The 144,179-nt window shown below is 43.5% G+C and overlaps 3 protein-coding genes across 16 annotated transcripts; 1 reads left to right on the top strand and 2 right to left on the bottom strand.

Annotated features, from left to right (window-relative positions):
• Nucleotides 1-26,702: 26,702 nt before the first annotated feature.
• TAL1 (TAL bHLH transcription factor 1, erythroid differentiation factor) lies at nt 26,703-53,227 on the bottom strand. Of its 7 annotated transcripts, none has more exons than XM_024104942.3 (4): nt 53,079-53,227; nt 47,511-47,930; nt 46,188-46,279; nt 26,703-39,154 (listed from the first exon to the last, which is right to left on the bottom strand). In XM_024104942.3, exons 1-4 carry the CDS (start codon nt 53,090-53,092, stop codon nt 38,736-38,738), a joined length of 945 nt encoding a protein of 314 aa, XP_023960710.1. In that variant the 5' UTR covers nt 53,093-53,227; the 3' UTR covers nt 26,703-38,735. The 7 variants fall into 7 exon arrangements, with proteins under 7 accessions (XP_023960710.1, XP_042700954.1, XP_042700953.1 ...); XM_042845020.2 differs by having other exon boundaries at nt 53,168-53,188; XM_042845019.2 differs by having other exon boundaries at nt 53,065-53,088.
• Nucleotides 53,228-60,110: 6,883 nt separating this feature from the next.
• STIL (STIL centriolar assembly protein) lies at nt 60,111-92,727 on the bottom strand. Of its 8 annotated transcripts, none has more exons than XM_065553783.1 (18): nt 90,879-90,935; nt 90,188-90,250; nt 89,318-89,395; nt 85,705-85,812; nt 83,693-83,808; nt 83,304-83,491; nt 80,627-80,874; nt 79,591-79,689; nt 79,373-79,459; nt 77,375-77,522; nt 75,958-76,067; nt 74,925-75,039; nt 71,838-72,917; nt 69,923-70,088; nt 68,730-68,955; nt 65,337-65,529; nt 64,579-64,835; nt 60,111-62,019 (listed from the first exon to the last, which is right to left on the bottom strand). In XM_065553783.1, exons 3-18 carry the CDS (start codon nt 89,377-89,379, stop codon nt 61,188-61,190), a joined length of 4,035 nt encoding a protein of 1,344 aa, XP_065409855.1. In that variant the 5' UTR covers nt 89,380-89,395; nt 90,188-90,250; nt 90,879-90,935; the 3' UTR covers nt 60,111-61,187. The 8 variants fall into 8 exon arrangements, with proteins under 8 accessions (XP_065409855.1, XP_065409857.1, XP_005284947.3 ...); XM_065553785.1 differs by having other exon boundaries at nt 79,591-79,674; nt 90,879-90,934; XM_005284890.5 differs by lacking the exon at nt 89,318-89,395 and having other exon boundaries at nt 79,591-79,674; nt 90,879-92,727.
• Nucleotides 92,728-98,034: 5,307 nt separating this feature from the next.
• Nucleotides 98,035-117,409, top strand: CMPK1 (cytidine/uridine monophosphate kinase 1). Its single transcript, XM_005284891.5, has 6 exons — nt 98,035-98,339; nt 108,076-108,222; nt 110,627-110,779; nt 112,982-113,058; nt 113,137-113,233; nt 115,080-117,409. The coding sequence occupies exons 1-6, from the start codon at nt 98,169-98,171 to the stop codon at nt 115,119-115,121; spliced, it is 687 nt and encodes a 228-aa protein (XP_005284948.1). The 5' UTR covers nt 98,035-98,168; the 3' UTR covers nt 115,122-117,409.
• Nucleotides 117,410-144,179: the final 26,770 nt, after the last annotated feature.

Consider the following 144,179-nt stretch of genomic DNA (forward strand, 5'->3'; position numbering starts at 1 on the left):
AGCATAAGCTTTTGTGGATAAGAACCTCACTTCTTCAGATGCAAGTCTTGGAATTACTTGGTTATCCAGGTCCTGTAGATCCTCCCCTTAGGCTGGGGGGAGGTCCTTTGGCACTGGGTGGGCTCCGCCGCCCACTTCCTGGCTACCAATAAGACAATATGCCACAAAATTGGTGAGGCAAGTAACAGAAACAAAGGAAGTGTTAAAAGAATGAGAAGACACTACAAAGCCCTGGCCTGCTCTCACTCTCCTTGCGGGGCAGCAAGCAGCCCACAGCCAGCCAGCACAGGAACAGAATAAAACATTGACCACAGCTGTAAGAAACCTCCAAAAAAGAGATGTGCCGTGCCCTGTTATAAATATCGGTGGTCAACAGCAGGCTTCAGGTAGCTCCCCTGTGCCTGAAGAATGGGGACAGAAATGGAAAAAGGGGGCCATAGTAAAATGAAAAGATGAAATGGGGTCCACTGCATTGCAACCACCACCTTATAATAAAAAGCCAGGTTCAGGTTAAATTTAAACTGGGACCTAGACTGGTGCCTGTCAGAGCGGGACAAGTAAGTGCACGGAAGGAAAGAGTAGCACACAATACTTTCACTGAATTGGTAAATCAGATGAAGGAAAAAATGGAACAGTTCACAGAGCACATTAGGAGACAGGAGCTGCGACTCGATCGCAGGGGAGTGAATAAAAAAGAATTTCAAAGTAAAAAAATGAAATGAAGTGGGTTAACACCTAGAATTGATGCATTAACCCATGGAGTTGCCCCAAAACAGCTAGCGGCAGCAAAAAAGGGCACTCCTGCCATCCATTTGGCATGCACACAAAAGCAACATACACTGGGGGCAAAAATTCAGGTTTTACAAGCGCACGTAACTACCCCCACTCTCCTCTCAGAGCCAGGATAAAACCCTGGGATGTGGTTCCCAACTGCTTAAACTGACTGATCCACACTCCGCGCTCAGAGCTAAATGTAGAACCTTCTTTCTGAAATATTTTTAATACCAGTTAAGTTTTCCTTCATATCCTTTCTCAGTTTGCTAAACTTGCTGCTGCTGCCTGTACTTTAAAATACCTTCTTGGCTCAGGTCTCCCTACCTTCCTAGGTTGCTCTTCACCCCCCTTCTGCCGCCTCTCCTCACTTCTGCTCTCTCTCTCTCTGTTTTAAACAGTAAAAGTTATAGTTTTTACAGAAACCTCCAAAAGATTAAGCAGAACAGAACAAAACAACAAACAAACAAAGAGAAAATAAGGTAAAAACATTAAGAAAATCCAGTAAATTAATTATTTTAACACTTCAGGAATGCAACAGCTGGAATTACTCCTAACTTTCTTGAAGATATGGTTGCCATGGAATGGAAATGCAAACTCTGCTTCTAATCCTAACCACTCACTAATATTTGAAACATGGGCGATCCTTATTTCCATATAGCAGAGTTTTAAAATAAAATTAATATAAAGTAATAGAAAACACCTTAAGTTACTAAATTAATACAACAAATTTTGAAAATAATATGAATTGTATTCATTTTTATTAAAAGTTTTAAATAACAAGGTAATAACTTGCTTATTTAAATGTTTAACCCTTTTGTTTATTTTGTATTTTTGTTTGCCTTATTTTGTATAGTTATAAATGGAATTCTGACACCATTTGTTTTTAATTTTAAGTTAGTCCTGTATGTCATGTATGTTGTCCTGTGTTGTGTGTGTCACGTGACTACTTTTTATTATTTTTATTTTGTTGCAACAAAAGTCAATTTTATACCCTTTTAAATATATATATTAAATATATATATTTATACCCTTTCAAATGTATGTACATATATTTATAACTGAGATCTTGTTGAACTTTGAAAAAAAATGGTATTAATAATATTATGATGGTTATGTTGGGGTATGACGATCATAATATTATTAATACTATTTTTTTTCAAAGTTCAACAAGGTCTCAGTTATAAATATATTACATATAGTTCTGCCTCAACAAATAATGCAATCGCAAACAAAAAGAATTCTCTTTTATTAATCACAGTTTTGTTTTTTTATTTTTACTCAAAGAAATAAAAAGGTGGGAAAACCTCAACCTTAAGATTAAGGTAATATTAACAAAATGTCAATTTCTTGTTTGGGTGTTTTATAAACTTGTTTGCACTTTTGAATATAGTTATAAGAATGTCATGACAAAAATGTTTTAAAATAACAATTTATGCATAAAGCTAACCAAACAATTTCAACAGGTTTCCACCTTTTCAACGGGTTTCTACCTTTGTCGTCCAAACACAACCAAGCATCATAAAAGTATACTACCCTCAAAGTATTTGCATAGACCTGTATTTAAAATTCATTTTGGTTTAATTTTTATTTTCTTTTATATTATGTTAAAGGGACGTAGTGGTTGTTAAAGTTTGTGCTTCTAAACAGTTAACTAAAGTGGAATTGGTATCACAAGCAAATTAAATCTAAAAGGTTTGGTAAAAATTCTGTTATTAACTCTTTTGCTAAAACAGAGTGCTCAGCAAGGGAAAGTAATACACTTTCTCATAGAAGATTGTGAGTATCTATTTTAGTGGTTAAGCATTTTATTTAGTATAAACTATTAGTAATGCACCTCAAGTGAAAACGCATGTCTATACAACAATTGCAAAAGTATAGCTTGTGTTATAAAAGACTTGGTCCCCATCACATCATGAACAAACTACATTCATCAGTGTATTAAATTTGGATTACTGAAAACAAGAAGAGATGTAAAACAAACAAAAAAATTATTATGTTAACTAACTAGCTGTTTAAGGTTGCATCCCACAGACCAAAGACACCAGAAGCTATCACACCAAAGACACCAGAAGATACCACACCACAAAAACACCAGATGATATCAGTATACAATGAAGAAACCCTCCAAGCATCAAGAAAAGAAAAATGAAGTGCTTTATAAATAAGAGACTGATCAAATACACTTCAATCTACCATATATGAATAATTAAGTTGGAAATCACTATCAGTTAATTTGAATTTGGCTATTGTGTAAAAGCAACTATTATTGCTGTATTACTGTATTATTGTTATAGTGTTGTATTACTGTTGTATTACTGTGTTATTGCTCTATATCATTTACAATGTGCATAACACTGCAAAACTGTTTAACCAACACACAGGTAAAAATCAACAAATGAATGGCAACAAACAACATGAAGGCAAGGAAAAAACAAATTGGTAAAGAAATTAAGTTACACAGTAACTACAAATTGGGTAAACAAATTCCCTGTTAGTACCAGTCATAATTTGTCAGGGCCGGATTAACCTTTTGTGGGCCCGGCGCCAAACATATTTGTGGGCCCCTATGGGGCGATGGAGCATTGTGTGGGGGGGTCGGTCCCCGGAGTGCGGGGCCAGCGAGGGGCAATGGCATGGCAAGGGTGGCCCCACTCCGCCCGGCCCAGTGCGAGGGCACTATTTACAAACCGGCAGACGCACAATGGTCTGCCCGGCCCTGTGCTGCCAGCATGCCCCATGCCGCACCACACACTCCCCCACACCGGAACACCACCTCCCAATTCCCTATGGACAGAGCCCCCCCGGACCCACTGTGCCCAGCGCCCCCCCAGACCCTGCCACAAATGCACAGTGCCCTGCACAACACCACCCCTGCCCAGTGCCCCGCTGCCCACAGCCCCACGACAACTGCCCAGCACTCCACACAGATCCCCCACTCCCTAATGCCCCAACACCCAGAGATCTCCCCCAGCCCCTCACAACCCAGCACCCCTCCCTCCAGGCCCTCCAGAGACCCACTCCCCCATGGCCTGCCTCCCGGTCGCACTCACCGGCCCTGCTGGGAGGCGACTGTGTCTGCCGGGCTGAGCTGGCCGTGCAGCCAGGGCTGATCCCAGGGCAGGGAATCGCTCCAGCCCCTCGGGAGTGGTGCAATCAGCCAGGCCAGCGCCTGCCCCTGCCCCGGCCGGGCTCCCTCAGGACCCACTTGCCTGGAGGAGGCCCAGCCAAGCCCCCCCCCCAATCTGACTGAGCCTGGCCAGGCTTCTGCACCAATCCCAGGTGGCTCAGCTCCATGGAGACAGGTGGGGCCCCACAGGTGGTGGGAAGCAGAGACTGCCCGGAGCCGGAGGTGCACTGGGGTCCAGTCAGGAGGCAGAGAGAAGCCGGAGGGTGAGGCCAGGCGGTGGAGAGGAGCCCTCAGCTGACCGGCGGGCAGGCCGAAAGGAGCAAGTGGTGGGCAGTGGGGGGAACCAGCAGGTTGGCGGGATCTCAGGGCGCAGTGCAAGCAGAGCAGGACCTGGCCTCGTCTGAGCACGGCCACTGGTGCCATTGTAAACCCGGCACTGGGGTTACTGACACTGCATCCTAACTAAGGCACGTGTTATTCAAAACAATTCTTGTTCAGTGTCTCGATACCAATACTACATCCAGACACAGCAATACTTGATAAATTCATAGATTCATAGATTCTAGGACTGGAAGGGACCTCGAGAGGTCATCGAGTCCAGTCCCCTGCCCTCATGGCAGGACCAAATACTGTCTAGACCATCCCTGATAGACATTTATCTAACCTACTCTTAAATATCTCCAGAGATGGAGATTCCACAACTTCCCTAGGCAATTTATTCCAGGGTTTCTGTCCATTCAGTAGGTTATCTGGAAGACAGCATCTATAAGAAACAACCGGATCTATGTCAACTACTGGTGTATCACAGAGCAGTTCAACCAACGGAACACAGAAGCTAGCCACTTCTGTTTCCTGCCCAGTGAAGCTTACCAGAGGGTGACCACCAGCAGTTAGGGTAATCTGTAACATGGATGGGCAATACTGCGTAGTAACTAATTACAATATATTTATATATAAAGGCCTCAGTGGTAGTGTCTCTACTCCAAATTTCTCAGGGCAGGTCTTCACTACAGGGGGGGTCGATTTAAGATACGCAAATTCAGCTACGCGAATAGCGTAGCTGAATTAGACGTATTGGAGCCGACTTACCCCGCTGTGAGGACGGCGGCAAAATGGACCTCCGCGGCTCCCCGTCGACGGCGCTTACTCCCACCTCCGCTGGTGGAGTAAGAGCGTCGATTCGGGGATCAATTGTCGCGTCCTGACGAGACGCGATAATTCGATCCCCGAGAGATCGATTTCTACCCGCCGATTCAGGTGAGTAATGTAGACCTAGCCTCATATACATAGCACTGTGGGACACATTATCACAGTCCCTATCCCAGCATTTCAAAACACTCAGCCTACTAATAATAATGATGCAGATGGTAACTGTAATTGCCCTTATAAAAGTGGGTTGCTATCTGCAGTACTACAAGGGCCAAACTAAACAACACAGGATTGGAAAAGAATTGTTATGCTTGGATATAAAGTGCTGTTCTATGTACACATACATTCTCTACATATATGCCCGTATACACTACAAATATATACACCATATCCATATTACTGATATATACATTAATTATTTGGGAGTGCGTCTAAGACTCAATTATAAAACTACCTTCCTCAGCCAAGGTCCCGGGCCTAACATTCCCAGGTCCACCACAAGGGACTAAAAATAATTGGATAATAAAATCTGTCTATCAGTCGTACAAGGGAATGTGCAGACCAAGGGACAAATGGGGCATGAGTGTACGGATGGTAAAATAAGGTAACCACATAACAGTGGTTAGCCCACTGGGTTATCTTTAGTCCATGCATTATGCTTTTCCGGGATGATGGGTAAACATCCTCCCCATAAAAAGACAAAAAGTGGGGGAATGTGGTAAGACAAGGCTCTGAAACATAAACCCTTGTATTAGAGGCCTGGTCTGAAGCCTAAAGCCTGAACTAAAGTAGTGGTCAAGACTTTGCTAACATAAAGCAAAGTTAAGCTGTGAGGCAGAGGCAGGCCTGCTCACAGGAGCTGGCAAGAAGAAGGCTGATGCTGCAAATATACACATATCTAAAGGGCACTAAGCACTAGTAATATAGACATGTGCCAGGATGGTACCAGAACAGTCCGGTACGAGCACATTCCATATAGATAACAAGGAACAAGCAGACCCATCCTAAAGAGAGGGGCAGGAGGGTAATATGATAGCTAGAGTTGTTTTGTTCGAACCAACATGTACAAGGTGAGAGTTGGCACTCTAACACGCAGAGGGTTGCACCTCTATACGTCGGGAGTGATGTGTAACTTGTTCGTACTTGTGTATAAAAGTGTACCCCTGAGGAGTTGTCTTGGTCTGGCCTAAGGGGCAGTGGAGAATCCCGCCACTGACTGAGCCGGTCCATTGTTAGGGGGCACATATTTGTAGTATGTCCTGTAGAGTCTGCGGGAAACTACTACTGTGCTTCGTTTGACAATAAACCTGGCCAGGTGCCTTCGCACCTTATCAAAGTCTGTGGTCATTGGGGGGTTCTCTCAGGGGTCTGCTGTGTCAGCGATCTGCAGAGCCGGGGCAGCACACCGAGGGAACACACGCACGCAGCCGACTGTTATCAGCATTGGACAGAGCACAGCACCACACCGGTGATGTCTGACGACACCTTCGCTCTCTGGTCTGAGTTGTGCCTTGACTCTGTTAAGTTCTCATGCCTAGAATGCGTGCCTAGAGACTATGTCCCACCGTCTCCTTTCCCAACCCTTTCACACCAGCGTTACTCCATCAACTTCAGCAGCGTCACTCCGGATTCACACCAGTGCGAGCAAGAGGAAAACCAGACCCCTGGTTCAGTACATAATCCAAAGGCACGAGCTGATAAACCAATACAGTGAGCCCCCATCCTGCTTCACAGCTTCCAGTGAGGCGGAGAGCAGTTCCCATTGGGGTGACCAGACAGCAAGTGTGAAAAATTGAAACAGGGGGTGGGGGGTAATAGGAGCCTATATAAGAAAAAGACCCAAAAATCGGGACTGTCCCTATAAAATCGGGACATCTGGTCACTCTAATTCCCATACAAAGTGAAATTCGAACGGCTAGGCTAGATCCCAGGCTGGTGTAAATCCGCATCGCTCCACTGATTGATTTACACCAGCTAAGGATCTGGATTATTAATTACTGTCCCCATTGCCCTAATATTTCATGCATTCTCCTTGGACAAACAGTGCCTCAGGTGTTGGCTAATTTGTAGCTAAAACATTAATGATATTGTTGCAGTACTTTTAATTCCCAGGGAACCCAGAGCACTTGGCAAGGTCAGGACTAAAGCCTGGAGTTCTTATTCAGTTTTCACTCAGTCCTTAGCAGACAAAACTCCCACCCATTTCAATGGGCTGGGCCTGAATGGAAACTGAGGAAAACGACTCAGGATTCAGCACAATAATCATTCTTAGCCACGGACTTATAGACTGATTATACAATCCTGGAGTAGTACTTACAAGAATTCTCCAGTGGGACTACTCCCAAGAGTAATTGCTATACAGACAGAGTGGGTCAGGTAATATCTTTTATTGGACCAACTTGTGTTGATGAGAGAGAGAAACTTTCAAGCTAAGAAGCAAGCTACCAACAGACCAGGACACACCTACTCTGACCCTGCCAGAAAAACAGATGCAAAACCTGCAGAATTCCTCCACTGCTACAATGGTCAACTCCCACCCCAGCACACCTTTCAAGAGCCATGGGTCCTACACATGCCTATCATAACATGTGGTATATCTCATCCAGTGCACTAAATGCCCCGATAACAATACATGGGTGAAACCAGACAATCGCTAGGCTCTCGAATGAACTCACCCTGCAAAATGATAAAAGACAAAAACACCCTGTCCCCTGTGGGTGAGCACTTGTCACAAAGCGATCGCTCTATAGCTGACCTCTCAGTCCTCATCCTCAAAGGAAACCTGCACAAGACTTTCCAAAAACGAGCCTGGGAGCTTAAATTCACAACTGTGTGAGACACTAAAAGCCATGGACTGAACAGAGATACTGGATGTAGGGTTTATTACAACAATCTGTAACTCACTAGCCCCCCTCCCCTTATATGTCCTATGACTGCAGAGGTGTTAACGGGCCTGAATGGTCCCTTAGAATATGTGCGGCTCACTACCTGTGCTAAACAATCGGCTCCACCTTGTATTTAGCTGTGATGCTGGGAGTCCCTTTCCCAGACCCGAAGGAGAGTTCTGTGTAGCTCGAAAGTTTGCCTCTGTCACCAGCAGAAGCTGGTCCAATCCAATAAAAGATATCACCCACTTTGTCTCTCTAATATTCTGGGACCAATACAGCCACAACACTGCAGACAGACGGACAGACAGACTCATCCGTCAGAAATGCACCTAGCTCTTGAACAGAGCTGCCTGAGGGAAACCTGCAACCGCTTCTTGAATAAATCTTAGGAAGTCGCCCCCTGCTGGCTGTTCCTTCCCAAGCCGCAGGAGCGTCCTGCATTCATTGACTGTGTGACTCAAGGCAAATGATTTGTTCGGCTCCACTCTTGAGATGAATGCGGCAGTGACCTGTCAGCACACAGTAACCCTGCACAGCAGATTTGGAGTGGAAGCGAAGAACACCGAGTCCAGTAGAAGCTGCAGAGGGAATTTCAGCCAGGCAAAATGTGACCGGCCAAACGGCAACTCGGCCAGGACAAGGAAGTTAAAACAACTTCTCTCCCAAAAAAGCCAACCTGTCCTGTTCTGCCCCATCCTGGGTGAAATTCTCTGGCCGGTGTTATGGAGACGCTCAGACTACTTTATACCAGTGGTCCCTTCTCGCCTTAATCTATGAAACTCTGAATAATTCCAGGGATTCTAGTCATGTAACTCCAGTCCTGCCTGAGTGCAGTAGTTGACACCTTTCATTCATTATTTTCCTTCTGCTCTCTGTTCAGAGCACAGAAGGATGTTACATGACTAGTAATTCAAGGACAAGTGTTACTGTAATATTGCAGTGGGAGATAGTAAGTATTCCAATATGTGATACTTAAAAAGAGGGGCGAGATTAATTTTATCTAGATATTCCCTATTGCCCACCGGTATCAAATGGAATGCATAATTTACTATCCGATCATCATCTCTAATCTTCACCCCATAAAATCAGCAGCAAACTGGGAGGGTGTTTGAAGCCTCCAGCTGCATTCACTGATAAGCCAGGAAGCTGGAAGGACTGGAAACCCCATAACAACGATAATCTCAGCGGACAGCATAGGTGGCGGAAGAGTTTTCTCCCTTCTTTTCACTAGGCATGACCCTAAATGGATTTCATGATCATCCCAAAATAATAACTGGCCTTTGTCACGGTGACTTTCCAGTCATGAATACTGATTGCACAGTTGCCAAGGAGTAGCTGACCCGACTGAGCGGAGAAAGCAGATGGGCTACAGGTTAGGCCCACGGACTGAGCCCCGTTGGAGCGCCGATAATCTGCTTTGGCCTTCATTGTGTGGTTTGAAATTGGCGGAGTTGAGGCAAGTGCGATCAAATTTGCCTGATGTGAAATTAAGCACTAGTCTTATGTGGGGGCCACTGACCCTCAGCACAAAGCAGGTTTTGTTGTATGTGGCTGACTTAGCCCTGATAGAGAAACTATTCCCAGGCTGAAACGAAATGACACAGACCTACCCCCTCCAAAGCTATGGTGATATTATTATTAATCCCTTTTAATTATTATAATTTTAGTATTACAGTAGCGCCAGAGATCAGGTTCCCATTGTGCTAAGCACTGTATCGCCACATAATCAGATCCAGGCCCAGTCGCAGTGATCTTACCATCTGCAAAGAAGGGAGCATTTTCTTCAGCCTCGTTTTTCGGATGAGGAACGGAGAAATGGAGTGACTTCCACAGGGTCCCCCAGGGAGTCTCTGGAAGACCCAGGAATTGGACCTAGACCAGGGGCGGGCAAACTTTTTGGTCTGTGGGCCGCATCGGGTTTTGTAAATAGTATGGAGGGCCGGTTAGGGGAGGGGGTCGTGGCTCAGCCCCCACCTCCTATCTGTCCCCCCCCCCCGGACTCCTGCCCCATCCAACCCCCCCGTTCCCTGTCCCCTGACTGGCCCCGGATCCCCGCTGCCCCATCCAACCCCTCCTCTCATTCCTGATGGCCCCCCCGGTACCCCTGCCCCATCCAACCACCCCTTCTCCCTGTCCCCTGACTGCTCCCGGAACCCCTGCCCCTGATTGCCCGCTGCTGCCCCATCCAACCCCCCCCTTCCTTCCTGACTGCCCCCCCCCGGGACTCCTGCCCCCATTCAACCCCCTGTTACCACCCCAACCCCTATCCACACCCCTGCTCCCTGACCACCACCCCGAACTCCCCTGCCCTCTAGCCAACCACCCCTGTTCCCTGCCCCCTTACCGCACTGCCTGGAGCACCGGTGGCTGGCAACGCTACAGCCGTGCCACCCGGCTGGAGCCGGGCCACGCCGCCACTGCCACCACGCAGCACAGAGACCGGGTCAGGACGGGCTCTGCAGCTGCGCTGCCCCAGGAGCTCACAGCCCCACTGACCAGAGCATTGCACCAGCCACGAAGTGAGCGAGCTGAGGCTGCGGGGGAGCGGGGACAGCAGGGGAGGGGCCGGGGAGAGCCTCCTGGGCCAGGAGCTCGGGGACGGGGCAGGGTGGTCCCATGGGCCGGATGTGGCCTGTGGGCCATAGTTTGCCCACCTCTGACCTAGACCCATGTCCAGCACCTTAAAACAAGAGCAGCTTCTTGTCTAAATAAATAGGAATAAAGCAAGTAGTTCATAGTTCAGTGCCCCTTTCTGAACAACAGCATCATAGCTAATATCACCCGCACAAACAGCACGTCAGGCCCAGAGAAGATACAGTTGGAAAGGAACCAACTTTCCCCCCTACATTTTGAAGTTACGGCTATCACATGGGAGAAAGGTCGGAAGAATGAAACCACCCCATCTCATCGTGTGTACTTTAACAGAGCTGCGAGGCAGTGGTGGCGGAGAGAAATGTCTTATGAAAATAATTATCCCAGATGCCTGAATAGAAGAAAATTAAAAGCATAAACTATAATCAGATGTTAAGTTGCTTTTCTTCTACTAATTGAAATAATGTTCCTCACCCCCACCCCACCACACACTCTATCCCTTTCAGATGCTAATCCCTATCAAACATGGACTTACAATTACAAATTCATAGACATCTTTCCCAGGAGCAGAAATGATTTTGCCCCGTAACCTCTAAGATGAGGTCTTAATAGAAATTCACTAGCAGTAGCTGGTAAAGCTTCATTAGCCAGAGAGAATAGACAAGGGCAAGCAGCAGTGGTCCCTAACCACTCTAGGGAAAAATTAATTTAAATTACTTTGTAAAGTGACAAGGCCAGATAATGTGTTTCCTTCTTGGATGATTGTTTTCCCACATCCTAATGCGCTTGTAGATTAGGTTGCCTTGCCTGTCTCGGTGGTGGGCCATATTGACATGCCTGTGATTTATTAACAACAGCATCCTCCTGGAAAACTCCGTATCCCGTGAGTTGGGAGGAGGTGAGCTGGTTGTGTTTGTTTGCATATTTATTATTATTGTCAATTTTGGAGCAATAGGCAAGCTGGTGCCCATCTGATGTTATTCAGGGAAGCATTCAGACTGCCACAGGTAGCAAACCTCTTGGGGGAAATTCACCTTCAAAGAACCCAGCAGAAGCAACTTTCTCAGCCAGGGCTCCCAGTCCAGAAGGGCATTTAAGTGTTTTCCTGAACCAGTGTTTATGGACCTGACCCAAAGAAGACTGAAGTCTGAAGTCAGTAGGAAGAGTCCCACTTTGGATCAGGATTTTTGAGGCCAAATCCTGAGCCATCCCAACTCTTGTTGACTTCGCCGAAGTGCCGAGCTTGGCTCTGCTCCTGCTCCCATTCACACCAATGGGAGTTTTGCTGTGGATTTCATTGGGAACCCTTCCATTCCAGCGCATTGTCTGTGTACAAACCACATGTTTTAAAATGGAACACTCAGTGACTAAGAGCTACAAATGAAACCACTGAGGACAATGGCGCAATAGGAGGTTTGGCAAAGGAAAATTGACAGTTGTAATTATTTACAGTGCTTTGCTTTTTCAGGGTTTCGGCTTTTTTGTTTGTTTTCTTAAAGCGCTCGACTGTAGCCAGCATTGCGCATTATTAACCTGAGAACTGTTGTGCAGAACAGGCTGGCTGGTTAAATCATCAACGGCAACGTGCAGATAATTCATTAAAGAGACAAAGGTTTCAAAGGGCCTTTCTGCAACTTGGGAGGGACGAACGGGACTGATCATTTGGGCTGATTAAATAGGGTTGCTACTGACCCTGGAGTCCTAGGAGACCACACTGAAGCCTGGAGGAGTTATAGGAGGAGCTACCTGAATTGGAGAGGGAATATATTTATTTATCTGAATATTTTGCTGGCAGAATTACTTAAACTGCTGGAGTGATTGTTCAACCCTTGGCTTACAGAGAGGATCACAATAGATAGATAGATAGATAGATAGATAGATAGATAGATAGATAGATAGATAGATAGATAGATAGATAGATAGAGGGGGTGTATGGGGATAGATAGATAGATAGATAGATAGATAGATAGATAGATAGATAGATAGAGGGGGTGTATGGGGATAGATAGATAGATAGATAGATAGATAGATAGATAGATAGAGGGGGTGTATGGGGATAGATAGATAGATAGATAGATAGATAGATAGATAGATAGATAGATAGATAGATAGATAGATAGAGGGGGTGTATGGGGATAGATAGATAGATAGATAGATAGATAGATAGATAGATAGATAGATAGATAGAGGGGGTGTATGGGGATAGATAGATAGATAGATAGATAGATAGATAGATAGATAGATAGATAGATAGATAGATAGATAGATAGAGGGGGTGTATGGGGATAGATAGATAGATAGATAGATAGATAGATAGATAGATAGATAGATAGATAGATAGATAGATAGATAGATAGAGGGGGGTGTATGGGGATAGATAGATAGATAGATAGATAGATAGATAGATAGATAGATAGATAGATAGATAGATAGATAGAGGGGGTGTATGGGGATAGATAGATAGATAGATAGATAGATAGATAGATAGAGGGGGGTGTATGGGGATGGATAGATAGATAGATAGATAGATAGATAGATAGATAGATAGATAGATAGATAGATAGATAGATAGATAGATAGATAGATAGATAGATAGAGGGGGTGTATGGGGATAGATAGATAGATACTGTAAGACAGTCACCAGGACTAGATGCTTCAGAGGACGGTCTAAGCACCCCCCAGCAGTCAATGATGTCACACACACATCTGGGGTGACTTAGAACCAGCATGTTCAGGCTCAGATTGGGTTGAGTGCCTTTCGTTGGTCATTAGCACCGCCCTGCGGATGAGTGAAGGAAAAGCCTGGATGAAAATAACACAGCACCAGACATAAGCAAATGCAACTCCACCAAGACTGAGCGATGGATTTTGCCCATGCAGCATTGTTTATCTTCTAAGCATTTTGTAAAACTAATTGGTTAATCCTTCCCACCAGCCCCCGAGACATGGGCAGGCAACTAAGTATTCTTCTCCTCCTTGTACAGCTAGAGGAACGGAGACACACACGGGTTAAGTGACTTGCTGAAGTCTACAGAGGGTGTGGGTGTCAGAGCCAGGATTAGATCTCAGGAGCGCCATGCTCCCACTAGACCAGGTCTTTGTCTCCAGGCTGAGACAGGAGTCCCCCCAGTTTATATCCTTCATTTAGACGGTGACCAAACAAAATGGTTTTCTTGAATCCCCTTGCTCTGATTCTCTGGTGTTCTGTCCCATTTTTACACGCCCCATATTCTGGGGCCAGGCAGGGCCCTGCTTGGCCACTGGCCTCAGTTGGAGCACTCTCTTCTCTTGGTCCTCACCAAGCAGGGCCGGCTCTAGGCATCAGCGCTCCAAGCATGTGCTTGGGGCGGCACTTTCCAAGGGGCGCAAAAAGCCGGGAGCCGGCCCTGAGCGGAGGTGAGCTGCGGCAGTGGGGAGCGCGGGGAGGGCCGCAGGAAGTAACCCGGGGGGGGGGGGGGCAGAGGAACTGCCCCCCACCGTCGCAGCTCACCTCCGCGCCACCTGCTCCCCTGAGCGTGCCGCCGCCACGCCGCTTCTCCCCCCTCCCTCCCAGGCTTACTGCGCGAATCAGCCTTGGGGGGGCAGAGGAACCGCTCCCCCCCCCAGCTCAGCTCCGCCTACTCCCCCGAGCATGCCGCCGCTCCTCCCCCCTCCCTGGGAGGGAGGGATAGGAGGAGAAATGCAGCGCACCCAGGGGAGGAGGCAGGGCTGGGGATTTGGGGAAGGGGTTGGAATGGGGCAGGGAAGGGGCGGGGCAGGGGGGGGGGCGGGAAAATTTTTTTGCTTGGGGTGGCAAAAAACTTGGAGCCAGCCCTGTCACCAAGCCCTAGAATCAGAGAATAGCTGTATGCAATGTGATCTGACCACGCTCCCTCCGCATCCCTGGCCTGCCCTCTGTGTCCCACTCCCTGTAAGTTGGACGCACCCATTCCCTTTGGAGGGGATTTGAAATCCACACCCCAATGTCACCAACACCCTCTCCATTTATTGGACCAAACCCCAGCTCCAAACAGGCCCGGAGCTTCTGAGCTCCGTCAACCCGGATTCAGCTGCAGGAGCCCGACTCCCCGGCGGGGACCCACCCCACTTCTGACCTGCACCCATCAGTAATATTAAAAGACTGCCCTGCTTTTCTCAGCCACCCCAGGCCCTTCCCGAAAGGCAAACACCCCACCGTGGGACGGGAGCGTTATTCCCACCAATCGCTACAGCCAAGGCAATTCCCTAATTCAGCAGCAGGGAAAACAAAACCCACACCCTAGCCCTCCCCCACCCCCAAAAACAGACCCATCAGAAACCAGCGAAACCCATCTGATAACCCGCACTTCTATTCAACAAGCTCCAGTTGTTTCCTTATAAGTGTTCTCCAACTCCGGCAAGTGCCTCACAAAAGAGTCACTCTCCTCCTCTGTGGCTGTTAAACGGTCTTATTATTAACCAGTCTGCATCTGCTTCGTGGAGACTGCAACCGTGCGATTACCATAACAGAGACCCAGGATTTTGGCCTAGCCGCTTGGCTATAGCTTTGCAACAGGCAGGCAGGTTTGCTTGGTTTAAAAAAAAAAAAAAAACTAACAAAACCACAAGCACTTAAGTCACTTTTTTGGCCATAGACCAAGCAAGCAGATGCAGGTACTAAGGGGGGGATGAATCTGCACATACATCTCTGCTTCCCATAATCACTATGGGCCTCCCATTGTAATGAGACAGTGAGGAGGAAGCCAGAAATGCTGAATGGATTTCATATTAACCCAGGGGGACGTGATTTTTAAAGGTATGCGGGTACAGAGGGAACCATTATAAGGAAGCAGCGTCTGCGTGCCTCTGAAATGTCGAAGGTTCTTCCTCGCTGAGTGGGACTGTCACACGTACTGAGCCGTGAGAGTGTTGTAGGGCAGGGGGGCTAACAGCCGGGTGCCCCCAGGGGAGGCAGGAAGAGAAAGAGCTGAATAAAGCAGAGAAATGTCATTGTGTCATATGGTCTCTGGGAACAGCCATGCCCTTTACACTGGCAGTGTGAATAGATTTCAAGGACAGAAGTTTGAGACCCCTGAGAGATGCTTTTGCCTGGGATCGAAGAGAAGAGCAGGTCTCCAGGATGGAGAGATCTGTTAATTAAAAAAAATACAAAACAACAGAACACCACCGCCAAGAACAAGGCACTGCCCCATTCCCATTCTTCCCAATTGGAAAATACCAAGTTCTCATCCTGGGATTCCCAAATGATCCCTCTGACAATTGACAAACAAGTCTCCCAGGCCATGTGAAAGAGTCAACCATTTCAGGGTCTCACGGAGCAATGGTGCGGAATCAAATGGAGTATCAGAGACACAAATGGCTCTACTTCTTAAAGGCACAAAGTCCATCATGAAGGGCACCATTGCTACCGACAGGTCCTAATTGATTTCCCATGATTTCTTTTCCTTGGATTTTTGTGTTGAGATCAACATGTGATCATGAAGGGCTGAAATCCAGATGTTCTAAATGAAGACAGGCATTTCTGGGCAAGTCTGGCACCAGCGTGATTAGAGCTGGTGGAAAAATTATCCTCAAAACATTTTTTCAGTGGAAAAAAATTTTCAACTCCCACAACAATTTTTGTTCATCAACATTTTTTTCAAATGAAGCTAAAACTGAAAAATTGTGATGACCAAAATAAAGGGGGGGAGGGGTGGTGTGTTTTTTGGGGGTTATTTTTCTTCCTTTTTTCTTTATTATTTTTTTCCCCTGGGGGGAAAATGTTAAAAGAGCAGGAGAAAGGGAAAGGGGGGAGGGAAACAAAGAAAAAAATTCATTTCACGTTATTGAAAAACCAAAAAATGCCATGAACAATGTTAAAATAAAATGAAAATGTTTTCTTTCTTTTCGAATTTTTTGCAAAAAACACTTCCTGTTTGTTGACCAACCCTAGCTATGAGGCATGAGAACAAACAGCATATAGCTCTAAATGCAATTATTTCCAGAGGAAAAGTATGGCGTGGAGGCTATATAGCTGCTCCTGCCAGAAATAACGCCCACTAGATCTGTGCACTGGGCTAATTATTGTAAAGCGCTATCTAGCGTTTGCATACCACTGCCCTCTACTGGAAAGACACAGAACTCCATAGATGTTTGTCATAAGCCCTATGACGCTAACAGTAATTCCCTTTTAAGGGGCAGGGCCTGTGCTATCAACACAGAGGTATGAGTTCTATTCCCACTGTTGCCAGGACTTTCAAAACTGCCACATTGTGCAGCACAACAATAACCTTGACGCTCTAGGTGGCCACGGATTTATTACGTTACCATGGAACCACGGATGGAAAAGGCCTCTTAGAGTCACTCTAGCCCATTGCCTACAGTGTATTTGCTAGTCCTGTGTCCAATCTGTTTTGAAAAGTTCCAAGCAACAAGGCCTCCAACATTTCTCCCTGGGAGACTATTCCACAGCCTAATGCATCTCACAGTCAGGATGTTTTTCTTCATCTTTGGCCTACTTACCTTTCCCTTTTTTAATTTCAACCCACTCTTCCTGACTTAGATGGTGCTGACATGGGTGTTACCCAGTCGCCGTCACTTGACCTAGCATTTCCATGGAAAAGACGCCTTCTCTAAAACCTACAGAAATAGGCACGTTTTCAGATTTGTTTAAGTCAGTGTTGAAAAACTGCTGCGCTGTAAAATCAAAAGCTGGAGCACTCCGTGTGCAACGCATCTGAGTCGTCTCATTGTCGAAGGCGAATGGTACACACAACATGAACAAACAAACCGCTAGACTGAAGAGCCCATTATCAAATAATGACTCCCCGTCTAGGTACTTAAAGACGGTAACTTGATTGCAGTCTTGGGGAACAAATATTTAATAACGGGCTCTTCAGTCTAGCAGCGAAAGATATAAATAACAGGATGCAACGGCTGGAAGTTGCGATACTTTCACTCACGTTGACCCGCACCCCATTCCACACTAGCCCTATGGACATCAATGGGATAGTCCAGGTGTAAAATGCAATTCGCAGTCATAGATTCTAAGGCCAGAAGGGACCATTGTGATTCCCTAGTCTGGCCTCCTGTGCAACCCAATCTAACAATGGCATATTACAATATAGCCCATTACAAGTTAGGGTTGCAGAACTCATGGGCAGTGGGCAGACTAGGCCTGGGGAGGCAGCCACCACCGACCTGGCCACCAGACGCCTGGGCTGTGGTGACCCCGCCTCTGCCCCTCCCTGCTGGGAGTGAGCTTCCACCAGAAGCTTTTGCTTATTTATTATGCAGCATGCAGGATCCCGGTGGCTGAGGAGGAGTCCCCAGGGAGATTACTGATGAACCTGGGAAGCTGAATAGCAGATGCCACCTCCTCTGCCGCCCAGGAACCTGCATGGCACATATAAAAGCTCCACGTTCGCCACCCGCCACTGCCTGGCTGTTCCTCTCCAGCAATCCACTCCCCTCTCCAGAGGTCCCTGCTGCCGTTCACTGGTTCATCCTCTCCTCCCCGCTCAGCTGCCCCCCACTGCTCGCCACAGCCCTCCCCTTCTCCCCGCCACCACTCGAGCGGGGAGGAGGGATGCACACGGCAAGCGGCGGGGGGATGAGGGAGGAGAGGGGAGAAGCGGTGGGCCACACGCGGCGAGTGGCGATGGAGGGACCGAGCTGGGAAGAAGGGGGTGGAGGAAAGGAGGACGCACACAGCAAGTGGCGGGCGAGGGGGGCCGAGCGGGGAGCGGGGAGAAGAGGAGGGATGCACTTGGCGAGCTGGTAGGGGGTCAAGCAGGGGAGGGGCCAGGGAATTTAGCTGCCAAACTCTAACAAACCTCGACTGAGCATGTGCAAATTGAGATTTGACCAGAGGCTTATAAATGGGCCACCTGTGGGTTGATTTTCACAGAGATAGCAAAAAGCACATCCTCTCGACCCCTTGTTGTTAAGCGCTGAGGAACGTCATTGCTGCGGCAGCATTGTTACAGTTCTTGGTGCTCCGAGGTCAGCGGCACTAGCCGACGGTGCAAGTGTTTTCATTCACTAGTTAGTCACAGGAAAGGCCACGGGCTCGGTTCAGGGGCAAAGGTGCTTGGCCGGTTAATTGTCGACAAAGCGCTCTATAGGGTCTCAGTCTACGCACCAGGACACTGCCCCCTCGGCTGGGCAAAGCTGCCTCTCCTATGATGTCTCCTTTTATACATTGACACAAACAAGTTCCGTACGACACTCCTGACGTGATTAGTTACCACCCTACACCTTTTACCTGCTAGTTCGAACACAACATCCTCGTCCGTTATCCTGTCACCCCATCCTTATCTTACGAGGGTTCGGCGTGTTCCTCTACCATCTCTTAGGAATGTGTTTATGTAGTTACTTGACAACTCTTGGTGTTCTTGTACCATCCTCTCCAGTCAGGCGTGTGCTTACTTGATTAGCCAATATCTAGTGGGTTGTTATTTTACCGAGGCCAGGCCTACTCTGGTTCACAGCCTTTGGTTCCCACTGTTAGTTATGCCAAGGGCTCCAGCAAGGCCTACACCCCTCTCCTCTCTCAGCCCAAGTTAAGTTCCTGCTCCAAAGAATGAAGGTGCTAGAGTTCCTCAATGAAATGGCTGTAAGAATTTTTTTAACATGGGCAAAACAACTGATATTTTGCCCTAATCTCATTCTCAGAAATGGCAGAGCCAATCTAGCTGAAACTTAAAACATAATTTACAAAGTCAGTCTGCGGCACCAAATTAATTAAATTTAAAAAAAATTAGCAGGTGCTTAACACCCACCGGCAGCCAAGCTCTCCCCTCCCCGCCACCAGTGCCTCCCGCCTGCTGATGGCCCCGCTGCTCAACTCCTTCCCCTCCCGCCCAGCGCCTCCTGCAAACAGCTGTTTCGTGGCGTGCAGGAGGCACTGGGAGGGAGGGAGAGGAGCGGGAACGGGGTGCGCTCAGGGGAGGGGCGGAAAGAGGCGGGGTGGGGTGGAGTGAGGGCAGGGGCTTGGTGAAAGGGGTGGAGTGGTGGTGGGGTGGGAAGAGGCGAGGGGGGGGCAGGGGCTTGGGGGAAGGGGCAGGGCTGTTGAGCACCCCCCACCCCGGCTAGAGTGGAAGTTGGCGCCTATGCTGAGGCAGACACCTTGCATGGGAAAGTTGAGCCCAACAGTTAAAAGTTTGGCAAAGTTCTAAGCTACTGAAAACTGCATCTCATCCTGGGAAGTGTCAGGCAACCTTCACCGAAGGCAGCGCGGCTCTATTCTGGGCACTGCTGTAATATAGTCAGCCACTGAAAACAATAGTAGCTCCCAAGCAAATTGCCACTTCCCATTGCTATTCCTACTGCAGCCGTCAGAATCCAATTAAAACCAGCACCGCACTCCTACCAGGTTCCTATCCCCCATGGTTCGACATCGTCTGACCTATAAAGACAATAACAGCTCAGACGTCTTAGGGCATGAAGATCAAGACCAGAGAAGGAGCGTTTTCCTATATATACCCACACAAAACTAGCCGTGAAACTGCCAGTTGGGAGCATTTATATTGGGTAAAACAATAGACCAGGCTCTGTGCCAGTTTACTAGAGTTGCTATTTTTGTGCATGTTCAATTTGTTTTACTAAAAGCTCAGTAGTGGTTCCAAGTTCTTTTGAATTTCTTTAGTGGGAGAGCCATGATTGGAGGTCCGAGAGCACATAGATAAGAGGCGATAACACATTGGTGGCCATTATACAGTACACTGTGTTGTTAGTTACCATGCATTGGGTTAGTATTTTCTATTATTAGTATTTTCAGTCTTTGGCTCCCTTTCTTATTCATCCGTTGATATGCGTGCAGAATCATAGAATCATAGAATCTCAGGGTTGGAAGGGACCTCAGGAGGTCATCTAGTCCAACCTCCTGCTCAAAGCAAGACCAACCCCAACTAAATCGTCCCTGCCAGGGCTTTGTCAAGCCTGACCTTGCAATAGTACTGGACCATATCACGTCAGTTTATAAGCAGAAGTCCACACTGACCGCCTTGCTTCAAAGTTTCTGCTTAAAACTGAAAACACTAACGGTTGTGTTTACATTTGGAAGGATTGGATTTTTATCAGTAAGCATCGATTTCACCGTGCACCCCAAAAAGCGACCTCCCCCAAAATTATTTCTAGATACCCTGTTTCCCCGAAAATAAGACATCCTCCGAAAATAAGGCCTACTTACAGTTTTGCCTCTCGTTGTAATATAAGGCATCCCCCCGATAATAAGACCTCCCCGATAATAAGGCATCCACCGATAATAAGGCATTTTTCATTTCTGAAAAATAAGACATCCCCTGAAAATAAGACCTAGCGCATCTTTGGGAGCAAAAATTAATATAAGACACTGTCTTATTTTCGGGGAAACAGGGTATAAGAACTGAAATGTACAGAGAGGCCAAGAAAGAAAAATGCTACTTGAGAACTTATTACAGTTTGATTTAAGGATATGTATTGTGTGTATTTTGGCCTGCGATGTTGACAATTTGCGGTGGAACGGCTGAAAAGCTTTAACTCTGTGAATCTCAATACCTACCATCATTAAATACTTATTGGCCGACACCGCCCACCCCAACCCCCCATAATGTCACACAACTGTGAATCAAAATCTAAAAAAAATGCTTAAAAATAAACATCGATGTTATCCACTGAAATTATAAAAAAATAAAAATCTAATTCTGCCAAGCTCGGTCAGGTTGTATTATGCACCTCACATAATATTTGCAGCACAGATCTAGTCAGCCTCCTCTCTTTCTCAGGAAGGCAGCGTTGTCTAGTGGATAGGACAGTGGAGAGCAAGTCAGGAGTCCTGTTTCTACTCCTGGCTGTGGCAATGTGCTGCATTGGGCTAGTCATGCCCTTCCCCCCGCTATGTCCCCTCTCACCCGTTGTGTGACTTTTCTATTATATGCTTTTCAGGGCAGGGGCTGCTTCTTACCATGTGTTTGTACAGCACCTAACACAACAGAGCTTGTTGGAGTCTCTCGGTGCTAGCAAAATAATGTAATTAACAATAGGGACTAACGGGGCTCCCCTCCCTATAGTACCTCCATGGCAGGGATAGCATGATGTCCTGTTGCATAAGAAGTGGGAAGCCGTGTTTCTCTCCACAAGCCTGTGGCTTTGGTTTGGAGGGCAGGTATGAAATCGGAAATGCAGACCGCTGATTTGCAAACCAGATGTTCAGCAAAGGGGAGTCATTTCGAGTCTCCATGTGCGTTTCCTGATCCCAAGCACGGCTCTCCCATCCCTGCCCAGAACATCTGCGATAGGAAGTCGCTAACAAGATACAATGTGGCCCCAGAGGAAACGTCACACAACTTTTCTCCATATTTCCAGATCCCCTTTCCCTCTTCCTTGAGGAGAACGCAGATTTGGCACGCTGAAGAGAATTGACACTACGTTGTGTGCCGGTTGCTATAATATAACCGCTGGTTTGGGGGTGTTAACGTTTTTCATTTCTGCTCCAGTGCATTTGCATGTATTTCTAAAAGCATTAAACACCTATGCTCCAGAATGGTCATACTGGCTCTCAAAGACTCTTACATTCATGTGCACGCCATAGCATCAGATGCTATAAACGACCCGGTATGAGGAGGCAGGACAGCGTGTGAAAAGTGGCTTGCACTGAAGCCCACTGAAGCTAACGGGAATCTTTCCACTGATTTCAATGGGCTTTGGATCAATCCCAAAGGCCACCATGTGTCATAGCAGATAATTGAAGGCTTTGGTTAGATTGTAGGTCATGACTGGGGCTGAAAGGTGCATAAGAGCTGCAGGTCTCAGGCCGGAGTCTGCTGGCATTTGTACCAGTCATTTAGTCCCAATGACTTTAGTGGAGCTGTACCCGATTTATACCTTGGTTGTTTCATAGCGGGTGCACACGCTGTCTGTTTGAAGAGCCAGCTGTTGCTGCTTAAGGGAAGTGAAGGCTGGAAAGTGTGTATCCGATTGACTGGCAAGATCCGAATTCTAACTAACTAGTGGCAGTGGTGGTACTGACATACAGCCTAGGCCCTTTGCATGGGAGGATGCTAGAACGGGTAGGATTTCTAACCAGTCAGTTTGGGCACTGATTTGAAGCAGGAACAACCGGCCCAGGATTAGACTATCAGGATCAAGGTGCATTGGCAGAGCCGAGGTCGGGCAGATTCAGAGCGTCCTGCATCGGCCGAGCTGTAGAAGACATAGCAGGTTTGTAGCGCTGGCGTAGGTCAGGACTGGGATGGATTCGCAGCGCTATAGGGCAGGGAGGGGCTCAGTATGCAGAAAACCTTCTTGCTTCATGCCAGCTTCACCTACGGATTTTAGTGTTTATACTTTCCAGAGCACCAAGGTCAGAAACTAAAAAAGAAATCATGTTAGAGAGGTGAGGGCAGTTGCTGTTTGACGGGGCAAGGCCAGATGGCCATAGGAAAGTAGTGAGAAACAGGTATGTTAGCCCCAGGCAAAACAAATCCCTGTTACCATAGTAACCAAATGGCAGTTGCTCCAGGTTAATCAAGACACCTGGGGCCAATTAAGATCCTTCCAGAAAGCAGTGGAGACAGCTAGGTTGATTGGGACACCTGAAGCCAATCAGGGGCTGGCCGAAACTAGTTAAAAACCTCCCAGTTAGTCAGGTGGGCGCGCATGTCAAGAGCTGTGGGAGGAAGCTGCGCTGTTGGAGAGACTGAGCAGTACACACCATATCAGGCACAAGGAAGGAGGCCCTGAGGTCAGGGTGAAGTGGAGCTTGAAGAAGTGGGGGCTGCTGCGGGGAAGTAGCCCAGGGAATTATATGTGCCCTGTTTCTAAAAGGTCAGCAACCACAGCTGATACTATTAGGGTCCCTGGGCTGGAGCCCAGAGTAGAGGGTGGGCCTGGGCTCCCCTCTGCCTCCTCCCCCGATTAATCACTGATACTGGGAGACAACAGAGACTGTGCGAGGGAGGGTTGCTTCTCCTCAGCTCCCTCGTTGGCTTATGATGAAAATGGCTCTGTAGACTGTGACCCTTGCCTCTAGAGAGAGAAGGGCTCCGTGGAGGGTCACAGTGAGCCTCTGAGGCTAACAAAATCCACTAGGAAACGTGGGACACACGGAAACAAGGACAGAGATTTGTCACACTATACAAAGTAACTTGAATGGGCATATATTGTTCCTTTGTATATTAACGAGGAAGTGCTGTCCAGCAGGAGGCACCCAGGATGCCTGGGTTCTATTTCCCAGTGCTGCCACTGATCTCACTGTGTGGTTTTGGGCACGTATCTTCACTGTGACTCAAGCTAGCCACCTTTAAATCAAGTATGACCAATAACAACACAAAAAGAAGGTTGACGTGTGGCCACGCCGAGATGCATCTTGAGATTTGAGCTCAGAAGCAACTAAACAGAAAAGCTGGTTAGAGGTGATGTTTTAAAGAGAAAAGTTAGCCCTGTGGTTAAAGTACTGGCCTGAAACTAAAGGCATATGGGTCTAATTCCTGGCTCTACCACAAAACGTCTTTTATGACCTTGGGCAAGTCACTTAATCCACCAGTACCTCATTTTCTCCATCTGTAAAATGGGGTTAATAATCCCTGCTTTGTCTTGTCTCTAGATTGTAAGATCTTTAAGGCAGACACTATCTTGTGCTACATGCCTGGCCTCTAGTCACTACTGTAATACAAGTAATAACAAAGCATCTTCAGCAGGTGTGGCCTGGGAAAACTTTAATGACATGAGTAGTGTCATGATTTCAGTGGGACAACCCTTGAGCATGGATCATCCGTGGGCGTGAGGGTCTGCAGGACGTGCCCTTTGTGTGCTGGGAGTGACAATTCCTGGCACAAGGAATCAGCAGACCTCGCTACTGCAAGCCCAGCAGTTTCCCAGCACCCCTATCTAGACAAATCTCCCGCAAACAGATCAGAGTGCCCAGACACTTCTCACAGAGCTGCAGCCACTCCCTGCTCTTAGCTGCTAGGTTCCCAAGGGATTCCCTTTCCCCATATCAGCAAAACAGAGTGTAAAAATAGATGCAAGTCTGCACAACAACAATGGCAAATTGTTCCCCGGAAAGGTCACGGTGGCTTCTTAGAACAACTCTCCATAACTAGGTCTGCAAGAAGCTAAAAAAAACAAACAACAAAAAACCAAGCGACAAACTTGAAAACGACTCTATCAAGGCATCTGTATGTGTATTTCCCGTCCCTAAGTCAAAGGGAGCATTATGAACCTTTGGTTACATTTGATAGTAAGGTTCCGTTTCTAAATGGCTTACAGAGACTTTACAGGCATGGGGTAGCCTGTGTCCGCTACTCTGTGGTTGTACTATGCCTCGCACAATGGGGCCGTGGTCTGGGCTGGTCTCTAGGCACTACCATAATAAACATGATTCATTGTTACAAATGGTTATAAGCATATCAGGGCGAGGTGTTGAGGATCATTATACACGGCGGTCATAAGCAACTGTTGGACTCCATAACTACCTGTAGCAATTGTTGTACCATTTATTATTATATATCAGGGGCGGGGGAATAAAGAAAGGGAGAAAGCAGAAGAGACCCGGTGAAGATCCAGGGAGACGGCCCAATCCTGCATTCCAAGAGCAATTTTGAGGGGTTCGAGGCACGTAGAGCATTGGGACCTGAATCAAGAAAACAGCCCAGTCCTGCATCCCTAATTCATGCAAGGAGGCCCGTTGAGGTCAGGGGGACGCTCATGGGAGCCAGAACAAATGAGGTAAGTAAAAGTTGTAGGATTGGCCCCAGGGTTTTGGCAGCCTCTGTTAGCGTTTTGCAGTAGTGTCTACATTAGATCGGTGGTTCTCAACCAGGGCTCCAGGGCCCCCTAGGGGCCACGAGCAGGTTTCAGGGGGTCCACCAAGCAGGGCCAGCGTTAGACACGCTGGGGCCCAGGGCAGAAAGCTGAGTCCCCCCACCCAGGGCTGAAGCCAAACCCTGAGCAGCTTAGCTTCACAGGGGGGCCCTGTGGCGTGGGGCCCCAGGCAATTGCGCTGTTTGCTACCCCCTAACGCCGGCCCTGGCTTGTATATGCAGCAAAACATTTGTGGCACAGGGGGGCCGTGGAGTTTTTATAGCATGTGGGGGGAGCCTCAGAAAGAGAGGTTGAGAACTCCTGCATTAGATCATGGGCTTGATTCTCAATTAGGGGATGTCTACACAGCAAGGGAAAGGCGCGACTGTAGCACAGATAGGAATGTCCATGCCCGCTTTAATCTAGCTAGCACAGATCACAATAGTCAGGGCCGCCGAGAGCAGGTTTGGGCCCCGGTGAAAAAAAATTTTCGGGCCCCCCAGGAAGGGCGGACCAGCTAAACAGGGCCGAGGGGGGGGGGAAGCCGGGCCTGGAATTTTTTCGGCCCCCCCCCCCAGCAAAGGCAGACTGGCTAAACAGGGCCGACGAAGGGGGGGGAATCCGGGGAAGCTGAGCCCCGAGCCCCCTTCCGGACCGCCGGACCCTGGTAATTTGTACCCGCTTCCCCCACCTCTCATCGGCCCATAGTGGTGACAACATGGCCAGAAGCCCATGCTGCCACATCTTCATGGCTATTGTTACCCGTGGTAGCTAGATTAAAGCTGGCGCATTTCAATCTGCGCCTACGACAATCACACCTTGTGATGGGGTGTACAAACCCCACACTGGGCAACAAGAGGTGAAGGGATTGTTTTGGGCTCAGCCAGTCCCGCATAGCCACACCTGCCGCAAATGCTCCATCTGCCGGAGGAATTAAAAGGCGGGGGATTAGCTCATTGTTGGCAGAGCTGGAGGTGAGCAGACCTGTTGCCCACAGCTCCAGCAGAGCAGAGCAGGACAGAGGGCAGCATAAGACTCTGACACAGCTGCCCAAGGGGGCCCTCCCTGCGGGAATGGAGGACCCACCCTGGAGATAACCAGAGCGGGAAGTATCCTGTGGACTTTTGACATTGATAACCCCCTCTTACTTACTGTGGTTTGGGTTTCCCCACCAGGGAAAGGGAGTGGAAGGGCCCGGGCTCCCCTCCCTACAACCTCCCGGGCAGTGAGGAGTTGCAGCTGTGACCACTAGGCCATGCTCCTCAAGTGAGGACTGTTACACACTTTCACTTGCAGGGCAGACATGCCCTCAGACACTCACTTTAAAGCCCCTTTACACACACAGTTACAACCATTTTAAGGCCTTCGTTTAACTGAGAATCAATGAGAAAAGGCTCAAAACATCTTTTCTTTTTTTTCCCCCACTTGCATTTCCCTCACCAGCTGCCACATGCCACACTGCAGTTCTTGAATGAGAGCTGCTAGGATACTGATCTCTGCTTAAATTAATGGAGATATCCTATCTCCTAGAACTGGAAGGGATCTTGAAAGGTCATTGAGTTGAGTTGAGCTGAGTCCAGCCTGCTGCCTTCACTAGCAGGACCAAGTACTGATTTTGCCCCAGATCCCTAAGTAGCCCCCTTAAGGATTGAACTCACAACCCTGGGTTTAGCAGGCCAATGCTCAAACCACTGAGCTATCCCACCCCTCTCCTGGCTGGGCTCATCTAGTAAATACATCCGATATGGCCACTTTTTCTCCCCTGGGTCCAGTTAGTTTGATGCAGCTTTTGTCCTGCAGCAGGAATATTGAGGCAAGGCAGATAACTAGCTGAGCTCCGTCAAGCACATGGGAAAAGGGACATATTGAGTCGTTTCGGAGAGCAATAAATTACTCGTTCCCATTGCTGGTTCTGTATAATAATGAGGAGGTGAAGCTTTCTCATCACTCTCGAGGCTGGGAATGTTTGGATCCTGTGTTTCTGCATATTTTAATTTATGACTGTGGGAATCCTATTAACAATACAGGTACATGAAAAAAGCACTGAATGGCAGTTTAGACTGTCCTGTAACATGATCATTCCAGAAAGACTGCCTTTTTTTTCTAATTATATGCAGATAATCAAGCTTAAAGATGAAATTTTCAAAAGTCCGGGTGACCTTATTGTGTTTTTGGTTTTCTTTTGTCTGAACTAAGTATATGTACCAGCTTCTCCTTTGTATTTATTTATTTTTTAATCTAACCCCCATCCCAGTTTCTTTGCTGGTTGCAAGCACTAAATAAGAACAGGCACTGGGGATTAAATTGACAAAAACAATGGATCGTGAGGAAGGACTTGAATATTTCTGGTTGGTTACACTGCGTATTCTGGTGCAACGTGAGATCTTTCTGAAAACGCCCAGCTGGAATTCTATCACTGAGCTTTTGGGGCATTACATGGTAGACACTTGAATGAACAAACAAAAACAGAATGCATTTTTCGTGCCTTTGAATTTTTGGGCTTAGAGTTTATGAAACAAGAGGAGAACCACTGTTTGCCAAGACATTTCCCATGGTGAAAGCATGCCAAGATGCTGATCACCTTTGGAAAGGATGCATGTAGCCAATTAATTTGTCCTGACACTGTTATTTGTGAAGGCTCATCTCACAGCTCTTTTCAGGGAGGTCCCTCCCTCCCCATTGGAAACATTTACTCTACCAGTTGAAACTCAATATGTTTCCACGCTGCTGTGTGGTTTATTCCCTTGTAGGAGAAAATGATGCCCTAAGATTCTATCTACAGGTCTCTAATCTGTTTCACGTAAGTAAGCATCAAAAAGAACAGTGATGTATATTGAGCCTGTGAATATATTTCAATTCTCCAAGCCCTGTAGTTCAAAAACCAAACAAATACATCTGGTCAAAAGCTGAATTATTTCCAGTGGGAAATTGTGAAGTATTTGGATGAGGTTTTTTCAGGATTCCCTGTGAAAATGTTTTGCAAAAAAAAACCAAAAACAAACAGGGGGAAAGAAAACACAACACCCTGCACACTTTTTGGTGTTCTAAATACCGTAAAAAAAAATTGGGGATTTTATTTTTCATCAAAATGCAGAAAATGTTGGCCACTATGACCATTTTCCATGAAGGTTTTCATTGAGCTGTTTTGAGTGAAAAATGTCTCCACTCTCCAACACTAGACAAAGGTTTGTCAGTAGCCAATGGCTGGAAGTTGAAGCAAGACAAATTCAAGCTGGAAATAAGGCATACATTTCTAGCAGTGAGGGCAATTAATCATTGAAACAGTTTACCAAGGGTTGTGGTGAATTCGCTATCACTGGCAATTTTTAAATCAAGATTGGATGTTTTTTCTAAAAGATCTGCTGTCGTTCCAACAGGAAATAGGTCAGAGATGTTTTGATAACCTGTGTTATTTGGGAAGTCAGATAATATGGAACTCACGGGCCAGGCTCACATCTTAGGGACCCTGGTGATCAAAATGGATAGTTGACAGCAAGCACCTGTATTAAAGATGTGGACAGCTGCAATCTGTTCTTCTTTGTACAAATAATGGGACTGAGCCTGTGTTCTCTGTGCATCCAAATTTCACATGGATTCCACTGGGAGATTTGGGTGTGTACGGAATGTCAGACTGGAGTCGTTAGAGCATTTGGTAAGCAGCCAACCCAGCCCTCGATAAGGGCCTGACCCTTGATTTCAGTGGGCTTTGGATCAGGACCTACGGAAACATTTGTAGGGCATTCTGTAGGGGCTCACTCATTTTCCACATGGGTTATTTCCAGCAGAGTGGGTTCTTAAGGCATTTGAGAATGTGGCACAATCAGCCAAGGCCCAGTAAAGTACTCCTGCCCCAGGGCAGACCTTGCCCCCCACGCTGACAATACACATTGGTTCTATAAGGCTGAACTCTTCCACTATTGAGTAAACAGCTGCTGGCAGACATTTTGGGCCATCTCTACCTTGCAGGTGATAGGATTAAAGTACCATCTGAACGATTCCCCAGTGTCCTATTTTTAAACATGCCTTCACTCAGCAATGCCACTCTGAACAGCAGCTGGGAAACCATCACAAATAAGAACATATTTGATTCTTTTTATAACACGTTGCTTGTTTACGAGGAAGATGGAGCCAACGTAGCTGGGCCTGGACCAGTACCCAGGATTGAAAACTACCCCCCTGCCTTTGGGAAAATTCAGGTCCAAGCATGGAGCTGAATGGTGCTTCTCTGCCTTTCTCTAGATTTGCGGGAAGGATTTGGACTGGCCCATTATAAACATCCCCCTACTTCTGGATCTGAATTTTGCAGCTAGAGCAGGAGCCAGATCATCCTCTAGCCTGGCTTTGAGCCTGTTATTCTAGATTCATAGATTTTAAGGCCAGAAGGAAGCACTAGGCTCATTTAGTGTCTCATACTAAGCCTCCTGCATAACACGGGCCACGGAATTTCACTCAGTTCTAAAGTGCAGGGAATTATTCTCCCCTAGTATTTCTTCATTTCTATTCACACTCCGGTCATGGGCTATCAGTGGGTCGAATGCGTCTCCTGGATGCACTCAGGATAAGATTCTGCAGAAGGCCAGCACAGGGTCTATGCAGACACTACCTAAGCAGACAGCTCCCATTAAAGTCCATGAGAGCCTCAGATGCAGGATTTCTTCCCATCTATTTATATTTCTTCTTTATACCATCATTTTATGCACATATCCTGGCACTCTCTTATTTTCACATGTTCACCTGAGGAAGATACTCTTTCTCTTTAATGCAGGATTGCATCTGTAGCCTGGATGTATATGAATTAAGATCTACTGCACTGGCATTTGTAGATTTGATCCAATCCTTTTTTAAGGTCCCAATCTTGCAAAGCACTTAGGCACACACTTAGCTTTAAGCATGTGAGTAGCTGCTTTGAAAAATATCGAACTCCTCGCATGCTTAATGTGAAACACGGGGTTAGGGGCTTTTCTGGATTGGGCTCTGTCCTGGTCTGACTATCCCAGAGCACCCTCTCATGGCATGACACAGCATTTCACGTTGCTAATCATACCAGGAGATCAACACGTCTGTGTCCGCTGGCCTCCTGATGACATTCGTTGGGTTAGTCAATAACACGCTACGGGAGCACCATGTGAATGTTGTTGTCTTGTCCCCATGTCTGAAATCTCGCAAGCCTTTTGGGGGTTAGGCCAGCGCTCTGAACGTGTTCTCGTGAAATCCTGACTCATCCTGGAAAGAATTCTGGGAGAAGGAGAACGTCCCAAACATACACCAGATTGCTGACCCCACAAAACAACGTACAGGCTTCACCCTTCCCCGGATATAATGGTACACACTGAGCCATTTTAGAACATTGCAAGGTGGCCACTGTCACCTCCCTTTCACCTTTGGAAGATGAGAGACAACGCACAATGGGACTGTGGCCGCCGGTCGCAAACTATGGAGCACACGGTAAATCAGCGCCCACTTCGATCGCTTGCCAGCGTTCCAGCAAGCCACGCCCAAAGCTCCCCACCAACTCACAAATCTGGACTTCTCTTGCCCTACAACCAAAGGATAGCACTTGGAGCTTCTGCCTCCCTCTCCCCAGGACTTCAGTGGTCTGCAGAGTTGGTGACTCGGCCCTCCAGCCAGGTCACCTTTTAGTTTCATCCCTTCCAGGGTGTCAATGTCCCAAACAAATAATGGCCCACAAAACAATGGCAGACGCCACTTCTTCAGCGCCTCCTTTTCAGCCTCACTCTTCTTCCAGAGCAGCCGCTCCCAGGGCTGCCCCTGGAGTCCCTCAGCAACTCTCAAAAAACAGACACAGATACAAGCTACAGATTTCAGAGTAGCAGCCGTGTTAGTCTGTATCCGCAAAAAGAACAGGAGTACTTGTGGCATCTTAGAGACTAACAAATTTATTAGAGCATAAGCTTTCGTGGACTACAGCCCACCTAGCCTGGGCTTGAGCTTTGAGGCCATCTTAGGTTCTCCCTCCACCCAGGTTCTGTCAAGTCCTTTTCACAGAGCAAGAACTCCAGCGTCCCTCACTCCTGGATCTCTTCCCCCTCACTGCAATGATCTCCTTCATAGAATCATAGAATCATAGAATATCAGGGTTGGAAGGGACCTCAAGAGGTCATCTAGTCCAACCCCCTGCTCAAAGCAGGACCAATTCCCAACTAAATCATCCCAGCCAGGGCTTTGTCAAGCCGGGCCTTAAAAACCTCCAAGGAAGGAGACTCCACCTTTGCACTCCTCCCTAAGCCTGCATTTGTAACAAGGTGAGGCCAATTAGAGCTCTAGAGATCTAGTTAATCCCTTCTTGGTTGGTGTGGGTTTTATACATGCCACCACGGGATGTTAAATTCAGATCCTCAAAGGTGCCTAACTCTCATTGATTTCAATGGGAGTTGGGCACCTAAACAACTCGGAGGATCTGGACCTTAGTCTGTTCATGGACTATTTTGTATGGTTTGAACTTAAACTGCTTTGCGAGGGGTCTGATCTCAATCCCACTGAAATCAGTGGGAGTTTTTCCATTAGCATCAGTGGGTTTGGGGTCAAGCCCTTTGTCCCAGTGTTATGATGGTGTTTTGCTGGTGCTTTTAATTTTAAACCAACAGCCCGTTCTTGAGCCCATGCAGAACAAAATGAGCAAAGGAGAACAGGGTCCTGAAGGCAGTTAAGTTTAAAACAAATACACCGGGGAGGGTGAAGCTTTCCTGGTGAGGAAGAGGGATGGGGTAAGGTGTCAGGGAGAGATAAAATACATGCAAACTATCATCTCTTTTCCCCGGCGGGTGTGGGATGACAGTGTACGAAAGGGCAGGGTGAAAAGCAGCTGTCAGGCAGCGATCAACCATGCTACCGATAAACATGCAATGGGTGTTTGCGCCACGTTGCTCACAGGCCAACGTCTCATCCGCAGGCCAGTGAGCTTTCATAATAATAATTTAAAAAAAAAAAACTCGGACAACTGTTTAAAGTGAAGAGTAGAACATGAACAATGTCTGACCTTGCTCCTCAGGGTGTTGCCAGCCAATCGCAGAAGGGGAAGATCAGCGTATTCCGAGTGCTGTGCTCTGTTTCAGCCCCATCTGTGCCCTATTTTGGAAGCTTAAGGGGTGCATAGACCTCTTGCAGCTAAATGGTGAATTTCACCGAGAGAAACTAAAATCGGGTGTTTTTTTTAATGAGCTTTCTGGAACTCTATACAAATTCAGAGAGGATTCTTAGATAATTTGCTGCAAATGGTTAATAGAAGAATGCTATTTTTATTCAAACAAATTATTATAGGATAATAGAAATTAGAAGTGGAAAAAACATATTGCTAGTCCAGTCCACGTCGCTGCAAGACTGCACCACATAATGCATGTGCTGCTAGCCCTTATAAAATGAGCTGTGCAGTAAATGCAACAAAAATGGTTAGGGGTATGGAGCGGCTTCAATACGAGGAAAGACTGGGACTGTTGAATTTAGGAAAGAGACGCATAAGGGGAATATGAGCGAGGTCTACAAATGTGTGACTGGTGTGGAGAATGTGTATAAGAAAATGTTATTGATCCCTTCATATAACACATGAACTAAGGGTCACCCCATGAAATTAATCAGCAGCAGGTTTAAAACAAACAAAAGGAAGTATTTCTTCACACAACGGACAATCAACCTGTGGAACTCCTCGCCAGGGGATGGTGTGAAGGCCAAAAGAATTAGATAAGTCCATGGAGGATAGGTCCATCAGTGGCTATGATAAGACGGTCAGGGACATAACTCCATGGTTCGGGTGTCCTTAAGTCTCCATCTGCCAGAAGCTGGAACTGGATGACGGGGATGGATCACTCTAAATTGCCCCATTCTGTTCATTCCCTACGAAGCATCTGGCACTGGCCACGCTTAGACAACAGGATACTGGGCTAGATGGATCATTGATCTGAACCAGTATAGCTGTTTTTATACACACACGCGTACACACAGAGTCAATAATTGTATGTAACTTAGTTTGTAAATGCTTTATATCAAGTGCTGTAGGCTCACCCATTTAAAAAGTATTTATTTCTACACATCTCTTGATAATGATCTATTTTAAAAAGCAATTACCCTCCTCATGTGTTAAAGCATTTCATAAATTTGACTTTGTTTAAATGGAAGCTCAGTTCATTATGCAAAGTAATGCACATTGGAAAACAAGATCCCAACTATACATATAGAATGTTGGGGTCTAAATTAGCTGTTACCACTCAAGAAAGATCTTGGAGTCATTGTGGACAGTTCTCTGAAAACGTCCGCTCAATATGCTGTGGCAGTCAAAAAGGTGAACAGAATGTTGGACATCATTAAGAAAGGAATAGATAAGACAGAAAATATCATGTTGCCTCTATATAAATCCATGCAGCCACACCTTGAATACTGCATGCAGATGTGGTCACCCCATCTCAAAAAAGATATATTGGAATTAGAAAAGGTACAGAGAAGGGCAACAAAAATGATTAGGGGTATGGAACAGCTTCCATATGAGGAGAGATTAATAAGCCTGGGACTTTTCATCTTGGAAAAGAGACGACTGAAGGGGAATATGATTGAGGTCTATAAAAACATGACTGCTGAGGATAAAGTAAATAAGGAAGTGTTATTTACTCCTTCTCATAACACAAGAACTAGGGGTCACAAAATGAAATTAATAGGCAGCAGGTTTAAAACAAACAAAAGGAAGGATCTTTTCACACAACACACAGTCAGTCTGTGGAACTCCTTGCCAGAGGATGTTGTGAAGGCCAAAACTATAACAGGGTTCAAAAAAGAACTAGATACATTCCTTAAGGATAGGTCCATCAATGGCTATTAGCCAGGATGGGCAGGGATGGGGTCTATTTGCCAGAAGCTGGGAATGGGTGACAGGGGATGGATCACTTGATGATTCCCTGTTCTGTTCATTCCCTCTGGGGCACCTGGCATTGGCCACTGTCGGAAGAAAGGATACTGGGCTAGATGGACCTTTGGTCTGACCCAGTATGGCCGTTCTTATGTTCTCTCCACTGAGCCCTCATCAGTTTGTTTCATAAATAAGAGGTGAGACCAGATGTGAAGGGGGAGTTTTTTCCCCCATGGGAATGTTTAGCAGTCAAGCAACACAGCTAATTGCTCTCGATCACAATGGCCATGTTTGAAATGAGCACATTAAACAGGAGGGGTCCCTTAGCACCTTCCCCCTTCCTATTATTCTTATTTCTTTCGCTTTTCATTTAATTCTCTCTCTATATGTAGGATTTCTCCCCTTCTCCACTCATGCTAAGAGACACAAAATATTTATCATCGGAGTTGGCTGAATCATGGGAGTTAGAAATAGAACAATAACAACTAGCACTTATATAGCACTTTTCATCTTCAGATATCAAAGCACGGTACAAAGAAAGTCAGTATTGTTAGTCCCTGATGGGGAAACTGAGGCACATGACAGAGCTGGGATTGGAACCCAAGTCTCCTCAACGAGAAACTAGTGTCCAGCGTGTTGCACTTCAATGTAGCATGATGACCACAACTAATCACATGAGTCTCCATGTTACCAACTTCCGTGTGTCTAACGATGTTTGGCGTTTTTCTTAAATCCCCAGCTCTTGGAATCAAGAGGCAGCAAGAGAATCTCAGCTTTTATTTTTGAAAATAAGTGAAATTTCTAACCCTGCTGGTTGCAGAGAAGAGCTGGAAAAGGCAGAGAAAAGGTGCATGTTTTATTATTGTTAAAAGGATCTCATGATTTTTAAGTCAATCTTGCCTTTTATTTTTTTAAAGCTACGCTCATGCTTGAGGTTGGCAGTACTGGACTCCCTACAGCTTGAGCTAAAGGCTACGTCTACACTACGGGAGGGGATCAATTTCAGATACGCAAATTCAGCTAGGGGAATAGCGTAGCTGAATTCGACGTATCCGATCCGACTTACCCCGCTGTGAGGACGGAGGCAAATCAACCGCCGCGGCTCCCCTGTCGACGGCGCTTACTCCTATCTGGGCTGGTGGAGTACGCGCGTCGATTCGGGGATCGATTATCGCATCCCAACGAGACGCGATAAATCGATCCCCAAGAGATCGATTTCTACCCGCCGATCCGGGCGGGTAGTGAAGACAAGCCCAAAGAGACGGCAGTCGACTCCCATCTTCTGTTATAACACCCACTGACATCCGGTTGCAGTTACAGCTCATGAAAATGGAGGAAAAAAAATACTGAATGACAAGCATTAAGAAAAAGAGCAGAGGCTGATTTGTAAAACTTTATTTAGAAATATTCTCGATATATTCATTATATATATATATTTATATATACACACACATTACAACAAATGTGTTTTCTAAATAGCACATCCACAGTGGGTTGCCTAATCGGCTTTACAAAGATAATAAGGGTACCAGGTCTGGTTACTTAACTTCTGCAGAAAAATGCAGAAACCAAAGGAATTTTAAAAAAAGAAAAGAAAAGAATTCATCACAGAGTACAACATTGACTGAAAGTGCTGATTCCAAACATAAATGGGATGATGTTATATACACCAAGACATAGAGCAGGCAGAAAGAAGAGACGGAGAAATAGGAGATGTACCATTCAAATCACAATTAAAGTACAACTATACATACCTCAGATATACTTAAGTTGTATTCTGCTAAGAGGCTACAAATATGTGTGTTTTGTAAAAGGGTTATAAGTTGTACCATTTTTGTCTTCCTTTCAGATACAAAAAAAAAGGGGGCGGGAGGGGGGATTTCTAACATTTGAAATGACTTGTCTTGGAATATCCGTCCAAAAAGGGGTAAAATGTCATTATTATTTTAATCCCTTAAAAGAAGGAATAAGACTTCATCTTCGTAACAAAATGTCTCTCCCTCCTCCCCCAGAAACTACTGAGCCCCTGATCTTGCAAAGTGATGAGCGCCCCCTGCAGGAGCTAAGAATCCTCAGCATCTCTCAGGCTCAGGTTCCAATGTCTTACCCCACTAGATAGTTCCCCTCATCACAGTAAGCGTCCCCGACCAGCGTCTGAGTTGAAGTCAGTGACAACTCCCTTTGGAGCAAGGTCTGGCCTTTAGATAAGACCAGACGGTGAAACTGACCCTGACTAATGCCCACATAATGTAAGTCTCACCTGAGCCCCATTTGAGGACTTTATATGTGCAACGTACTGGCCCTCTGCATAGGGGTGAATTCTGAGACCATTTATGGGATTGGGATCACCCTAAAATATCAATGGGGAACTCAGAGCATCCTCCTAAATATACCCACACACCTCACCGAGAGAACCCAGCTTCGCTCATATTACTTCCAAGATAGTATCGACCCATTTTCATAAACAGGCATTAAAAAAAAGAAGTGACTGTACCCTGAAATAAAAATAGGGTCAACCTGGCTTTCCAATAGGCAAACTAATGGCTCTAAATGCTCACACATGGAAATATCTGCATTGCCTTGTACCTCAACACCTATGATAAATAAAAGATAGGGTTGTATGAAGTGTACTCATTCTAGTGATTTTCCCTTACAAAGAAGGGGGCTTTCCAGTGTTGTGTGGATTTTTCTGAATCTCTGTTGAGGAAGTGGATAACGAGAAAATTTGTTTCTGGTGCGATGGCTCCGTCGAACATTAGCAAGTGGGAAAAAGAGAGTCCTATGTAGGTTCTGCTGTTCATGGGATATGCAGGGTTTAGCTTCTCAGCCTGTGTAAACTGCCATAGTATGGGAGTCAATGGAACGACCCTGATTTGCGCTAGTTGAGAATCGAGGCCACACTTTTTAAGTACTCTGCTTTTTTTAAAGTGTCCTTCAATGGACATCTTCAGATGGAGGATCATTTCTGTTTTAAAGTGATCTGATTATATGTGGCCACCAACTTACAGTACGTCTGCATGCCTGGGAATTGCTGTATGTGTCGCTAATAGCACTGAATCTCGGGCTACATCTACACTACCCGCTGGGTCGGCGGGTAGCGATCGATCTATCGGGGATCGATTTATCGCATGTAGTGTAGACGCGATAAATCGATCCCCGAGCGGTCTCCTGTTGACTGCTGTACTGGATCCAGCTCGGCGAGAGGCAGAAGCAGAGTCGACGGGGGAGCCGCGGCAATCGACCCCGTGCCGTGAGGATCCAAGGTAAGTCGAACTAAGATACATCGACTTCAGCTACGCTATTCTCGTAGCTGAAGTTGCGTATCTTAGGTCGATCCCCTCCCCCCCAGTGTAGACCAGTCCTTAGTGTAAATCTACACAGCAAGAACAAACCCGCGGCTGTGAGTCTCAAAGCCCAGGTCAACTGCTTTGCTTCTGAGAAGTCTAGAGATGGCCACACATCCTTGTGTAGACAAGGCTCTGGCGGAAGTCTTAAGTAGACAAAGAGGCAGGATCAAACCAGGGGGCTAATGAACAGACTGGAGAGGGGAGGGTAAGTGAAATAACCATCCTTTCCAAATGGGTAAAACCCAACAAGTCAAAGCACATAATTCAATCTCTTTTATATCCCTTCTACACACACACAATTTGTTATTCCACCCCTGCCTTTGTTTTTAACTAAAATACCAGGATGACAATTGCAAGGAAAATTCCTGCTCGCCCATACTGAAATGTGTAATCCTCGGGTGACGTCTTGTCCCCACTGAAGCCAGTGACAAGATTCCCGTAGACTTCAACCGGGCCAGGATTTCAGCCATTGCGCAGTAGTTGGGAGGGGAGAGAGCAGGAAACATCTGTGTACCTTTTCTTTCAGTGGATACTGCATGACGGTTATTAAACAGAAGTAATTCCACATCATAAATACAACACCTCAAACAATCCAAAGTTAGGCTAAGGTTTTGTGGGGGGGGGTTGGGGGAAAAAAAAGTCTCATTCCTTGTAATAGTTCTTTAGTCGGAGGCATTTTTCAGCTCTTTAAAAAGGTACAGTCAAAAGCTCTTGGACAACAAGAAGGCTTTGTCCTAGCTTCCACACCGACAAGTTGCATATACGTCATCAGAATGGTTTGGAGAGATGCTGCAGAACGGTTAGAGATTTTGGTAGTTTCCAAGTGCCACATGCAAATGGAAGGGACATGTAGCTTCCATTTGGCAGTGAAAGAGGGAGTTGCTGCCTGTTTCTGATCCATGATTATTCTGTTTCAAGAGATCATCATCCAATCACTTGATATTGAAGAGGTGTCAGCAGTGTTCCCTCCCCCCATCCAGTATTACATCCATGAACAATATGTACAATAAGATGACTTTTGTCTCCGTCCGATCAAGTACCTAAATGTTGAATGTCCACTTGATTTGGTCTTGTTCTCCATCAGCAAACTGTCCTTTTAGTTCAGGGATTGTGACCTTTAGAAATATTGGAGTGAGAACTTGATGAGCTCAAGTTCCTGTTTTCTTTTTGGAGATGTCGAGCTGAGAAAATAGGGTGTAATTCCAAGACCCAAAGACTTAGGGTTTATTTTCCCCTCTGTGTTTTAGGAGGGATCTGTAAGGTCGTCATCGCTGGGCATTGCCTTCTACAGGAAGAATGGAGTGATGAAGAGTCCTCGTATGCTTTGAATCTAATGTTTCATGTTCTTCTGTGAAGCTGTCCGGGCTCCCTGCTCCATCTAAAGAACTTCCACAGCTAGAGTTTGGAGACAACATGTCCTGCAGGAGGTCCTCTTGGACTATCCCAGTGTCTTTGTTCGCTTTGCCCCTTTGGTTTCCTTCTTCTTCCTGGTCATTAAGCAGTTTGGCCAGGAAGTTGATGTATTTCATAGCCAGACGTAAAATTTCATTCTTGCTCAGTTTTTTGTCAGGTGGGTGGGTCGGAATGAGTTTACGAAGCTCTGCGAATGCACCGTTGACATTCTGTTGTCTCCACCTTTCCCGGCTATTGGTAAAAATGCGGCGGACCACTTTTGTATGGGGACCTGAAATTACAATAGTGCATGATTAGGGGCAGCATTAAACAGATTATTTGTCATTTCACTTAACGGTCAAAATTTCCCAATGTGACTAACTTTAGGCACCTACTTCCCTAGGTAGGCATCTCAACAGAAGTGGGCTGGTTTTTAGAATTTCCACAACTTCCGTTCGAGCCAATGGGAACTGAAAATCAGATCATTTCTATTTAAGTGTCTAACTTTAGTCAGTTAAGTTTGAAAGCTTAGGCCATATATGTGATTAGCAGGCTCTTTGTTTTCATCATATCCCAGTGATAAAGGACTTGTACAAGGTTAGCTCATGCAGCTGCCTTATATTTTATACTTCATTAACTTCTCTTAACATTGGCCAAAACAGATATGACAAGAGACAACGTGAGAGAGCAGAGGTTTTGGTGGTTCTATGGTCAGGATGCAGATACTTGTCTAAATCATTTATTTGATACAAACCCAAAGCTGGTAGGGAGCTTAAAGCTGTTACGTGTCCATTTGATGGCCTATGTGAAATGAGTTGCTGGTACTCAGCCCAATTCCTTGGGAACAGGTAGCCACATTACAAAACCAGCCTCCCTCCCAGTTTGAGCATTGATCTGCTAAACCCAGGGTTGTAAGTTCAATCCTTGAGGGGGCCATTTAGGGATCTGGGGCAAAAATCTGTCTGGGGATTGGTCCCGCTTTGAGCAGGGGGTTGGACTAGATGGCCTCCTAAGGCCCCTTCCAACCCTGATAGTCTATGACCAAAACCAACCAAACAAAAATTAGTGCCTGTGTTGGAATTCTGAATGGAGACCAGGAACCAAATCATCCTGGAACCCCTATCAGTTTTAGAAGCTTTCTCTTCGGGTCAGCATTGTGGAACGTTGGCAAAGCAGCTGGAGCTCCTTACAATGATGCTGTTGCTGACCATGCTTTTCCTGTCCTGTAGATACCCTCAACCTGATTCTATTTTGATTGACTTTTGTAGGAGGAGAAACAACCATAAAATACTGCTGTTAATTTAGCCTGGCAAGCAGTGGACTCCATTTAAAATGGCTAGTTTCACCCCATGGCCAGTTTTAGAATGAATGTGTTAACCTAAAACAGGTGACATCCCGGAAGACCAGATAGATAGCAACATTGACTGTGTGCTCTCCTTTCAATGTGTGATCATAACGCCTACTGCCCTTGGGGGTGGGGGGTGGGGGTTGTATGCATGGAGGGGAAAGATTTATCAGTGGGTCCTGCCATGCGTAAGATCCAGGTTGGAGTGCAATCTCAGCATCCCATTTCCCTGGACCAGTGGAAGCATGTACAACCGGGCACTCATTCCAACTATTGGACAGTGCAACTTCTATCCAAATAGTACTCACCGAGTGTATTATTATTAATACATATTTTGCTTTCCATAAATCGTTATTGAAGGAGCCTAGCAGGAGACCTCATGAGGGTTGCCATGGCAAAAACCACTCTAAAGATGAGAGACATGCCTGGAAAAGCACAACACCAAGGACAAATGTATGTATAATATCTATGGGGGTGACACTGAATGACAGATCACATGGCCTTGTACAGCACATGACCACACGCTATACTCTTGAAATCCCTTGTCTGATTACTGCATCATGGTGGGAATAAGTCCCTGGCCAATATGCACCTGCCTGTGGTCAGCTGTTTAGACTGCCCAGTGTTCCATCATCACCCAATGCTCGTGCCTACCAGTGGGATGCTCTAGCCAGGTGCCCATTGCACTGTGCGTGTTTTGGTTGTTAACACACACTTGGACTCCTGGGGTGGGGAGTTCAGCTATAGCAAATGGATAATAGACGATGTGCTCTGAAGCTCACTTATAATATTGTTGCAACATACTAGTCAAATGCGGCTGCCTCCTGATACATCCACCCTCAAGATCAGAGAAGACCGAAATCCCAAACACTAGGAAATGAAATGCTGGCTGGGGAAAAGAAAACACTGACACATGATGTGTTGCGAGAAAAATCCATTCCATGGGCTTTGCAACTGGAAACACTTCTAAGCAACTGCAGTCATTGCTGCGACAGATTCAAGCTACGGGCCCCTCCAAACCAAATCAGCCACGTATAAGCGAACAGACACATCTCAATCACATTACCAGGAGCCGCATAGTTAAAATGCACAATCGTCCCTTTCCCCTCCCCACCGTTAAAAATAAATCCAACCCAAATAACAAGAACAATCACAGAAAATGGGAAGGACTGAGGTCCATCACTACCCACCCCAGATTCCCCTCTCCCCTGCATACGCAGGACATTGATCGTGTGGGATACGCCCACCTGATCCTAACAGATGCTCAATGCGCCAGAGGAAGGCGAAAAAGCCTAGGTGTCTGCCAATGCACCGTGGGGGGAAAATGTCCTTCCTGACCCCAAATCTGGTGATCAGTTCAACCCTGTGCATGAGAGCAAGAATCACCATGATTAAGTAAAAATTTAATTTTGCAACTTTCAGTTTCCTTAGGGGGGTCTAGCTATCTGGGCACTTACTGGGCTTTCATCCCTGTAGCATCCAAGCACTTCACAAGCATGAATAAATTTACCCTCATGATTGCCATGTAAGGTCAGAAGCACTCTCATCCCCATTTTACAGATGGGAAGGAGAGGCTCAGAGAGATCAGAGTGACCTGACCAAGGTCACAATGGGAGTTGCTGGCAGAGCCAGGACTAAAACCCACATCTCCACAATCCCAGTCAAGCACCTAAGCCATGAGGCCATTCTTCCACTCCCAAAGAGCACCACAACCGAGCATTTAAATGCAGTTGTAAGATCTTAACGACAGGGACTGTTTCTTACTCTGGATTTGTACAGCACCCTGAACACAGGTCCCCCGTGCTAGGTGGGGCATCCAGGCAATACCATGACACAAATAATAACAATAGTAGAGCTATTTGCACCGCTAGCCTATAATTAAAGATCTTGCAGGGTATGTTTACGCTGCACATTAAGACTCAGGTTTGAGCCCCCGGCCTTTTTCCATCCATGTGCAAATCAGCCTGACTCGGGTCAGCAAGCACTCAGGAGCTGGGTCCTCCTAGGACCCTGCTAGGGGGGTGGGTCAGAGCCCGAGTCCTGCTGGGACTCAGGTCCAAGCCTGGTCATTTTGCACTGTGGACACAGCTCAAGCTGCAGACCTTGCAGAATGTGTGCACTAGCACAGGTGTGAGGCCCAGGTCCAGCAATTGCAAACCCAGGTTTACAATGCAGTGTGGACACTCAAGCATTAGTATGAGCTTGGAAACACCAAGTGCACAAGTGCAGGTCCCACAGACCTAGGTTTACAACGCAGTGTAGACATAACCTCAGTGTTCCTGTTACAAAGCCCAATTCCAAGACTCAAACATACTCCTCCGAGCTTAAAAAAATATATCAAGAAACATGGAAATCAGATTCTCATGCAGAGAGGGTTTTGTTTAATTTTACAAAATCTCTTTTGCTGCTTTTGAATTTGAGTGGGAAAATATTAGAGATCACTAGCCTATCAAAAAATTTAAAATACCAAGGGTCCAATCTTGCATGCACAGAATACCCATTGAGTTCACTGGGGGGCTGGTGCCCCTAAGGAATCCATTCATAAATTTTTTTAAATGCTGTGATCATCTAAGACAGGGGTAGGCAACCTATGGCACGCGTGCCAAAGGTGGCACACAAGCTGATTTTCAGTGGCACTCACACTGCCCAGGTCCTGACCACCGGTCCGGGGGGCTCTGCATTTTAATTTAATTTTAAATGAAGCTTCTTAAACATTTTAAAACCCTTATTTACTTTACATACAACAATAGTTTAGTTATATATTATAGACTTACAGAAAGAGACCTTCTAAAAAAGTTTAAAATGTATAACTGGCATGTGAAACCTTAAATTAGAGTGAATAAATGAAGACTCGGCACACCACTTCTGAAAGGTTGCCAATCCCTGATCTAAGATGACATCAGGCATAACGCAGACCATAGAATTTCACCCCAGTTCCTGTGTTGACATCAGACACAATGCAGGTGTAGAATTTCATCTCCGGATTCCTGCATCGAATCCATGGTTGAACTGAAGCATATCTTTTAGAAAAACAGTCATCCTTTCTTGATTTAAAGATTTGAAGTGATGGATAACACAGGACGCTTTATGGATATGTCATGAAAAACGGAGGTATTCTTCTAAATGAAATTTGTCTGGTAATTAATTCAGAAGCTTGAATAGGGCTTTCTCCATAATTTGTTAAATATAACAAAAATCAAAAGGAGAAGTGGTAGAAATTTTTCAAAATCCCAACAGAATTTTTTTGCCAACAGTTTTCAAAAATTTTTGTGAACTTTATGTATTTATTTGTTTTGCAGCTGGCTTGGAGAGCGGTCAAAACATTTTAACCCTTCGACAAAACGTTTTCACGAAAAAGGATTTTGATTGGAGTTACTTTGGGGGCTTCACAACTGTTCCTCTCTGAAGCTCTCAGCTTGTGCAGTTCAGGGCTGAGCCCTGTGGGGGTAAACATGAAGGTTGGGAGAAAGCCAGGAAGTCAGGTGGTTTGTTACTCATGAGCCAATAAGCTGAGAGGAGCGGGTGCTGCAGACGGGGGAAGAATCTATCCAGCTGACATCAGAAGCTACTGATACTCTACTTGCAATATATATTGTTTGCTTAGAATCTTCAGACATATTTCTGGGTCAGTGACTGGCCCGTCTGCGATCAGTTTCTTCTAAGTGCAGGTTTTAAACATGCCAGATTAAGCCACTATCCTGGTTGGCAGAGGAAGCAACTGAAAGGCCTAAAAATGGCCACCATACTCTCATTTCTGTACCTCACTTATGCGCTGTCCAGTCCCCTGCCCCTGTGAATGCCAATTCTCCACCTGCTCCTTCTGGTTTGATCATAAATCGAACGGACTTGCAAAGCTTAAGAGCTGCCATTGATCCAAAAACTGAAATTTGCATACCTACACTGCTCGTATTTTAGGAGAAAAAGTCCAGGCCTATTTTGCCATTCTATCTCCCAAAGAGCGCTCCTAGTTTAATGTCTCTGTTTCTCCCCCCAAATGACCCATGTTGCAAATCTTGGAGTATTTCATATCTGACTTGACAGACAAACCATAACTGTTCTGAAGACATTACACTTTCTTGTATCAGCTGCAGTCCATTGATGTCAGTGGAAGTTGCATGTTCATGTTTAGGGGCACAATTTTGCGCTATTTACTTGACTGGCTAAATATCAATTTGATCCAAAACCCCTTGGAATCTTTCCACTGACTTCAGCACCCTCTGGCCCTGCAAACACTCACCCATGTAACTTTAAGGTTATTCACATGCATAAGTGTTTGCAGGCTCAGGGTCCCAGTCTGCTCCCTGAGATACACCCCCCCAAAACTATCCTAGTTCAGAGGCCTGATCCGGCAAATACTTAATCAACCAATTTGGGATCCGCAGGACCAGGCCCAATGATTATACCTAATACATTATCTGGTAAATACATATTCACTTTTCTTTCAAATACATGTATATATGTACTGCTCATCTAAACAGTTATTGTGTGTAATATATATAAGTAAAACTTCACATCTACACTAAAAACAAGTAAACTCAGCGGTAAGGTTAAAACTCTTGCTCAGACTCTCATGACATTGATACACACTTGTGTTTTTATTTGTCAGCCTTAATTATTATTTATATAATGGTAGAACCTAACGGCTCCAACCAAGATAAGGACCCTATTCTGCTAGGTGCTGTACAGAAACATGGTGAGAGACAGTCCCTGCCCGAACCAGCTTACAATATAAATGGACAAACAGACAAAGGATGGAGGGAAAGGGAATAAGATAAATGCAGTGAGACTGGAGTGATGTTTTGCAAGCATTATGTTAGCCTCACAATTTTCTTTTGAAATGTGGAGGACTGGGGTTTTATTTGGATAGGTTAGCTAAAAAGAAAGACAAATGAAGGTAGCTGAATTTTCGGGCTTTTCTGGATTTCAATGTTGTATCATTTAAAATGTATTTTCTTTTTATCCTTTCATCTCATTTATATAGATATCTGTCACTATGGAGAGTTTTAGGCTTTGATTTAAAAACTAAGGACCTTTGACTGGAAACATACACTACACAGGAGTGTTTACTCACACAGGCATTCCCACTGAAACCAATAGGACTGCGCAGGGGTAGGTAGTGAGATAATATCCTAGGCTTTTTAATTCCTTCCGTACTTTGAAAGATTTTTTAAAATACATTATAAACTCTGGGCCATCAGTCTGGAAGCAGAACTGGTCAATTTCAAAGGGCAATTCTGCTTGAGAGCGTCTGGCACAAGGCAAGCCTCTATATGGTGACTTGCTGAAGTGTCTTTGCAATTACTGCACCTCAGAAGAATGGCCCCCATTCAGCAAAGCACTCAAGCATGTATATAATTCTCTCTTACTACAATGGGACTTAGGCCTGGTCTACACTGAAAACTTATACTGGCATAGCTATGTCAGTCTGGGGGTGAAAAAACCACATTCCCTAGACTATGTAGTATGTTGATAAAAACCCCAGTGTGGATGCAGCTAAGCTGACAGAGGACCACTTCGGTCAGCATAGCTAACGTTGTTCAGGGAGGTGGCGTTCCTACACTGGCAGAAAAACTCCTTCTGTCTTGTATACTGTATCTACACTAGGGGGCTAGGCCAGCATGGACTCTGTAGACATTGCCTTAAACAAGTGCTAAGTGGTTTGCAGAATAGGGATGGAATTAAACACCTGCTAGAGTGCATTGCTGAACTGGGGCAATATTATTAAGTCCTTCATCATCAGACTGGTTACCAGATGGAGCGGGAAATATTGACTCTATTATCCAGGAGTCAAGACCCAGGGCAGGAGTAAGCTATCAGACAGTAGGAGTGATGTCATCCTCTCCCTCATCCTTTTATTGCTTTGTATTTTATCCCAACACATGTTGGTCTAAGCAACCTTCCCATGTCACCAACATTAAGCACCAGCTACATCCCTTTGCACTTGATATACACCATCAGGAGCGGAAGAAAAGATTCTCACCATCACTGATCTCCACTTCATAAGGAGATGGTCTTCTTTTCATTCTGTTGTTGTTGTACATTGAGAAGCTGTCTGGCTCTCCAAAAAACCCACTGCAAACAAGGTACAAAGAGAAGGTCAGAAAAAAAATGAGGAGGAAAACACACAGACACACTTCATGAAGGGTTCTCCCGTGTCGCCGGGGTTCTTCAAGATGGACGCTGCACATTTCCACTCGTGGGGAGCACCATGGGCATCTGTGCAGCAGCCACTTGAAGAAGAGTGTGTGAGTGTACAGATATATATACACATACACACATTATACATACACACATTATACATACATTTACATATGCAGCATAACAGACATCTGTCTTAAGTGACCAGGATAAAAATGTGTAGGTCTTCCAATCAATGTGATAGAATTCTAATACTTTTATGTGCACTTTCTGGCATGTCTTTTAAGACAGCAGGCCACCTGATCTCTAGAACAGGTTTCTCTAGATGATATATAACACACATATGCTGAACTATTATTAATTTGTATTGAATGAGAGAAAATGGAATTGAATTGCATTATATAACTGCATTGTAGGGTGTGTGTGTGTATATATATTTATTTACACACACTACATACAATGCATATTCTGAAGGAATTTCTTCCCACTGTCATGATTATTTGTAGGGTCACACACATCTCACCCAGTGCAAAGAGCTGAGAGATTTCTTCAAGGAAACAAAAAAATTGCCCATTCGATAAATATAGCACTGTCTACGTTTACACCTTTGCATTTAAAATATTACATTTTAATATAATTTTAACGTATGCTATATATATATATATATATATATATTTTACCCTTGTTCCAAGGTCTACAACAGATGTTTTGCTTTGCAAAATTACATACATACAAACTGTCCCACAATTATCCACACACAAATATTACATGCCCAGATAGAGAAAGGTTCCTTTGCCAGACAACCTCCTGTCCTTATGAACTTCGGTTTTTATGATTAGATAGATAGATAGATGGGGTGTACGGGGATAGATAGATAGATAGATAGATAGATAGATAGATAGATAGATAGATAGATAGATAGATAGATAGATAGATAGATAGGTGCAGGACAGGAAGACAGAGAGAGGTCGGAGAGAGAGAAGAAGAGAAATAATCCTGCAGTTTTCCGAAGAAACGGTACTAAAGACTTCATCTCAGGATAGGACAGGGCGCGGATGCTGCTGTAGGACACTGAGTGAGGAGACGGACAGACAGACAGACAGAAAAAGCCGGACAGCCTCCCGGGGACAGACGGACAGACGGGGAGATCGGGCAGGGCACGGACCTGTTGATGGTGGCCAGCGGCTGGCCGATGTTGTAGAGCATGGCTCTGCCGGCCGCCGGCAGGGGAAGCGCCGGGGGGCTCAGCTGCACCATGCGGGCGTCGCAGGCGGCCTCGGCCGGGGCTCTGCACGGCTCGGCGCCCGGCGCTCTCTGCATCGCCTCGCCGGGCGCCTCGCGGCCTTTTATGTCCCTGCGCACCAGCTCGATCACCGGCACGGCGGCGGCGGGGGGCCCGGGGGAGGGCCGGCCGGTCTCCTTGGAAACCCCATTGAGCAGCAGCTGGGGCTCTCCTGGGACCTCCATCTCCCCGCGGCTGCTCTCCGGCTCGCTCGTGCCTTCCGCTCCCGGATCGTGCTGCTGGGGGGGGCGGGCATCCCGCGGGTCACTGGGGGGCAGCTCCGCCGGCAGCCTCTCCATCGTCCTGGGGGAGAGAGGAGAGGAGGTGAGGGGGGTGGGGGCACCCCTGCGAGGCGGAGGGACTGCCCGGCCGAGAGGGGGGAGAAAGAAAGAAAGAAAGACTGGGGGAAGGGTGGAAAGAAAGAAGAAGAAAAGTGAGGAGGGACGGAGAGAAAAAGAGAGGGAGAGGGATGGAAAAAAGAAGAAAAGTGGTGGGAGGGGTGGAAAGAAAGAAAGAAAGAAAGAAAGAAAGAAAGAAAGAAAGAAAGAAAGAAAGAAAGAAAGAAAGAAAAGGGGGAAGAGGGATGAAAAGGAGGGGGAAGGAAAAGGGGGAAGAGGGATGAAAAGGAGGGGGAAAGGAAAAGGGGGGCAGGAATAAAGGAGCAGAAAAGAGGTGACGGTGCCAGACGTTGCCAGTTTGACAGCAGCGTCCAGGCAAGCGCACCTCGGCGCCCATTGTTCCGGCCCGGGAGCCAGGCTCCCGCGGCAATGATTCCGTAGCCGGGGAATTAGCCAAACGAGTCTTTGGCTCAGAACAGGGGCACGCTCAGCTATTTGTCCCGAAGCGCTGGGGCAGCTTCTCCGACCGGGCAGGACGAGAGATGAAATCCCGGCCCCATTCAAGTCCCCTGGACCTCCGTGGGACCAGGATTTCACCCAGTATTTAAAAAGAGGAGGGTTCACCGGAGCCAGGTGTGGCCAACAGATGGGCTTGGTGCAATCCCCCCAAGCCCAGGGGTCACTATTCCTTTCACTATTCGCCTTAGCTTCATATGTGAGTGTGTGTTGCCTATTTAAGCCTCACATTTAATCTTTCCCTTGATCCAACATTTGCTGTTGCACTAGGAGGTGACTTAGCCACCGCTGGAATCGTTTCTTTTCTACGAATTGTTTTGCAGTCCAGCTAGAGAGAGAGAATAAACTCCAGGGTTTGAAGACGTGGACGTGACGGTGTTTAAAGAATAGCACATTTTAAACCGAGAGCTTCGGATTTTTCGTTTTATTACAGTTAATGTTGACAAAAGGACGGGGCTACATAGGCGTTTACTGGCGAGATTGCCAATGGAAACACCGTTTTGCTGCTACCGCGGGTTACGCTTTTGAACTCAACCAACCTTCGTGGAAACTGTTGATTGAAGATGAATGTATCATGGTTACCAGCTCTAAAGAGCATGAAAGAACGTGTCTATTTCTAATTCGAGAACTGTTTAAAGGGGTATGATATTTCTATCTGGACACATACACACACTGGATAGTAGTATTTACATATATATGTGTATCCAATATTATATACACACACACTATAAAATGCAGGGCCATTGTGGCGATTATATTGCATTACAATAATTGTATATACAAATATATAGCATTATATTATAGTACTTTGCTATAAACATAGTATTACGTTTGATTGCTTTAACCCTGAACCATTGCGTTCTAATAGACACACACATAATGTATTTCTCGGCAAAGTCATTGTGATAATTATGTTGTTATATAGGGAGATATAGTTGAAGTATTAAATTCTACTCATGCAACATAGTGATCACAATGGCTTTGCTGAGAAATATATCCGGGGTGTGTATATTTTTATACACACACACACACACACACACACACACACACACACACAATATATATATATATATACGGGTGTGTATATTTTTATACACACACACTATAAATATGTACGAGGTATGTATATATATAGTGTGTGTGTATATAAAAATATACACACATCGTGTATATTTCTCAGCAAAGCCATTGTGATAATCTTGCATGAGGAGAATGTAATACTTAATCTGTATACAATGATTGCAATGTTTTGCTGAGAAATATAAGAATGTAGTATTTCCGTATTAACGTAGTAGAATATAATACGATAGATAGATAGATAGATAGATAGATAGATAGATAGATAGAGGGGGTGTATGGGGATAGATAGATAGATAGATAGATAGATAGATAGATAGATAGATAGATAGATAGATAGATAGAGGGGGTGTATGGGGATAGATAGATAGATAGATAGATAGATAGATAGATAGATAGATAGATAGATAGATAGATAGATAGATAGATAGATTTCCCATTCATTTCAAACGACTAGCTTTGTCTATAACCAAGATGTGGAGTCTGATCAAATATGACAGCAATGGGAAATAGCTATATTGTTCCAAAACCAATGTCTTCTCTGGGGCCTATTCTTGAGTAAGGAGAGCAGCGTCGGGTTCATTTGATGTTTCCTATTTGGGGGACATATTACACCGTCGATTTTTGTTTTAAGCAGACTGGCCCCTGGCTTTGGGCCGAAAGACCCCAATCCTGTAGCTGGACTACCTGGTCGTATCCAAAATGTGTTAGGTACATTTGAAGTCAATCTATAGGCGCCTTCTCTAGCCATTAGCCAAGGCAGGCAGGAGACAGGACCCATCAGCTGGGCAAGGAGCTGATTAGTGGCTCACCTGCCATCAGACAAACACATGGATGTATCGTTACAGAAAACGCATTTAACGCTGAGAAATTATTGTTTCCTCCTGAAGTTTGGTTTGTTCATTTCAGGGCTGGTGTAAAAAAAGGAGGCCCAGTGCTTTGCCGAAAGCAGAAGTCTGATCTGATCCCAGACTCAGCCTTTCTAACCTTAATTTCCTTGGCTTCTGCGGGGTTCAGTTAACCAGGTCGTTTGTAGAGAAGACCTGAAAAAAATCCCAGGGCGCTGGCCCTTTCCCAGCCACCTCTCCAGAAAGGATCCTAAGGGTCTGTCGGGATAGGGCATCGTGTGAGCGATTAGTCACATCTGTCCTAGTGAAGTAGGAACCCCTCGAGTGTCCTGTCCCGACAAAAGATCTCTCCGGCTCAGGGCTGCCTTCTCTCCTCTCACCTCCAGGATACTGGCGACTTGACAAGGAGAAAGGAAACCCATATCGGAATAATGCACTAATTCCCGGGGGCCGGGGGAGATCTCTTGCCCCAGTTCCTTTAGATCAACTGCACATTAAAACCTTGGAGCCGGAGAGATCGACATCAAGATAGCAAACGCTGATAGAAAGGTGTGTGGCTACGGATGCCCGCCGTACACCCACCCTAGCCAATCAGAACTAACGGGCTGGGGGGCTGGAGCCAAATATAATCTCCCCTTATGCGTGAATTGGGCTTGGAATTTGGATATCACATTAAAAAATCTATATTATTTAGTTTCAATGTATATAGGGATGGTTATATTATTAATAGGGTATATAGACAGAAACACATCCTATCTATGCACACTATATTTATTATCTTTAATTAAATTATATATATTTTACAAATACTTACTTAGATATATAATTTAATTAAAGATAAGTATTTATAAATTATAAATATATATAATTTAATTAAAGATAATAAATATAGTGTGCATAGATAGGATGTGTTTCTGTCTATATACCCTATTAATAATATAAATATAACATATACACACATATATAAATTTATAATTATATATATTATATATATATATATAATTAAAACACGTTTATACTTATTTATTTGTTATATATATATATATATAACAAATTTATAATATATGTAATATATATGTAAATATCTTGTTCTTCATATTCATATATTTCTATTAATAAATGGGTTTAACATGAATGCAAACCCCTTACTAACATAAATATAGAATATAAAGACTTCTCTCTACATATATCCCACCACACATATAGGTCGAAATAAAACCAACGATTTATTTGTATTACCGGACTAGAGCTGAAAACAGGATGTTTGTTTTCAGCTGGCATTTCTCAAACCGATGCCTGCAGATTTGCAGACATGTTATTAAAAGTGCAGGGCCTAAAAATTAAACCTAAAAGCCAGTCGGAGATGAATACGCAGGTTGAAGTTTTTATATAGTACAGTCTTTGTCAGAATTTCTCATTGAAAGTTTGAGATGGGATCCAATCCTGAATATCGGTTATTTTCAGTCCCACCCACACAATAGAAATATTTCCCTCCTGTCAATTACTTTAGCATGACATTAATTATGAATCAGGATGATTTTTTAAAAAAAAATCCCGGTATTTGTGACTGCTTAAGGGATGTAATCCTAAAGGATATATAAACTCCCTGTGTCGATAGCTCTGCCTAATATGTCTGTCTACTCCACATCTCTCGCTATAAAATTGCGAAGTGGAAATATTTCATTTTTGGATCTCTTTCAACGAGTTAAACCAGAGTACAATAAAACAAGAAAGAATCAGCAATTTTAAACACATCCTTCCTTTTCCCTTCCCAAGTATACAAGGCAAAATAACAGCGAAACACATAGACAATGACCAACAAGCCATTAAGCCAAAGCACTTTCTTTTCTGATCATTTCCCGAGCCTGTTCAAATGCCACAGCAGAAAATAATAATCGTTTCATTTTCCGTAGGAAGATAAATAAGTAACCCTTCCCAACCGATTTTCCTCTTTGCCTTCATAATATTTCGCACTTTTAGAAACACCAGCAGAGAATCTGATTGAATTTGCGTCTTTCGGATCGAATTTGTTACTAGAATAACATGGGGGTGGTGAATCCTATAATTTTAATGTCTTAATTTCCACTTCTCCTACGTAATTTGTGCTGGTCGTAACCCCTATCCTAGATTCTTTGTTTAGAACTGTGGATCTAACGGGAAATTTGTACCCATTGATCCAAGTATTAGTTCATTTCCCCTCCAGGAGCAACAACAACAACAAAAATAGAATGAAATAAAACATTATTTTGGAGTTGCTTCTTGCTAGCTAGGTTCAAACAGGGCCTTTCCGATTAACTGGCTCCATAGCAAAACCAGATCCCGATGAAAAGGAACAAAACCAATCCTACCCAAACCTATACACCCATCTCTATACTTCGCTTCTGCATCTGCCCCGAAGAAAGGGTGGTTAATCCTGCCTTCTCCCTGCAGCATCAAATATCCGGCTGCTTTGGGATGAATTTGCTCAACGAAATTTCCCCCAAAGAAAAAGATCCGTCCCTTCCCCCCGGCCTCCACCCACTGAACAACTGAGAATTGTTTTTAATTTTTGTGGCGCATTTTTACATATTGCGCAACAAACGCGAAAATGCTCTCCACAAGGAAGCCCTGGAAACAATGCGCCAAAAATACAACGCTTTCCCCTTTCTAGATACACACCTCTATATACTCACCATTTGCTTTTCATTGGTAAAAGTGAGTGGAGCCATTTTGTGGCCTATTCATTGCTGCTATATTTCCCCCCCCCCCCTCTCTCTCTTACGGTAGTGCTGGGTGGCTTCACTGGAGCAGGATCTAATTCCACATCACGTCCAGTTTCCTATTTAGTATGGAGAACGGAACACTAGAGCAATGTGGCCAACAGAGATAAAGCCCTAGCATTGGCCCGCCTGCCCTGATAAGCTTCTAAACCCATTATTTATGAAATGATTCATTATTATTTGGCAATTTTATCGAAGGAAAGCGGGAACTTATTGCAAGGATATGCATAGGAATAACTTTGGAATGCATGCCTTATAGCTTTTTCGGTGTGTCTGCTTAGAGGCTCTTAAAAAGACACTGTAGAACAGAGTAATAAAAAATGCACCATGACTGCCCACATTTGAATAGCAATTCTTTATTTTAGTCCTCTTGGAGGTTATTATGCCCCTGCATTTTTTTGATTAAATATGGAACACCTACTCAGTTCTTAATTAAATTTAATGAGCCAAAATAAATTGCTGGAGATATTGAGTGAGGCGGGGGGGCTGTCTGGGACAATAGGGTAAATAAAGCAAATTGACAGGGAACATTTAAGCAAGATCCCCCCCCCCCAATATTTCTTCACTGCAAGCATAAATGGAGGGGGGGAATCTCTAAGTTTTAATTTAATCTGATCAGGTTTAGAAGGGGGTGGTAAAAGACTGCAATCCATGTGGGGCTCGGGGATTTAAAGTGGGGAGGGGAGTGTGTGAGAAATAAAAGGTCAATCCTGGAAAACAATCAACTTGAAACTGGGAAAACACAAAAGCATTTCGGATCGTGCTCGGTCAATATAGCTGGGCTGTGAAACGTGTGGTGGAAGGGACTGGGGGAGGAAGACAATCTGATTCTTTAAAACAATAAGACATGGCTGAAAGAGAATGATCTGCCAAGACAGCAAGTGAGTGCCATTTACAAAATAGAAGATCAGGTGGAAAATGATCGCTGTCCTTTAAAGCTGGAATGCTTTAGGGTATTTTTCCCTATCGTTGAGAAATACGTTGGCTTTTTAAATTCTAAACCATACAATATACGCTGTATCAAGGGGATTAACACAAGGTAAAGAATAAATCTGGATCAGTCGTGTGGGGAAGGGTCCACACTAGCTTTTTACAAACGTGCTAACTACCTCGATTGAAATACCAATCTATTCACAGGTGTAGGTCCCACATAAATGCGAATGAACCCTACTAATCAAATAATCACCATTACAATACCGAGCGTGACACACAAATAAATAAAACAAGAAATAACGAAATCAAATGTAGGATGCCACCCTGGTTTGTCCAGGATTAAATCGTGATTTGGTTGCACATGTGCTACCTTTTACAACTGCAGAATGGCCAAGCAACCTTCAGGGAAATGACTGCGAAACAGAGTGTGTAGTGTTGGGGCACTCAACTCCCAACGTTGATTTATCCCCCCCCCCCCCTTGGAACAATGTGATGGCCGCGTGTTTCTCAGGGGTTTTCTGTTTGATCAGCAAAGACACGAGGTAGGGGATAGCTGATGGCTGTGCTGTGAAGGTCTCTGCGCTGGATCACCCTAGTTAGAGGTTGCCTGGGTTTTACCAGCAGTCATGCGAGATGAGAACAAGAATCAGCGTTTATTTTCTTTCTCTTACCCATATGCGCCTACCTGGCTACCTTCCGCTTCCCAGTCCTGGGCGGTTCGCCTCCAGGAGGGTTTGGCGTGGGAGGCTGGCTCTTTGCAAGGGATCCCATCATCCCTTTCCTAAAATGCAGCCAGCCTCGTCAATTGTGTGAGACAGAGAAGGCCTTACCCTGCAAACGCGGTGTATTGGGCATTTCAGAACAAAGGCTTCCGATGACATAGGGCCACTTGAAGCCACCAGAATCCTGGTCCTTTCACCCCCCGGCAGGTTAGGAACGAGGGAGAGAAAAGATCGGGTTTGGCTGGGGTTTCACAAGCACCTTTGCGTCCAATTCTTCTTCCACCCAAAGGCCGGTCGCTCCACACGAGCCGGTTCTGATCATTTCGCGCTCGGGCAGCAGAGACCCCCCAAAAACACATAAACCAGAAAGCGGGGGGTCGCCAGGCCGTACAGTTTAGCGGAACCCACAGCCCCCCAGGTAACGAACAACGATTAATTCGTTATTCGCATTAGACCCCCAAAGGTGGGGAAGGGAATGGGCGTGAGGGGGAATGTGATCCTCTCTAAGGGAGCCAGGAAACCTGTCAAGAAGCAGGTTCCGTCCCCCAGCTTTTCACTTAGCCTCCTGAGACAGGGGTCCCCCCTCTCCTGGGCCCGATCCCGCTAGGCACGACGCCCCCAGGCTCAACCACACATACTCCCCGCCCCCATCATCTGCTCGTCCCCGCCACTGAGCATTGAGCCTAACTCCCTGGAGCCCTTTTGCTACCGGTTTGCAAAAACCACCAGCGTGCAGGGTGGCACATCTTAAAACACACGTGGAGCTAAACCAAAGGCGGGTTGTTTTCCCATCGGCCACCAGCTCTCTGGCTAGATCCAGATCTCTCTCTCTCTCCGGCCAGGGGAAGGATAGATGAGCAGAAATTATCTCATCTCCCCTCCCCCCTTCCATTCATTGCCAACTCCAAGCTGTCCTTTGGGGGCTGTGGTCTCCTAGGAACGCCCCCCCCCGCGTGGAAATGTTTTACCCACGTGCCCCCCCCCCACCTGTACAAACTGCTGCGAGGGGAAGGGAAAAGGGCCCTTGAGCGTCCTTCGTTTCAACTTCCCTGAAGCGGCTTTTCGAGGCCGCCGTGGGAGAGCCGTCCCAGGACTGGAGGGATTGATGGGTTTCCTGCCCTGCGTTTGATGTTGAGTGTGAATGGGGCGGGAGGGGGGAAGATATGTGAGCAGTCACGACGGGCAGAGTCTTCGCTGTGCGTGTTTCGAGCTCCATCCAGGAAGCACGATCGGTTTCAGCTCGGCTCGTCTCAGCAACAGGAAGCGTTAAAGATAGACCAGGCTTGGCTGGGGAGGGGAGATTAGGAAGTCAAGCCTCTTGTGTGCCTCCCGATCCATATAGCCATGGCTAGGGCCCCAGGATCATCCATTTTACATCATTTCTAGATCACACACGCTGTAGAGCAACAGGGGTCTACATCGCCTTACCCCACCTTCACCATCCCGGTGCCGTGTGAATAGGCTCTGCCTTGTAGAGTTTCAGACCAACGCCGCCTTTAGTTATAATTAAGGTATTCTCTGCAGGGATGGACACCGACGGTGAAAGCAAGGTGGTCTAATGGTAAAGGACCCACATTTAACAGACCTGGCCTGGAGTGTCTACTCTGCCCGAGCCAAAGCCCACTGAAATCACTGGGGTGTTTCTACTGATTTATAATTGTCCGTAGACTAGAAACTCAAGTTAAATAATTGCCCTATCTGTGAGTATCTTCCCCCCTTCCCCTTTTAATACATCTTGCCTGTTTAGAAAATAATCGAATTAGGGCAAGGACCCTCACTGTGTGTGTCTAGTTAACTTTAGGACACCAGAGTGCTGATCTCAGGGGAGATGCCAAGTGGTTATTGCAGCAGAAAGCAATATGAACACCTCCCACCTCCACCCCCTGTAGCACCATAGGCTGGATGGATAAAACGGTTACTCACCTTCTCATAACTGTTGTTCTTCAAGATGTGTTGTTCATGTCCATTCCAATCAGGTGTGCACCTGCATGGCAGCCGGAAGATTTTGCCCCTAGCAGGATCCGTAAGGTCGGCCTGGGTGCCCCCTGAAGTTGTGCCCTCATGGTGCTCACTGTAGTGGTCTGCAGACCTGACCCATCTTCAGTTCCTTCTTGCCGGCTACTACAACAGAGGGGTAGGAGGGTGGGTATTGGAATGGACATGAACACCCCATCTCGAAGAACAAGTTACGAGAAGGTAAGTAACTGTTTTTCCTTGTTCGAGTGGTTGAAAATGACATGAACAATCAGGTTTCTGCCTATCCTTATTCAGGGTCCCGTCTATCCCATGATTCTACAGTTTGTGGGATTTGCCAGAGTCCAACCCCTGCTTCAAGATTGTGCTGGAGTGGTTGAGCTTTTGTTTTAAAATTACCTTTTTAGATATCAATAAATAAATAAGGCTTCAGAATGTTGACAGTCTAAACCAATGCAGTTGCCATCTTCTTAAGTTTCCAATGGAAAATACTGAACAAAACAAAAATAATAGCTCAGAGGTATGAATGGCCTCATCAATGTTAAGGGGATGTTAACTCTGAAACCTAGCAATGACAGCTTTAAAACATTAAACCATTTTATTATTTGACCAAACACAGCCAGATAGCTAGTGGGCTTATACCTGATTACTAGAGGTTTGTACCTTCAAAAAGATTCTGTAGGGGCTTCAAAATATGTAGACAATGGGGGAAAAGGGCTTAAGAGCCAACAAATATTCTTGTTGATCATTAAACAATCCACTTTGACAAGATACAACTGGTCATAACATGGACAGAAATATATATGTTAAAGACCACTGGAGTCTAGATGATGCCATTAAATATTTTGCTTTAAATGGCCAATACCTTTATCAATATTCTTATTCTTCCATTAGCCCCACTTGGAGTATAATGGAAGACAAGGTTGTAGCTTTATTGTAACAAATTGCACACAAAAATAACCCTGCTAGCTCTAAAAAATACCAACCACATCCAGGAGGGCCAAAGGTCATGAGATAGGTGCTTACCTGTAGAGGACTGAGAGGCAGAAGGCTACAGCTGGAAAGTGCATCTGATCTCTTGGTTGCACAGAAGCAGAAATTGAGATAAAACCCAGGAGGCCATCTATTCATTGCCCTAGGGCACAATGCAGGACTCATTACAGCATATTCTCAGTACTTTTCTCCAGTTCTAATTATCACAGGATCCCAGAGCTTAGGCTCCAGCCAGAGCCCAGAAGTCTACACAGCAATGAAACAGTCCGAGCAAGCTGGCACAGGCCAGATGCAGCTGTCTAGTTGTTGTGTAGACACACCCTCAGTGGACAGCTTGATGTTAACAAGTAGACATACTAACCTGTTGAAAGACAGCCCGCTCCCAGCTACCACCCCAATCCCCCCTCCAGCTCTTAGGTTGAGGAAAGTTGGACTCTGCTGAGAAAGGGTCTGATTTCGCTGCAATACCAGTATGTTCCACTACAGATAAATACTTGGAGAGTAATTGTGGGGAGGTGTCCAATTCCCTCATGCCAATCACCCTTTCATTATTTATGCACAGTGGAACAGCTTCAACAGGAGAGAGATCCACACATCAGAATATCCCTTAACCCAGTGGCTAGTGCACGCTCCTGAGAGGTGGGACACCCCTGTCAAATCTTGTCCCCCCTTCTGCCAGAGGGGGCAATTCGAAGCTGGGTCTCCCACATCCCAGGTGAGTGCTCTAACCACTGGGCTAAAAGTTATAAGGTGGGCACCTCCTCCAGCTCTTTTGTGTAGAGCAAGACAGACTCCCAACTTATTCTGGCAAAAAACTGTAGGCTCCTAAAATGTCCGACTCTGGGCAGCTGCTTCCTGTTCATGTACTGCTAGCAGTGATAGGCACCTATCTGTGAGAGGGGGCAGGGCTTAGCACACCCCTCTGGAATCAGCGTCTCCCATTGGCTAGCTTAGGCAGCTACCCACCTAGCAAGCTGGCATTTGTGGATCTCATTCTTAGGCATTTAACTCGGCTTTGTGGATCACAGTATTGTTCTTGGATTTTCTAGGCACCATGATGCTCAGTGTTGCAATGCCTAAGTCCCCTTTATGGATCTCACCTCTAGTACCTGGCTTCTGTTCTAAAGTACGAGCTTATTGTACTAGTTATTGTAACGGAAGATGTATTTACTGCCCTGGATTCCAGTTGGGCCAAGTAGAGAGCCAAACTTCCAGAGGGTTCACATCACATTCAGAGAGGAAGGAGTAAGATTATCTTCTTTACACACTGCAAATATTTCCAGTGCAAGTGGCATTGAGAAAGCCTGCTCTCCACAACCCATAGCCAACCCTTGTAGTGCTACACTGTTCTGTAAAGTCTTTGCGGTCACAGTGGAAGCACAGGGGCAGGGAGAAAGCTTGCCGTTTGTACCGTAGTGCCTTTTCACAGCACTAAATCCCTGCTAAGAGTTCAGAGGTAAAGCAATGGCTTGCTTGGTGGTCTAAAGTGAAAGGAGTTCCATGAAGCAATTTTTTTGCTTCCTAATTTAGCAGTTGGGAAAGAAGGTGGGGGTTCTTAGCTCCTGAAGCAGGGTGAAATCTGGGTTGATCAACTGTCATTCACAGCCTGTCACTGATCCATCTTGCATTAGAACATAAGAACGGCCGTACTTGGTCAGACCAAAGGTCCACCCAGCCCAGTATCCTGTCTACTGACAGTGGCCAATGCCAGGTGCCCCAGAGGGAGTGAAGCTAACAGGTAATGATCAAGTGATCTCTCTCCTGCCATCCATCTCCACCCTCTGACAAACAGAGGCTAGGGACACCATTCCTTACCCAGCATGGCTAATAGCCATTAATGGACTTAACCTCAATTGAAACAAGTAACTAAATGCTGATTCAGCATAAATACGCTGATTTATCAGTGAGACACTAGATGGTTCTAGTTCCATTAGGGCATTCACTTCATTAGGGAGGAGTTTATTTTCCCCCATTTATGACTCACTCCAACTTCCTCTGAATTCAATGGAAAAGCCTGACACTGGACTTCAGTGGGAGCTGGATCAGGCCCTTGGTCCCTATTGACCATGACAATTGATTGCTGTTCTTGGAGTCCTGAGCAGAAGCTATGTTGCAGGTCAGAATTAACAGAGCTCAGGAAGAATTGTTTTTACGTGGCTGGAAAGCACCTGATAAAAAGTAGGTAGAGAGGTTACCATTAAAGTCCAGTACATGAAATGCCATTTTCAGTTATATTTAAGATTGTAAATAACTTAGTAAGTGAAGCTAGTGACAACAGCCAAAATATTGAACCAAAAAAATCTAAAAGCTCATTACAGAAATGGACCAGTTAAAGAATGAATAATTTATTAGATTCATGAACTCAAATGTATAAATCTTATAGGATTACAAAAAAAAGAAAAGGCTATTTCAGTAATGCACTCCAGAGTGTTGATAGGTCAATTTACAAATTAACACAGAAGAACAAAGTAAACCAATTAGTTTGCTTGTCTTTATTGAAACTCAAGAGTTGTTAAAAAGTTTGAAAACCATGTGAAACAGCATACTTGCAATTTTACTTAAGGTTAGTCACTCGTTTAACGGTTAACTGTGATTGCTATATTGTAAGTGTTTTAACAAGGATTAAACACCACATCAAACATAAATAAGCAACAGATCAATAGTCCAGTTTTGTATCATACGGATTTGCTTGGCCTTTTATGATTAACATGTACTTTTCAAATAAATAGACACTCATTCAGTAGGAAAAAAAAAAACACAAAAAAGATATAAACATTGAGTGCTAATTTTACTGACGTCCTCCTTAGGTTTTCATGATACATTTAATGTCTATTATGTGCAATTGTGACTGAATATTAAATAATTTTATACTAATTAAAGTCAAGGTTATGCTTTTCCACATACAGTAACCCTGCCATATGCTTGGGTAAACTTTAAAGTCAGTGCGTTCATTCTATTTGAGTTTAAACTCCCACCTACACATTATACCCTATAGCTCAATGTTGGCACAAATGTATAAAAAGGTCAATGATGCTTTAAAAAAAATGCAAGAATTGAAAAGTTAAGTAACAGGCATCATTACAAATATATTGGAGCACAGCTTATGTCCAGACTATACTGAATTGATTGACCTTTTGGATATTAAAGATGTATCCAAATTGTAAACAAAAGTACGTATGTACTTTAAAATCTGACAGCCAAATCCCTGTCAGCTGAGCATCTGGTGGACCAGCACTGTATCACATACTCTGTTTTGTTAGTCCTTTGTTGCCAAGAAAGCTATAAAGGCAACGTAATCATTGGCTTCTTCTAATCTTGTTCAACCTTGAGAAGGCTTCAAATCCAAGAAATGCTGGTTGCCAGTCTATTCCCCCCCCCCACACACACACACAAAAAAGTTTCAGAACAGCTTTGGCAACTGTCTGAGGTGTTTTACATCGAGAAAGGTACCAACTGAACTCATGCTGTCCGCCTGATTTAATGTCTCAAGCGTGGGAGTTTGTAGATTTTCAGAGAAGATCCGAACATTTCCTAGGTTCTCCCTGTCAGGTTGCTGAGTGAACTCTACTTTCCCAGCTACAAGTTTGGTTTTTAGCTTTAAATCCTTCAGAATCTGCTGTGAATTCTCGTGTGGTTGATGTAGTATTTTTGGAGGAAAGACTTCATTTGTAATATTTCTTAATACAGGACCATTGGATTCTGACAAAGAATAACTTCCAGTTGACTCCTTGTAAGGTTTCAGGTTAATGGATAATCTATCACAAACTCTTTCAGAAGATTCTTTCCAGAAGTTAAAGCCCTCCAACATGGGCTTAAAGTTAGTCTCTAACCCATCTTCACTCTTGCTAATACTAGAGATGCTGCAGTTCTGAGTTTGTAGCTCCTCTTCATCTTCACTATTGTCACTGCTTTGTAGGAGCCCATATCTTTTCATGTACTTCTTGGTTGCAAAGGACATATTGTTTGGTGAAATTAAGCTAAGACCCATCATGCTCTTGTCCATATTTGCATGTAAAAGATTTTGGAAAGATGAATCTTCAGGGTTTTTTTCACTTGTGTGACGGAGAGAGAGCTGCGTCAGTTGACTTTCACTTAGATACTTGAGTGCTATTGCATTTGCCTCCATACTCAAATCAACTCCATTGGGAGTTAACCCACTCATGCCGACATTAACAAATGACATGTAGTTTAGTCCAGGGACCACTGCTTCAGGATTTATGCAGGCCAATATGCTAAAACACAAAGCACCGAAAATTAAGTTAATTTAGCTTTATACTGTGTGCATGTCATTTCAGAATACCAACACAGTGAAGTGTATTTCCCCCCTCCTAAACGCGCCGAAATATCTGGCTTTTAAGCAGGCTATTTGTTCACATAATTAAACACACACCTCACATAGTAAGATTGCGTGTCTTACCTAATGGTATCTACATTACAGAAAAAGATCCACTAGGGCAGTGTTTCCCAAACTTGGGACGCCGCTTGTGCAGGGAAAGCCCCTGGCAGGCCGGGCCGGTTTGTTTACCTGCCATGTCTGCAGGTCCGGCCGATCTCAGCTCTCAGTGGCCGCAGTTCGCTGCTCCAGGCCAACGGGGCCTGCTGGAAGCGGCGCGGGCTGAGGGACGTATTGGCTTCTAGCAGCCCCCATTGGCCTGGAGCAGTGAACCGCGGCCACGGGGAACCGCGATCGGCTGGACCTGCGAACGCGGCAGGTAAACAGAGCGGCCCGGTCCGCCAGGGGCTTTCCCTACACAAGCAGAGTCCCAAGTTTGGGAAACACTGCGCTGGGGATTGAGAATAATCATCCCTGATCCAATGCTGATCACAACTTCGGTAGTGTAACATGGTGACAGGAAGCCTCAGGCAGGCTTTAGGGCTTTGTATTTTAAGACCAACAGTTCAATATGCCACCTGGAAACTAATTAATAGTTAGTTGATCCCTACCCAGAGATGCAATGTGTCCTAGTGGTTAGAGCACTGGCTGGGTGACCTCGGACAAGTTACAGCACTTGTGTCTCAGTTTCCCCACCTATAAAATGGGGATCATACTGGACTCTTTCATGATTGCTTTGAGATCTACTAGTGATAAGCGCTATGTGAGAGCTGGCTATTATTTATATGTTGCCATGTTGCCCAATATTTTTATCCAGCTGGAAGACAGCCTCGGTTGTAAACCAGTAACTGGTTAAGGATTGCTTTTTTGTCTCTATGGCAAAATAATGCCAGGACATCTAGAGATTTTTCCTATATACCCATTTCCAAAAGCCTGAAAAGGGAAGTTAAGAGACTTTTATTGTTACTGGGAAGGATATAGTTTTTCAAGAGCTCTTTCAGTATGTGAAGGAAGTTCACTCTTTCCTGTCCTTGCTCCACTAAACTCTTGTAATACACGGTCAAGACAAGCTCCAAGATACTGGTGCTCATTACTGCATCTATTACAGGCTATGTGCTTCAGTTTAATAAATCCAGTTTCCTCAATATCAAGAGATTGAAGGCATCTATGTACTCTAGTGATACATGTAGAAAGATGAACTTGTGAGAACATTTTTTGGCTCAAAAAATAGACCACCAAAAAATAAGCAGGAGGGGCCTGGTTCTCAGCTTGCTCCCTACTGTGATGCAGACAATTGTGAAAGAAGATCTTGATCAGCCACAAAGATGACAGGAGGGAGGATTTTTTGTTTTTAAGAGGTATATCAAGAAAGGAGACCTCTAGTTTGTTTTATAGTTTCACACCTATTAGCATGTTAATGGAACATATTAACAGAACACAAGCTTGAGAGTGATGGTGGGGAAAGTTTGATACAGCCAGTAATACAGGCGGTCTTAAACTTTGGTAAAAAGCACCTGCTGCAATGCAAGTTAGAACAATTCTCAAACTTTTTCCTACTGGGGAGAAGTTCTTGAAACAGACATCTCCTCCCTGCCTGCCTGCCACTATACCTTCTTTACAGCAGCCAGAACTCTTAGTTTACATGAATAAAGAAACATGGTCACATTAAGGACACATAAAGATGAAAACAAAGCTTGCTTTAATGCAGCTGGGTTGGTTCCTTGGTAATCTTTATCTTCCCACCCTCCATTTTTAATCTGTGTACTCTCCATGGGTTCAGACCTGTACCTCTTCTCATTGCCTCCAGTTCCCTACTGCTCTAAGCTCTCCATATTACTTTATTGATTGGTTCTGTCCTCATCTCATGTGTTTGCTGTCCCTCCAGTTTTGGTCTCACGCACAAGTTTGATGACAACTAAACTTACACCTGTGAAATACAAGACAAAGGAGGGCTTGAAACAGCCACACAGCATACACAGATGCTTGATTTTACTTTAAAAGCTTCACTGGTTAAGAAAGCCTCTAGCAATCCTCAGAGTTTTGTACTGGGATATATCTAGCAGCAAACACCACTCCTTAAAGAACAATGTGGTTTTTTAATCTGTGATAGCAGGAACACTGTGGCTAGCTAGATGCACTGCCCAACCCAAGTTTGAGAACTGCTTCTTTTTCTTAAAAGAAAAATTAAGGGGCTATCCTGTATCTAGTGCCTGTGTAAATATCTGGATGGAGTCCAGCTTTTCCCACTATTCTCTTCTAACAGCTCTAGTAGTGCCCAGCATGAATTAGGCCGAGAAGGTCAGACCAAGCTTGTGTTCCCTGTGCATGAGTATCAAAAACATGGTCCTGGAGGTAATGCATTAGGCCTTTTCTGCATCACTACTTGCTCACTGGGGACTCTTGGTCCCTATTTGTCTTTCTATGTGAAGAGAACAAACAGTGAAGGCTAACACTTTACCTGGCATTCTCTACTTTGTGTGCATTTTTCTTCATTTTGTCAGGTGATTCAATTTTTACTCCAAGGTTCCTTAATTGCTTAAGGGTTGCACTAATCACTCTATCTTTATCTGTCAGGCCTGGGTCAGATACTGAACTTCTTTCCTTTGGGTCATTAATATTCCGACATGTGGGACCATCATTGTCGACAATTGTTTGTTTTGTAGATGGAGGATCACATTCTTCAGAGGATGACTTTAAGAAGTGGTTTACTTGACCCTACACAGGGGAAAAAGCATAAGCACATGTGGATCAACTAGTCAAGGGCGCAGGAACATGACAAAGGAGTTTACTACAGAATCCGGTTATGTGTTATCTATGGCATATTTAGTCCAAATCAAACTACCATGCAGCTAGATCTGAAAATAAATTTGACTTGTTTGTCAGAGTAAGTTAACTATTGGTATCACTAAATGTTGTGTATTAAGTGGTGTGCAAAAATAAAACATTTATGCATAGAAGGAGTGAAGGGTAGAAGGAGTATTTAAACCTCCAAGAAAAGCAAGTCAGAAGCTTGCCTCTCTTTTGCACTGCAGAAAACATGAAGAGATGAGATGCATGTGACAACCGTACTCCGTTTCAGCCATGTGAAAGCCACAGTAGTGTATTGCATGGAGCCTATTCTGGTTATGAGAACACACTATGAAGGACAAGTGGCAAATAATTGTAAGATATGAAAGACTGCCAGATATTAAAGGGTTTGTGTTAAAATACTTTTACCAATATATCCTGGTAAAACTTTTGATCATCGGATGGGTGTCTAGGCAGTGATGGACCAGCATGCTCAGCTTCTGGTTCACTTGGTGCCACCATGTGGTAGTTAGCTCCCTCCGTGGGTCCTGTCTGTAAACACATGCTAACACTTTCTTCCAACAGTGAATTTGGAGCACATGCTGGGGAAACTGGCTCATTTCTGAAGGAGACAGAACAATGAGTTAATACACCATTGATTTTTTACTTTGTTTGAAAGTAACTTATGAATCTAAATCTTGGAAAATTATATCATCTCTCAATTTCTCTTACTGTTCTCCAAGATGTCAAAAAGTCTGGAGTGGGTGCAGCAAAGAGCTACAAAAACGATTCAAATGCTGGAAAAAAGTGCTTTACAAAGAGGCTGAAGGAGCTCTGTTTAACTTATCAAAAAGAAGATCAAGAGTTGACTTGATTACAGTATACAAGTACCTTCATAGGGAGGATATACTGGTTACTAATCTACCAAAAGGAAGGGCACAAGAACCAACAGCTAGAAAGTACAGCAAGCCAACTTCAAACTGGAAATAAGGCACAAACTCTTAAAACAGCAAAGGTGATTAACAATTGGAACAAGACACCAAGGGAAGTGGAGGGTTCTTTGTCTCTTGAATTCTCTAAACCTGGGGAAATTCTGCCCCCAAAATTAAAAATTCTGCACACAATATTTTAAAATTCTGCAAATTTTATTTGTCAAAATAATGCAATATAGTCATGCTGGTTTCAATTATTTTGGTAATTTATTTAAACTACAGTACAATGGATGGAGAACAGGAGCTGGGAGCACTGGAGAAAATCCCCAGTCCCCCTGGCCTAACAGTAATGTAGCTAGGTTTGACCCTTTATTTCTCATTATTAGTCAACAAATAAATGCAGCCATATGCTCAGTGTTACATCATAGGCAACTGAAGAAGAGCAAGTGAGGCCTGGGGAATGAAACTCACAATTTATATTGGCTACTGACCAGCTCCAGAAAGGTCAATAGCCAAGAGTTCATGGAGCAGATTTTGATAGGAAATTTTTTCAGTCCAAAAATTTAGACCAGGTCTAATCACTAAAGCACCATAAGCATTTATAAGGCCACTGTTCTTTACACAACTCTGGTAATGTAAAGGAGCCTTAACTTTTACACCTATTTTATACACAAAGAAAATGGGAACAATTCACTGCTCTGCCTGACGTGACAGAGCCTGCCCCACTCCTCAGAAACACCCCAAAACCCTGCCCCTCCACACCGAACGTGCTGCAATAGTGAGCAAGAGGGACAGTCAGAGTCAGCCTCCCTCTCCCCCAGGGGTGATTTACATCTCTACCTTCTGCTGCAGGCACCTGAACTGACCTGCCTGCAATGCTGGGGAGGGAGCGTGATCGCTCTTGCGGCTTCTTTTTGTTTCCCTGTCAGAAGCCATTTTTCTGCAGGGAAGCAAAGAAATCTGCGGAGGACAAGAATTCTGCACATGTGCAGTGATGCAGAATTCCCCCAGGAGTAAGTCTTCAAAGCAAGACTGAATGTTTGTCTGATAAATATACTTTCATCATGATGACATTGTGTTGCCTGTGTTACACAGGAGATCAGACTAGATGAACTAGTGATCCTCCCTCTGGCCATCTGTTTCACCTGCTGCATCCAAGTTTCCAAAATGTCAGCATTTTATTGCATCTTCAAAGCCCTTAAGACTTTTTTTGTTTGTTTGTTTTGCCTTTTAGTTCAACACAAAGCCATTTTAACACAAATATTAGTGAAAAGTACTGTTACTGTGTTTCACTGTAAACACATACCGATATTTTCACATACTTTAGTTTTAGCGAAAATATCAACCTGGCTGAAAGGATGGTATGTTCACAGTGCTATGCACTCAACTGGTTTCTACAATAAGATAAGTGAAGTCCAGACTGAAAAATTTCACTGTTACTGACATGAATAGGAGCTTCAGGGAAGAATCTGATTCCATGTCTTCACACATCAGAAAGGCAGATATGCCACAGTGAACTATCACAGGGCATGGGGAAACCACTGTATCTGGGTGTTATCTACAAATGTGTAACAGTTGAGGCCAGAAGGAATGATAATGCTGGGGTCCCAGATAGATCTCTGGGTGACCCTCAGAAACAAAACATGAACGATAGCGGAAATATCGGAACCCATACCAATCAACAGTGCATGTTGAAAGAGATAAGATTTAAATCATGTGCTGTGCCAGATAGTCAATGCAGGTTATCAATTACTGCAAGGAGAAGCAATTCATTATCCCCAGCAAAAACAAACAGGTAAAACCCAATGCTACTGTGCATTCTTCCTATGAAGAAATCATCAAAATACTTCACATGTGTATAAAGCCAAGTTAGAAAACAGTGCTCGAGAGAGTTCTCTCTAAAACCAGCCATGTTAAAAAAGGACTGATTGAGCCAATGCTCACATTAACTAAAACATGCGCGTGCTACTTCCCCAATTCTAATTCAGAGACCCAAGTTACTTAGAAATCGATAGTTTATCAGTTTAATGACTAACCTTTTTCCAGTATGACTATTTTTAGACATTAATCTGATCTGAATGGTTTGTCTTCACTTAGCTTTTTATACCTGTGAAACGTACTGCATCAGGATTTTATATTTATGTAGCTATCTAAAAATGAAAACATTTGATTCTTTATCAAAAAGATTGAGAATATTTATGCATGGAAAACTCTAATCTCATTCTAATACTAAAAGTGCTTTGAGTTAAATTCTCTTAACATCATTGTAAAATTGTGAACGGAGGTTTAAAAGTAATCCAAATGACTTATTCTAGTGCCACATTAATAGATTCTATATTTTGACTTAGTACAGTGAGAACACAAGGGAAAAAAAGTCAGTGATTAGGTGTGAAACACAGAAGAATCCAGGGAGGTAATCAAGTCATATGACCTTCAACCCTCTAGTCCTGTGGATAAATCAGCCCCTGAGAACCGTAGGCAATTTTAACGCTGGCAGTGGAGAACTCATGTAGGAAAATGATAAGTATAGCAGTGTTTCCCCTTGTGATTTAAGGAGAGGATGAGAATATTGCTTGGAAGATCTCTGCAATTTAAAACAAAAAAAAAAAAGTTACCTAGGGGGGTTTTGCTGCCATCAGCTACAGCTGCCACCAAAGGTGCCCGACTGCCAAGGGCAACTATATTTGGTACATCTGCACAAGTGATTTTGGAGACAGGATTAAAGGCAAAAGGAATTATACAGAACATTTAGTTAAGTCAGATGCCAACCGACGAAGTTCTGTAAAAAAGGTCAGTTGCTTCAACATGACTTTACTTAAACGGTGAGTGAACTAAACAGTGAACAAGTACTATCAACCCACAAACAAGATTTTTCAAATCAAATATTTACCTGAGTCCAGCCTGGTTAGTTCCTTCTTCTGCAACATGGCAACTTTCTACAAAGCTGGGTATGTCAACAGCCTTTAATGAGGAGGCAATACTTGTATTACTTGCATCTTGCTCAGTGTTAATAGAAATGCTTATATCTTCTTTAGATATTTCAGTGTCATCTTGTTTAACTGGACACACAGAGTCTTCTTGCTTTTCACATGGTGCATTCCAAAATAAGCTAGCACCTAGCAGAGGAAAATTAATGCAGTTTGTGATTTTAAGTTTCGAAAAGGTCATTTGTTTTCCAATACATTTATTCTCTACAGTTATACAGAAATAAAAGCCATTGCTGTGTTTGGTTTTATTTTCACTAGGTTTTTTTTTGCTTTTGTTTTTAAAATGACAAGTTCTAAAACACCGTTCAGAAAAAAAAAAAATCTGAGGACGCTGCCTTTAGTTAATGAAATAATTGCAAAAATTAACATTGTTCTTCAATTTAACAGTGTTACTTTATGTACAATAGCAAATAAATGCTGCATTTTATTTAACAAATGAAACGACTAGATAGGAATACAATTAGTCTTGTATACCTCTAAATTCACTTTTGAAGAAAGGGATGTGCCCATCTGTAAGACTGTGGAGTTATCTCCCCCTCCAAACCAGCCACAACCTTGTAATAAAGGTTAATAGGACCAGATAGATACATTAGTTCATGGCCTACTGTCTTCAGTTGTGACACTCACTGACATTAAAGGGAGTCAATTTCTCCCTGAAGAAAGATATGACATCAATACCTAGCATATAGTATTGGGGGGGAAATGGAGAACCTTAAAGGTGTCCTGGATAAATATTTGATAGTATGCCATACAGAATTAGAACTATTACACCTAAAGCAAGAGTATGTACATCATTTTGCATATACAGAAAGGGACCAAAGTTATTGTGACTGAGTCATGGGTTGAATACAAAACTGAGCCATGGGTTGAATGCATCGCCTTCATCTCCTTGTCAAGAAGAACTCCTGTCTGCCCTGGCATGACAACTCCCAAAAGATGGGCCTGATTTCCTGAGGTGCTTAGCCCCTAACAACGGATTGACTCTGACTAAAGAGGTGTCTGCTCAGCACTTCTGAAAATCAGGCTCAAGTCGAAGCAATGTTAAGAACAGATTTATATCATTGTCATTCTGAAAAGAACTAAAAAAAGGTGTTACCTGTGCTTACAGCAATGCTCACACTTTTTCTCATGTGTAAACCTTGGGAAGATTGTGTTTCCATGGCAACAAATTCCAACTGCTTCTCAGACTGTAGGGCATTGTTACCTATAGTAGTTTTAGTAGAACAAGGTTGAAGAGTTTGTGCTTCCAACAAACGCTGGATCTGGAACAGTTATCAGGAGAATATCAGTTGCACTGCAAGTATAATAAATTCAGGACGCTAGTTGACAGCGAGTTACCATACTAGACTTTCATTACTGAAGCTCTGGATTCAAATTCTGATTATGTTGCAATACAAGTTTAATGGTATTTTAGTTACCATCAGAGAGTTTGGCATGATTTATAGGGTCTATTTTCAGCTTGGAATAGCAGGCAAATGAAGGTCACACTGGCAGAACTACACTAAAAAGCTTTTATGTACCTATTTGCACTATGCCTGTTTGAAGCTCCCACCATTAGCCTCTTTTGTATAGCTCCCCCCCTTCCCAACGTGTTAAAAACATCATTTAGGTTGCAAAGCTAAGTACATGAAAGCTTGGAAAAGCCAGATTTACCCCTTCTGCATCCATCCTGTTTACTAAAGGAGACCGGGATACTGTGGAAAGACAGTACATGATCATGTAATTAAATACTGTGTCATAATGCATATGCATAAGGGGGCAGACAAAGTTTCATGTGCAACCAAAAATCTAGCATCAACCTTGGAGTTCTTATCTTTGCAACCTAAATAATATTCTTTCAATGTCATTTCCTAGTTTGTTCTTTAAAAAAGACAGGTAAGTTCTGTTGTTATTACTACAGTTCTTCCACCTTCCTCTTGCATCATCCACCGGGTTTGAACCCTGAACCTTCAACTGGACACTTGAACTACACTAGCTTGCAGAAGGAGGAGGCTATCATCCTGGGGGCCAGGCTGAGGAAGAGAATGGGCCATTGGTACCTCATGCTAAGTCCATGGTGGGGGAAAGGGATATAATCAGGAGGTGGGGGAGGAAGGGAACCTGGCTTGGCTCCACCTCCTGTTGCTACAGCTGCTCTGGAAGCAGCCTGGCTCTTTAGAATGTTCTTGTTCAGCTACCTTTTTGGCAGGCTGACATTTTCCAGAGGAATGCAAGTTATAGAAGGGAAATGGCAACTTATAGAATATCAGGGTTGGAAGGACCACGGGAGGTCATCTAGTCCAACCCCCTGCTCAGAGCAAGAGCAAGACCAAGACCAATCCCTAGACAGATTTTTGCCCCAGATCCCTAAACGGCCCCCTCAAGGATCAAACTCACAACCCTAGGTTTAGCAAGCCAATGCTCAAACCACTAAGCTATCCCTCCCCCTTAAATTCATCCTGATTGGAATTCCATGGGACGACCGAAAGAAAAGCACACTTCCAACCCCAGTGCTTTGACCCTGCTGAATTTCAACAGCATGTTGCAAACAATGGAGGTATTCGTGCTTCTCAAAAAAGGTCACACAAGTCTGTTATAAACTATTAAGTTGCAAATTTGGTTATGGGGGAAGAAAACATATTAGAATGCACCGTGCTTTCACCATATATTTATATTAATTCCAAACTAGTTCATGGCTCATTAAACTGCGCAGTTTACTTTCTGGATGGGTAGAGACAGCTATCTCCTAGTAATACAAAACAGTTTACTGAAAGCAGAGCAAATATTTACTTGTGTTACTTGATTGTAATTCCAAAATAATCTAATTAGAAAAATCAAATGAATTTGCTTTCAATTTGCTTTAACAGAGACCAATCATCAGTAGAGCTGCCTACTTAGAGAATTGGGTTCCAATTTGACAGGATCCCTTATTCCAACCAAAAAGATAGCTATAACCAAGTTATTTTCATTAGTGTTCTTTTTAGAACATATTTACCAGTAAGAGGGCAGAGGAGAAAACCTCCCAAACAAACCTGAGCTTGAAGTAATTTCAGCTGCCTGTCTTGTTCTGTAAGAATCCTGTAAGCATCTGGAGATAGTCCCATCATTCCATTATCTGATTCCATTTTGGGAGCAGGTGCATGTGTGCATGCTGAATGTGCCGCACAAGATTGGAGATGGCAAGGGCTTGGATGTGAAGAAAGTCTTGACCCAGGTGATAAGCTGCTACCAAGGGGAGAACAATTCCCCATTTTCCCATTGTACCCAGGAGTTACAGAACTACTTGGGGTATGTATTGGACTACAGCAAATATTTGGACAAGTGACATTTTGATGGAAAACTGAATATGCGCTCTCTTGAGGAACATCAGATTGGATTTCTGCATGATTGGTGCCCATTTTAACCAATCCTTGCCAAGCATTTGTTGAACTGTATTGGATATGTCCATGAAGTGGACAACCACATACACTGGCTGGACAGCAAGATGGCACTTGAGGGACAGGCATCTGCAGTTCTGTTGGTCTTGAGTTCTGGTGTGAAAAAGCAATGTTGTACTGGAGAGGCTGTGTGGCACTAGGAGACTGCTTAGAATTAGATGTTGAGGGTCTCGTTGCTGGAGGTTCCCCTTTTCTTTGTATGGCTCTATCAGGATTTGATACAAGTCTTTCAGATGGCATCCTGGGTTGATGCACAGATGTATCAGGAGAGGGCCCACTGCGAGGTGTTGAAGGGGAAGGGGATGATGAAGAGGAAGAAGATCCAGAACTCTTTCTTGTTTGAAGGCCAATTCTCCTACAATTAGGCTGTTGCTGTAGTGGCAGCTGCTTTCCTCTGCAAGGTTTTAAAGTTGGCGTTATCTGGTTTAATTGGCTCGGTAACCTTCTCAATGAAGAATGTCTAGCATGGGTGCTGAAGCTTTGTTTATGGTTATCAAAGCATTGATTTTGGTATAATGGTCCTGTTGAATAGGTCTTTTTATTAGGCTGAGGTACCAGCAGTGGTTGATTTTTATTATTCATGGTCTGCATAGGCTGAGACATTGGTTTTGGTTCCATGAAGCTGCCATCAAAGACAAGGGAGAGTTCAGGAACCGAAGGATGGATCTTAGTAACCTGGATAGGAGACAGTTATAAGAGTGAAGTCAAGCTAGCTTGAGCACCATCATGTCACCTTATCTAATCTACATTTCTTAAAGCACAACTTCTCTGCAACTCCTAGCCAAAATAAATATGGGACAGATAAAAATGTTGCTTCAGGTCAATAAGACTTCTTCCCCACCCGCTTAAGGCAGTAGGGAGCCAAGCGTGAGAAGATAGGAATCCTGTAAAAGCCTTGTTCTGAGGCAAAATTCCTGCCACTAAGGAGGCCCAGATGTTGTGTCTACAGAGTCAGTGTGTTACTCTGGGGGATGGGTGTTTGGGAGAGAAACAGCCACAAGACTGCTCGAGTAGCATGGTCCTTCCCTTTCAGGATGGACTGTGCCCTTCACAGTACTCCCAGCCCAGGCAGCTAAAAAAATCCCTAGTCTGAGGATTTTAAGTTAGTGTACTTAAGTCTAGAATGACTATGTATTTACCGATTTCTGGGTATTTAAGTTTATAAAATGCACCCATTCAAAAGCTTTCGGAGCACGGAATAGAATTGAGGAAAAAACAGGTGTTCCCATTAGACAGGGGACCTTCATATCTTCCCACCCAGAAATGTCTGTTTAGTCAGTTTTTCTGCTGCCTCTCCCCTTGCCAAAAGGGAGAAGATACTGCTGTTCCCTAACAACTCTAGGGCAAGTATGGTTCAGCTGGCTTTACCCTGCAGGTTCAAGTCTAACACCAGGGTTTCTATTCACAAGTGCTAATGTACTTTACAGCTTTAAATCAGAAGGAACTATATTACCAGCAATAAGAATTAGACTGAACTTGGAGTCAAGATTCCTGGGTCCTCCAATTCTGCTACCAAGTAGATAGCTTAGAAAAGTCATGTCTACCTCGCACAAGGTGTGTGAAACTTTGTGTTTGTCAAAGCACTTTGAGATCAGATACCAAGGCCAGAAGGTATCATTGCGATCACCTAGTCTAACATGTATAACAGGCCATAGAACTTCCCCAAAATAATTCCTAGAGCACATCTATTTACCCTTTTAAAAAATGTGTACAACATTAACTTTCCTCCAGAACTTCCCCAGTGCTCCAAGAATTACTGAAATATCAACATTAATGATCCAGCGAGCTCCTCAATTTGCCTCCAACAGTTTTAAAAGAGAGGGTTATCTGGACTTACTGATTTAAAATATCTAACTTTAGTTTCTTTAGCCTCCAGAGATCCTAGTGGAATGGAAAGTGTGTTACCACAATACGATGAGACTATATCATCCATTTCCCCCCCCCCAAGACAGAACAGAAACATTTATTGAACACTTCTGCCTTTTTTGCATTGTTATTGATAATTCTACCATTTCTATCTAGTAATGGACCAATACCATTGTTGGGATTCTTTTTGTTCCAGATATATTAAAAAAACAAAACCACTCCTTCTTACTATTCTTAACTCTGCTGGCCATAAATTTCTCGTCTCCCTTTGCTTCCCTTATTTTCTACAATTCCTAACTTCTGATTTATATTCAGAACTATTAACTAAAAAAGATGGAAGGAAGGAGAAGTTATCTTCTTTTCTCCTCTAAACCAGGTAATTTTTTAAAAATAGCCTAGTCTTCTTCCTCATTTGTGTGACTGTGGCTTTTTGGGCATCTTGTAAGATTTCTTACATTATTCCCAATTATTCACATTTTTCTGACTAAGTTATTTTTCCCAGCTGATCTGGCTCATAATTGTTTTCAGCTTTGTGAAACTGTCCCTAGTAAAGTACCAAGTTTATATATCACTGGTCTGGACTTTATAGCATTTGTATTGTACAAACAGAATAAAGTCATGACCACTTAAATCCAAGCTACCATTAATTTTTAGTTCTCAGATCACTTCCTCTTCATCTGTTAGAAATATATCAGTAAAATATAGAATTCCTCTGTGTTCCCTGCCACACTTTTTGAGTTAGGAAATAGTCATCTATAATGTTTAGAAATGCCCAGAATCCCTGGATGAGAGGCAGTATAGAAAAACTGAAGTTACCTGTTGACTCACTGGATGAGGACTTGGAATTGGTCTCGGAGATAAATCTTCATCTTCCACACCCGAGTCATGATCACTTACTGACAGTTTGCTGGGGGAAGAGCCTTGAGGAGGACTAAAAAATAAGAGACCTTTGTGTAACTTCTAGTTTAACATGATAGGATTGACAGAGTTCATGAATCCTGACAACATTATCTATTTCTCACTTGTGGTCCATACCAGGAGATCTACAGAGCAGTACTGTTACCAGTTTGGAAGAACCACTAATAAACTTCTCTCCTCTGACTGGCTAGGAAGTGTCAGATGGCAAAGAGAGTCTAAGGATCACAAAAAATGTGGAAAAAATAAATATCCCTTTCTGGATTATCATCCAGTTTTTAGTCAAAGAATCTTTGACAGATACAAGTATTTCAGATGACATTTTAAGCCAAGGCACTGATTTATCAGGCCCACTGTAAGACACCGATAGAGAAGGAAGAGTTGAGGAAAAAAAAAAATATATATATATATAAATAAAATATGGCTTTAAGCAGAATAAAGGCCATCTTATTGTTAGCTACAAGCTTTGATGGCAAGGTAGATTTATAAAATCCAAGATTCTGGCTATGCACATCACAGCTTTGACAAATAAGAATGAAGAAGGCATTTTACGAATACAAGCAGTTTTCTGTTACAGATTTCTTCCTTGGACAACTGGAACTCACCAACACTAAGTGTCATACAGCATATTAGATGAGATCCATATTTTAGGAAACATCCACTTAAGTGTGTGAAAGCCTTTAATGCCAATAATATATCTAGTATAGGTACATGCAGGAGTTTCTCTAGAAACATATGATCAACTTGTAGACTTTATTACATGAAAAGCCATTAAGTTAGTTAAGGTGCAAGTGATCATTAATTAATAGACTTTATGGACAGATAAGACCATTTCATGACCATCTAGCCTGACCTGCATAAAGAACTTCACCCAATAACAGATGTTGGGGAAATAGACTGTGTAAATATGACACTTGAGAGAGAGATTCTTCACCTTCTAATGGAAAGATTCATGGAAACTTTGCTGAAGAACTCCGTTTCTGCATTTTGTTTTTCTGCATTCAGCTCAAATTGAATAGGGTGCTTGTCTGAAGGTTCAACATTCTGAAATTAAATAATGGATTGCATTAATGAAATCCGAAGCAAGTCAGTGGCATCCAACCTGCTGCCCCAATGTGCTATATAATGGTTATCAAAAACAGAAGAACGTTTGTATTTGGTTACCAATTAAAAGATACGTTCCCTGTAAAATGCCCTGCAAATCTGCTACTCAAGTGTATGAATCAGGCTCATCACTACAGGGAGTCAGTAACGATGCCTCCCACCTGTCTCCCATTGCTTCCCCTGCAGCTGTAGAAGCAGATCTGGTGTGAACCATGAATAGTGAGCAGCTGCTGTCCCTTCCTTGTTGTAGCTGCTCAGCAATTCCCCTCCTGGCAGCCTTCAGCATTGCAGGGGACAGTAACTCAGACCGTTCCCCTACCTACTTCCCTACCAGGATGTAGGAGCCCTACTTTCAGGCAGAGCCAGTCAAGCTCCTGGCCTGCTCAGCCCAGGGAAGGGTTAAGGTATTGACTGTGGCCCCCTTAACCTTTCTGGGCCTCAGGCTGAAAAGGTTGGATACTACTGATGCAAGTTAAATTTCTTTGAAAATAGTACAATGAAGATATACTTATATTGTTGTATGCAGTGTTATTGTAGCTGTGTTGGTCGCAGGATATTAGAGAGACAAGGTGGGTGAGGCAGTATCTTATTGGATCAGCTTCTGGACCAACCTCAAAAGCTTGTCTCTCTAACAGAAATTGTCCAACAGAAGATATTACTGCACCCACCTTGTCTCTCTGTACTTATATGGCAGTTGCACTCTTAAAAACAGCAAGAAAGCCACAAACCAGTCACTATTCCTGACATTTTCCCCTTTTTGCTCAGTTCCTAGAAAATGGAAAGGGGTGGGACAACAATTTGCTACTCCTTCCAGAACTATCATGCAGCAGCCAGGATTGTTCTTCCACCTACACAGTGTACATGGGACACACAAACTAGTGGCATAACATTGCTCACATTCCTTCTAAATCTGTTACATCCCAGAGTTTTGTTGACCATACATAAGGAGGGGACGTGCCATGACAAGTTTAACTTCTTGGTGTTTGTCCATATGCAGAATGCTTTTTAGCACTTGCTATGATTAGATAGTTACAAATAATTGCTGACTTTGGAAGACATCTTGGGTTTTAAGTCTCATTTAGGAAATTAGAATAATTACTATAATAAACCTAGATTTAGAGCTACACTAACACTATATTTGTGCAAGTCACATTAGTAATATCTAACTTTATGCTACAATGTAGCTTTTAATTATCAAAATACTACAACATAACCTTGAGGATGTATTAGTCAATCAAGCCACTTACTTTGAAGAGATGTAATGTTTCTTTACTTGTTAGTAGCTGAAACCCTAGTTCAGTTTGCCCACTGCAAGGAAGGCACTCATAGAACTCAGGTTCCTTGTGGGTCAGCGAATAGAGAACAATAAGGAAACTTCCAGACTCTGAAAGAACCCTAGACAAAAGAAAAATCATTCATTTAAAAAAAATTTATGTATTTTAGAAACAGGAAAAATCCACTTGGCCAACTAAACTTTCTGTATGGTTCACTGAAAAAAAAACGAGGAACATCCCACTAATCAAGATGATACATGTCAATACTCATTTTTAGCTGAGTTCTGTATGGAACTGCATACAAAAACAGTTAGAACTTTCACTGATGCTGTATATGGAGAGAACAGTACTTTTTTTTTTTTTTTTTTTTTTTTTAAAAGCCCACACAGTCTCCTATTTTAGATGACTTAGCATTCAAAAATGGAGGAACTCATTCACAGAGCAAATGTCAAGACATTGAGGTCCAATGTTGTAGCAGCTTAACTGATCGCTAGGTTGCTTCTAAAAGTTCAAGCAGTGAACCTCCATTTAAAATAAAGTATTTCAATTGTTTCTACATACTCAGTAGAGCTCTTCTATTGAACATACTGAAATGAATGTTTGGGGAGGATGATAACTTAATCCTATATTATATTAACATTTTCTACAGCTGAAGAGCACTGGATGTATAAGTCCAAAATTCAGCATTTGAAACAAATAAACCGAAGATCAAGAATAAATGAAAAAGTAATGTAGATTGAGGATAACGGTACAGTTTATTCATAAGTTTATTTTCACAATATTTGAAAACAATTTCATTTGCAGGTTGGCTATTTCTTTATGTTTGTGAGAAGTGAGCAAAGAATCAAGAGGGACAGTCAAAATTTTTTGATGTGGCTAATTTCAAAATTCCATTAAGTGATATAGCACCCTTAAACCAGTACATCCTGATTTAAAACAAAACAAAAGTTATTTTTCTCCCATATTGAATGTCTAAAGGTCTTTTTGGTTAGACCATTTACTCCCTTGCTAACTTGACTAAACAGAGAAAGAGTGCACTATATGAAGTGCAGTCAAATACAGAGAGTAAGCAAAATGGATAGCAAAATCTTCCTCTAAATTTTCAGTTTAAGTAATTATAGATATTACTGTTACAAGTAACACTTGTAATAAATCTGAACTGTCTGAAATTGTGTACCTATTTGTAAGTTGACTGTAAGTTTAATTTCAGGGCCAATAACAAACTCTAATTTTAATGAATGGTACAAAGAGGTCACAGAACTACATTCTTGGCATTTAATCATGTAGTGCAGTGCATTTTTTAACCCACTGGAACAGACTGGCACTCTGTCCCATAAGGATTGGGGAAAAACACCACCAGTGACAAATAGCTAACAGGTATGTATTGCTAATGTTAAGACTCCAAAACAAGCATTGACTTCTAGTGCTGGAAGTTCTTGGAAGGATATAGGAACAGGAAAGGACAACATGAGTAAAAAAAAAAAAATGGTAGCCACAACAGGGGAAGATAAATCAAAAATTGGTACACAAGAAAAAAGTACTAGGAACTGTCAAAATAATGTCTGTTTGCAGAGGGGAGTGGAAAGGAGAAGAGATCAGCTGCCTTAAGAGTCAGGAAAATAGAACTGTGAGGCGTAGTCCTCCATTTTAAAAACTAACACCTATTCTCCCCCCTCCCAAAAGTAATTTGACAGATACTGACCCAACTTGTCAATTTTCTGAAATTAATATTCAGGAACATTAGTAATTTATTTTTATATTAATACATTTTAAGGCCAAAAGGGACCATTACATCATCTTCTAGTCAGACTTCCTAACTAGCACAGACCACACAATTTCACCCAATTACACTTATATAGAGACAACATTCCATCAAGGGGTGCACATGATCAAACCAAAAGCAAGTTTTCCATAGCATCTGATGCGAAGTAGCTCAAACAAGACTTATCAAATAAAGTTTAAGTCATTTACCTTTCTTGAATTGAAGAACTGAACAAATAACGCAGGCAGCAGGCCCAGACCTGTGGATTGTAGATATGAGTGATGCCACTCAACCAACTAAGGGAAAAGGAAAAGCCTGCCATTAGAAATGGATTTGTTATATCCTTCACTAAACACTCACCCAAGTACATGACAAAAATATACTAGTAATAGGAAAAGGCATTATACAAAACTAGCCAAATACTTACATTCCAACCAATGGCAAAGCATAAGCCTTGGGATCAGATTCCAGCACCAGAAGTAGTTTTCGGGTTTGGTCCATTGTAAGGTATCTGGAACATAATAGGCTAAGTGTTTGTTCTAGGTCCGAGCAAGTCCAGAACCACATTTAAGGTAAGAAGAAAATCCTGTGCTAGAAGTGTGTTTTCAGAAGTGCTGTGTGAAGGCTTCGGGTGGCAAGAGTACTCATATCTTGGGAAAGAATGGATATTCTTAAGCTTATTTCGTAGCTATCAACAACCCACCAAGCTGTTATTGAAGCCACTACAGTCAGCTTAATATATTGGTTGCTCTGATGAACCCAGAAAAGTAGTAAGATGTGTCAAATTTTAAGTTATAAAAGAAGGAAGTTACGGGGAAAATAAAATAAAATAAAAATCTACATTTTGAATGGTCAAGGATCCAGGACAAATATCCTGACAGCACTGAAGGCTCAAACTACTTTATTTTCAGATGCATTTCATAAATGAAGTTCCCAGTGCACCCCATTAACAACAGAACAATCAGACAAAAAGAAAGATTCTCTAACGTTATCTTATTGTGAGTCCTTACAAATGCATTTAAGATTGGTGAGCTTGGACTGAAATGGCCTGATTTTCACTTCTGGGTCTAGCACTGATATTGATATGATAATCAAAAAAACACCTGCAGACTGTTTTTAAAGCTAATAAAACAGTAATTATTTTTCTTTTTCCTCCTGTAGACTGATCTTCCCCCTATTAAAGTCAAAAGTAAGAGCTCTAGTTGAATAGAATGGTGCAGAATGTCCTCTGATTCCTGTGCCAGGAGGACTAGCTTCCTGTGCTCACTGCGTAAACTTTCTAATTCAAGATACTGAAAGCTAAAATCAGAAATAATATTCTTTATACTTCCTGCTTCCTCAAAGACAGCTGAAGGCTAAGCCACTGACACTAATGGGAGATAATTTCCATGCACCACCTAACTGATCCTAGGACATTCAACTGAACAGCACTTCATGCCTGAAAGTTTTAACATTGAACTTACCCACATTTATAAGTCCCCTGAATCTGTGCAATATTCATATGACCGCTCAAGTTTCTTGCCAGGGCTGTAGGAATAATTGGGACAGATTTCACAGGAGTGTATTCTAAAGTATTTGTTATAGTAACAGCTGCCCAGTGAAAATCAAAGTTTAGATTGTCCATGCTCTCTGTTGAAGCAATGTGAACTCTTACGGTGAGCAGTCTGGAAAGATCCAAAGAGTCTCTACTGCACAAACTGTGTTGAAGTCCCTAGAAGAGGCAAAAAATGCTGGGATTAGACTTTATACACCTCATTTATACATGATAATAGGATATTACAATAATGCCTAGGTGCCTGTGTCATGAATCAGAGCCAACATTGTGCCAGGCATTGTTTAAACACAAAGAATAAGCCCCTTCTCCAAACAGCTCATGACTGTATTGAACATAGTGAATAGCAATATGAAATGCATCCATTATATATGTGAAAATGCGCAGTTAGCTATGTTAAATTGGAACACAAAAAATCCACAAGGGCAAACGGAGGGTCCAAGAATTAGTTTATCAAAAACCTAGCAATAGGACAATTGCTTGCATCCAAGAAACCCTCAGAACACAAATGGATGTGCAATCACAAGGAGATTATTCATTGGAACATAAATTGCTTTTTCAAGATATGAAGAGCCACCCCATAAGTACAGTCACAAGGCAAGGGTAGCAGGAAAAAAATGTTTAGCTGCCCGAGATTCGCTGCTTCCTTGAACAGCAGCTATACTTGCTGAAGTATCCCTTTTGGGGAAAAAACAAATATCCCTTCTCTCCCAGAAGAGTTTGGCAAGGAAGAGGTTTACTTAAGCTAGGCTTAAAATATTTAAAGATGTACAGCTCCCATTTATACAATTTATAGAAAAGGAAATTAGTTCAGCTGTTAAGCCTACCAGATTTACATTTGTTATCCTGTTTACACACATACTCTTGACAGTTTACCACATTACTTCACAAGTTATCTATGTAATTTTTTTTTTATGTACCGTATATGTAGTTACTGGTATACTGTTTCTACACACTAACACGTTAAATGTTTTTCATAGTGTAGATAACTCTCTCAATACTTTGTGTATTAAGGGCTGCACAAACAATACAAGGTGCAACATGCCCTACCAAAGTATTCCTGACATTTTTGTTTTAAATTAACTGGGTCCTAAACCAATCATACAAACTTGCCTTGGAGTCTGATCTTATAAAGACCTAGCACGTGTTCAACTTCAAGCACAGGAATAATTTAATTGATTATTTCTTTCTTTAAAGATGTACGGCAGAGAAACTTTTATTGCTTATGCCTTTTGATGCAAAAAAGAATGAGGTATTTTTCTGCTTTATTTTTTAACCGTGGAAAAAACCCAACATCATCAGGGCTTGCCTTGCTCATTTTGCTTTAAGGACCAACTGAAGAACTAGAGAAGGATAAAAATATCTTAACAGACTGAAACCTAAGATTAGCTCTCAGACTTCAGTTGAAATCAGAGTTTGAAATACAATTCTCATAACAGCAAAACTAATCAGTGTAACTAGATATCCCGTCCTATCGTAACTGAAGGTTTGGAAAGCTGCAGCTTATCTTGCTGTCTCTTGTGATATAATTATTTCAGTTTCTCCAGCAACAAAGGGTATGCCTACATTGCAATGAAAAACCCACAGCTGGCCTGTGACAGCTGACTCGGGCTGCGGGGCTGTTACCTTACAGTGTAGTCTTGAGGGCTCGGGCTGTAGCCCAGGCTCTAGGACCCCGGCAAGGTAGGAGGATACCGGAACTCAGAAGTCTACACTGCAATGAAACAGCCCTGCAGCCTGAATTGGCTGGCAAGGGCCAACCACAGATGTCTAGCTGCTGTTTAGACATATCCAAAGAGGGTATAATATAATACAATACATGGAGATCTACCTATCTCATAGAACTGGAAGGGACCCCAAAAGGTCATCGGGTCCAGCCCCTGCCTTCACTAGCAGGACCAAGTACTGATTTTGCCCCAGATCCCCAAGTGGCCCCCGTCAAGGATTGAACTCACAACCCTAGGTTTAGCAGGCCAATGCTCAAACCACTGAGCTATCCCTCCCCCCAAAGGGTTCTTTACTTCCCTTTGGCTTTTGGGGGTCAGGGCTAAAGAACTGATGTTCCTTATATATAAAGGAAAAATCCACCCAAACTCATGCATTACTTTCTTTATACACTGTAAATCAACCAATAAAGAGGGTGTAGGGTTTGGTTTTTCGGCCTTTTTTTTGGGGCACTTTGCGGATCTTTTGATTTTAAGAGAATTTAGTATTGAATATTGCCTTGCAAACGGAAATAGTTATTCACAAAAATGATTTGGCACCATCAAGAGAGCAAGCTCTTCCCATATTATCCTACCATTCTGGGAGAGAGTTTCAGCTAGGAACAAAAAGGAGTTTTGTCTTCATGTTCATCTTGTCTTAGGAATTTCTACTGAGACTGCCAATAAAAGGAGCTTATTGGTGACAATCATGATGTGGACTGAACAGCTCTCTTCACATTGGCCATTAAATGGTAACCTTCTGGTCTTTGCTCTTCTAGTTTGGATTTAGATGAATGGCAGGGAGGTGAAAGATACTGAAAGCCATCTAGTCTCCTCTCTGTGTCACTGTTTTAAGAGATCAGAAAGCTGCTAGGAGTGGCTTACCTTAAAAGCTAAGTTGAAGTCTTCAGAATTGTGCACTATAATATCTCCGGAGGAAGATCCCCAAGCGTTAATTGTACATGGAATCAAAAAGTCTCCTGGAAGAGGTGCTGTGGGGACTTTCCCTGAACCATCAGTTACTTCTCGACCGGGATCAAATCTGTCTATTGTCAGTGATACACCTTCATCGTCTGGGGGGGGAGGAGGAAATGGTCAAAAAAAAAAAAAAGAAAGAGTGGATGTGGAGAAGTATACTGCTTCTTGCATACCAAAACCATCAAGTTCAGTTCACTGATTGAGACTTGCTCAATCACCAGAAATGCAGAAAGAAGCAAGCCAGTTACAAACGATTTAATAAAACATTCATGTAGGTTAAAAAACAAAAAAGTTACCTTCATCCACTGCAAGAGTCCCAAGCAAAAAACAGGAAAAGAACTTTCTTTCACTCTGCTTAGCATGGCGATAGGCAAGACGAAGAGCCTTCTCCATCATCAACAGTTTGGGATTCCTGGGGGGGGACGCGGAGGAGAGACAATGTGTTTAATACCGACATTAACAAGGAGCTCTATGTATATTATATAAACAAGAATATTTTAGGTATAGTTATGAAGTTTTAATATATAAAATTTTTGTCCTGAATAAACTACTTCAAAGAATAAACCAATATTTTACTACAATGAAACAATCCTATGCCCTAAACAGGAAGAGATTTGGATATTAGAGTAACAAGAAGATAGTAGAATCTAGGTGCAATAAGCCTCTAAGAAATTTTTTAGCTTGAAGCTGCATGTGTAGTTTTGATTGTGAGCTGTCTGAAGAACATAAGGCCGAGAGATGACTGTAGACTAAAGCAGTCTGTGAGAATGCTATAGTGCGTGGCCCAAATCCTACCTGGTCATGGTTAGGAAAGAGTTACATTTTAAGTCTTTAACATACATTTTTAACCAATGAATGTCTATTTTAGAACTACCTTGTAAAGGGTTCAGGAATACTGTGAGAAAAATCCATAAACAGTGGAGGTGTAACAAAAGTACAGCTTGCTCAACTGAAAAGGAACATGTCTATGAACTACTGCAATGCCCCCTGTACACTATGCCTCACTTTGTTCAATGCTTAATTTCACAGAAGATTCTGTACAAATCTGATTAATCCGCCATTAAAAGAACATTTTTCTGTCATTGACAGGCAGTTATCTAGATGTCTCTTTTTGGTGAAGCTCCCATAGCATCTCTAGGCTGCCCAGAAGGCAGACATGTCTTCAACTAGTACTCACCCTGGCTGGTAAAAGTATTCTCTCTGCTGTTGCACTGCTGCGTTGCAGGATTTTTCCCTCTCCTAATGTTAATGGACTTTGTTTGAATAACCAAACTTTTGATACCCTCTTTACCATCTGACCCTTTTAAATCATGAGGGTCACAGCTTTTATTCTCAAGGGCATGCCAGTGCAAACAGGTTTTCCCCTCTCCCCTTCCCTCATCCCAGGTCTGACGCACACTGCCCTAGGAACTGAGGAGGGCCAGGATTTGCCTTCTGACTTATTTTAAAGAGTATTTGTCAAAACTTTTGACATGTTAACAGGACTGTAAACATTTTACTTAATTAGGATTTCCAGGTTGAGTTTTAACTTAGTTCAGCATTTTGGCGTTTGCTTTTATCAGGATCACTCTTTCCTGCAGACGTGTAGCGGCAGAGAACAACTGGCCCATAGAAACAAGAGGTTTGCCATCATCATTGTACTTTATAGTTTCCTTCCACCTTCTCCCTTGAGGGGCAGATATTTTTCACAGGGGCTTCTCAATCCTGTTGATTGTGCTGATCCACAAGAAAGGGACTCCCCAATCCTTCAGAAAGAAGAAACCCTCTAGCTAGATATTTATACTGCGTTCACTGTGATTTCCTCCCCGTTGTTTTTCTGCCTCCCTGGGAGGACAGTTCCTACTAAAAACATGGAAGCAATGCAGTGTTAAGCAAACCTCTTTTCTCTCCCCAGAAGTGCATGCAGAAAAGACAAGTATTTACTGCTTCTGACAAAACTAACGAACATGGATATTTGCCATTGGAGAAAGAGATGCTGCCGACAGCCCTTCCTTGCAGTCCCACCTTGAGATGCTTCCAGCACAGAGTTGCTTTTGCAGGGTGGGGTTGGGGAAATCAAAATCCCATCTGTGGAAGTGTAAGGGATGAATAGATCCCTACAAAGGTTAATCTTCCTCAACACAATACAACTCAATAAAGCTTTACTGTCCACACGTGATGAACTGATACTGGAATAGTCTAACAGGGTTGAAAGAGGAATACACCATACCCAGGATGTAACTTGTAGAATAGTGTTCTGCACATACTCAGAAGATCCCCTTCCAATTTAATCATTTGTATTCTGAAGAGGAACAAGTCTTACTTATACCTGTAATAAGTAATGTGTGCGCCAATAACATCTCCCACAGGTGTTGGATCCCAAAGTGCACATTTTGATAGAGGAAAACTGAATGGTACCATCCTGCTTGAAGCAATTCTGCAAAAGAAAAAATAATCAGAAATCTAGTAAACCTAATCTTTTAAGCTGCACTTTATTCCGTTTGGGTTGGGGGTAAGAAGATGAAAGAAGAAAAAAAACAACAACATAAGAATGGCCATACTGGGTCAGACCAAAGGTCCATCCAGCCCAGTATCTTGTCTACCGATAGTGACCAATGCCAGGTGTCCCAGAGGGAATGAACCTAACAGGTAATGATCAAGTGATCTCTTCCAATGAAACGAACAAAGAAGATAATGAGATTTCATTTATTTTGCCATTTTAAAGGGCTAATTGGTACAGTTCCTTCATATGGTTTTACGTGTGAATGCCAAGGCACTAATTATTTTTAGCTAAAGCTTGGGAAATGAAGCTGTTCTAGATAAAACATTAGAAAGAATAAGACATACCAGGAAATAATCTGAATTTAAAGTGAGCTGAAAATCACTTAAGAAAAAAAACTTGCCAAAAGGTCATCTTTCCAGTTTCCTTGATAGTTTTACATAGGATTTACTCCATTAAAAAGCAGCATGTTTTGAAGAATATTTAAAGAAACATATCTGAAGTCAAACAGCATATTACACAGAAAGAGTGTTGTGACCACAGAACTTCAAGTTCACAGCCACAAATAGGACTCAAAAGATGTTCAGAAGCTGTAGCCATTCAAATTTCTTGATAAAGTCTTACAAATTTTATTTTAAGATTTCTCCAAGCTGACAGAAATAATCTTTTAGTAATTCATATAATGCAGTTCATAACCCACTGCTAACATTTGACTAAAGACCAACTTAAGACTTATGCATTAAAATATTTTACATTAATCAAAACAATACACGTAAATCCCCCTCACACTCTTTTAGCTGCCATAAAAAAAAAAAGAGATTTCTCTATTCTGATGCCCTACCTCAATCCACTCACTTGTCTCACATGCTGGTTATGATGGAGGATTGGTTCTCATTAAAAGAATGCTGTCAATTTAAGTCCACATTTTAGATTCTTTTTTTAAAAAGGTGCAAAGCCCAACAAGCTCACAGAAATGTTTTTTTTTTTTTAAATTTAACAAAACAAAAAAACCCACAAAACCAAAAAACTTGTTGAATTAAGGACCAATACTTCCCTGTATTGTTTACAACTCAAACACTGCACTTCAGAAAGTGAGTTAGACACATAAGCACCTGGTTTATATTTGCTCAATTTATTTCTGATCACAAATATTTGCACTGTAAAAAACAAAAGAAATAGTATTTTTCGAGTATTGTAGTGCAATCTCTTTATCATGAAAGTTGAACTTACAAATGTAGAATTATGTATAAAAAATAACTGCATCTAAAAATAAAACAATGTAAAACTTTAGAGCCTACAAATCCACTCAGTCCTATTTCTTGTTCAACAAATCAAGCCAATCAAATTTGGTCACATTTGCAGGAGATAATGCTGCCCGCATTGGTCTGCTAAAGCCAGGGTTGTGAGTTCAATCCTTGAGGGGGCCATTTAGGGATCTAGGGCAAAAAAAATCTGGGGATTGGCCCTGCTTTGAGCAGGGGATTGGACTAGATGACCTCCTGAGGTCCCTTCCAACCCTGATATTCTATGATTCTACAATGTCACCTGAAAGGGAGAACATGGCACTTTTGTAGATGGTGTCGCAAGATATTTACATGCCAGATGCTTTCAAGATTAATGTTCTTTCATGCTTCAATCGCCATTCCAGAGGACATGCATCCACGCTGATGACACGTTCTGCTCAATAACAATCCAAAGCAGTGCAGACCAATGCATGTTCATTTTCATCCTCTGAGTCAGATGCCACCAGGAGACGGCTGATTTTCTTTTTTGGTGGTTTGGGTTCTGTAGTTTCCGCATTGGAGTTTTGTTCTTTTAAGACTTCTGAAAGCATGCTCCACACCTCATCCCTCTCAAATTTTGGAAGTACTTCAGATTCTAAAACCTTGGGTCGAGTGCTGTAGCTATCTTTAGAAATTTCACATTGGTACCTTCTTTGCGTTTTGTGAAATCTGAAGCGAAAGTATTCTTAAAATGAACATGTGCTGAGTCATCAGAGACTACTATAACATGAGATATATATCAGAATGCGGGTAAAACAGAATCAGAGACATACAATTCTCCCCCAAGGAGTTCAGTCACAAATTTTAATTAACGCATTATTGTATTAACGAGCGTCATCAGCATGGAAGCATGTCCTCTGGAATGGTGCCCAAAGCATGAAGGGGCATACGAATGTTTAGCATATCTGGCATGTAAATAAGTTGCAATGCCAGATACAAAAATCCCATGCGAACGCTTGGTCTCACTTTCTGGTGACACTGTAAATAAGAAGTGGTCAGCATTGTCTCCCATAATGTAGACAAACTTGTTTGTCTTAGCGATTGGCTGAACAAGAAGTAGGACTGAGCGGAGTTGTAGGCTCTAAAGTTTTGCATTGTTACATAATAGCACTCAAACGAAACAAACAAACCAAAACAATAAAAATAAAAATCGACATTTGTAAGTTGCTTTTTCATGATAGAGATTGCACTACAGTACTTGTATGAGGTGAACTGAAAAACAGTATTTTTTATCATTTTTACAGTTCAAATATTTGTAATAAAAAATATAAAGTGAGCAGTGTACACTTTGTATTCTGTGTTGTAATAGAAAATATATTTTAAAATATAGAGAAACATCCAAAAATATTTAATCAATTGGGATTTTATTGTTTAACAGCGCAATTAAAACTGATCAATCGTGATTTTTTAAAGTTAATCATGTGAGCTAACTGCGATTAATCGACAACCAATTTTTATCTACCCCGACTTGAGCTTAAAGTAAAGTCCACATATAGATCTTTGCAGAAGTGGGGCTCAACTGTGGAATTTAGGTAGTGTTTTTGATTTAGGGTTTTGTGGCTTTTTGGCAAATACTGAGCCAGACAGAAGTTGTAGCATGCCACAATTAATTTTTTTTTTTTAAGTGTAAAATGTACTTCGCACTGTACAAGACCTAAAATTTAGACATTCCCTATGCCAAAGAGTTATATGAAGGTAGGATGCACTGGGAAGCCCAGAAGAATGAATAACTGATTTTTAATTATTGTACATATTTTTTGTTAGCTTATAGGCACTGCAGAGATTAATTTCTTCCATAACCGTCTGGAATAACATGATTGTGGATTGCTCAACCAATATAGGGAGAACATTCCATACTTAGCAAGAGGTGGAAAAAGAGACAGAAATAGGACAATCACCACCCTGGTGAAAGGCAATAGCTTGAGACCTCTGGAGATTGAAGTCCTATGTTCACCAAAGTAGCAGCACACCACTGCAAAACTTCCTCACCAGTGTTTCCCATTGTTTATTTAGAGGTGCTACTTCTAAGGGAGGCCATCTATTCACGGCAACTTTAAAATCTTTTCTTAAGTGGCCCTCTGTAATACTGAATTATGTTTGTCCAAGTAGTGTCATTTGTCATCTCATCTCCATGTCTTCTCTCCCCTTCTGCCCATTACCTGTCACTATGCATGGAAAGTTCTCCCCATCTTGGTTTGTCAAGCTCCCAGCCTCTCCACATTCAAGTCTCACTACTTCTATAGCAATCAGAAATAAGCAAAAAACTATAATAATAAAAAAATCAGTTTCAACCTTTCCTGAATATTTGCCTCACTGCTTAGATGGTTACTAGGATTTCAGTCATGATGGTTTCTGTAACATGCACACCTGTGTACTAGGAAATGGACTCCATACACAGCTTTCAATGGGTATTTAATAATGGTGGAGCCCAATTCTCCAACTAAGTATTTGTTTAAAAAAATAAGTTACAGTTCGGGGACCAGGCAGTTAAAAAAAAAAAAAGTACACTGCCTGAACCATCCTGCACACACACACACACACACACACACACACACACCCCCTTCATACACTGTTACTAATAGGTCCTCGTCTTTAACGGCAAAGATAATGAGTTTCCAAACTCAGTCATTTTAAACATAAAAACTCTCACTAGTTACAATATTTAGGGCCTGATCATGAAAGCTGACCTATAAGGATGAGGCTCTGTGGAAGCACAGAGATCCACCTGCATGGATCAGACTGCAGAACAGGGCCTTAAATAGTAACATCTTCAGAAAAGAGACTGCCATTTAAAGTCTATATGTGCAGCACTCTGTACAAGGGGGCCCCCAATCATAATTAGGGTCACCGGGCATTACTGTAATAGAAATAATGCATGATAGCATATTGTTCATTGCAGAGATAATAAAGTTGTGTTATTTGTAGTCCAGAGAATCAAGAGATGTGTGCTTTCTTTGAACGCCTCGTAAGGAAAAATATTAAAATCAAAAGCTTTCCATATAGTAATTTCTCTACAGAGGAGCAGATACCTAGGATCTGTTTGGTGATCTGAAACAGCATAAATAGCCTCCATGACTGCAGCCTTCAATCCCCTGCAAGGAAAACAGAAGAGAGGACATTAAAGAATGGGGCCCTGGCCCATGACTAGGACTCCGAGGCACTACAAAAAGAACAGGAGGACTTGTGGCACCTTAGAGACTAACACATTTATTAGAGCATAAGCTTTCGTGGACTACAACCCACTTAACACAACTAATAAACAAAATACAGAAGAAAACAACAAGAACCCAAATCACAGCTTCTGAAGTAACGGATTTACACCAGAGCGGACAACCGGCCAAAGGATGCCGCAAGGTAACGGATAAGGTGACCAGGGCTGACATGGGGATCCACCACAGCCCGCGCGTGACCCTCCCGCCGCCCCAATAACACCAGCCCTACCTGTACACCCACGCGCGGGCCCCCACGCAGGACCAGGAGGAGCCAGGCCAGGGGAGAGGTATGGGTGGGGGGTTGGCATCCCCTCAGCCTAGCCCAACGGGAGGCCAGCGGACCCGCAGGCCGAGACCCCAGCGCCAGGCGGACGGAGCCCTCACGGTCCCCAACCCCCAGCCCAGCCCGCTCTAGGCGCCTCACCCCCGCACGGGGCCCTCTCCCCGCTGCCGCCGCAAGCAGGGGCAATGCTGCGGGTCACGGTGGGGAGCTCGGTAACTGACTCACCTGGGCAGGCCCCTTCCGGGCCCTTCTACCTGTGGCGGCTCCAACGGCGGCACCGCCAGCCTCCCGCCCCTACGCCGCCCTCCGCACAATGAGCGCCCCGCCCCGCCAGGCCCTCTTGCCCAATCAGGAGGCGCAGCCGGCATTCCGCCCACTTCCTTTTGCGGTCGCTCAATCAGCACGCCGTTTCGACTCGCCCGCTCAACCAATCGGGTGGCCCCCCGGGCCACCAACCGCCCGGCGCGCGCAAGCGAAGGGGGATTTAAAAACACTACTGCTTTAAACGGTCACCCAGCGAGCAAACGCTACTGCGCAGGCGCACTGGTTGGGGACGCGGAGGGAGGCGTGGTTTGGATGCCACAGCAACAGTCGAGTTGACTGAGGTTAGAGTTTTAAAGAGACACACCCCTAATTATTTTATAAGAAATCCAGACATTCCCATAGCGTTTACATGGGACCCCTCTCATCATAGGAAGTCTAGAATGTGGGGATAGTGAGTAGGCATGCGGGGCAGAATGGATTTAGGGGGGGAGATACCACTCTGGAACCCCATACTGGATAAAAAGGCTGGTTGGTTTGCTCGCTGACAGGGAAAAGCACACTGGAGATGGGAGTTTCATTTGCACAATTGTCCCCAGCACGTTTTTTGTCTGGGGTTTTGTTAAACCCATATTCTGGCCTGGGTGGATCTTTTCAGCCTTCTAGCAACTGGAAACACAATTTCTTGCTGCAACAAACAAGTGAGCTAACTCATATTGTTGTTTCAGAGTAGCAGCCCTGTTAGTCTGTATCCGCAAAAAGAACTGGAGTACTTGTGGCACCTTAGAGACTAACACATTTATTAACATATTGTTGTGAGTTTTGAAACGCTTTGATTATTGACAGGTCCTCTGTTAAACCAGATAAGTGAGTAGGTTTTCCTTAGCAGTCCTCCCCTCCATATAATCGTTCTGGATGGCCTCCACTTTGTTCTGAATTTTCTTTTGAGATTAAAAGGTTGTGTTTTTAATTTTCTCTTCTTTACCAAACTGATAATCTCTCATTCTACTCCAGAACAAGTGCCAGAAAACAATACTGTAATTGTATTGTTCTCCTTCTACTGGTCTCTTTGGCCTTTTAAGAGAAAGGGAGAGAGAGTGAAGACCTTGTTTTTCACAGCACAAGAGGAAGGAAGGAGAAAGGCAAATAGAGAGAAAGAGACCAAACTACTTGATATTACCAATTTGCACTGAAAGACACAGGCAACTCTGATATGATGCCCCAAATCATGCACCATGTTCTGTGTGGAACTCATCAGAGGCATGCACCCACCTGAAATAAACTGCAAATCTGGGATCTCAGATTGCACTAATTTGCCTCTAAAGGGGAAAGTATGAGATATATAGTGTGTGCAGCATTTTGCCATGCTACTGTATTAAATTAAATAGTCAAATGAAAAGGAGCTATTAATAACCTCTCTAGAATACCAAAACCTAACAAGTTGAATCTACCATTATACTTCCAGCACTAAATTACACAATTCTATAAAGTTGGATTATTTACACAGTTTGAATTATTTCTCCCTCCCCCACCCCCGAAAAGAAAGTTAGGTATAGTATGCAATTCATATCTAAAGTGTAAAAGTAAAATAACATAGTTCTTCCACCATCCATAATAATACCCACACACTGACATTTTGCATACTACAAAGAGATGTCTGCCACCAATGCTAAAACCTAAAAAAGAGAAGCAGTTAAGAATTATTTTAAATATTTAATTTACAATACAAGTAGAACCTTATGGGATTAAATCTAAACAAATAAGTGATTTTTTCCCCATTATTTATACTCTATTTTTTACATTTCTCTTAGTGGCAATGAAAACAAACTAGTCGGTTTCACTTTTGGTTGTAATCAGCTTTTAGTCAATTTCATGTTCTCACACTAGCACAATGTTTGGATTACAAGCATTATAGGGAGTTAGATATGGTATTTACACTGGACTTTTAAAAAAGTTAGGGAAACATTTATATTGGCATTAAGGAGTTACTGAACAACAAAAACATAACAGCTCTTACCAAATCTAAGGTATAAGTCAAAATTTAACACTAGATAATTGCTTTATTTTTATTACTAGTAACTTAGGGCCCAATACTGCCCACACTAATGCATGTTTAAGTTTGATGACATGAACAGTCCAATCAAAGTTTCCAGCTAAGATGATATTAACCACTCTTACACAAATGTAAGAGTGTCCACACAAGGGGACCAATTTAATTAAATAGATTTAGAAAGAAATTTAGTTAAACAAGTGGAATTTGTGTGTATAGACCAACTCTTGCACACAGGTTTTACTTTACACATGCCTTGTGTGGAACGGACCAAAGCAGCAGATCAGGGCCTTATATAAGTTTCCAAACATTAACTAGTCTTTACAATATCCTTATGAAATAGGTGTTGTTATTTCTACTTTACATATGGAAAAATTGAGATAGCTAGGTTAAGGTCCCAATCCTGCAGACACTTAACATATGTGCTTAACTTTATAATGTAACTAATCTTATTAACTTAAGTTCAGCACACACAGGCTGGATAGGGGCCCAAGTGACTTACTCAAGTCCACATAGCAAGTTACAGACAAAGCCAGGTTTAAAACCAAGTACCTCTTGGGTCCCACTTCTCATCTTCAACCACCAGACCAGATTAACTCTCTGTGCAATATAAAATGCCATCTAAATTGAGTATGTAAACAGGATTAAAAATATTTTTATAACAAAAATGAAATGCAAGAAATCAAGTAATACATGGTCACTTCGCATGTAGAAAATACTGATGACTTTGCTATACTGGTGATTAAGAACCAAACCGAATCAGTACTCACAACCGATCTAGTGAAATTAGAGGAAACCATAAGGAAAGCTTCTAAAGTTAAAATATAAATTGTTAATCAAAAAAAATCAACAGCATAATTATATAGTCTGTCTTATATCTTAGATAAATCTTTGAACAACCTAACTATAGCCAATTGCTCAGCTATTGTCCTAAAAAGACCATAAAATTCACCTGAGTATTGATAAAAAGAACAGGAGTACTTGTGGCACCTTAAAGACTAACAAATTTATTTGAGCATAAGCTTTCGTGGGCTACAGCCCACTTCATCGGATGCATGTAGTGGAAAATACAGTAGGAAGATAGATAGATATATACACAGAGAACATGAAACAATGGGTGTTACCATACACACTACAAGGAGAATGATCAGTTATCAGTATTGATAGTTACCTTTTACTGGTAACTTTCTGTATTATTTGCTTTATACTACAATGAACTTTGCACTGTTCTGACTTTTGCTCTCTCCAGACAGTAGCCTATTAGCACAGGTATGTTTAAATGAGTTATTTCCAAATAACTATAGACTTGTTTCTTTGCCAGGGGATTTTAATTGTTTTAATTAGGGAGAACTGTATCTTATTAGCTATATGTTCTGGAGATGGGGAGTTAGTACAGGCAGACCATGGGCGCAAATGATGCAGATCCATATTAAGACAAGCCTGAAATTGGACCTATGTAGAAGCCTCATCATTTCTGAATCAAATCCCGTTTGCATACTGCATAACCATCTTCAGAAAAATAAAAGTCACAGAAAGGCAGTAAGGTCAAGCCCTGAATCTGCCATTATATCATTCCTCCTGAAGATTCCCTGGCAGTTATACAGAACTTGTACTGTACTGCTTTTATGCAACATTGCTCAGACTTGAAATTCCTGTTAGTTGGGTGCTCCCGAACAGGTGCTCACTGAGAAGGAGTGCCACCGCTGAGGTGCCAAAACCCAGGAAATCCGGGAGAAGACTGAGCCGCATGATCCTGGCGTTGTGAGCCCAGAAAACTGAACAGCCGGCAGGGCAGTGCCTATTGGGCACCCTTACCGATTTCCCCAGGCAATTATAGTAGCTACCTCAAAATTGGGTGAACAGATGTCCCGATTTTATAGGGACAGTCCTGGTTTTGGAGCCTTTTTCTTACATAGGCTCCTATTACCCCCCACCCACTGTCCCGATTTTTCACACTTGCTGTCTGGTTACCCTACATTTGGGTAAACCCCCACATTTCCCTTCTGGGCACCCAGACTGCACTCCTAGCCTCTAGGGCAGTGGTTCCCAAAGTGGGGTTCGCAGAACGTTTCAGGGGGTTCGCAAGAAAAATTTCATTAATGGCGGCCAGAGGACTCTGCTGGGACCCGTTGCAGGGCAGACAGCCCGAACCCCAGGGAGAGCGGGGCCGGGCAGTTTGAGCGGGCAGCCCGAGCCCTCTCCTATCAGCCAGAGAGCTGGCAGCCCGAGCCTTGGGGAGAGCGGGCAGTTTGAGTTGGCAGCCCCAGCCCTCCCCTGTCAGCGGGGGAGCTGGCACCCGAGCCTCTGGGGTAGAGCGGGCAGTTTGAGCCAGCAGCCCGAGCCCTCCTGTCAGCCAGGGAGCCAGCAGCCCGAGCCTCGTGGAGAGCAGGGCTGGGCAGTTTGAGCCGGCAGCCCCAGCCCTCCCCTGTCAGCGGGGGAGCCAGCAGCCCCGAACCCCAGCACTCCATGCGGGGTGCAGGTGGCAGCTCGGATCCCTGTCCTTGTCAGGCAGGGAAAGTTTGCATCCAGGGCAGTCAGCAGGGGGCCACGCTGAACATGGGGGGGTGGTCCAAGCTAATTTGTCCCTCCCAGGGCACCTTCCTTGGCGGAAGAAAAGCTGTTTGCGAGCCAAACCAGCCAGAAGCACGTTGTAGCCAGTGTAGGAGTGTTAAGGTGTCTCAGTAATTGTCCTTCTCTCTGGAGTGCTGATTTGCTTCAGTGAGTGAATCTTCTCAGTTTCTAGTTTGTTGGTTGTTAGCAGTCTCTCTCTGTTATTTTTATTAGAACTTTTGTACACAAGTTCAATGGATAAGGGGCTGAAAAAGAAAAGTGTAAAGACGCTGGAATCAGCTAGTGTTTCCTCAAGTCCACACTGTGGAAAATCTAAGTCTAATGATCATGATGGTCCTGGAAAGTCACTTACAAAGAAAAGAAAAGATGACGCTGATTATATAAAATATGGCTTTACATGCATTGGTGATCAAGAACATCCAAAACCACTGTGTGTGATTTGTGATGATGTTCTAGCAAACAGCAGCCTCAAACTTTCTCTACTTCGGCACCATTTAGAAACTAGGCATCCTGCACAACTCGACAAGCCTGTTGAGTTTTTCAAGCAAAAATTAGCTGAGAAGAAAAGTGACATTACCAGTTTTATATCCGAAGCAAGTACTGATAATGAAAATGCACTTAAAGCGTCATACCGCGTGAGCTACCGAGTAGCAAAAGCATCGGAAGCCCATACCATAGCAGAGAGCTTGATTGGTCCATGTATAAAAGATGTAGTTCATTGCATGCTCGGAGAAAAGGCTGCAAAAAGGATTGACATGGTACCTTTGTCCAATAATACGTTGTCACGAAGAATTAATGACATGTCAAATAATGTAGAGACCACTATTGTACATAGAGTGAAAAATAGTCCATATTATGCTATACAGTTGGATGAATCAACTGATGTAGTTAATCTAGCTATTTTGCTACTGTTTGTACGTTATGTGAATGAAGGTATGGTTGAAGAAGGCTTGTTGTTTTGCCGACCATTGGAAGAACGTACAACTAGAGAAGATAACGTCAATCTGACTAAAGCATATTTTCAAGAAAAGGAAATAGACTGGTCTCGTTGCCTAGGCATTTGCACTGATGGGGCCACATCAATGACGGGGAAGTATTCTGGATTTGTAGCTCAAACAAAAAAGGTTGCATCAGAAGTCTCTTGGACTCATTGCAGCATCCATAGACAAGCCCTTGCAACAAAACGCATGCCAGAGGGACTGAAGGAAGTGCTGGACAATGTAGTGAAAATGGTGAATTTCATAAAATCATGGCCAACAAATTCCAGAATATTTCACATACTTTGTGAAGAAATGGGTCGTATACACGTCTGTGTGTTGACCCATACTGAAGTTAGATGGCTCTCAAGGGGTAAAATCCTTGTGTGCTTGTTTGAGGTTAGAACGGAAATCCTAGTTTTTTTTCAAAAGCCACCCTTTCCACCTTGCCAGCTGTATGGAAAATAATTTCTGGCTCCAGAGCCTAGCTTATTTAGCAGATATTTTCTCAAGAATTAATGACCTAAATTTATCTCTTCAAGGCCTCAATATAACAGTTTTCAATGTGCAAGAGCGAGTTGAATCCCTGATAAAGAAGCTGCAGTTCTGGGGAAGTTGTTTGGAAAACAATCAAATCAGTAATCTTCATGACTTCCTGGTAGAACATAAAATTCAGTTGGATCAGTGCACTAAAACCAATATAATTGCACACCTAAAAGGACTTTGCACAACTTTCAGGGAATACTTTCCAGCTATGTCAGGCGATAATGACTGAATTCGCAACCCTTTTGATGATACCACTTTCTCAGCACAGATATTAAACACCAAGGAAAAAGAGAAATTGATTGAGATCTCCTGTGATTACGAACTGAAAAGGAGTTTCAGAAATCTATCATTGATCAACTTTTGGCTGAGTTTAAGAAACGAGTACCCCTTTCTGGCAGAAAAAGCTGCTGCAGTTTTGTTACCATTTTCAACAACATACTTATGCGAGAAAGCATTTTCCTCATATGCACATCTGAAAACCAAACACAGAAACAGACTTGATGCCGAACCAGACCTGAGACTTTATCTTTCGCCAGTGGTTCCAGACTTCCAAGAGCTATGCAGAGCAAAGCAAGCGAATCCATCACACTGAGGAAATTTAAACTTAAATCCCTGGAAATATTCATTTTTAGGAGGGGGTTCATGAGATGTCACAATTTAGTGAAAGGGGTTCGCGGGCTGTTAAAGTTTGGGAACCACTGCTCTAGGGCCCCTCGCTCCTTCAGGGCGAAGCTGGGGAAATGCGCAGATCAGCAGACAGCTTGGACTTGCACGGGCACAGCGGTCCGAGAGCAAGAAGGGAGCAAGCCCCCCCTTTCCCCCCGAGTTGAGCAGCGGGCTGTGGTCACTGCTCCCCCCGGATCTTGTCTGAGCACCCGCCAGGATTGGCCACGCGCCCCCTGCCTCTGAACGGGCCGCGCGCTCAGCAGGGTCCGGGTGTCACGTCATCGCTCCCCCACCCCACCAGCCGAGAGCCGCCCGCGCGCCTCCGCACCCGGAAGCACTTTCCCTCACACGTCAGCAGCCGGCGTGTGACAGCCGGCGGCGGTTTGGCGGCCTGGAGCTCTCTCCCGGCCCCGCTCCCTGGCCCCCTCTCCCCCCCTCCCGTGCATGTTCTCTCGCTGCCTGCTGGTGCTCGCGGCTCGCCTCAGCCCTCGCGCGCGCTGCCTCCGAACCGCCGCCGCTCCTCGCCGCTGCCGCCTCCTCATGAAGCCGCTGGTTGTGTTCGTCCTGGGCGGGCCCGGGGCTGGTAAGGGGACCCAGTGCGCCCGCATCGTGGAGGTGAGAAGCGCAGCGGGGAGGGTCTCAGCGTCCGCAGGGAACCCCCGCTCCAGTGCCGCCGCCTCCTCCTCGGAGAGCGAGCGGACTACACCTCCCAGCATGCAACGCGGCGAGGGGCTCTTGGCATCTTCCCTGCGAAGCGAAGCGGGGCATGGCGGGACGGGTAGTCTTGTGGCTCAGCCTGCGCGGGGTCTCGTTTGCGTGGCCCTGCAGGGTTGAGCGGGGGCTTGGACATGGGGACCCCAGGGGTGGGGGTGGGGAGCGGCCCGTTATAATTGTCTCCCTGCGGTTCGGTTTCCGTTTTTAGGGGGTTAGGGAAGTTCTAGCTCTCAGTCTTGGTTAAAGGGGCAAAAGGCTGTTTTGGGTGCATTTTAAAAGAAACCCCCTCTTGTTTCTCCAAGTGCACGTTGGAGCCCCCACATTTCCCTTCTGGGCACCCAAACTGCACTCCCAGCCTCAGGGGCCCTCGCTCCTTCAGTGCAAAGCTGGGGAAATGGACATCTCTGCAAGGGGGGGGGTGTGGTAGAGGCACAGACGCCCATACTAGACAAGTATCAGAGGGGTAGCCGTGTTAGTCTGAATCTGTAAAAAGCAGCAGAGGGTCCTGTGGCACCTTTGAGACTAACAGAAGTATTGGGAGCATGAGCTTTCGTGGGTAAGAACCTCACTTCTTCAGATGCAAGAAGTGTTGCATCTGAAGAAGTGAGGTTCTTACCCACGAAAGCTTATGCTCCCAATACTTCTGTTAGTCTCAAAGGTGCCACAGGACATACTAGACAAGTCACACACTCTTGTGTTTATAGGCCAAGTTCTGTCTGCATGTTATCCACAGTATGCTGGGTAGAGGTAAGATTGGGGGTGCGGGTGGTATTGTGCGGGAAGATGTTCATGATTAACATCAATCACAGACCTAGTTAGAGCTGATGGGTGTGCTTGCCAGAGTCTAGGGACCTGTGTGTCCCATTTCCCCTTACCTTTCTGCCAGGGCCTCTGGATACATTTACACTGCTAAACCCGCAGCATCAACTCTGAGCCTGGGTCAGTTGAGGCCTGGTCTACACTAGAAAATTAGGTCAGTATAACTACATGGCTCAAGGGTGTGAAAAATCCACACCCCTGAGTGATGCAATTAAACCAACCTCTCATCCCCCAGGCATAGACAGTGCTAAGTCAGTGGGAGAATTCTCCTGTTTCCCTAGCTACTGCCTTTCAGGGAGGTGGAGTACCTACTTCAATGGGAGAACCCCTCCCACTGGAGTAGGTGTCTTCACTGAAACACTACAGTGGTGTAGCTGCACTGCTGCAATTTTTTCAGTGTAGACAAGGCCTGACTTGAATTGCAGGGTTAAAATTGCAGTGTGTAGACATTTGGACCCAGGCTCTGTTTGTAGTTCCTGGAAAAGTTGTTGGTAACCCTCCCTCGTGGAGTGGAACACAATCATACATAAACCATTAATAAATTTAAGAGAATGTCCTGCAAAGATACTGCGGGGAGTTTGCAATAGAAGGTACAATGGGTTTATTATTCCAGAGGTATATGGTGCTTTCATCATCATCATGTTCCTATTATGCCTCTAGTGCTTAGGGCAGTGATGAAGCTCATCCACTCCTGATGAAGCTCATCCACTCCTGTCTGTTTCTAGCAAGTCTTTCAATGGTTCCACAGCTTCCACAGCTCTTCGCCATGTTGTTTTCGGGCAGCCTCATTTTCGCTTGCCTTCAAGTGTCCATCTTATTGCTACTCTGGTGAGGGAATCAGTTTCCATCCGAAGCACATGACCGATCCATCTCCAACGTCTCCTAGCAATGACGGTGCTCAGATCCTCTTGGCTGCACTGTGTCAATAGATCTTGGTTTGAGATTATCAGAGTTGCGTACTTTCAACACTACTTTATAGTGCAGAATACTGGGGAATGAGAAAGTATGAGAAGTCCAAACTGTCTTCATTCCATACAACCTGCCTTAGAAAAATCCTCTGTATCTTTTGGCCCAGAACAATCTTAAACCAAAAATGATGCTTTACAGTAGTTTAAATACACAAATTGACAGCCAAAGATCCAGGTCCAAGTTCCAAAGAGTTTATGATCTAAACATACAACCAGTACAACAAGGGAGTTGATAATTCCGAGGGCAGATAATTTCCTCTGTGCCACTGTAAATTGTGAAAATAAAATTATATTATAAGCAACAATAGAAGTGAAATTTTGCTATGCGGCTGAACGTGATGGGGGTCACAAGTTATGCAGAGTGAATCTTTATGTGCTTTATGTGTGTCCTGTGTTAAATTAATCCTTGTCTTTTCTGCCATCAAAGATTTTCAAACTGGCATTAAGAGATTACATGATTTAATTATAGAATTTCACACAACTTTTCTAAATATTTAGAATTAATTTTAGTTTAACAGTACTTGAAGGTGGGAAAAATGTTTAGAAGAGTGGGGGGAATAGCTGATGATTAATAGCTGACAATTATTTACATACAGAAGCAGACCTCTTTAAAAATCAGGATGATGAAATTCTGTTCTGTTGGATAGTTATGGTATATTTAAGGTTAAATGCCTCCAAATAGAGCCTTTTAAAATGGAGTAGACGTGGATATTTTATGCATGATGAGTGCCATAAATGATGGAGGTTTGTCCACACCCACATGAAAGCAATGACTAAGAACCATAACAACGCCCATATTGCTTAAACTACAGAAGGAAAAACCGCAAATCCTGGCACTAGCATTTGTTTGTTTTCTAGTGATGCGTGGTAGAGTACCGTTCTAGTTTCTCCACTGTTCCATTATACCCTAGTTCTCCATACTGTATAACTTGGTTATCAAAATTTGGTCCAGACTGAAAACTGACATTTAAGATTTTATAAAGTGTTGTTGTAGCTGTGTTGGTCTCGGGATATGAGAGAGAGAGAGAGAAAAGGATACTGTCTCTCTAATTTAAGCTTTTAGCCACAAAAGGGTTTTCACCATAAGTTATGAATCTAACTCAAACAGGTTTTTTAAAAAAAATTAAGTTGTGGGATGTAAGGCTCGTAACTTTCAAAAAGCCTTTTTGTTACTTTGGGTCAAATCCTGTCCTTGGTACACAACAAACAAATAAGCGTCGACCATAGGGAAGTTTTGTAGAGCTGGAGGGAATATAATTACAAGCCATTAATGCAGCCTCAGGGCTGAAGTAGCTTATGTGGCTGCTGCCCCATACCTAGAAATATAAATCATTTTGGTTTGGTATCCTAAAGTAATTGGATAAAGACCACTTGAGGAGGAGGGAGTCAAATGAGTCATTGCTGCCTGAATTGTATCCACTACCAGAAAAGTATTACATGTTAACTTTGCTAGTAATAAATCTAGGAAGGGGAAATTCTTAGGAGTAAGCAGAGATGAAAGTAAGCGGTACGGGCCCGTACGGCGTACCGGTAAGAAAGTGGTCATCGGTGCAGGCTGGTACACAGCCGATGTTAAAGCGTTGCCGCGGCAGCGCTTTAAGGACCGTGCCGGCAGGACTGCTGACGGGGGTGGGGGGCAAAAGGGGCAGCTGCTCCGTGGCCTTTTAAATCGCCGCCGGAGCCCTGGGCGGCGCGGGCCAGGCAGTGCTGAAGGGCTGGCTAGGGGAGTCTGGCCCTAGCCCTGCCCCTTCTGCCCGAGGCCCCGCCCCTTCCAGGGGCCCAGAGCTGCCACCCCCCCCTTGCCCAGGAGCCCGGCCGCCCTTTGTACAGATAAGTCCTTTAAGTTACTTTCACACCCTGGGAGTAAGAGACATAGCAAATAGAACTAAGGCTATGTCTACACTGTCAATTGAATGACAAAAAACTTCTACCTCCAATGAGCAGGGTTAGCTTTATTGGCAGGAGAGCCTAACTTTTGTTTTTCAGAGGTGTTAAAAAACACACACACACACGAAAGACAAAAGTTTTGCCGACAACATCTCCTTTCTTGGCTTCTGGGAGAGAAAATAAATCTCTTTAGCTCCAGTTCATTTTCTAAATACTTGCCTTGCATGACACAAGAGAGAGCACTCCTCTGAGAGCCATAAAGAGATAGCTTCAACTCAACAGGCAGTAACCTGTTGAGTATCACTTCTCAGCAGTCTTCCATTTAAAGACTGGAAGTCAAGACTCTGCCACATTTATTTACCAGATTTAAAACTGTTTCCTTTGGATTTTGATCTCATCAAAGTCAACGAATGGATGTTTTGCCATTGAGTTACTATCATTTATTATTTGCATTACCATAGCATCTACGTGCCTCAATCATTGATCAAGATCCCATGGATGTGCTAGGTGCTGTACAAATAGAACAACAAGATGGTCCCTACTCCAAATAGATTACAATCTAAGTATAAGACAATAGACAACAGATGGAAACAGGGAGATACAATGAAACAACGAGATAGTACTGGTCATCATCGTAGGCAGTGGTGTCAGCAGACATAAGTTTTCCATAGACATCTCAGTGAAGGAGAGTTAGAAGAAGGATAATGAGGTAGCCTTATGGACGTTTACAGGGAGCTCCTCCCAAGCATGAGAGGCAGCATGGGAGAAAGCTGGAAGGTGTTTGAAAATTTAACAAGTTCTGGAGGAGCAGCCCAACTAATCCATTCTGAAAAGCATTCCAGATTAGAATTTAATGTAATTGGAAACATCCCTATTTAACAAGCTCACTTTAAAATACTTCTGTCTTGCTCTTTCCTGTTCAGCTATTTAAAACTATTTTAGTTTGCTGTTGTAAAGAGAATTCCAAAGATTGAGTCGATATTTCTACTTGCATGAAAAGAAAAAATGCGGAGGAAAATTAAATGGTGCTGTAATCCCATGAAACCAAGGGGATTATTTTTTTTCTTCTTCTTTTCTCCTTAATGTTTAACTTAATGTTAAAAATATCATGATTCTTTAATTGTAGCAAGAAGAGCTACATGTTAATTTTGGTTCTGGACAGTAAAACTTCTTGTTTATAAAAAGCTTTACTCTGGTTTATGGCTTCTGCAGTTCATAGTTAATATGTAAATAAGCATATCTAAATGCAATGCCCATTTGAATAAAAATACAGTAAAGTAATAGAGAACGTAGCTAGAGTTTCTCTTCATGGTCATTTAGGGCAAAATCTTGCATGCTTTATTTTTTTTCTCCAGCTGTCTGCAGTTTTTTGGGGATTTAAGTAATTATATAGTTTCTTAAATTGTGATTATAGCAAAACTGCCTTTCCAGGCTTCTGTGGGTAGAGTTGGAAAGCAACTAAATGTTTTTAAGCTTGCTTGGTGAGTTGTGTAATGTGTCTACTGTATTTATTTAGTAGCCAAGTTTTTAAATCCCAAGATCACAGCCATAAAAGGGAAGTATGCACATTATTATTCTGCCCAGGCTCCTTTTTTGAAATTTGCTGTGGCTATCACTGCAGCCAAGCGGATAACCCTAAAGTCTGTTTTTTTTTGTTCTCTACTGAAACTTAGAGTAAAGATGTACGTACGTACTCTATTTTGTATTCGTAGAATTGTAATTTACTTTTGGTACGTTCCTAGGTTATGTCTCTAATACCTGTTTTATAGAACCTAGCTATGTGTAATCTTGTTACATTTTTATGTAATATTAAAAACTTACTTTTTAAAAAGACCTTAGGTACTTGACATTTCTGTAGTTAACTGACACTGGTACAACTATCAAAATTCTCCTTTTCTAACTTTTTCCTGCTGGGATTTATCATTCTGAACCTGAAATCTGTTCTCTGTACAGTATGATCACATATGTATTTTATTTCTGGTGTCTAGATTCTGTGGTGATGGGTGCCTTAGAAAAGCATAGGTCTAACACATGCTTTTCGGTGAGGTTTTATGTTAGAGCGTTTTAATGTTTTTAAAATGCCTTAATTGACCACAAAATACAAGGGTGATAGCAGTATTTAGTCTAAACATATATCTGTATGGTATGTTTGCATATAGACTCCCTGCTGTATTTCTGTCTATACAGTTTATTGAGAGATTTCTAATAGCATCAGTCTAGCTGCTTAGCCTGGACTGCCACATCAGCACTAGGGGAAGACACTAGCTTCTCTCGTGGATTACCCGTGTCACAGCCTGACACTGTCCCTCTCCCTGGAGACTGCCACCTGGCTCAACATATGTGCTGAGTTTCCTGGTTTCAATGTATGCATATAATTGAAATGCATACAAAACAGGGATTTTTTTTTCCTTTGAAAAATAAGAATAAAGAAACCAGGACAACTTCATCAAAACTATCTAATATACATATAGTTCCTACTACTAAGTATGTTACATCCCCAAAGCATTAGCGAACATTAACTCATTCTCACAACGCTGTTAGGCATTTGGTTAGTAATGTTATCCCCATTTAGCAAATAGGGAAACTGGAATACAGCTGGGTGAAATTTTTTGACCAAAACATTTTTTGGCAAATATGCAAGTTGGATGACATCAAAACATTTTGCCAATTCACGTTGATTTTGCCAGATTGTTTTGCTCAATGACAAAAAAAAAAAAAAACCCCACTCCTAAAAAAAAAAAATCAAAACATTTTGTTTTGACATTTTGTAAATTAAACGTTTCCAATTTTTTATCAGAGGGGTAGCTGTGTTAGTCTCTATCCACAAAAACAACGAGGAGTCCGGTGGCACCTTAAAGACTAACAGACTTATTTGGGCATAAGCTTTTGTGGGCAAAAAAACACTTCAGATGCATGGAGTGAAAATTACAGATACAAGCATACACCACTGACTGCCTGAGGAAACTACAATGCATTGGTGATCTTCCTGAAAACGCCATCCTGGCCACCATGGACGTAGAAGCTCTTTACACCAATATTCCACCTGAGGATGGACTACAAGCTGTCAGGAACAGTATCCCTGATGAGGCCACAGCATACCTGGTGGCTGAGCTTTGTAACTTTGTCCTCACCCACAACCATTTCAGATTTGGGGACAACTTATACCTTCAAGTCAGCGGCACTGCTATGGGTACCCACATGGCCCCACAGTAAGCCAACATTTTTATGGCTGACTAAGAACAACGCTTCCTCAGCTCTCGTCCCCTAGCGCCCCTCCTCTACTTGCGCTACATTGATGACATCTTCATCATATGGACCCACGTGAAGGAGGCCCTTGAAGAATTCCATCTGGATTTCAACAATTTCCATGCCACCATCAATCTCAGCCTGGAGAATCTCATTCTTACCTACATGCCTCTAGCTTCCATCCAGGACACATCACACAGTCTACAGCCTTTGTCTACATATTGTCTACAGCCAAGCCCTAAGATACAACCGCATTTGCTCCAATCCCTCAGACAGAGACAAACACCTACAAGATCTTTATCAAGCATCTTAAAACTACAATACTCACCTGGGGAAGTGAGGAAACAGATTAACAGAGCGAGATGGGTACCCAGAAGTCACGTACTACAGGCCAGGCCTAACAAGGAAAATAACAGAACACCACTGGCCATCATGTACAGCCCCCAGCTAAAACCTCTCCAGCACATCAACAACTATCTACAACCTATCTTGGAAAATGATCCCTCACTCTCACAGACCTTGGGAGGCAGGCCAGTCCTCGCTTACGGATAGCCCCCCAACCTGAAGCAATCACACACCACAGAAACACTAACCGAGGAACCAATCCCTGTAACAAACCCCGTTGCCTACTCTGTCCCCATATCTACTCTAGCGACACCATCACAGGACCCAATCATATCAGCCACACCATCAGGGGCTCATTCACCTACACATCTACTAATGTGATATATGCCATCATGTGCCAGCAATGCCACTCTGTCATGTACATTGGCCAAACCGGAGAGTCTCTACATAAAATAATAAATGGACACAAATCAGACATCCGGAATGGTAACATACAAAAGCCAGTAGGAGAACACTTCAATCTCCATGGACATTCAATAACAGATTTAAAAGTAGCCATCCGTCAACAACAAAAAATTCAAAAACAGACTTCAAAGAGAAACTGCAGAGCTACAATTCATATGCAAATTTAACACCATCAATTTGGGCCTGAATAGGGACTGGGAGTGGCTGGCTCACTGCAGAAGCAATTTTCCCTCTCTTGGTATTGATACCTCCTCATCAATTATTGGGAGTTGACCACATTCACCCTAACTGAATTGGCCTAGTTATCACTGATTCTCCACTTGTAAGGTAACTCCCTTCTCTTTATGTGCCAGTATACTTATGCTTGTATCTGTAATTTTCACGCCATGCATCTGAAGAAGTGGGTTTTTACCCACGAAAGCTTATGCCCAAATAAATGTGTTAGTCTTTAAGGTGCCACCAGACTCCTCCAATTTTTTATTTGACATAACTTTTCACTTTGAAATTTCCTTTCTTTTTATTTTAAAAAGAACTAAAAATTTAAAACATGTTCAAATGAAATGAAACATTTTGTTTGGTTCACAACTGTTTTTTAAAAAAAGAATGATACAGACTAACAGGGCTACCACTCTGAAAACTATTTTTAGCAGTTTCTCGGAATTGCCAACAGACCAAAAAATCCATTATTCACACAGCTTTTACAGCGGAGTATAAGTGATTTGTCCAAGTCCACAGAAGGTGTCAGAGTCAGAAGTAGAAAGCAGGTATTTCTGGCTTCCAGCACTGTGCTTGGAGCATGCTGCCTTTCTAAATAAAGAACTCTAGTCAAAACATATAGTAGTCCCATATCTGCAGCAAAGGTAGGTAGTTATTTTAAAATACAAGCCTGCCTTTAAGCTTACCAAGTAAAGCAGTTGTTTTGACTCCTTTTCACTTGCTAAATTAAAATTTAATCTACTGGCTAACATTGTCAGTGAATTTCTAAATAGCCATGTATTTTGGGTGGGGCTGCAACATGTATCCTTTAGTCTTTTGGTTTACTTTAAACATCTAATTCATTACAAGGGGTAAAATTTTCAAATGTGTCTTAAGTGACTAAGGGCTTGTCTACACTTAAAACACTACAGCAGCACAGTGTAGAAGACACTACCTACACCCACGGGAGGGGTTCTCCTGTTGGCAAAGATAATCCACCTCCCCATGAAGCAGGAACTTCAATCTAGTGCTGTCTACGTGGGGACTTAGGCTAGGTCTATACTACCCGCCTGAATCGGCGGGTAGAAATCGACCTCTCGGGGATCGATTTATCGCGTCCCGTTGGGACGCGACAATCGATCCCCGAATCGGCGCTCTTACTCCACCAGCGGAGGTGGTAGTAAGCGCCGCCGACAGAAAGCCGCAGAAGTCGATTTTGCCGCCGTCCTCACAACGGGGTAAGTCGGCTGCGATACGTCGAATTCAGTTACGCTATTCACGTAGCTGAATTTGCGTATCTTAAATCGACTCCCCCCTGTAGTGTAGATGTACCATGAGATCAGTTTAACTATGCCACTTGGGGTGTGTGGATTTTGCGCACCCTTGACCAACGTAGTTAAACCAAAATAAGTTTTGAGTGTTGACCAGCCTAAGGAGCCTATGTCTCATTTTCAAAAGTCACATAGGCATTTTTGAAAATTTTTACTCAAGGTGCCACAGTCTGCCAGGCTTCCTGCACATATTGGGTATACTGTGAAATCATGACAAGAGGCTGAAAATAGAATGCTTGTTATCCAAACTGACTATTATTGGCTGTAAGTTTGCCTTTTTATTAATAGGATAATGTAATTAATTTTAACAGCTAGGTTAATTTAGTATACTTACTCAGAGGAATTTTCATGTGCTTAACACTATTGTTATATGTATTTCAGAAATATGGGTACACCCACCTTTCTGCAGGCGATCTCCTTCGAGATGAACGAAAAAGGCCAGGCTCTCAGTATGGAGAACTAATTGAAAAATATATTACAGAGGGAGCAATCGTACCAGTTGAGATTACTATCAGCTTGTTGAAGAGGGTAAGAAAAGTGAATGTTGTCTTGATGGCTCACCTTTCCAAGCAAACAAGGTAGTGGATGTAGCCTGAGAAAACATTTCCCTCCCTTTGAAGTGAGCAAGAGGATAATGATAGGCAATGGGTGCATGTTGTATACCTTGCTTCTCCTTAAAATCACATATGGCTATGTTATGGTCCTTACAGAAGGCAAGAGGTAATGCCTTTCATTACATAAAGCACAAAGAGGGCACTTTATACATTTTATTATTTTTATAATGTTTTCTCTAACGTTTTTAACTGAAACTAACTCAAAACCGAGTGCATTCAGGGCACATTGTATTTTGTAAGAGTACATTTCAGCATCTTGTAGAATATAAAAATAACTTCCCCAACCAGATTTGTGCACAGCATGAGATTGTTGAGATCTTGCTTGACAAGTTGGAGCCCAGAGTAAACTCTTACATCCTTTGAAATTGTAAAACAATGAATCGTGAAGTTTATATCAATAATATTACTGCTAAAGCTGTTGTGGCAAATGGCCGCGGCTATTGTGGTGGGTCCCGTGCTTTTCCGTGGTGTGATGGGTTAGGGTGCTACCCCTTGCCCCCATTCTTGGGCGTTGACAGCTCCGATAGTGCCCTGGTGGGGGGGAGAAGGGGAGTGGGGAAGGGACCTGGGTCCGCCCTCTACTCCGGGTCCCAGCCCCTTCAGCTTCGCAGGCTTCGTACTCTCTTTCCCCTTGGGCAGGGTTTCTCTTGGACCTCTGTGCTGGGGGAGTCCCTTTGCTCTGCTTGGGCAGGGTTTCCCTTCCCCTGGTACTCTGATCCTCTGGTCAATAACAGTACTCAGCTCTCCTTGCCTTTGGCTGTCTGACTGAAGCAGGGTTTTTTTATTAGGTCTCTGGCAGGGCCATAATTGGCTCCAGTACTCTTAATTAACCTGTAGTAACCTTTCCTCAGTCCGCAGGGAATAAGGCCCCGATCATCCTGGGGCTTATGTACCTCCCATCTATCACTCTCCTGCTGCCCTCTGGCCCTGGCGTATCACACTGTGAAGCAGTGAAATAATGAGAGTGCCTTTAAGACAGTAGAGGAGTACATTCTGTAGATACGTGAATGACCAAGTTATGTTGATTAGTACCCCCCCACAATACACCTTTCAAGATCCATGGGTCCTACACATGCCTATCATAACATGTGGTACATCTCATCCAGTGCACCAAAAGCCCCAATGACAACTATCTGAAATAAAACAATCATTATGCTCTGAATTGAACTCAGACAGAAAAATTATAAAAGAAAATCACCATATCATCCATGGGTGAACATTTTTCACAAAGTGATCACCCCGTATCTGACCTCTCAGGCCTTATCCTCAAAGGAAGTCTGCACACCTTCAAAAGATGAGCTGGGGAGCTTAAATTCGTAGCTTTGCTAGACGCTAAATATCATGGACTTAATAAAAAGCAACAGAGGGTCCTGTGGCACCTTTGAGACTAACAGAAGTATTGGGAGCATAAGCTTTCGTGGGTAAGAACCTCACTTCTTCAGATGCAAGCTCCCAATACTTCTGTTAGTCTCAAAGGTGCCACAGGACCCTCTGTTGCTTTTTACAGATTCAGACTAACACGGCTACCCCTCTGATACATGGACTTAATAAAGACACTCGGACAGGTGACACGTGGGAGGGACACCGGGGGGACACCAGCTAGGGGGAGCACGTGACCCCCCCCACATGACTCCTCGACCCAGCCTGGGACCCCCCGCACTCTCACCATACCACGTTACCTGGGGGGGGGAAGGGAGCTCTGTCCTCCTGCTGTGCCAGCTCTCCCTGGCATATGGAGCCACTCCCAGATGCTGCCCGGTGCAGCGCAGCGGCTGCCTGGGAGAGTGCAGCTGCCTGGGAGCATGTAGCCACTGCGCTGCACCGGGCAGCATCCCAGGCAGCATGGCCAGAAGAGGAGAGGCTCTGGCCCTGCCTCTTCCCTTCCGGCTCTGGCCCCACCCCTTCATCTCCCCAGCTGCTGGCCCCTCCTTTCCTCTCCCCTCCCCTGGCATTTGGGGAGGGGCGTGTGACCCTTTGGGCCCCTCCTGCTCTTCCCTCTTTTTTTTTTGTCCTATGACTGCAGAGGTGTTAACTGGCCACTACATCTTAAATGGTCTCTTACAATGTGTGTTAACTCCTTATGCTAAACAATCTGTTCGACCTTGTATTCGGTGTGAAAGTCTGGATACCTCACTTTTCCCATACCTGAAGAGTTCTGTGTCCGCTCCAAAGCTTGTCTCTTTCACTAACAGACATTGTCCAATAAAACTATCAAGTTAAAAGTTTGTAAATCATGTCAACATCTGACCAAAATTTAAGAGGCAAATATATTATTTTGTGTGTAAGAAGTTATTGAACTGAACTCTGCTATCTATTAGGCTATGGATCAAACAATGGCTGCCAATGTCCAAAAGTACAAATTCTTGATTGATGGATTCCCCAGAAATGAAGACAATCTTCAAGGCTGGAATAAGACTATGGATGGAAAGGCAGACGTGTCTTTTGTTCTGTTTTTTGACTGTGACAACGAGGTATTGAAATATCATTGCTGTGTACTTTTCTCACATGTTGTATGATGAGAGGCAGACAGCGAGAACAGTAAAACTGTGTTGGAGGGACTGAATTTTCCAATATGTATGAGCATTAGCAACATGAGAAGGAAGTCCTGGACTATGACTACTGAGGTTTTTTGGCAGTTCTCTTGGCAGCTATAAAACTTCTTGTGTAAAATGGGGTTAATAATCTGACCTCCTTTTGTAAAATGGTTTTAGATCTAAGTATTGCTGTTATTGCGTTCTTCAGAATAGCAAGTGTCCAGTTGCGTAAAGAAATTATATTGAACAACAATTCTGAACAATTTCGTTTTTCCTTAAGAACCCTTTGAAATCAAAAGGATTGCATCACATAAGAATACACAAGATGCTCTTGTGACGTTAGGAAAACTTTCCACCTACAGTGTGTATAGCCTGATGCCATAGTTGAGAGCAGAATCAATTTGCCAGCATCTTCCTCTGATCACTTCTAAGGTGCTGGCAGAGTGATTCAAAATTTTTCATAGTTGGTGAATTTTACTAGGACGCTGAGTAATCAAAACAACTTTTCTAAATGAGTAACTAGATTACAATTAAAAGAACAAGGAGACTAACACGGCTACCATTCTGAAACCTAGATTACAATGGTATTCTGACAATGATGTATTAAATTAAAATAACAAATGCCATGATATACTCTATAATATGCCATTGCCCTTGAGGTGTAAGCATTAAAACTACTCAGAAACTGAAAGTTTTAAAATGTTAGATAGATTGACCTTCTGTGGAACTTTTTTTTTTTTTTTTTATTTTAAAAATCTACTTTTCATTTTTTTTTCAATTTCAAAATAGCAAATTTTCAATTTTGGGAAAAAATCCCATAGTTAAACTGATCAGTCAAACTTGGGAATTCAAAAGATGACAAGCTGAAAAAAACATGCCAAAGAACAAGCAACAGGCTAAATTTTTCCATCAGAAATTTCTATCAATCAGATACATTAGAGGGGGAAAAAAAAAAAAACTGAATGAAAACTTTCATTTTTGAAAAAGGATAATTTCTTCCCCTCCCCAAAAGTTCTTGTTCAAATTGTTTTGACTAGCTCTAGTAATCTACAATAATAACTGAATGGTCTTTTACTTTATTTAAGTTAAATCAGGGATGTATTCCATATGAAAAATTGTTTTAAAAGATCCCTCTCTTGCATTTTGACATATATCAAAAATTGTTTGCCATATATTATCAAGATTATTCATTTAACATTAAAATGTAACCATAATTTTATATGTATTCAATAACTATTAACCATAGTTATACTTTATTAACAATATATATTACAGATCAGAATAATGTAATAAATACAGTGATATTGACTGAACAAAAATTAAGACGCTTGTCATTCAGACCTAGTAAGTTAACATGTAGTATGTGTACCTTAAATATTATAAAAACAACAAAGGGTCCCGTGGAACCTTAAAGACTAACAGATTTATTTGGGCATAAGCTTTCGTGGGTAAAAAACCACTTCATAAAGACTAACAGATTTATTTGGGCATAAGTTTTTGTGGGTTAAAACCACTTCTTCAGAAGTGGCATCTGAAGAAGTGGTTTTTTAACCACGAAAGTTTATGCCTAAATAAATCTGTTAGTCTTTAAGGTGCCACCGGACTCCTTGTTTTTTTTGTGGATACAGACTAACACAGCTACCCCCTGATACTTACATATTATAGGCTTGCATTTTCAAAGGAGACTAATGATTTTTTTTTTATGTATTCATTTTTAGTGGCCAAACGTGACACTTAAAGAGTCTGATTTTCAGACAGTGCTGAACATCAGCTCTCTGAAAGTTAGGTATTCAATCTTAGTATCTCAGATTGGGCACCCAAAATCATTAGTCACTTTTGAAACTGTAAGCCATCACCTTCCCCGCTCCCCCCTCACCACACCCCCCTTTCCCAAGCCACAATTAAAAAGGCAGGTGAATCAAAAACTAATTCATATTACTGTCTAGATCTAGCTAATCTTTTGTAAAATATATGCACTGAACCATGTGTGCGCATGCTCAGTCTCCCTCAAATCTGTTTTGCACGTTAATGAACTAGGCCTATTGAACAAAGGACAAAGACTTAATAACAAACCTATCTTCAGATATATAAAGATAATAGTCACATGCTTTTAAGAGTTCATTCTGTGTTTGTTGTTAGATATGTATTGACCGATGCCTTGAAAGAGGAAAGAGCAGTGGTAGGAGTGATGACAACCGAGAGAGTCTAGAAAAGAGGTACTGTACCCAGAACTTTTCATAGTTATGTTTCTTGTTTTCTTTGTATGATGTGATACATGTTTTTCTGTCTTATAGACTTCACACATACCTGCAGTCAACTAAGCCCATAATAGACCAATATGAGAAAATGGGGAAAGTCAGGAAAGTGGATGCCTCTAAATCTGTTGATGAAGTAAGTTTCAAGGACAAATAAATTTTGGGGCTTACAGTAACATGGTATATATTTTTGGATCCCTTCTTCTGAGATGTAGAGTCAATGATATCCCTTCTCTCCATCCTTTACATATAGTCTTCCTCTTTTTGGTGTGTCTATGAAATGTCAAATACTGTACAACAATTTTTTTTTTTTGGTGGTAGGGTTCTTACAAGAGCTCCCCATTTTATCACCTTTAATCACCTCCTTTTTCTGCTCCTCAAAAACTGCCTTCTCACAGGAAGAGAGGAGGGCTAGAGAGGGCTCCATGTAGTAAGTCACCTGGGGTTGTGATGTCCTTCCTGTTCACCCCAGGGCTGAATGCATTGTATCACAATGCTATTAGCCTTTGTGCGTTCAGGACCAAGGCACCAAGCTCTAGTTCTTAACACTGAGACCCAGTGAAACAAGGTATTATGCAATCCCAGACCAGTCACCAGGCTGGATCATAATATAGATTTTTCCATCTACTCTTCCAAGGCCTGGTCTACACTGGCGGGGAGGATCAATCTAAGTTACGCGACTTCAGCTACGTGAATAACGTAGCTGAAGTCGACGTACTTAAATCGACATACAGTAGTGTCTTCACTGCAGTGAGTCGACTGCTGCCGCTCCCCCATTTCGCAGCGGTGGAGTACAGGAGTCAACGAGAGAGTGCTCTGGGGTTGATTTATCGCCTCTAGACCAAACGCAATAAATCGACCCCTGCTGGATTGATCACTGCCCGCCAATCCGGCGGGTAGTGTAGACATACCGCAAGAGAGTTCTGGGGAGCAAAGGTCGATCAGGATTCACTTACCTAAACCTCAAGGATGATTGAAAGCTGGGTGTTTGGGTACATTTCTAATTGAAATTGATTCTGTCTAGTCAAATTTGGCCCAGAGTTTAGAATTTGTTAAAATATATTTTTATGAAACCTAAAACCAAATGAAATGTGTTAAGAATTGATGTAAATAGCATCTGAAGGAAGACATTTGCAGTGCACACAACTGGAAGTTTTATTGCTTCTACAAAACTCAGGAACTATGCTTCATATTCATAAGCTCTGTCTACTGCCACCTTGGCTATTAACTAATTATTTACATATATACAGATAGAGCACTCCTGTGTTTCCATACATTGAATTTTTTTCCTCCTCATCTGGGAACCAGTTTTATTTCAAACAAATATTCCCGTACAATTCAAACACTGCAGTTTTTATACCAGCGCATGGAAATATGAAAATGAAGTCAAATAGAAACTAACTAAAAACAAAAATGAAATTTATTAGCCTCTTTTCATTATTGAAGCTGAATGAAATGCAAAAACTAAACATTATAAGTAGAAAAAAGTTTTGGTTTTACTAATCATGGGTGTTACCCTCATATCAAAGGTTGGGAAATTGGGCCTCCATTTTGCAATTAGTTCAGTACATACAGATCACTTGTAGTCAAGCCACAAGGGTTCAGCTACCTGGATCTGCTTGTGGCAGAGGCCTGGTTTTTTTTTTAAACTGTGTTTTTGTTGTTTAGATTTTGGTTTTTAATTTAATATTCCTTTTGAAGAGTTTTCTGCTAAAGACGGTTTGCTCTCATGCTGCTACACACACACAAAAAATGTAATAATGTTGATAACCTAAAAAAAAAAAATAGATGGAAATGAGAGACTAAATAGGATTTGGTGCCAGATTCCCTCCCCTCTATTCTGATATGCACGTCTTTTAAAAAATTAACTACGTATTGTACATTTTAAAAAACATTGATTTCCCATCAGTAACTGTGTGGGGTGGTCTAATTGCTGAATATTTAACGTTCCATAGTTTTAATTAAATGTTTCTCTCTTTCAGGTTTTTGGTAAGGTTGTGAAAATTTTTGACAAAGAAGGCTAGTTCCATTCTTGAAAGTTCTCTTGAAATTGTGCTTGAATCTTGGTTTAATAGCTGCTACTAAATTCAACACTTTTGTAATCATTTTAAAGGTTTTTTTAAATGTTTCTTGTATTCACAGATAGTTGGAAAAGCAATTAATTGAAAATGAAATTGTTTTTAAATAGGAATGGATTCATTTATTGTGGCTATAGTAGACAATACATTTCAGGATTCTTCTCGAACTTCAGTTACTTACAAAATAAAGATAGTAGTCAAAATCGATCTGGAGAGACTATCAATCCTTTTACAGTTTGCCATTCATGGGCAGCCCTTCTTATTTCTTATTGCCATAAATCTGTTTTTAAGAGTCCAGTAAATAGCAATGTTAAGCAGCAGGGCCTACATATCTTCTTTTTATTTTTAAACAAAACTCTCAGCCTGTTTTTGGACCAAACTTAGGAAACTTTTTCCAAATAAAATTTTATGCAATTGATTGTTCTTTTATCCCACAGCTGAATTCTGTAAACAGAACTGTAAAATTAGCATGTGCATTTGTTTTAGAACTTCTTGTCTAACTAATTTAATACAGTGTGAAGCTGTTCAGCAATAGATGTACAAAGTGCTTTGGTAAAGTACTCTCTTATGACTCTGGGTGCATACCATGTGTAGTAACTTATTGAGTACTTAGAGAAAATGTACCCCCTTTGTATAGTCGTCATATGCAAGGGGTTAAGAATAGAATTGCGGTCAGTTTAGTGTCTATGCACTCACTTTGTGATGGTAATTATGCTCTTAAGTATAATGAAGTTGTTAGACAGTGACAAACCTCCAAGAAGATGTATAGTAAAACTATTCTTTTAACAGTTCTGTTTTTGTAACAAATGAAAGGGCATTTCTGTATTATTGAATATTGTCTTGTTGAATACTTTAAGGTTTGTTATATAGGGAAAGAGATTTTTATGGTTAAACTTGTAGTTTCCCTAAAATTATATAATTTTAATAGTTTGTTTTAAAAAGTTTTTTTTTAATTATTGCATTTCGTTTGACCAGTTTGAATTTTTTTAAAAAACGTTTCATTCCCTTAAACAAATTAGTTCATGCTTTATGGCATTATCTTGAATTAGTGCAGTTGTCAACAGTAATAGTTGGAATAAACAAGTGACTGGTTGAAACAAGCCATCATGTATTAAAGTATTGTACAGTTGTGATATAGTTATGACTTTCTTTTGTTAAATACCATTTTTTCCACAAGCTTTAATGTTCATAGCCGTATATGGGTCCAGTCCTGCATTCCTCATGCACCCAAAACTTTCATTAAAGGACATCCAGAAACCTGAGGATGAGTATTTTAACTTTTTTTTTTTTTTTTTTGCGTTATCCATTAAGATTATTTTTGCTACATCAGCTGCTGCTATAATTGGATGTGATACTCTAACAGACGTTGTGATGTATAGGGGGGAACGGTTTTGAATTTTTGGGCTTCAGCTCATCTTTAAATCCTACTTGGAGAAGTCACAAGTGAGTTAATGGTAGTTTTGATTTTTAATCACGCATATTTTGGTCCTGATCCTGCACTTGGATCTTCTCATGCCAACTCTTGCATGAGGCTCTGTTTACTTTATTGAGGCTTATAAGACTGTGGGTTCAGAGTTTTTCATATGCAATGGAACATAGCTAAAAGAGATTTTCCCCCCAACACATTGGATGTTTAAAATCGGATTATTGAGCACAAATAGTATGAAGCTTAGTAACACAGAAAATATGCACCATGCCTTGTTCCTGAGAATTTGGAAGTGTTTCACAAAATCCTTTAAATGCTTTCACCTGATTAATTCCCCCCCTTTTCAGAACTACTGAACTCTGTTTTCCGTGTCTAAATGTGCTGACCTAAGACAGGATGAAATGGAACTACAGTTCTGATATAAAAGCTAAAATCAAGACTCAATCACTTTTGTAGGCAGATTGAAGAAATCTCTCTCAATATGTAAATATTTATTTTGGTGTTACTTTAATAATATTGGCTTTTAAGAGTTCTACTAAGAATAGATACTCTGTTTCCTCTCATCATATACCTTACCATGTATTTAAGAGCTGAAGCCAAATAAGTAGCAGTTACTTGGGAATAAGTTTAAAAAAAACTGTTTTAAAAACAAAAAATGTTGGCAATATTGAATTTGGACTAAATGTGCATTTTGTCCTTTGAATAATTTTGTCCTTCTGTTTATTGAAGATGCCGTTAATGTGGCACTTAGATTTATTCAAGATGAGACATAATTGAAATTAAATTAAATAAAAAAATAGAAGTAATATATCAATGTGTCTTTTCCATGTAGCGGCGTACTGTACAAAGAATTTGAGTAGTTCGGCCAATACATTTTGCTCTGTGGCTTCATCCAAGTTCCTGGCTTACATTTATGATCTGCCATGAAAAATGACAAATTAAGGATATATTCCTATACTTAAACACACAGGTTCCAAGGTCAGAAAAGGAGGCCCCAGAGACCCTACTCAACCCAGGTTAAGAACTGGACGCATACAGTATTTGAAAATATGGCTTTGCTCCTTCTCTCTGATATGTATATAATGTTATCTAATCATGCAGTGATCATTCATCTGATCCTGATCTGATTCTGTGAAAGAAAAAGGACCCATCAGTGTTGGGACATGGATCAAAAAAGCTGTTTCTGGTCTACAACTGCTATCAAAAGGATCATATTTCTTTCCCTTCCACCCCCGACCCCCCAGAGCTTTATTCAACCATGCAGCCAAGGCACTGCAAGCTCCTGTAGCCATCTCTGTGCTCTCAAGGGAACTTTTCACCTTGGAGCTAGTATGGATGTCCTTTCGCTGTCTGAGTTCCCCCATAATTCTTTTCAATGGCACTTGGTCTTCTCTAAGTGTGTCGGCCCCGTGCGCAGCCTGTTGACTCTTAGATGCCCCATAAATCTGGCTTCCTCAATAGAACCCCATTATTGGCTGTAGACGAGACATTTGTGATTCATTTTTCCACTTAAGAGTTGTATTTTTCTCTTTGTAGCTTTAAAGGCACTATTTCAGATGCAGCAAGGCTGAACTTGCTTTTAGGTTTAGTCCCCAACCCTGCTCCAGTGGACATGAATGGCAAAACCTCATTGATGTCAGTGGGAGTAAGATTGGTTCGTTGGGCCCCCAACTTTTTACCCCCTCAAATGGGGTCTGCTTGGAGGTCTTAATTCTTGATATCAGAAGCTGCGAAAGCTCTGGTTTAGGGGTTCAATTGCTGAAACCCCTTCTTGAGTTGAGATTCAATGCTAAAAGTTTCCAGCTTTAAAGTGAAGAAATCATCAGAGGATAATGCAAACCAGGGGTTCTCAAACTGGGGGTCAGGACCCCTCAGGGGGTCGCGAGCTGTCAGCCTCCACCCCCAACCCTGCTTTGCCTCCAGCATTTATAATGGTATTAAATATATAAACAAGTGTTTTTTTAATTTATAGGGGGGGGTCGCACTCAGAGGCTTGCTATGTGAAAGGGATCACCAGTACAAAAGTTTGAGAACCACTGATGTAAACAGATAGTTGGTTATTGGTTACTTTAGCGCGTATTCCCAACAAGAGTGTTTGACATGAACCTAAAACCATGAGTGTAACACTGAGTTACTCTGCAAAGTACTCTGATTTATGCTGCTGTGTCAACTTGTTCACAGCTAACCAGGAGGAACTGAGTTGAGAGAGGAGAGTTTTATTTATTTGCATGGAAAACCTTAGCTCAAACTGCAGCAGTCAGCCATGAGTATTTTATTCAGCTGGAAAGGTGACATTCTAGGAGACGAGATTTCTACTTCAAACGTAACTTGAAGTCCTTGCTGAAATGAATTTTATGTCAGTGCTGTCTCTATATGATGCCAATAGGTTCAAAAGAACTGCCTATAACAGAGTTGGCAGTCTGTGTTCTGAGGAAGCCAGTACCTGGTCTCTCACCTAGACCAGGTTGTTTCTCCAGGACACAGATTTATAGTGCTGTAGCACTTGGGGGCCAACCAGATTGAGGCTATATTGTGCTAGGTGCTGTACAAACACACAATCACAGCCCTGCCCCTAGGAGTTTATATCCTAAAACACAAGATATAACAGGTGGGTATGATAAACAAGCAAGTAAGAGTGAAGAGTACAGGAGACAGAGCAATAAAAATAATAGAATGTGGACCTTCTCTTAGCCAATCAATGACTAGATTGCACTAGCCAAGCAGCTATTGGGATTCACTCAGTTTCCGTGAAGTACTTTGTCTATCAATTTAACAGGGTTCAGGACCTCGCTTGCTGCTGCCTGATGCCTGTCTCCCCTTCCCCCTTAACCTTCGCAATTTACAATTCTTTGGTGGTGGGAAGGATATACCTGGGGAAAGAGGACAGGAGAGGTATTCAAATAAATTCTAGTACTGTCAATCAGTCTCTTCAGAGCACACTCCCTTTCACTGACACAAGTGAGGGAGATCCACTGTCCCATATCAAGCTGTTGTAAAGTTTATTATATTAGTATTTAGTTGACACTTCTAATTATATAATATAAAGTCTCTGTTTATAAATGAGTTACTCTGTGTTTTCTCCAGTGCAAATGAGATCAGAAATGCCCCTGTGAGCCTGTTGCAGTTTCAAATTGACACACAGCAGACATTACAGGGGTGTACATCCGTGTTCCCTGTATGTTTAGCGAGCCACAATCTATTGTGCTTGGACTGAAGTGAATGAGAGTGAGAGAGCCAAAAGGTAGCTCAAGATCTGAGCATTACAACAGAAAGCCTTATAGAGCCCATAAATCCTACATCATAAATAGGATTTAAGCTTTCCTGGAAGCTTAGTTTTCAGATGTTTACCTGTTAGGCTAAAGGCAAATAGACAGTGTCTATCATATCTTTCCCGGCATATACTGTGCCAGAGAACTTTCTATGGATAAAAATGAAGAACCGGAAGGCACACAATTCACTGGGTGTCTTCACTCATCATCCCAGTCCCTTTGAAACCCAACAAGCTGCCGTGGCAAATTTGACTTCGGGCTGAGGCTGTAGTACCCAGTCTGAAAGATGAAGACGGACAGAGGCACTCTTGATGAAGGAATAGCCCCCGTGGATTTATTAACCAGGAGTAGCAATTCCAGCCTATTTTTAAATCCAGGTTTATTATTGTAGTTATTGGCAATAGCAGAATTTTTCTCTTCTTCTTTGACACATGATAGAAAGAGGGATGTGCCCCAAAGTTTGCTTTTGTCTGGAACATTCTTTAAACACAGTTAACCATTTAACCCTAAAGCAAATACAGATTTGGGCTGCTCATAACATGCAAACAACTGTGTATGTGTGTGTATAGTTTTGTTTTTTGTAATAACGACTGAAGGAAGACAGCTCTTGGAAAATATGGTGGAGCCAGCACAAATGATTTGTGCCCTTCTCTTGAGGGGCTAGTTTGAAGAATGAAAGTGTTTGCTCTTTTTCAGGAAATGGAACAGACAGGTGGGTTTCTCTGCAAGTAGCACAGGAAATGTGACACTCAAATAGTGTGTCAAAAAAAAAATCTTCCGCTGAATGGTTCAACGAAGTCAGCTTAATCCAGGAGTATGAAAAAGCAGCATGAAAGCATACAGCGGAGTCCCTTGGGTTCGAAGCGAACAACCTTTGTTAGACTCCATAAGTGGTGGCTTCAGCCATCTCCTTGTGCTGGAACCATGTCAGATCTCAGATGTGAAGCTGTATCTGTCTAAGGTTTTGGCTACACTGAAAAGGTTTGCCATGTTGGCAAATAATCACCTCCATAGCAGCCATGGCTGTGCTGGCAAATCTGAGGGTATAGCAGACCTCAAAGCCCCTCAGGGAACACGTGAGTACTGCAGGAAGGGGGTATTGGTGGTTCATGGGGTGGTGATCTGCTGTCTGATTCAATGCAGAATCAATACCTCAGATTGGTAGGTGGGATGCTGCATGTACGGTCTTCTAGGGACACAGTACCACAGTGGTCACAGGAGTGACCACTCCTGAAATAGCCTGTAATATTTATCTCACACTCATACAAGTGCCAATGCTGAGACCCATTCTAAGTTCCAACACAGGTAATTACATCCTTCCAACCTAAATTTCCTCTGCAATTTCATTTGGATATGATCGTATTCTATGATGCCTTCCTAAGGAATGGTGTATTGATACCATACGCAGTTAGTTGCAGTCTTCCTCACTTTATAGAGACTCCCTAGTAGTGGGATGATATTTATTTTCATCACAAAACTAAGCAGTCATTGTAAAGTGATTTGGAAGTTAAGTACATGGCACATGTAAAATTTTTGGTAAAATTCTACGTTACTTTAGGCCTAATCCCTCTTCGGGCCATTCATTGTAGTCAGTGTTAAAATTCTACTAGGCTTTCATTTAGATTGTAGGCTGCTGTGGGCTCAGATTGTTTTTCTCCTGTGTGCAGCTCTGAGCACAGTCATTGCTGCGTAAATAATGGCAACAAAAAGTCTCGAGGCCTAAACTCTTTCTGTGCTAATCTGGCCTATATCTGGAATAACTCCATTGAATTCAGTCAAGTCAGTGTTCAATGAAGGTGAAATTCACATCTGCGTGGAGAACTAAGCAAAGCCCTCTATATTACAGAAGATTCTAAAATAAGATTTGAAGCGATGTCTAACCGCGGGTCCAGACGCGGCAGGGAGGCTCCCCCGTCGATGCCGCGTACTCCTCTCGCCGAGCTGGAGTACCGGCGTCGAAGGCGAGCACTTCCGGGATCGATCTGGGATCGATTTATCCCGTCTTAACCAGACGCGATAAATCTATCCCAGAACATCGATTGCCTGCCGCCGGACCCTCCGGTAAGTGTAGACATACCCTAAGCCTTGTGTTGGCACTTTGCATAGGGGTGAATTTCACTCTGGTTGAAGAAGTTGAAATAGTTAAGTCCAAAGCTGCTTCAGAAGAGGGATCTTTCAAAACGCGGTGACTGGACAACCAACTGGCAGATTAAATTAAATGTTGAGAAGTACCAAACGATGAACACTGAAAAGCATAATCCCAGACATACATACACAATATTGGGGTCTAAATTACCACTCAAGAAAGATCTTGGAGTCATCAGGGAGAGTTCTCTGAAAACATCTCAACGTGCAGTGGCAGTCAAAAGAGCTAACAATGTGAGGAACCAGTAGGAAAGGGATAGATAATAAGATTGAAAATATCATAATACTACTATCTAAATCGGAAATGCCCACACCTTGGAAACTGTGTGTGGTTCTGGTTGCCCCATCTCAAAAGAGATGTACTAAAATTGGAAAAGGTACAGAGAAGGGAAACAAAAACGATTAAGGGATATGGAACAGCTTCCATATGAGGAGAGATTAAAAAGATGAACTGTTCATCTTGGAAAAGAAATGACTAATGGGGGATATGCAAGAGGTCTATAAAATCATGACTGGTGGGGAGAAAGTGAATAAGGAAGTGTTGTTTGCCTCTTCACATAACACAAGAACCAGGGGTCAACCAATAAAGTTAATAGCAGTTAAAACAAACCTAAGGACGTACTTCATGCAACACACAGTCAACCTGTGGAACATGTTGGCAGGGGGTGTTGTGAAGCCTAAAAGTATAACTGGGTTCAAAAAAATTAGATAAATTCATGGAGGATAGGTCCATCAATGGCTATTAGCCAAGATGGTTAGGGTTGCAATTCCATGCTGTATGTGTCTCTAAACCTCCAACTGCCGGAATCTGGGACTGGACAAGGGATGGATCACTCACTAATTGCCTTGTTCTGTTAATGCCCTTTGAAACATCTGGCACTGGCCACTGTTGGAAGACAGGATACTGGGCTAGATGGACCATTGGTCTGACCCAGGATGGCTGATCTAATGAGTCACTGCCAAAGATGGGATAAGATACTTGTTTGCTCCTGATTTTCTACACTATGCTCAGATCACACCTTTCAATCACAGGGGCACATAAAGCATAGTTCAGTTGGACATGAGTTAGCCTGAAAATTTTAAGGTCTCTGTTTCAATGCTGGGCTTTGGTAGCTCCGCAACCTCCTTTAGGTCACACTCGATGATCGTCTTGTCCCTTCTGGCCTTAAACTCTGTGACAAAGCTGGAATAAACAGAAGCCTTAATTGTGTTCTGGTCTAACCAAGCAGAACTTGTATTTTGCATTATTCTTCATATAGCAGTTTTCCTGCACTGTTTGTTTTTTGCTCACCTCTGATTCCCCCACCCCATATTTTTCTCTCTTGGATAAGTCCCCTTTGTTTAAGCAAAACAAGCAACTTTTAAAGAAGCTAGGCCAAAATTTACAACCTAGGATTCTTGAAGTTAGGCACCTAAACCAAAGGAGCCTGGTTTTCAGAGGCATTGAGCGGCTACAGCTCCCCGGGGTGTCCTCTGGATCTGTGAGAGCTGGGAAATCCCTGAGAATCGGGCCATTCAATTTGCAGGTGCCTACATTTACATTGTAAATGGCTGCTCTCATGCTATACGTTCACCTACTTTTCTACAGGACATCTTTCCCACTCCATGTACTGCTGTAGAATTTCCTTAGTTATGAGTAGGCGGACTAAAGGTGGTCCTCCTTTAGCCATGTTGGCTTGCACTCAATGGATCACATGGTAAGGTTTACCAGGTTACCGCTTGGCCAACATCCTTCCCAAAGACCAAGCCACCTTACTTCTTTGGGATGGTTACACGTCTCTAATAGGGGCATTAGAATCCCAGGAACTCCCACCTGTTCTCTGGACATCGTTCTAGTTTGCTTTCCTTATACTAGGTTGAAATTTTCCATTGAAAAGCCTTTGCAACAAAAAAACGGGTTTTCAGCTCAATGTAAAATTTGGATTTTTTCATTGAAATCAGCTGTCTGCCCCCCACCAAAAAAGTTCCATTTGGAAATGATGCCGCAGTGCATCATGAGAGATGTAGTGCTGGTGCCTCATATTTCCCCAGTCTCCGCATAGGATGGGCTGGACTACACCTTCCATGATATGCCAAGACCAGGGTTTCCCATGATGCACCACCCTCACCCAAAGGGGGACAACCAAAGGAAGGAGGCCAGACCATAGGAGAAAATGAGACCATGAGGCACTGTGGGAGCATTTTCAAATCAAAACTTCTTGAATTTTGGCTGAAATGTTTTGACATTTGAATTTCTGTTGAAGAAAGCAACAATTTCCCTGCAAGATGTAGAGAAACTCTCCCCCCCCGCCCCCCCCCCCCCGTTTCACTGAAATTTTCCATGGAAAGAAAGAAGCCAATTTTAACTACCTCCCCGTAATGCTGATGTTGGGGCTTCAAATGTTATTCAGAAAGAAGGCCACCCATCTTGCCTATAGTATGTGACTTCTTGTAAAGGGTCCATGAATCTGGGATGCTGCTTTTGCCAGGGGTAGGAGGCAGCTCCCAGCAATAAACATCTCACAAAATTATGTATGTTCTTCAAGAGAAGTACCAGGACTTTCTGCTAATTGGAAAAATACATAATGAATGTCTACAGCATCTGTTATATAGACTAGAACAAGGTTTCATCCATAAGTAAACTCTGAACAAACAGTACGATTGTCATTTTAAGTGTTCCACTGTGTCTGTCACTCATGTGCCCTACAGTTTAATTTTATTTAAAAAATACACATATATTTACGTTGCAGTGGGGGAGAGAGTTGTTTATTGTGCTAGCGTGTGAAAATCCACTACCTGGAAAAGTCTTGACCTAAAAGCTCTGCTAGATTTTTAGCTGTGCCTCTGGAAGCGAGAACCATACGGTCTCTGATGGCATGAGTTATCTCATTGCAATTGTTCAAATTCACCACCAGAGGGGGTGCTGGGTTCATAAAGAAGGGCACTATGTGCTGGTATATAAGTGTATGATTTTTATGTTCGAGCACATGTGAAAATATTTGTACCCAATAAACAGGAATGACAACTGATGTATTTTCAATGCAGAGAGAAATCTGCTGTATTTCTAAAATGGCAGTAGTTAGTATTTGAATGTATTTTTGTCAGTTTATTACTTTTAATAGCAGCAATTAGTGAATGTCAATTCCTTTTTGGAGGGTTTGGTGCCACTACCACCACGATGTAGCTTCTTTTGTAAATCTGCTAGCCACCTGGCCTGGATTAATAAACTAGGGTGAAATCTACCCCTGGGTGAAGGACATCCCACAAAATCTACCTGCATTGTGCAAATGCCATGATAAGGCTGCATGGAACACAGGGGTCAAGGACGCCTATGGGGCCTGGGAGGTGGGCTCTGTGTTGGATGTGAATAGGGTGCTAAAGAGGGGAGTACAGGGGATGAGGCTACTTGGCACAGCTGATCAGGAAATGGTGGGGAGGTCCCGTCCCCCATGACATTTTTTTAGAAAAATGAAATAAATTGGCAAATCAAAAACTTGTTTTGCCTTTCAGCAACTGAAAATTGTGGGTTTTTTTTCCACAATCCCATCTTCCTCCCCATCAATGGGCAGTTTCCGTTTTGATGAAAAAGCCATTTTGATGGGAAATAGTTCTACTCCTAGAGCCATGCCTACCTGGAGCCATCGATTGGGAATCCCCGTATGGGTGCCCCCCCGTCCCCGCCATGCCAGCTGGAGTAGAGGCTGGAGTAGAGGCGCTGCTACAACCTCCCATAGCTACAGTCCCATCCCAGTCTAGAAATGAGCAGAACCCTTAAAACAAAAAAAGGCCCAAATGCCTTTAATGATTGCAACATCAGCGTGTCTGCTAGGCAGTTAATATAGCCCCATTTTACAGATGGGGAAATGGAGACCTGGAGAGTGAAGTAACTTGCCCACAGTCATGTTTACTGCTGTTTCTCATTGCAGCATCTCTGTAGATGTCCCGGTGCTGCACTTTGCAGCGGGCCAAGACAACTCCCCCCTAAGGAGTGATTCTGCTCAGCCAGGTGCTAGTGTTTACTTGATGCAACAACTCAGTTATTCTTTTACCCAAGCAGCCGCTGCTAATCCAGAGCCCTGCCGTCCACCATGGAAATGACCTTTGGTCTCTGCAGCCATGCCCTGGGAAGAGCTGATGTGTAGACCTCTACAATGGAAGCCATTTGCAGTGCACAATACCACCGTATTGCCAACCCCAACCATTCAAAAATCATGAGGGTTTTTTTGAAATGATACATTTGGGGTTCTTTCTGAGCCTTTACAATGTGGCCAGGGCATGTTTTCTAGGTTTTTTTCCACAACCAGGGCTAGAAACTTACTTTTTATAAAGGAAACCTGAGAATCTCCGGTAATCACCTGACTCCAGGAGCTGGGGATTTAAGCAAAACACCAAATATTGGAAGTTTCACAATAAAATTGCAAGAGGTGGCAAGAATGCAATAAGTTTTATTGGTTGGACAAAAGCCAGGAATTATGCTACATTTTCTTGAGTGCCAGCTTCTGGTCGCTTGTCTATTAGCTAATTGTACATCTATACAGCTAGAGCTCTCTTGGAGTATGTCCCACCTCCCTCCTTACAAAACAATGACAGTTGCTCCATGCAATACCTATCCTCATATCTCACAGCTCAAACTTTCCACATGTATCCTCATCGTTTGCCAGAAATTAAGCCACCTGCCGCTAAAATCAGAGACCGGGACTTGAAAATAACCAAATCTACAAATAGGCACTGTCATAGCTTAGGGCTCTATCATAAGTATTTTACTGGATACAGGAATTAACAGCTGTCTCAGTCCACTTTCTCAGAACCCCTATGCTTTTTAATTTACTCAGCCTTGTTTCAATACAACTCCTGCAGTGCTCTATATGCAGATATTTATCCCCTTTGTGGAAGAACATTAAATATAAGGTAAACGCTAGCCATCTGGCTTGAGGATATCGCTTAGTTCACATTGAGCGAGGGGAATTTGAAGCATAGAATCTGGACTGAAACACAGGGTAAGAATTGGAGCTGTCTGGAAAATGGAAATCCCTTCCTTCAAAAACTTTTGCATTTTTTAACAAAAAAATCATCCCAAATCGGGAGGAAAAGTACAAAAACGAAACCCCACAATTTTTGGCAAGAAGAGATTTCCAGAAAAAGAATCCATTTTGGAAGACCTGAAATAGTATTTTTCGGCTTCCAGCTTCCTGCTTGGAAGAGTCGTGTCAATTTCTCTCTTTCTCCCTGCGGGCAAAAGTATAATTGATTAAGGGCCTTTCCCACTTCCCCCCAGTTGCCTGAAAGTGCGTTCCAGGCAGGGAGCCTTCATTTCATTTTTCCCCAGGGAGAATCAATTTTGATTTGCATAATTGAAATTTTCCCACAGAAAATTTTGATTTTTGCAAAACTGGCATTTTTCACTGCAAAACCATCCTGATGGAAAATTCCCAACCAGCTCTAGTAAGAACAATATTCTGCACTTACATAACCCCTTCCATTCAATTATTTATTATTGTGGCACCATTTAAAGACTTCAGCCAGGAATCAGGCCCTATTGTACTGTGTAGTGTACAAACAAATAACACAAAGATAGTCCCTGGCCCGGGAGCTCCCAACCTAGGATTTTAACACCGTGCAACAGGTGAATAAACTCGCAACTGGGATGTGTGGGGGAGGAAAGTAGAGACAAGTGTGTTAAGCTGAATCTAAGCAATGTAGAGTGCTTAACCCAGGTATGTTGCATTATCCCCTATTACAGATGGGGAAACTGAGGCACAGAGCGATTCTTGGCCACGGTCACAGCCTGAGCCAGTGGTGAAGAGAGAAGTAAGTCCAGTCTACACACAGAAATGGCACTGAATTGGTTTATAAATCGATGTAGTGAAATGGGTGAAGCTCCATTGAACATACTTCCGTCATCTTAAGAGAGCCTTATATTGCTGTAGCTTAATTCATTCAAAATGGTTTAAGAGTTCGTTACGGCAGTTAAACAACGGCGATGCAGGAAACAGATATTGGTAAATTGCTGCAATTTCTGTGTAGACAAGACCACGAATTGGATTAGATTGGCAAAGGATGAATCACCCAAGGTTTGGTTTGTGCTGAATAAACATCCCAAAGCTCTGATTTTTGTCCAAAGTGCTTAGTGGAGAAATTTAGCTGGGAAACTCCCCAAAGCAGGCTCTCTGGTGAGATTGCCTGTGTCAGGAGAGACATACCTTGAGAACAGATTAATGGGAGTTACATTCATAGGCTGAGAACAGAAGTAAGACCCCCCCCCAAACTCTTATCTCCTCACCTTGCCTGACCCACACCAACCAAATGTTCATCCCCACTGAGGAATGAAAGACTTGATAATTACACTTCAGATGACATGTATTTTAGAGTGAGTAAGGACGTCATTTAATTAAACCGATAAGGCCCAAGTGACCTTAATAAAAAATTGGAAGATAACCTCAGTCTTCAAAATGAGGTAAAAAGTGACTGAGTGAGGACTACAGCTGACCTTCTGATAGAGATTATTACAGGCGATAGTGAATGCCTGCAGGTTGGGACAGTAGGTTAATTTCTGCCACATGGGTATGTGTAGGGGGTCACCATTGCTGTTAACAGTAGTAGACAGAAGGCATATTAAGATGCACAATTAACTTGGTTGTCATTCTTCCATCAAGAGTGATTAATTAACTGGTGTCTTATCTTGCCTGCAGTTCTCTTCTGGACTGGCCAGCTCTGCAATAAGATGGGATATGAAAAAAAATTATAATAAAGCCTAGGTGGGGAGGGGAGGGGACTGTATCAAGGAACCTGATCCTGTCAACTTTATGTAACTTACCAGTGACTGTGTTGTGTGTCCCGCTCTGTGCTTTTTCCACAGAGGATAAGAGTTTGTTGCTAAGCAAGCTCTAGTCTTTAGCTCAAGATGAAGCACTTTGTGCTTTCAGCTCTGAAGGGTCCTGGATCAATCCCTGATGTGTTTGCCAAGATGATGACCAAACCTGTTTGTGTAATGAACTAAGCATAGGGGGCTAGATTCACAAAATGACTTAGGTGCCTAAATCCCAGAATCCAATGGGATTCACAAAAATCACTGCTCAGCTGCCCCCAAAGCTTTGCTTGGGGCCTAAATTTTTGCAGTAAAAATTCCCTAGGTACCTGTGTTTCTGCCTCTGAGCATGAGCCCGGCAGCCCCACGCCAGGCAGCCGGACGCCTAAGCCCTCATGCAATGCAGGGAGCAGCAGAAGATAGCTGTTCCTCCATCTAACTTGCCTGCGGGCATGGGTGGTGAATGAACCTGTTTGGGGCGGCTAGCCCCTGGCCCTGCCCCTTCTGCCTGAGGCCCTGCCCCTCCCCCACTGGAGCCCCGAGCCCCCTACCTCTGGCCTCCCCACCCCAGCTGCAGGCACCCAGAGTGCCCACAGTCCCAGAGGACCAGGTGGCACGGCCCCAACACCCCCAGCTCCAGAGCTCCGGAGTGCTGGATGGGCAGCCCCAGGGCTGGGTGACCTGAGCACCGGCCCCAGCTGCCCCAAGTCCTGGGCTGCAGGCTGGCCCACCCTAGCCCCAGCCCCAGCCTGGGCCATGGGGAGAACGGGAAGCAGGAGGGGGTCTTGGGGCAGAGCATGGGTAGGGCCACACCTGGCTGTTTGGGGAGGCTCAGCCTCCTCTGGCCTGCCATACCCACCGCCCATGACTGCGGGACCTGTTCTGGTAAGTGTGCTCAAACCTGGCCTACTGGATCAGGTCCCTACTCGGGGTTGGCAGGAGAAGAACCTACTGTATTAATGCAGATGGACTATATGGGCCTGAAGAGTCAAAGGTGTTTGACGTGACTCTGAAACTGTCCAACATTACATTAAACAAGGTTCGGGATGTGGTGTTCAGAGACCTCAGCCTGCAAAGTAGGGCAAACGCACCATTACAAAACTTTTAAACCTTTTATTAAAGATACAAGAGAGCAGAAAAAACAGCTGATGCATTTGAGATATAAAGTATTAAGTAAGGATTTCAGTGTAACAATGTTGCTTGTTTCCTCTCCCTTTAGCTGGAGAGAGTTTTTAGAGAGGATTAAAGAGGTGATCATGGCAAATACAGGCCAGTGAGTCTAATTTCAGTACTGGGCAAATTGGTAGAAATGATCATAAAGAACAGAATGATCAGACACATCAATAAACACAATATGTTGGCGAAGAATCAACACGGCTTTTGTAAAAGGAAATCACGCCTCACCAATCTATTAGAATTCTTTGAGGGTGCCAACAAGCATGTGGAAAAGGATGATTCCACTGGTATAGTGTACTTGGATTTTCAGAAAACCTCTAACAAGGTCCCTCAGCAAAGACTATTATGGAAACAAAGCAGTCATGGGATAAGAGGGAAGGCCCTCTCATGGATCAGTAACTAGGTAAAGGATAGGAAACAAAAGGTAAGAATAAATAGTCAATTTGTACAATGGAGAGGGGTAAATAGCAGGGTCCCCCAAAGATCTGTACTGGGACCTGTGCTGTTCAACATGTTCATTAATGATCTGGAAAAGGGAGTGAACAGCGAAGTGGCAAAGTTTGCAGATGATACAAAATTATTCAAGACAGTTAAGACCAAAAACTGGCTGGAAGAGTTACAAAGGGATCTCCACAAAACTGGGCAACAAAATGGCAGATGAGATTTGACACTCATAGTGCAAAATAATACACATTGGAAACATAATCCCAACTACACATATATAACAATGGGTTCTAAATTAGCTGTTACCAAACAGGAAACAGATCGTGGAGTCACTGTGGATAGTTCTCTGAAAACTTCTGCCTAGTGTGCAGCAGCGGTCAAAAAGGCTAAGAGAATGTTAGGAATGATTAGGAACAGGACAGAAAATAAGATAAAAAATTATAATGCCACTTTATAAATCCCTGGTGCCCCAACACCTTGAATATTATGTCCAGTGATGATCACCTCATCTCAAAAAGGAGATAGTGGAACTGGAAAAGGTTCAGAGAAGGGCAGCCGAGATGATCAAGGATCTGGAATGGCTTCTATACGAGGTGAGACTAAAAAGATTAGGGCAGTTCAGCGTAGACAAGAGATGACGGGATGAGGGTTATGAAAGAGATCTATAAAATCATGAACGGTGTGGAAAAAATGAATGGGGAAGTGTTACGTACTCATTCCCACAATACAAAAACCAAGGTCACCTGGTGAAATTAACAGACAGAAGGTTCAATACAAACAAAAGGAAGTCCGTTTTCACTCAACACACAACTAAAGTGTGTTACTCATTGCCATGGGATGTTGTGGTGACCAAAAGTATAGCTCATAACTTCATGGAGGAGAGATCTATCAGTGGCTATCAGCCAAGATGGTCAGGGCTGCAACCCCATGCTCAGGACAAGCCTAACCCTCTAACTTCCAGAAGCTGGGAGCGGGAAGACAGAGATAGATCACTCTGTAATTGCCCGGTGGTGTATTCTCCCCTGAAGCTCTGGTATGGGTCACTGTCGGAGACAGGATACTGTGCATGGGCAGTGCATGACTCCTCCTTTTGGGGAGGATGGGCGTGCCCGGACTGTGGCCCCGCTTTGAGGCCCCTCCCTGCTTGGCCTCCTCCCCCTGAAGCCCCACCCATGCCCCACCCACTCAGCCCCCTCCCCCACCACTCATGCTTTTTTGCCTCCTCTCCTGGCCCCGCCTGCCTGCTGGTGGGCTGGCTGCTCACCGCTTGCATGCTCCTCTTCATGCGAGAGGCCCCCATGTGGGCAGAGTGGAGATGGGAAGAGACGGAGGGAGGGCGGGGCCTCTGGGGGAAGAGGACAAGCACGAACGAGGCCCTAGCCGGGGCACCCACCCTTTCGGCAGCAGCGTGCTCCAAAGGCGGTGGACTGGCTGTTTGGGCAGGCTTAGCCTCCCCTGGCCTCTTATGCCCGCTGTCCATGATACTGTGCTAGATGGACCATGGTCTGACCCAGTGTGGCAGCTCTTAAGTTCTAACGTGTGAACAGTCCTTCTGAAGTCAGTGTGACTACTCACCTGCTTAAAGTGGAGGTGTTTGCAGGATTGGGACCTAAACAGTCAAGACAAAGAAAATATTATCCCCGTTCTACAGGTGTGGGAGGGATTGCCAAATACAGACGTGCTGTGTAAACACAGAATAGTCCCTGAAATGACACCCAAGTGACATCTCTGGGAGTGGAAGATGCCACCAATAAACAGTGGAAATAACTTTTTTTTTTTTGAAGGCTAATAAAGCCAAAAGCTTTTTATTATTTTAAGGGAGCCTCTCCAGGCCTCTGACCTTTAAGTACATATTGAAGACTAGCTGCCATGAAGATTTAGTCTGGATCCAAATCCCGTCACCTCTTGCCTTTCTTCCCTAGAATGGGAGCTGTCATCACGCTGCTGAAGCTTTTAAGTCGGCTTGAATGCTGGTTGTCTCTCTTGCTTAATAAAAAAAAGACCAGAGTCGGCGCATGAGGTCATCGTTCTATTTTAAGGTGGCTTTTCATATTTACCTGGTCTCCACCTCCTTGTGATTCAGGCGAACAAAAGTTCCTGATGAAAGGCTCGTCTGACTGAAAGGCAAAAGCAAGGCCCGTATCTCCCTCAATAGAGCTGTTGTTCCCGACACCGAGGCCTCCCGAAGCGAATGTCGTTTGGGGGAGCAGGGGGGGAATGGTTTGTTGTTAACTCTTTGGCTTGTGTGTGAGCCCCCTCGGTCCTGTCTGGCTTCAGAAGGAGCCCTTGACAAAATGCCTGCCTCGCAGAGGAATAGTTTGCAGAGCCGTGGCAAGTAGCGAATGTTTTCCTCTCCTCTGCGATTGACACAGTGCACCAGCCAGAAATCCTTCATTCACAGCTCCGGGATGAGAAACATTCCCACGGAAACTGTTGGAAAATATTATTGAACACATCCTATATAATAAAAAGCAGTCACCAGTGAATAAGAAATTCTCACTGACAAAGCAGCTGATGATTTGGCCTTGATCTCTTCATCACCAGACACTACCAGGAGCGCAACTGGTCTGGCTCAAGCCATAATAGGATGTGGAACGTGTAGCCCCTGGCTACAGCAACAGCTATCGCAGCATGGACATCTGGTAATAATTCCGCTGCTCCAGCCACCAGATCTTCTCTTTCGAGAGCCATAATCTGAAGCTATCGGTTGAATGGACAGACAGGAATTAAGGCACTGGGCTGGCACTCGGGAGAACTGGCTTCAAATCTCACTCGCTTCAAATCTCATGCCACAAGCTCCCCGTATGACCATGGGCAAGTCACTTAGTCTCTCTGTGGTTCATTTGCCCTGCTGCAAAAAAAAGAGGTAATAATACCAACCTTGTCTGTTTAGACTGCAAGCTCGTTGGGGCAGGTACTTTCTCGTGCTATGCATATGTGCAGAGCCCAGCACAATGGGGTCCTGACCTCGCCTGGGGCCCCTAGGCCCTACTCATATACAAATAAGGAGGAACAATATTATTCCTGAATACCAGGAAACCCCATTCAATAAATGACTGCTCTCCATTTCTGATCCTTCTAGCCAAAGATCTCAAAGCATTTTAGCAAACATGCTAATTAATTTAACGTGGGAAGGGGGAAAAAATTCTCCTCTTTGCTGATGGTAAACTGAGGCACAAAACAGAATTATTTTTACCCATTATCCCTTGGGGCAGAGTCTGGCATAGAACTCAGACCTTTTGATTCCCACTCCTGATCCTTAGTCACGAGACCATTGACTTAGATTGTAAGCCTCTTGGGGCAGGGAACTACCTTTTTGTTTAGTATTTGTACAGCCCCTAGCACAATGGCATCCTGGTAAGTAGTAATACAGTGCAGTAGTAATACAAATAATAAATCATAATAATCATTCCTTTTCAGGTACCTCTTGCTGTTGCATACCTATGCCAACATTATAGGCAATGCCAGAGATATAATCCTTTATAAAATTTGTGATGCCTGATCAGCCACTGCTATTATTGATGGTGGATACCTGATCGGCTGGAATCAGACTTAGATCACTCTGCCATTTCATATAGGGCATTAAACCCAGGATCAGTTCTGGCTACTTACTTTGCTGGCATAGGCTGAATCTGAATCTGGACCCGGAGATGAAAAGTTGTGTGGAAATGGACACCACAAAAAAACAAAGTTGGGTTAAAACAGTAATCAACCAAACACACACTATGTATTTGCAACAAAAAAATATTGATGGCTCAGTGGGTGTATTTTTCTTGTAAATTACCAAATCAGTTGATTAAAGCATTGGTGAGGCAGCTGTAGTGGGCTCTGGTATATACGCGGCTGTCCAATGAAATCATTCGCAGGTAGAGAGACAACACGGTCCAGTTTAAAAGGGCACTTGGGAAACCTGGCTTCTGTTCCCAACCCTGCTACTGCCCTGCTGGGTAACCTTGGTCAAATCACTTTCCCTCTCTGTGACTCTAATCTCCCTTCCATGCTTTGTCAGTCTTGTCTGTTTAGTCCTTACCCAAAAGAACTGATGATCGATCTCTTAATGTGTTTATACTTTGGCTAGCATGTTGGGACTCTATAATACCAATCCATACCTGTAGCTCCATAACAGGAGGACCCAACCGTAGGATCTAAGCAGCCCTGAAATTTGCAGGGAGAAAGAGGTCGAAATTTGAGGGAAACAGTTTTCCATTTGGAGCAAGTCTGAGTTTTGCAGCTTGGCACAATCTCTATATAAACCCACTTTTAGACTTCTGGTTCTTCAAAATCATTTAACCAATCCACTGGATGACAATACAAATCGTGAAATGCAAACAGGAAATGTTAACAGTAGTTTCCAAGCACCCTTATGTCAAGAGAGGAAGAAATAAACGGCCAAAGAGTCCATTAAATGAATGGCTTGACAATGAAATGGGGATTGCTTAACTGAAAACAAAAATAAAAGGTCATCTGAGCTCCGAACAGGACCTGGCTGGCAGCTTGGACAAAAGGTAAAATCTAGCTGCCTTTCGTGTGTCAGGCTAATGAGAGGTGATCTCGCCAGGTCATTCAGAAAATCGGGTTTGCTGGTAGAGGAAGAACAGAACGACATTGAACTGATGTTATTGTGGTGTCTGTGTGGGCAGTGGAGGAGGTAATTTATCAAGAGAGAAATCAGATGCTGGATTTGAGGGATTTGGGGCCTATCCTGAAACACGGAGAAACTGCATCCTTCAGTCACTATCTGGGGAGTACAAAATGCAGCTGCCCTGAACCATAGGTTAGTATGAATCCGTCGCCGCAGGGCCAGATCTGTGTCCTGCATGTGCTTAAGTCTCTTGCTGGACTGGGGCCAGCATGCTCACTATCATGTAGGATAGAACCCCATGGGAAAGGAAGAGCAATAATGGGCCCCAACACTACGGGGACTATTTAGATCTACACCTTGTTTTCATATACATGTGAATAATAAAACATCTGTTCACGTTAGGCTTTGTAACCACCAGCCCCACTTCTTTTAAAAGAAGAGCTAATTGTCTTGGCATGAAGTATTGTATAATGAGCTTGATCCATGGCCCATAGAAGTCAACTGGAATTTTCCTGTTGACTTCTACGGACTTCGATCAAGCCTAGTGTCCCTTTAAAGTTTTAAACCATATGAGCCTGATTCTACTGAAACATGCTCAGATTTAATCTGGTTAGAGAATCAGGAGTAACTCCCCTGCAATAGTTTAGGTGGTCACATGACCCTCATTACTGTGGTAGCAGAGCATCTCACGCTCTGTAATGTATTTACTGGAGCTGTGCAGAGAATGCAAATTCTTTCATGGAGGATTTCAAGATTTTTGAGGCTTGTTTTCATTCGGATGAGGAATGAAACCCGCGAATTTTGAAATCTCCGTGAAATAAAAGTCTGGGAAACGTTTTTGTGTTGGGTCGATCCAAATGTTTCGTTTAGACAAAATTGAAATGCTTCGTGTCAACCTTTACATTTTCTAATGTGTCGTAGAAAACCACATAGAAAAATCCCTGAAACAAAAAGTGATTTTGAAAGGAAAAATGGAACCGTTTCATTATTGTAAGACCTCTTTCTTCCCTCCCAAAACAAAATTTCAGCCAAATTGATGTGAGATTTCAACAAAACTGACTGTCGAAGATTTTCCAACCAGCCTGTACCCTCACGACAGGAGGGGAAGTGCTGTTAACCCATTTTACAGATGGGGAACTGAGAGACAGAGTCAAAATGACTTGCCCAAGTTTTCACAGATAGCCTGTTCTAGAGCAGGGAATTGTATGTAGGTCTATCCAAGTTCCAGATTAGTGCTCTCGCCACTGGATCATTCTTAAACTTATGCAGATTAGAGGAAGTGTCAAGAAAACATGGCCCACTGCAAGTATGAATGAATGAAAAATTGATGATCAGTATGTGTCTGGTGGATTTAACACTGCAAATGACATTTTCCCGTAACAGTAACTATAACTTATTGGGTTGTTATTAAATGATAGACTCTATTTTTTAAAAAAAGATGCAATTGCATGAGTAGAATGAACATTCTGAACGTGCTTGCCTTTTGTTAAGCAGACGTTTGTTAAATATGGGTTTGTGTTGTATAGCAGAGTGTGTTGTACAATGCAGGGGAGGGGGCAGGGCCGGCTCCAGGCACCAGCTTACCAAGCAGGTGCTTGGGGCGGCCACTCCAGAGAGGGGCGGCACATGCGGCAATTCGGCGGACAGTCCCTCACTCCTGCTCGGAGCAAAGGACCTTCCGCCGAATTGCCGCCACAGATCACGATCGCGGCTTTTTTTGTTTGTTTGTTTGTTTGGCTGCTTGGGGTGGCCAAAACCCTGGAGCCGGCCCTGGGAGGGGGTAAACCCTGAACAGTAAAAGCAGCATGATTAATATGCTGCCTTTTTATAAAGTAATCTGGAAATAAAATATGATTTGGTATTCTGTGTTCAGTTTAATTATTTCATATGAATTTGCTCTCTGTTTCTATGCAGCCCCATCAATTCCACGTTTCCACTCCACTTTTTGCCAATAAAACTGTTTGAGCCATCAACGAGATAAATAATTGGTATCTTACAAGAGCAGACCTCCTAAATCTTCATAAGCTCCAGTTGCTGGTAGTCCTGGCATAGCTTGGCTGCTGATGGCTGTTTATAAACTGTAAACCCTAGTAATTTGCACCAACCTCATGGGACAAACAAAAGTTAGACTGTGTCTCATTGAAACCATGTCTTGGCTCATCTAGTAGAAGAATTTAACACATTGCTCTGGAATATAATATTAGTATTTATCTACCAGGCTTTCTAGCATCCTAGTACCTCACATATATTTAGCCTCACAGCGCACCATTGAGGTTGGGAAGTACAACCATCCCCCTTGTACAGATGGGGAACTGAGGCACAGAAACGCTAAGTGACTTGCCCAGGTCACACAGGAAGTTTGTAGTGGAACAGGCTGATAAACCCCTAGCTAATGCTCTAATCACTGGAGCATCCTTCCTCCCTGAAATTATTATATTGCCTAGTGGCCCTAACCAAGCACAGGACCCCATTGTAAACACCAAGGCTATGTCTACACTATAAGATTAAAGAGGTTAGGACTCTTCAGCCTGGAAAAGAGGAGACTAAGGGGGGATATGATAGAGGTATATAAAATCATGAGTGATGTGGAGAAAGTGGATAAGGAAAAGTTATTGACTTATTCCCATAATACAAGAACTAGGGGCCACCAAATGAAATTAATAAGCAGCAGGTTTAAAACAAATAAAAGGAAGTTCTTCTTCACGCAGCGCGCAGTCAACTTGTGGAACTCCTTGCCTGAGGAGGTTGTGAAGGCTAGGACTATAACAGGGTTTAAAAGAGAACTGGATAAATTCATGGTGGTTAAGTCCATTAATGGCTATTAGCCAGGATGGGTAAGGAATGGTGTCCCTAGCCTCTGTTTGTCAGAGGATGGAGATGGATGGCAGGAGAGAGATCACTTGATCATTGCCTGTTAGGTTCACTCCCTCTGGGGCACCTGGCATTGGCCACTGTCGGTAGACAGGATACTGGGCTAGATGGATCTTTGGTCTGACCCGGTATGGCCGTTCTTATGTCCTTATGTTCTTATATAAGAACGACAGAAGCACAGCTGTAGCACTGTAGTGTAGACACTTCCTCCGGCACCTCTGTAGCACTTCAGTGTAGACACTACCTCTGGCGGTGGGAGGGGTTCTGCCATTGATATAGCTAACGAGAGGTGGTAGCTCGGTTTTTGAAAGAATTCTTCCATCAGCCGAGAGCTGCCTACGCTGGGGGTTAGTTCTGTGTAGATTTCCTCTGAGAGATATAGCTATGCCAATGTACATTCCCAATGAAGACCAGCCCTAAATCTATCCCCTCGAGCAGCAGTAGCTAGGTTGACAGAAGAATTCGTTCCTTGACCTAGCGGTGTCTACGCCATGGCTTAGGTTGCATTAACTACATCTGTCTGGTGTATTAAGTCAACCTAAGTTTTAGGTATAGAGACAGTCCCTGCCCCACAGAGCTCACGGTATAATTAGAAGAGACAGACAAAGGAAGGATCCTTCTCTCTCTTTTACAGACAGGGATCTCGGTCACAGAGAGGTTCAGCAACTTGTCACACAAGAAGTCTATACTAGATCAAGGCCTTGACCATAGATTTCATGAGTCCCAAGCCACATGTCTACTCACAAGACTTGCTCTCCCCCCATGGAAATGGCTTATAAACATGGATCATAGACACTATGAAAAATCCTAAGTCAGACAGGTCAGTGAAATTAAAATGGGAAATAAATTCAACCATGTTTTGCAAAGCTCCCAAAGTTCTGGTTCAAATGTCAAGTGACCGTGGTGGGGAGGGAGGCTCTGTTTTATTCAGCTCACTCATCCCTCACTTCTCACCTGCCTGAACCCTTCAGCCACATTCTGCCCTCTTCACCACCACATTCAGTACTGACAATCGCCCAACCTTCGGTGGCCTGCCCAGTTTTCCTCGGCTTTGTTGTAAGGGGCTGGGAACCAGCCATCACCTGTGAACTGGAAGTACATCTGAGCTGTTGGAATGATTAATGTGTCATTTTAATTACATATGCACATACTATAAATTGGATGAGATGAAATATTAAACTATGGTGGCTTGGCAGGTTTGTATTGCAATTACTTCTGCTTCTCCAGAGATGCTCTTCTATTTGATGTGCGATAACCTGATGACAGGAAGTTGCACATGGACCTATAACCAAGGGGAAAGGAAGGAAGGTCCAGTGGTTGGTTAGAGCACTAGCCTGAGCCACAGAGATTGTAGGGTCAATGGACTGCTCCGCTACAGACTGTCTGTGTGACCTTGAACAAGTCACTTAGTCTCACCGTGCCTCAGTTTCCCCATCTGTACACTGGGGATAATAGTGCTTCCCTCTGCCTCACAGCGGTGTTATGAGGATAAATACATTTAAAGATTGTGAGGCTCCCAGAGACTATGGTGACAGGAGCCATATAAGACCCTAAGAGAGAGAGGGCAATCCTTATATCACATGCTTATTCTATTCTATTTAGGTTCTTCTGTCTCCTTCCTCACCACAGCACAAAGGATCTGGGGGCCTTCCCGATGTGCATTAAGCAACGTGACTAACAGCTGTCCTGTGTGGTTTGTGCTCTCTCTCCTCTTCTCCCCAGGAGGAGAATTTTGTGTGCAGGGACGGGTTCTGGTTTATTAGGGTGTCCAGTATATATTGTGACAGACCCAGACCAGTGGGGTACAGGCGTCTGGTAGAGGACAAATATACTGGTCACTGGATGAGTAGTTTTCTGTTCCCTGAGTGACCAGAGTAGGGGCTGCACTAGAGTAATCAGGAACCTGCTAGAACCAGTTAAGGCAGGCAGGCTAATTAGGACACTTGGAGCCAATTAAGAAGAAACTGCTAGAATCAATTAAGGCACCTGGGTTTTAAAAAGGAGCTCACTTCAGTTTGTGGTGGGAGTGTGAGGAGCTGGGAGCAAGAGGCGCAAGGAGCTGAGAGTGAGAGGATGTGCTGCTGGAGGACTGAGGAGCACAAGCGTTATCAGACACCAGGAGGAAGGTCCTGTGGTGAGAATAAGGAAGGTGTTTGGCGGAGGCCATGGGGAAGTAGCCCAGGGAGTTGTAGCTGTCATGCAGCTGTTACAGGAGGCACTATAGACAGCTGCAGTCCACAGGGCCCTGGGCTGGAACCCGGAGTAGAGGGCAGGCCCAGGTTCCCCCCAAACCTCCCAATTGACCTGGACTGTGGTTTCTTCCAGAGGGGAAGGTCTCTGGGCTGTTCCCCAACCCACATGGTGAATCTCTGAGGCAAGAAAATCCACCAATAAGCGCAGGACCCACCAAGATGGAGGAGGAACTTTGTCACAATATATACATACATGTGTTGCTATGTAATATATGGGCCAGCTTTTGAGCAATGGTGATTTACAGCTGGCTGAGAAGCTGGCCTACATGTCTGTCTGTTTTTCAGAGAAAGCTATAACATGGAAGATTTCTGAAGTGTTGCTGGCCAATTTCACCCCCTCCAAACGTGTGCTCTCATGCCAGCCTCCGGCTCCGGCGTGTGATCAGCCCATGAAAAGATTAATGGAAAAATGGAATGACGAAGTCCAAGCAGCGGTAGGAAGAGTGAGGTGTAGAAGTGGCGTTGTGTGTGCCCAGATATTAGGGGGATTCAGTGGAGTTGAAGGAATTCCCAGGAGTTTTTCCGTCTGTCTTTGCTAGGGGAATCCAAGCGGCAAGCCGCCCCCGGCCGACTGATGGGATGGAGGAGACCACCCACTATGACTGAGATATAATGTCAGTCCTATGGTTAACTCTAGCAGGTATCCATAGGCTGTCTAGTGTAGAGGCACTGAGCCTGGCATAGAACCTGGCCCTCTGATGTTGCTTGACTGAGGACTCAGGACAGTTGCAGAATCTTTCTCAGCTGGCATCTTTCCATCAAAGGCTGATGTTAGGAGTGTGTCCGTGAAGAGCAAGTCGAGGTCTTCTGCATCTGGCCCAAACTGGACGTCCAGATCTTGGACTCTCCCTACCCCAAAAGTTTGGGGGTGGCTCTGAGTCAGCTTATTTATAGAGAGAGGCCCTCAGCAGAAGGCGTGTTGAGCTGCAGCCCGCACTGACCCAGGGGGGAGTTCTAGGGAACACTTCCTGAAGCACCCTGAGATACAGCAGCTTCCCGCCCAGCTAACCAGCTCCACTGGCCAGTGCACTGAGTGAGAGAGAACTGTGGTCCTGCGACCCCTCCGCTTTGGGGTAAGAGTCTCCTTTACTTCCTCTTACTGCACTGTGTGGCCACAACAGAGCCTGAAATGTTGGCCTGGATTTTGAAAGCCGCCCTGCAGTTTGCAGGTGCATGGAACAGGAGTTCCAGTTTGGTACCAGCTCTGCTTAACTCTCTTGTATTCCTCGATTGCAAGGCCAGAAGGGGCTGTCATAGTCCCTGTAGTGAGGCGGCCTGGCTCCCAGCTGCCCCAGAGAGGGACGAGCCCCTCTGGATGCCAAAGTGGGCGGAGCCACTGGAGCCTGCGCCCGCCCCCCAAAGGTCAAAGCGCAGGACAGGAAGTATAAAAGCCCCACCCCAGGGCTCAGAAGCTGCCTGGCCGCCGGAGAAGCCAGACGCTGGGGGCCTAGCTCCCGCTGGGGAGACTCCTGCAGCCTGTGACTGACCCGAGGACTGGCCATACCAGTCAAGGCCTGATGACGACCCGACCCCGGAGAAGCTGGTAAGCCTACCAGTGAGAAGCGACCCAGAGGAGCTGGCAAGCTACCGCTTGCCGAGTATCCTGAGGAACCCATGGTGTTTGAGTCCATGGAGGACACCGACCAGACGCAGGTACTGCTAGAGGTGGAGGTAGGGAGTAGCCCAGGGGCAGCTGACCCTAGTCCGGCTGCGGCACACCCAGAGCCGATGTCAGTGTGTTGTGGCCAGGGTCCCCACTGACACAGCAGCAGGCCGCCTGCCGCTGTTAGGGCCCCGGGCTGGGACGCAGTGGAGTGGGCGGGCCTGCGTCCCCCCTGCCACCCCACTTACGGGTGGCAGGCTCCCCCTTGCCCCAGACGCTCAGAACCAGGAGCCTGGGGTTTTGTTCCTGAACTAGTTGCTCAACCCCTGCCTGAGGGCCTGAGCTCCAGACTCTGTGTGGCCCTGCCCTGACCCAGGGCCCGGGCTTGGTCCGGAACTATTTGCTCAGCCCCTACCCGAGGGCCTGAGCCCTTGACTGTTTCCTGCCTCACCCGGTTAATTCCCCAACTCAGCGGCCCTCAGTAGTGAGGCGGCCTGGCTCCCAGCCGCCCCAGAGAGGGGCGACCCCAACCGAACCCTTCTACAGTCCCCTCGTCCGATCTCCTGCATCACACAGACCATAGAATTCCAATCAGTTACTATTAAAAAGGGGTTTTTTTTGGAGAAGGCTGAGGACATGTTCCCAGAGACGGTGGCTGGAAAGCCGCTTTTTAGTAGCTAATTCAGCTGGTTGTGTTGAATTAATTTGTTCCTATTTGACTGTTTGTTTGTAATGCTTCTGGGTATACTGTGCTGTTTTAAGATTGTCCAAAGGGCTGTGTAGAGCAGTCGGAGTTTAATATTACTTAAGTCTAAGTAAATACAATCTACAGATCATTAACAATGCTTTCCTTTAAATTAAAAGTGAAGCAAGCATCCAAAATCATCCTTATTCTTCTGGAAGCAACATCTGTAAAGCCTTAAAGTTTGGGGGCACAGGGGAGAGGAGATGTATAATCCCTACTGAAATATTGAAACAATTTTATTTCTCAGCAATGTAGCTTTGCTTGAAACATTTTTGTTCCCCATTTAAATCACTCCACTAACATTTTCACTGCCATGTTTCATAGTTTTTGGCCGTCTCTGAATGCAGGAGAGGAAGATGTTTTCTTAAGAGTAAAAAAACACATTTGTGTAGCATGATTTCTTTTTGGCAAAACTAGACAAAACCAATAGTAAACAGATCCAGGGGCCTGGGCCTAAGAATGCCCCTCAACAGAATGCAGGCTGTGCACAGGAAAATATCCCGTACAAAGGACAGATCTTGCAGACCTTGGCCACGTCTGCTGTTTGACACCAGAGTAAATCAGCAGTAACTCCATTGCCTCCAGGGCAGAATGAATCTTTAAGCAGTGGAGACATCTGAACAAAGATGAAGAGTGAAATATATATAGCTTGGCTAAGGAATGATTCAGGAAGGGGGTTGTCTGGAGGACACCTATAACAGCTTTCATATAATGGAAGGGGAGAAACGCTAAGGCGAGAATGGAATTATTTAGGATAGTAAAATGTGGTAGACCGAGAAGTAATGGGATGACATTATGAAACAGATGTAGGCTGAATATCAGGAACTACTTCCTGACCTGTGGAACAATCGCCCTAGGGATATGGTGAAAGCCCCATTCCTGGGCACACTTAAAATTAGGATGGAAACTGCAATACAGTAAATGTACTGCAGGGAGCAGTCCTGCTCTGCCAGCTGGAAGAAGCATCAGGGACCCACAGCTGACCCCAGACCCAGTTCATTGCCCTGAGCTAACAAACCTGGCTTCCTGATTGGCTGAAGACTCCAGAAGGCCTGGCATCCTGGCTGGTCAATAGTGCTCTGTGCCCACAACTGTGGTTCTGATCCTGCTCTCAACTCCCTTCTTGTTCCTGGTTCCACTCGTTGTTTTCTGATCCTGGTTCCTGCTCACGCCTGACTCCTGCCCCTGCTCCTTGGACTTGGTATTTGTATTTTGACCATGGTTCTGACCCTTGTCTCCTGGTTTCTGGCTCTTGGCTATGGCTTGCTCTCTGGACTTGGTATTTGTGTTCTGACCACGGCTCTGACCCCTGGCTCCTGGTCTCCAGCTCTCAGCTCCGGCTCAACCCCCACTTGATAATTCAGCTCCTGATCTGGTCACTAAGCCTGGCTACCTCTCATCCAATCATTAGGCAAGGGTGCTCACAGCCTGGTTGTTACAATAAGCCCTTTCCACTTCTAGATTCCATGACTATGGGGAGCAATCTGTAAACCCACTCCACGATGTTACACCTCGAACACTTGAAATACCAAATCTGTGGTTTGGATGAAGTCTCAACCCAACCTTTTCCCTTCATCCATGCTGCCCGGCCTGGGCAGAAAGAGTATCTAACCCTATTTTCACTGAAGTCACAGTGATAATGCCATTGACTTCTCTGGTACAGGACTGGGCTGGTTGTGAACTGAAACCAATGTCATGGCCTTACTT

The sequence above is a fragment of the Chrysemys picta genome, chromosome 8, assembly GCF_011386835.1.
Source record: "Chrysemys picta bellii isolate R12L10 chromosome 8, ASM1138683v2, whole genome shotgun sequence".
In the NCBI taxonomy this organism is placed as follows: domain Eukaryota; kingdom Metazoa; phylum Chordata; order Testudines; family Emydidae; genus Chrysemys; species Chrysemys picta.

What these genes read in the sequence shown, in the direction of transcription:
- TAL1 (XM_024104942.3), bottom strand. An exon ending in CCGCTGGCCACCATCAACAG is followed by an intron (nt 46,280 to 47,510) that starts GTCCGTGCCCTG and finishes CCTTGTTTGCAG; the next exon opens with TGGGTTTTTTGGAGAGCCAG. An exon ending in TGAAGTGGAGATCAGTGATG is followed by an intron (nt 39,155 to 46,187) that starts GTGAGAATCTTT and finishes TTGTAATTTCAG; the next exon opens with GTCCCCATACAAAAGTGGTC.
- STIL (XM_065553782.1), bottom strand. Translation starts at nt 91,021, where the DNA reads ATGCCGGCTGCGCCTCCTGATTGGGCAAGAGGGCCTGGCGGGGCGGGG. An exon ending in TGAAATTACTTCAAGCTCAG is followed by an intron (nt 70,089 to 71,837) that starts GTTTGTTTGGGA and finishes TAACTGTTCCAG; the next exon opens with ATCCAGCGTTTGTTGGAAGC. An exon ending in AGTTTTACCAGGATATATTG is followed by an intron (nt 64,836 to 65,336) that starts GTAAAAGTATTT and finishes TCCCCTGTGTAG; the next exon opens with GGTCAAGTAAACCACTTCTT.
- CMPK1 (XM_005284891.5), top strand. Translation starts at nt 98,169, where the DNA reads ATGTTCTCTCGCTGCCTGCTGGTGCTCGCGGCTCGCCTCAGCCCTCGC. An exon ending in AGTGCGCCCGCATCGTGGAG is followed by an intron (nt 98,340 to 108,075) that starts GTGAGAAGCGCA and finishes TATGTATTTCAG; the next exon opens with AAATATGGGTACACCCACCT. An exon ending in CCTCTAAATCTGTTGATGAA is followed by an intron (nt 113,234 to 115,079) that starts GTAAGTTTCAAG and finishes TCTCTCTTTCAG; the next exon opens with GTTTTTGGTAAGGTTGTGAA.